The following is a 144,179-nucleotide window of genomic DNA, read 5'->3' on the forward strand; positions in this document are numbered from 1 at the left end:
GCATGTTTGTGGACACAGTAATTCTAACCTGTTGATATACTGACTGCAATGTCAAGTGGAAGTAGAAAACCTCATCTGCAGCCAGGGATGAATGCAGGGTGAATGCTATGTGTGTGAAACGGTTTGATTATTAGTTATATTTAAACAGAGTAATGTAATGCAGACTGATACATTTCGTTTTTGTGGTTAAAGAGTATTGTTTTTGGTAACTTTTGAAAAGCATGGTGAAGATTATTTTATTTTGTTTACAATGTGAAAACGTTTTATGGTTACAGTAATGTGACATCTGATTTGGTGAAATGAGGGATAATTTCATAACTGATGATATATTTGACAAAAGAGAGTTGTGATGATATAGTGTTTAAAAGTGAGAATATTGATTGACTGTTGCTATTTGGAAATATGAATCTGATGCACCTTTACTGTTTGTGATGATTGATAATTTTGATAACTGATCATTCTGATATGTTTATTGATAAATTGTGATTTTGGTTATTGATTATTGTTAATTTTCAGAATGAGACCAGAGTTTAAACAGAGTGCATCTGATGTCTAAATGAGCCTGTGTTCGTGTTTTCAGATTAAACCACCTTAAAAATCCCTACGCCTTGGAAAATGATTCCTTTTATTCCAAGTGTGTAACAAATTTGGCGAGCCAGCCCCGGAGTGGAGTAGTGCCTTAATGTGGATGAGACTGCTGGATGCTGGAGTGAAAATGGCACTGGAAGAATTGCAAGACCAGTTGGGTGAGAAGTTACTGGACCTGACTGTGGAGCAACTGAAGAGAGTGTGCATAGAAGTGAAGGTGTCAGCAGAAAAAGAAACAAAGAGGAACGTACTGCTCCGTCTTATAAACAAATCTATTGATAGTGTAATTGAGGAAGAAGAGTCAGAGGTAGCGGAAGAGTATCTAAAGAGGCTGTTAAAATTAACAGAAGAGGAGAAAGGACATGAACCAGAAAGTGAAACGGATAGAGAAGCTGCAGAACTTGCCAGTCTACAAAAAAAATATGCAAGCCTTCAGTTGAGTTTTCAGTCATCTACACAACAACTCAGTGAAGAAATAAAACGTCTGAGTGCAAAAGTAGAGAAAAAGAAAACAAGTCAGCCTGAAACTCAGCAACATGTGGTGCAGCAGCCACCTTTAAACAGACTGCCTGAAGTGACAATAAGGAGAGAATTCAGGATCCATGGACAGATTGGGGAGAGGGGTCAAAAAGAAAAGCTCTCATTCACAAACCTGATGCACCAAATTGATATGGGCCTGAGCAAGGGACACTGTGAAGCTGAAATTACTGAAGCTGTAGTAAAAGCCATCAGCCCATGCCTCAGCATTAGGGACATGTTGGAAATTAAAAGTGACCTCACTCTCCCCCAGCTAAAAACTATCCTCAAAGGTCATTTCAAGGAAGAAAGTTCCACTGACCTGTACCACCGGCTGGTGAGTATCACGCAGGACAGCCGTGAGTCCCCACAAAACTTTCTCTTTAGAGCAATGGAGTTAAAGGAGAGATTACTGCTTGCTGCTAAGGAACCAGGGACGGATGAACGATACAGCCCAGATCTCATACACCGCAGATTCCTGAGGTCTGTCAGCACAGGGCTCATCAGTGACAATATCAAATTTCAACTAAAGACTTTTCTTGATGATATGACAGTCACAGATGAAATCCTTGTTGAAAAGATGAATGAAGCAGCCAGTGCTGATTTAGAACGACAGAACAAGATGAAGAAGAATACAAGCAGTAAAGTAACAAAAGTACACGAGATGCAAACTGAAGTGGGAATTCATCAGCAGAGTCATGATGACGAAGACGCTCGTCCAGAGGTCAAAGGTCACTCCACTGCGGCACAACACACCAAAGGGCGTAAAGCAGCAGCGGTAACAACAAGTCAGAAGGACGCTGAACTGTATGAAGTAGTAAAACAGCTGAAACAAGAAGTGGAAGAAATGAGGAAAAGCATGCAGCGGTCACAAGCAGCTCCCACTCCCCGTACACCCAGATGGAAGAGAGGATGTAAAGTCTGTCAAGACAATGGGGTGGGTGATCGCTGTGAACACTGTTTCAAGTGTGGCCAATCCGGTCATGTATCGAGGGGCTGCAGAGGACCATGGAAGCCAGCAGGAAACCCTGAAGAGGCAACCATCTCAGGCCACACTGTCACGCCACAAAATGCACCCTCCCTAAGTCAATGTGAACAGAGTGAAGATGTGCATAAGCTGCTGTGTGAACGGATCAGACAGCTAGAGGAGATGGAGTCATCTGAGCCAGAGCCATGGGGGTCAGTAGAAGAGGAAGGCGCCGCCTACGTGAGTCACATTTCCACGCAGCGCCATTCAAAGTTGTTGAGTCTCATTGGGAAGAAATGTTTAGTTGACTGCTCCTTTAATGGAGTGAAAACACAAGCTATTTGGGACACCGGGTCACAGGTGAGCATGATGAGTGAAAAATGGAGAAGAAATCACCTGCCACACTCAACCGTGCGCAGCATCGAAGAACTCCTAGGCTCAGGCACAGTGCTGGGAAAGGCAGTGAACCAGACAGCCATACCCTTCGCAGGCTGGGTGGAAGTGAAGTTCCAGCTTAAATCAGGTGACACCTTGAACCCAGAACTCCATGTACCTGTGCTCATTGCCCGTGACCCAAAAGTTCCAGCAGAGCCAATAATTGGCTACAATGTGATTGAAGAGCTAGTAAAGTGTGGAATGGAGAAACAGCCTGACGTCACCACCAAAGCGTTATGTGAAGCTTTCTCTATTGACTGTAGCAGAATAGAAGTGCTGACCCAGCTACTCAAAACCAGTGACATGGACACCAAAGAAGGAGTGGTCAGACTTGGACGACGTCATGCAGTGATACCAGCAGGCCAGACAAAGGAGATCAAGTGCTGTGTACGAACAGGCCACCTGTCCACCAAACAGGAAGTAGTGTTCGAGCCTGATGAGAATCCAAACTGGCCGGATGGTCTGAATATCAGCGAATCCATTATTAGCCTGCAGAGAGGAGCATGGTCCAAAGTCCCCATTCCGGTGACAAACGACACCTGTCATGACATCATGCTCAACCCACGCACAGTATTGGGCCAGGTACAACGCACATACACCTCAGTGCCCAAGCCATTACACAAAGAAGTCAAGGAGTATCTGGAAGATTTATTGAACAAAGGATGGATAAAGAAATCCAGGTCTCCATACTCCTCGCCCATAGTCTGTGTACGTAAGAAGGATGGCAGCCTCCGTCTATGCTGTGATTATCGGGAGCTAAACCGGAAGTCCATCCCTGACCGACACCCCATCCCCCGTGTTCAAGACATGCTGAACAGCCTAACAGGAAGTGCATGGTTCTCTGTACTCGATCAGGGGAAGGCATACCACCAGGGCTACCTAGAAGAGAGCAGTCAGCCACTCACTGCTTTTATTACACCCTGGGGCCTATATGAATGGGTGCGGATCCCCTTTGGACTGTCCTCAGCCCCAGCAGAATTTCAACGCAGCATGGAAGAATGCCTAGTGGGACTCAGGGACGAGTCATGCCAACCCTATTTGGACGACAATCTGGTGCACAGCCGCACATTCCAGGGCCACCTGCAAGATCTGCGAGCAGTCCTACAGCGCTACCAACAACATGGGGTCAAGCTGACACCGCGGAAGTGCGACGTGTTCAAAGATCGTGTGAAGTTTCTGGGCAAGATTGTATCAAAAGAAGGCTACACGATGGACCCGACTGAGTTGGCACCAGTGCAAGCCCTGAAGGACAGGACACCGGCAACAGTGGGAGACCTAAGAAAGCTAATGGGATTTTTATCCTACTACAGACAGTACATTCCCAACTTCTCCCGCATTGCCAAGCCACTGTATAGCCTGCTAGCGGTGGAGAGGACATCTAAGGGAGGATACGAGTACATTTTAGTGGTCATGGACAACTATACTCGCTTTGCTCAGGCATATGCATGTAAGAACAAATCAGCAAAGACGGCTGCTGAGAAGATCTTCGGTGACTTCGTGCTCAAGTTTGGATTTTTTTCATAAATTACACCATGATCAGGGCCGTGAGTTCCAAAACAAGCTGTTTGCCGACATGGAGGCATACTGTGATATCAAGGGCTCGAGGACCACCCCATACCACCCGCAGGGGAATGGCCAGACGGAGAGATTTAATAAAACGTTGCTCTCCATGCTGCGAAATCTGACAGAAGAAAGAAAAGCTGACTGGAAGAGCTCACTGGCGAAGGTCGTTCATGCCTATAACTGTACGCGCAGTGAAGCTACTGGTTATGCGCCATATTATCTTCTGTTCGGGCGAAACCCAAGGCTCCCTGTGGACATTATGTTTGGTCTCAAGCCAAGTGACCAGAGCGCATCACACAGCGAATATGCTGCCAAGTGGAGAAAACGCATGGAAGAAGCATACCGCTTGGCCTCAGAGACAGCACAAGGAGAGAGAGACCGAGCAAAAGAGCGTTATGACCAGAAGAGCTTTGGAGCAGAGTTATATCCAGGATGCAGAGTCCTCGTACGCAACATGTCTGAGAGAGGGGGTCCCGGAAAGCTGAGATCCTTCTGGGAGGACCAGGTCCATGTCGTGACTGAGAGAAAACACCAAGACAGTCCGGTCTATGAGGTGAAGCCAGAGAGAGGCTCAGGCCGCACAAGAGTCCTCCACAGAAACATGCTCTTGCCTTGTGACTTTCTCCCAGTCGAACAGAGCCAACCAGAGAAACCTAAAACAACAAAGAGCAAGTCCAGACCCAAGCACAGAGACAAACGTCAAGTCAAAGCCCAGCTACAAGATCAGCAAAACAGCTCTGAGGATGAAGAGGATAACTGGAGAGTCATCAGCGCTCCATCAGCAAGGAGATATGGCCAGGTCAGCAGTGACTTGAGAGCTGAAGCAGAGGAATTCGCGCCACAGCCGGTGACAGCAGATCCAGAGCTGACAGCTGATCCAGAGCCTGATCTGGAAGAGGAAGAACAGTGCCAGGGCGCAGAGGAGGATGACGGGTTGGAGCCAGAGGCCGACCGTGATGAACCAGAGGGAGTGGAGCCGGATGGGGAGAATGCAGAAGCAGCAGATCCAGAGGCTGGAGAGTCGGGTGAAGCAGATGACCACAGCGATCCAGAGCCATCGAGTGCTGAAACCAGAAAGTATCCTTTCAGACACAGACACCCCACTAAGACACTCACCTATTGCCACTTTTGCACTAGTATCGGTTGAGCCCGGCTCCGCTCGTACGGCACGGTTCCACCCGTGTGTTTTCGCATTGCCAGGGGAGAGGTGTGCAGGTTTGGGTGAAGCTGCTGTGACGTACTCGATTGCACAACCGCTTTGTTCATGTCGGCGCTGATCAGAAATCAGCTGGAGCCGCGAGCGGCTGAGAGTAAAACAGCCCGTCTACATCCCTTTTTAAATTTTCTCCTCAGCACCAGGTTTATGAACATCTGCACCTCAGAGTTGGATCACCAAACAGACGTTTTGCGCTTTATAATAAAATCGCTGCGAGCCGCGAGTCGCCTCGCTCTGACTCCCGCTTCCTGATTCAAACATCTGACGGCCCCGCCCCCCGACCAATCAGAGGCGCGGAGGGTGGTGACGGCCCCGCCCCCCGACCAATCGGTGGCGAAGAGGGTGGTGACGTCAGAAATAGTCCCTTCTCAGCCCGCAAAGAACCTGGCTGAAATGGTTACAGAAAAAAGTATCGACTTGGAGCGGCTTTACCCGTCTCAGCCCTAGTGCGAAAGCGCAAAATGGGGCCATAGCGGGTAGAACCGGGGAGAAGTGAGACTAATGCAAAAGCGCCATATGACTCACTGGGACAGCCCAGCATCACTCCTAGACATAAGTAAAGTTGAGATTACACTCCAGTTTAATAATTAGTTTGCATATTTTTCTTGAATTTAGTAAGAGCACAAGTTGAAATGAATAGTTAGTATGTGAATTTGTTTTGTTTTGAATGCCAGACACTTACATTCAGTGACATTTTGATATATGTGTTGAGTATATGATAATACAACATAAAGTGTTGGTCACTACTGAGTTTTTAGTACAGGAAAAAGGTCATAACCTTTCAGTCTGGGTTACACATTTCCCGCTTCTGAGCGGAGAACAAAAGCAGATATACATAGTGCACGATGGTATCAGCTTGAACACAGCCTACATGGAACTGGGAGATACATGTGATGTGAACTACTGACTTTGAGCAGGACTGTATCCCTGATGACTGACTCCTGAGATCTGCAACTATTACTCATCTGTTGGAGACACAAGTGTTCTGGAACATTCGAAATGTCAAGATGACATTTGTTTTGTAGGGGAGAGTGTGAGATACATGATTATTTTGCATTGAGATACATGATTATTTTGCATTGAGAGACATGATTATTTTGGTTGAAACTGGTTTACCCCCATATTATTTAATTTGAGACATTTGAGACATTATTGTATTTTATTTTATTTAAATTAGGATGTGTTTACATGATTCTGAAAACTGTAATTTTATTGTGGAACATGATTCATTCACTTAAGCTGTGAAACAGTTTATCATTCCTGGTAATGTACTGAAATGACTGAGTGACACTCATTTTAGACAGGCAGTCGTTTGGGCAGCTAAATTGGCACATGTGGGCATAGACATATATAAAGGCTAGATGACTCACGGCGGAGTCTCCAGCGTCGTTCACCCGCGGCCATCTTGCCACAGGAGACTCTCTGGTGCGCATGCGTGCGCTATAGTTGTTGCTGTTGGAGGGTGAGTGGTCTGTACAGACAAAAATACTCATAACTTGCTGAAATCTTGACGGATTTACAAACGGATTGGTTCATCATAAACGTCATTAACGCGGGTATAATTCGGGATGCTTGGACATGTTGAAATTGTATCTCTTCGTTGCGAAAAACGACCTAATCATGCAGCATATACAATAGTTGTGTATCACCACTAACTAACGTTACCTGCCCAAGTTATCAAGGGTGACCACCAGTACTCAAGTTGTAAAAATAAAAATCAGGGGGGATGGTGGATTTTATCATATGGGGACAGATAATGTGTGCTGATTACAAATAATATAATATATTACAAATAATAGCAGTGACCAAAACAGCTGCAGAAATACTGCAGGAATGACATAGCAGCAGTTAAATGCAGCCTTCTGTAAGCTTTAAATATCCACTGGACTTACATCAAATACATCAAAACACAACAATAAAAAACACTTTTCTGAACTTATCAATATGACTCTGTCCTTCACAGGATAAGTAACATGGATCACTGCAAAAACTCACAATCTTAACAAGAATATTTGTCTTATTTCTAGTTAAAATGTCTCATTTTAGTAAAAAAATCTCATTACACTTAATGGATAGAGGTGTATATATATATATATATATATATATATATATATATATATATATATATATAGACACACATATGTAATGTCATGATGTAAATACATCATAATGTAATAATATATTAATATGTTATGTCATATGAATACATGTTATATGGTAATAATATGTATATATATATATATATATATATATATATATATATATATATATATATATATATATATATATATATATATATATGTTATATGGTAATAATATATATATGTTATAATGTAACTATAAATATTACTCAGAATACTATAGAAATATTGATTAAATATGAAAACCATGTCATAGCTATCTGTTTCTGGTTATTTTCATATAAAAGTACGTTTTTCAATGTTTATAATTATTCACAAGTATGCAGTGTCATAACTACATCTCTGACGTTCATGACAAACCAAACTGTTTGAAAATCTGTTGAGAATTGATCAAGTTAAGGTTGTTTAAGCAGTACATGCTCCATTGAACACAATGTTATTCTGAGCGAGCTCTCCTGTGGCAAGATGGCCGCCGTGTGACGACGTCGCTCTCCATTGGCAGCAGCGCGGACGAGTCATCTAGCCTTTATATATGTCTATGCATGTGGGTGGCACAGGGGTCCTAATTCTCAGAATGAGACCAGAGTTTAAACAGAGTGCATCTGATGTCTAAATGAGCCTGTGTTCGTGTTTTCAGGTGAGCAATGAAGAGATAAGGTGTAGAAATGTTATGTAGAAGATGTTAAATGAAGGTATAAACTGTGCAGAGTAACTGTGCCGCGAATGTGTGTGTGGAATGCATGTTTGTGGACACAGTAATTCTAACCTGTTGATATACTGACTGCAATGTCAAGTGGAAGTAGAAAACCTCATCTGCAGCCAGGGATGAATGCAGGGTGAATGCTATGTGTGTGAAACGGTTTGATTATAGTTATATTTAAACAGAGTAATGTAATGCAGACTGATACATTTCGTTTTTGTGGCTAAAGAGTATTGTTTTTGGTAACTTTTGAAAAGCATGGTGAAGATTATTTTATTTTGTTTACAATGTGAAAACGTTTTATGGTTACAGTAATGTGACATCTGATTTGGTGAAATGAGGGATAATTTCATAACTGATGATATATTTGACAAAAGAGAGTTGTGATGACATAGTGTTTAAAAGTGAGAATATTGATTGACTGTTGCTATTTGGAAATATGAATCTGATGCACCTTTACTGTTTGTGATGATTGATAATTTTGATAACTGATCATTCTGATATGTTTATTGATAAATTGTGATTTTGGTTATTGATTATTGTTAATTTTCAGAATGAGACCAGAGTTTAAACAGAGTGCATCTGATGTCTAAATGAGCCTGTGTTCGTGTTTTCAGATTAAACCACCTTAAAAATCCCTACGCCTTGGAAAATGATTCCTTTTATTCCAAGTGTGTAACACTGGCAGTTATATTTGTATCATATATAATCCATTCACAATAAAACAAAATAATAATCAAAGAAATACATATGTAATGTGAATTACTTTCCTTAGAGGTCCCCATTATTATACTTGTCAAGAATTGCTTTCTTGTATGTGTTTTTAAACTGTATAGAGTTAGTACTATGTTTGATTTTATCATCAAGACCATTCCACAAAGTTACCCCACAAACTGATATGCACATGGTTTTAAGAGTAGTGCGTACACATGGTTGTTTAAAATGTAATTTTCCTCTTAGACTATATTGTCCTTCTTTAGCTTGAAACATTTTTTGAATGTTTTCAGGCAGTGAATTATTTCTTGCTTTGAACATTATTATTGCTGTTCTAATTTTCACTAAGTCCATAAATTTCAAAGTCTGTAATTTAAGAAATAGAGGATTGGTGTGATCGAGATACCCAGCATGATTTATTATCCTTACTGCTCTTTTTTGCAATGTGCATATCCTTTGTAAGGTGCTCTTGTAAGTATTACCCCAGATTTCAACACAATAGATCAGATATGGTAATATGAGTGCACAGTACAGATTGTATAGTGTTGTTTGGTTCAAGATGTGTCTACATTTATTCAGCACTCCAATACTCCTTGCCATCTTAGAACACAGATACCTAATGTGGGCCTTCCAGCATAACTTGTGGTCTATTAAGACACCCAAAAATTTGTTTTCATAAACTCTTTCTAATACAACATTATTCATTTCTATTTGAACATCTTCATTCATTTTACGATTTCCAAATAACATAAATTTAGTTTTCTTCAAATTCAATGATAACTTATTTGTATCAAACCAACATTTTAATTTATCCAATTCATTCGTGACCACTTCCACGAGCTGCGGCAAGTCTTCTCCAGAACAAAAAATATTTGTGTCATCCGCAAATACAACAAACTTAAGTACATTTGAAACTTTACAAATATCATTGATATACAAAATAAAAAGTTTTGGGCCTAAGACTGACCCTTGTGGGACACCACAGGTAATATTAAGACTCTTTGACTTATGCTGACCCATCTGCACAAATTGACGCCTGTTTTTAATGTAGCTCTTAATCCAATCAAATGCAACCCCTCTTATGCCATGCCGATCCAGTTTTTTTAGTAGTATCTCATGATCAATTGTGTCAAATGCTTTTTTTAGGTCAACAAATATTCCCATAGCATATTTCTTATCCTCTATACAGTTTGTTATTTCCTCTACCAACTCAATTAATGCCATGGAAGTTGATCTGCCCGACCTAAACCCATACTGACTGTCCATTAATATATTGTTTTTTTCAATGAAATTATCCAGTCTTGTAACAAAAAGTTTTTCGATTATTTTTGAGAACTGAGAAAGCAAGGATACAGGTCTATAGTTGGTGGGTCTAAGTGATCTTGAAGTCTGTTGTTAAGTGAGTTGCTCAACGTTATATAATCTGTGATTAAAGCTGGTAACATGAGGTAGTGGAGAAGGACTCAGGACTCAGGACTGATGTGCTGAAATGAAGATTTAATACTCTTTAAATCCTGCAAATGTTCAATAAGTTGAGCTGTGAGGCGTCACAAATGTGGAGTAATTCTGAGAGATCCATGAAAGTGAAACACTGAGATTAAATGTTCAAATATGAGACACAGGATTTATTTTTAATGATGGCACAAAACACAAGTTAGACTGAAAGCATAAACCTTTATTAGTCACGTTACACACAAGTAAAGATGAACACTAACTAGTTATTTACTTCTGATGATTAGGTTTCCACATATAATGACAATAATTAACAGACATTTAGAAATCAGTTAGTGATTTTCTTTAACATTATGACAAATCAAATAAGAGTAAAATATTCAGGAGTGAAAAGGTTTATTTTAAACACAAGTGATGGAGGCTGTTTACAGTCATCATTGGTTACTCATTGATTTATAATGATGTACTTCAGCAAAGTAGTCGTTGTTCTTTGAAAGCAAAAAAGAAAAGATAAAAAGAAAGCATATGCAATTATTTCAAAAAGTAAGTACAGTCTTGATCGTAATGCTTTACATTCTGGAATGGACAATAATAAAAACAAAAAAAGAAAAAAATCCGACTCTTACCAAGTCTTAAAATGCTCTAAATATAATTTAAACAGTTGCATGTATTTCGCATCTGTGTTTTTTTTAAAGTTCACTGATTGTTGTCTCATTGTATATATATTTATATATTTTTTAAATTGAATCAGAAAAGTATTTGACTTATTTCATAATGTGAGATTTGTATTAAAACTAAAATTTAATTTCAGCGTAACAGAGTGAATATCATGTTTACTTTTAAAACCTCTGCTGCTCCCAAAGTGTTAAAAAAGAAGAATAAACTCAATCACAAGACAATGTTTTTAACAAAAAAAGTAAAAATAAAAATAAAATTCGTCATTCAACATTTAGTAACTAAATAAAATCTTTACTTTGATTTGGTAAATATTGTAAGAATGTAAGAAATGATTTAATGACAAGAAACAGTTGCACAAAAAAGTACATCGGATGACTTTTTATCGTTATAAGCAGGTGTAGATAAAAGTAAGACACATCCATCAGTTTTTCCATATCAGTATTTCTAAACCTTTTTGATTTCCTATCTATATGTGTTACCAAACTTGAAGTCGTTTATAAAGAAACTTTAAGAACATTAAAAGGACACGACATCCAGAGTGGAAGGTTCACTTTCACCCTCAAAGACTGAGGTTGAATATGATCAGTCTCAGCTGAGGTTAAATGATTTTTTTAGGCTTGTTTCTGCCTGATCTTTTGTAATTTTCTTCCAAGTTTCAGGAATGTCAGCTGGCTTTGCCTTATATGCTTCAGCAAACTTCTCGTTGTACTTGTTCATCACATATTTCCAGAAGTCTGATGCCTCAAGACTCCCATCAGGAGGGATGTGCCAGTCTGGGTAGATTTCCCTGTAAGACTTGTAAGAATGCCATTCATTCTTGGTTTCGCTGCAGCGAAAGCGGCAGTCACTGATCACAGAAGATGTGCAAATGTCAGTTTCAAGTTTTTCTGAATGGACCAACTTGTAGTTACCCAGACCTTTAGGTCGATGCAGGGAAGCAAAGTGTTCTTCATGTTTGCCTCCTCCTGCTTCACAGGGAACTTCACAGAACGGACACTGTTTCCCACAACCAACCACTCTGGTGAAAAGCTCAGTCTGAGGATTCACACTGAGATGTTCTAGTTTTCTCTTAAAGGTTGTGTCTTCAAACTTCTTCTTAAGAGTTTCTTCCATCTTCTCCACAGACAGAGTTAACCAACCAGCAAACTGTTCCCGGTTAGCGTTGTTCAGGATCATGAAGGCACCAAGAGCATCCTGGGAAATTACCAGTTTATCACCGAGTTCTTTGCAGATGTGTTCAACAAATGTCTTCAGGTCAGCACTCTTCTCTGATTTGGCCTTTTCCATGGCATCCTTTATATTTTTGATGCTAGATTTGAGATGTTCTTCCTCATACCCAGATGTTTTAGTCGTATCTGAGAAGTGCTTCTTTATTTGTTCAAGTATCCATGTTTTTACATAACCCTCATAATTTCTAATGCAGCTCCGATAGCTGTTGAAGTCTTCCTTTGACAGCAAATCCAGCAGAACTAAACCCTGGAAGGAGGTTCGTGTGCTGAACGCTTTACTTCTCATCATTTCTTCTGTGATATTTGTACCCAGAGAACGGTAGACAAAGTCTTCAACAGCAGGTAACAGACATTGTTCTGTGAACTCTTCAGCCTTCTTCTGGCACTGGTCTCGTTCGTGGAAAACATCTTTGAAATCTGCACGGAACTTTTCCTTGTTTCTACCCAGAAGGATCATGGGGTCATTTGCTTCTATGAAGTCTTCTTGCTTTCTCTGAAAGTTTCTGGCTGCATCTGCACAGATGTGCTGCTTTAGAGGAACTTCAAACTCAATGTTTGTGTCAACATCAGCCTTGTTCAGCATTTCATCAATGATGTGAAGGATCTCCTGGATGTAAGTATTGTGGTAGTTGGTTTTTCTTTTCTCTTTGTCTGTTACAGAGTCTTGGCAAACAGCTATGATGTTGTCAGCCACTTTTTGTCTGGCTTTTACAAGATCTTGAGGATTCCACCAACCCTTCAATTTGTTTTTTAGTGTTTCACTCTTTCCTTCAGGTTTGTATTTGAAAGCTGCCAACCCACACTCTTTCAGTTGTTTTTTACTCAGCAGTTCACATGCAAGACTCCCTTTGGGTGAAACATTTTCTCTCAGATAGAAGCTCACGTCTGTGAAGACATCTGTGGGTTTTAGTTCAGAGAAAGACATCTTGCTCAGTGTTTCACTCCACATCTTATCAAACGCTTTTCCTAACTCTCCGTCTGTCATTTGGACATTTTTCATTCGACACTCAGTAATTAATTCACCTACTGCTTTTTCTATTTCTTTTGTATGATTCTCCTTTATTTTGTCGACTTCTTTCTGTCCTTGTTTGATATCAACTGATGCTCTGAGCTGATTTAAGACAGAATTTTCCAATTCTCGACGAAGGCTCTTTGTACTGTTTTTAAATTCCTCTTTGTATCCTTCAACCAGATAGACATGCCCATCTGTCTGCTTGAAGTATTCCTCCAGATTGTCAAGGAGTATATTCTCCCATTTAGACAGCTCTGTAGTTGCTTCACGTTTTAACTCAGCAAGGAATTCTTCCATATCAGATATTTGAGACTTTGCAGCAACTGTACCAAAGTTAGAAATCTTCGTTTCTGCGTTGCTAATCCAGCTGTACATTGCTTTCTTGAATTCCCACTCCCATCTGTTGAACTCTGTGCAGAGCTTCATGTATGCGTCAGCTACCAGGCTGTTTCTGAAGCTGAAGATGAAGTTTTCGTGCTGCACAGCATTCCACAGACTGGTCATCCACTCTTTAAACTCCAACAAATCATTAGCAGATGATACACACTCTCCCAGTTGTTGGATGATGTTCTTCTTGAGCTCGTATAAAGTCTGGCTGTATCCCACATTGACTGGTGCCATTGGTGGGTTTCCATTCCAGAGTCCAGGAACGTAGCAGTTCCCAGTGTCTGGACTGTACTCTATCACATCAGTGAAGCTTCGGTTCTCCTCTCTCTTTTCCATTTTGGCGGCTGCTTGGGTCATCTCATTTAACTGTTCCAGGAGCAGGTTTCTGTCTCGTAGGTTCTTCTCATGAGCAGAAACATCAGAAACGTTTTGATGAACAAACTGACATTTTGGTTTTTTGCCCACCTCCTTCATCCGGAGGAACGCATGAACCACGATTTGCAGAATGTCCTTCATGTCAGTTGAATTCTCCATTGAAATATTGATAATGGTGATATCACTCAGCCCCACCACAAGCGTTGCAAGCTCATTGTCATGCTCATAGCTGTGTTCCAGCTGAGCAAGTTCTGGTGACTTTAAGCCCTCGGTGTCAATGATCACCATGAAGTCACAGCCAAACTCTTTTTTGACGTCTTCATTGAGTCTGATGAGCAGCATGAAGGCTCCCCGAGTACATCGACCACTGCTGACGGCAAACTGCACTCCAAACATGGTGTTCAGGAGAGTGGACTTTCCAGTGCTCTGAACTCCAAGAACTGTAACTACCCGTATTTTGTTCTCTGGAGACACCAAGTGATTCAGCTGAGAGAGAACGTCACTCACCCATCTCAGCGGTATGTTGGATGTATCTCCGTCAACAAGTTCAAGAGGAAACCCATCAAGCACCAACTGTGCACAGAGTTTGGGCAGGTTTTGAAATTGTTGACGGTATGGGTGTGTTTCTGGAAGTGAGAGGGAAGCTTCATAGATCTGACCCATTTCACGGAAGAAATGTTCAGTCCCCAGAGAGCTGTTGGAAAGTTGTCTGTCAATTCCTTTCACCTCCTCTTTGTTTGCAGAATCTTTGCACTTTTCTTTGTACCTCTCCCTTAGTGCGGAGAGTTCAGAACAAGAGATGTTATCAAGGTTCATTCGCATCCATTTCAGGAAATAACATCTTTCTATTTCTGGTCTGGATATTGCAGTCATGAAGCACATCATTGCTGTTGACAAATCATAAGAGTTCTGTTTTTTCCGAAGTTCCTTCCCCTTCTCCCGAAGTCGACTTTTGTACATTTCTATGTTCTCAGATCCAAGTTTTTGAAGGCGAAATTCCTCTTTCTCTAAGTGAGTAAGTTCCTTCCATATTTGGCCTTGCAGGGGAAGTTGTTCATCTTTGTACTGAAGAAGGTCTTGAATTTCTTCTGTGATGGCATCTGCGTTTTTCTTTCCAGCCTCAAACTCTTCAGATTCTTCATCAACCAGGATTCCCAGTTCACGAGCAATCTTAGCCATATTTGCTATTGGCATCTTCATCAGTGGATTCTCAACTACATCACAGACTGTTTTCCTCAAATGTTTGATAAAATCTGCAATGTTTTGCTCTTTTGTCTTTAAAATGCAGTTGCTTGCAGTCAAGTTTATAGCAGTTGCTACTTTTTTCAGTGTTTCTAAGATGAAGTTCTTGCTCTCACTGTCTCCCACCAAGAAGATCTGAGCCTTCTGGTTTTGGTTTGTTAGAATTTTGCACTCAGGGTCCAAATGGTCAAAGAACACAAAAACTGCTGCAGATGTCTGACAAAGAAAAGAGTATTGTGTGTCAAATGAAGCAATGTCCCCATGAAGATTAGCAACAGCCACTGGTTGATTGAAAACATCGAGGTCTGTGTTCCCACCAGGAAGGTACCAGGTGATTTCTGTCAGTCCGTTGGATATTCTTTTTGGACTGTTACCTCCCTCCATGTTCTGGTGAACAAAGGTGTCGTGGTACTGCTGAGAATTGCTGAGAAGCTTGTTGAGGATCTCTGACTTTGACAAGGAGCAGTTACCCAGTCTCACAAAAGAGATCATTGGAACTTGAGAATCAATGATTCTCTCTTCAATGAAACCCTTGGATTGTGAAAGAGCTGAAGGTCTGTACTTCTTAACAATGTCTCTCATGGCCCACAGCATGAGTGTGCACCGTTCTTTATCACAGCTGGGAAGCAGCAGAGGCACAGAGAACTGACACATCGACATTTTTACTGCCATTTCTTGTTGTACAAAAGCATCTGAACACAGAAAGAGGGCAGTGATTATGTCGAGAGGGTTTAGTGTGTCACTTGTTTTTGTACTGGCAAGTAGATCACAGAAATTTAACTTAGTCCCTGATGAATCATTACACTTTGACTCATCAGCTGGTGGGCACTTCATATTTCTAGCTGTCACATTAACCATCATCAGTTTCTTTAGAAAGTACCATGGGAGATCTGATTTACTCTTGACAGTAATATCAGTGATGGTCTTCTCATCAATCTCCAGGATCTTGCTGAGTGTTAGCTTCTCTCTGTAGAACGGAGTCAACCCCAGATCCTCCAGCAGGCTCTCCAGGTCGGTCTCTGTGGAGATACAGGAAATATTTATGAAATAATTGCCTCGTGCCCTTAAACTGCCGCAGTTACAAGAGGAGCTTAGTGTTTAAAATCAAGCAGCTACCGTATAAATATTAAACACAACTGTTGATTATCTGAACCCATGAACCAAGTTCAATAAAGTTCAACGAAGCCAGGAAAGCTGGTTCTCAACAAACAGAATGTGGGAACAGGGATGGGGAGGACTGCATTGATTATCATCAACTGGGTTGAATTCATTGATTAATTAATTAATGGTCGTGCCGCAGCTTTAAGGTAGTTCCCAAAGTTTTAAATGTTCCAAGTTTTCTGACAAAGTCAGTTATTAAAATATTTGATTGTTTTAACTCCACTGATATTATTTTGATGTTATTTACTGGATCACTGTCTGGCTTGTTGCTCCTCTTGCCTGGTTGCTGGATCTGATCCTGCAGACCCAGAAACTCTGATCAGGATTAAAGCGAGTAATAATGATGAATCATTTATATTTTCTGCTGTACTCATCTGTATTATTGATTACCATCATTCTTAAATCTACTTCGTAGTTCTTAGTTCTTTGTCTTAGTTGATTTAATCAAAGTATGTGAACTGTGTTATTTTGGGCTAAATGTTCCCATAGTGATCTGTTTAACAGCATTTCTACTTTCAGCCTAAAGAGAGCTAATATTTGCTCCAGCAGATTCCTGTGACTCTAAACAGGAACATGTTATATGGGTGAATATTTGATGAATGCTACAACATCTGCCCGGAAAACAAGACATTGGTTGCTTGAATCAAATAAAAAATCTAAATGGCATCATCATTAATTCTGACAAATATCATTTAATTGAAGTGTTGACTAACTTAAGATCAAAGCAAAGTTATTTAATTTGTCAGTCATTTGACAGCATGGTGCTGATTCAGTTTTTTAAATGTTTTGTGGTTAAACTCTGACTGAATTCCAGGTGGGATTAGATAAATTAGATAAAACAAGTGATATATAAATGCAGATGTAGGTATACAACTAAAGGAGTAGAAACAACTTTTCCTCATGTTTAACAATCAGTTCTGAGTTAATTCAAAGTGACATTTGTTTAATTTTAGGTAGTGTTATCTAGCTGTATCTATTTTCTGTCCAGGCTGATGGAAAAAAAACCATCCAATCGATTTTTATTTCACACATATTCAATAAAACTAGCTTGCAGACCTGCAGAGGAAATTTTGACAGATGTGACTGGCTAATGAAAGTTATTTTGGAGAGAAAATGAGAGAATGGTCTAAATCTAAATCTTTGTCAGTAAATCTGAGATGCTGGCTAATATTTACAGACTAAATGACAGGGTCTTAAGATTTAACGGAGCCCCAAACAGCTACAATTGTATAGTTTTGTAAAGTCATAAGCGATTTAAAAAGATATATTGTTCTTGTTCAGTGTCAACATTGTACTTTAAAATGATACATTTAAAAAGTGAATGTGGAAATTAATCTTCAGTTGGAGGGTACTAGTCAGAATAATTAAATAATTAACAATTATTGCATTAAAGGTCATCATCTAAACCAGAATCATAACAGTAATATCATGTAACTTTATACGTATGGCAAGTATCTCTTAAAATAATAAACTTTTACAGAGAGTGGAGCTTTGGCAGAACTCTTAAGATCCTTCCTGAGAACGTGAAACTATCTATCATAGAAAATGTTCATGTAGCACCTCAAACAAACAGGAAAACCCTCAGCTTTGAGCCCTGACAGTCCCTTTCCACTTTCACAGAAGAATTCCAACACAAGCTGTTAAATGAAAACTGTTAAATGTAACTGACCAGCTTTTGGACATCACTAGTATCATCTTTGTTGATGTTTTTTCTTGTGTCATTGACGTTACATTAATAAAACACAGTGCACTAGGGTCAGGAATGTTTGCAGACACAACCTGTCAATATTAATTCTTTGTTTATTGATTGTAATCAATAAACCACAATGAGGGGGTGGTAGCCTAGCGGCTACAGAGGTGGACTTGGCTCACTTTGGGTCCCTGAGCATTGGCTCCCCGGATGCTGGAAAACTGCAGCTCCTACTATAACTCATGGTTAAAAGCAAAGACTTGAATTTCCTTCGGGATCAATAAAGTATCTTAAAAAATAAAAAAAATGAATATCAGGACCTGTGGCTTCAAATCAGCCAGTAAAATCTACTTCATTAATCTGCATTAAATGTAACATAAGAAACATATTAATTTCATTGAGCCAATTAAATTATTTCATCTAAATACTTTCTTTTTTTTTAAACTAAGGTCAAAAAAGAGGAATGGATGTAAATGTTAGTACTAGCGTCACAGAGAGCTGAGGAACAGATTTGTACAAGCTGGGCGTAACCTGCTGGTTGAAGGTGACATTACTTATAAACTAAAGGAGGATTTCTGTTCTTCATGTTCTCCATATATGTGGAGAGAATAGCAGTTGTGTCGGTACCATGAGTCTACACAGATGTTTACTAGCATCCAGAGCACCTGCAGGGTCAGATTTATATACATATACACACATATTACCATTAAAAGATGTTTCAATAAAACTAAAAAAGGTTTCTGTCTACCTGCCTGCTGCAGCTGCTCCCACCTACGGTTCTTACCCTCATCTGCCCATCTACAAGGCTAAGTCCAAGCACCAGCAGCAGCCAGGCTCCAAGGCACATGGTTCTATGTACATGCTTCCAGGCCTAGGCTTCCAGCAGTAGAACAGCCAAGCTAATCAGCCATCAGGCCTCAGCAGCGACCACCACCGAACTGAGAAGAAGTCATGGCTAAGCAAAAACAGGAGATTGCGGGCATTACGCAATCCCTAAACTTTATGTCAGGTGAGCTCTCCATTGTGACCAAACAGTTAAAAGTATTGATGGATTTATTGGGTGAGATAAAGGAGCTAAAAAAACAGAATATGGAGAAAGATGCAAGGATCTCTATGCTTGAAAAGAGAATTGATGACTTTGAACAACACAACAGAATGAATGACTTAATAGTCAGTGGACTGCAAACTAAAGCTCAGTCCTATGCCAGGGCTGCATCCAGGGACACCCTGCCCACTGTGAATGAAATTGAGTCAATCGAACAACAAGTCATTACATATCTAGACAAAAAGGGAATAAAGATACAAGCTTATGACATAGAAGTATGTCACCCCTTAACACGAAAGAACAAAAAGAAAATCCAGACATAATAATGCGTTTTGTAAACAGAAAACGAAAGGTGGATGTCCTGAAGCAAGGCCGGAAGCTGAAGTGCTCTAGTGTATATCTAAATGATCACCTGACGAGGAGAAACGCCTACATTGCCCGCCAAGCACGTGTTCTGAGGAAGGATAACAAAATACAAGCCACCTGGACTGCCACCTGTAAGATCTACATTAAGCTCAGTGGAAACCCAGAGGTTGCAAATACACTGCTTATCCATGAACTTTCAGAGCTGGATCAATATGTCTGATGAATGTGATGATGATTTAACAACTTGAGGTATGTGATAAGATGACTGGTATAAACAAACTACCCTCAGGCTTAGTCCTTGCACATATTAACATGTAGTTTGAGGAATAAAATCCAACCCCTTTCTTTATTTTTGAAATTGAACAATATAGATATTCTTGCAATTTCTGAAACCCATCTGGACAGTTTTATAAACAATTCAGAAGTTTCTATAAGTGGCTATTCAATTTATAGACATGATAGAAATAGGTTTGGAGGTGTGGCCATTCTAATACATGACCATTATCCTGTTAAATTGAGACATGACTTGATGGTTGATGATGTTGAAGTGTTATGGCTGCAGGTACATCTCCCCTATTTAAAACCAATACTTGTTGGATGTTGTTACAGGCCACCTAGTGTCAGGATAGAATATTTAAATGCATTATGTAATATGCTGGATAAAGTGACTGAAGAAAACGGAGAGATGTACTGGATGGGTGATCTGAACATTGATTGGCTATCTGATGAGTGTGCTCTCAAGAACAAGCTTAAATATATGACTGATATGTGTGGTTTATCCCAATTAATTTATCAACCTACAAGAATTTCTATTAACACTGCCAGATCTCCAACATCAAAATGTATCCATCATATTTTCACTAATACCCCTGATATGTGCTCCACACCTGTTTCTGTACCAGTTTAGTGACCATAACTGTGTTTCTCTGCCCTCGGCCTATCCATAAACTCCAGCAAAACCAAGATCATGTGGTTTGGTCGTAAGCACGCTGTCCAAGATGGTACCATTCTGGCTGCTGACGACCATAAACTTGACCTGGTATCCTCTTATAAATATCTGGGAGTCTGGATAGATAGCAGCCTGTCATTCACTGAGCACTTATCCTCTCTGCAGTCAAAAGTGAAGGCCAGGCTCAGCTTTCTTTACCGTAACCGCTCCTCGTTCACTGCCACTGCCAAACGCTCCTTGGTCCAGCTCACTGTGCTTCCACTTTTTGATTACGGTGACGTCATATATAGATCTGCCTGCAAAGGAGCACTTGAACGGCTCAACGTTCTCTACCACTCCGCCATTCGATTTGCTACCAACGCCCCATACAGGACCCATCACTGTGACCTCTACACCCTGGAAACCAGGCGCAACATGCACTGGCTGATGCTGGTATTCAAAACCCTCCTAGGTCTTACTCCTCCCTACCTAACACAGCTTCTGGATCTGCGCCCTCCCCCTATACACAACACCCGTTCTGCCCCTCTCATCCTGTTAAATGCCCCACGGTCGCACTCTTCCCTGGGCCGTTCCTCCTTCCAGGTTGCTGCTGCAGCTGGAATCAACTCCAAAAATCCTTACAGTTACAAACTCTTACCTCTGTCAACTCCTTCAAACATGTCATAACTAAATCCATAAAGTACCTGCAGCTGTCCCAGCCAAAGCTCTCTCTGATCCTGTCACCTCACTAACCTGACTAGCTGCCGTTGTTTTGTTACAGTCTCATTTATTCCTTTTCTGTTGTGTCACTGTTGTTGTATGTGCTTTTATTGTCTACTGTATATCTTAATGTTACTCCCCTTCTCCCTTCCCCTTAGGAGATCTTTCACCTCCTACCAGGCCATTGCCTTAAATAAGAATGTATTCTTAGCAATTCTTGCCTGGTAAAATAAAGGTTTACTACTACTACTACTGTGTGGCTGTCTCCAGGAGAACAAAGCGTCCTAAAGCCTGTCCCAATATTATGGTAAAAAGAACTTATAAGACATTCAATGAGGATAATTTTCTCACTGAGCTGGATAACATTAAGTGGGATGAAGTATGTGCTATTGATGATGTGGATGCCTCCCTTCATTTATTTATGTATCTTTATATGAGAATTGTTAACAATCATGCTCCGTTAAAAAAGTTTACAGTTAAAGCCAAAAGTGCTCCTTGGATTGATTCTGAATTAAAGAGTTTAATGGCTCAAAGGACTAAGAAGGTTGCTGTTCTCTCTGGTTCTCTTGTGGACAGAAAACTTTATTGTATACAAAGGAATCATGTGACTAAAGTGAACAGAGTAAAAAAGAGAAACTACTATCAGAAAATAATTTCTGACAGTGGTACGGACAGTAAGAAATTATGGAATGTACTTAATGAAATTATGGGGAACAAATCTACCTGTACCTCTTTTGTTGAACTGAATGGAGTTTATTTAAATAAGCCAACTCAGATTGCAAATTATTTCAAGGATTATTTTGTTAACAAGGGTTCTAAACTCAGAGAGAAAATGCATTGTACTGTTGATACTAACTCAGATGAGCTGATAAAAAAATGAATTATGAAAAACAAGTTATGTCATTTTGAATGTCATCTGGTCAGTGTTTTGCGGGTGGAATTGCTGCTGAAATCTTTGACTGTTGGTGGATCTGCTGGAATGGACAACTTGGACAATAGGCTATTGAGATCATCTGCTGCGGTAATTTCGAAACCTATCTGTCATATATTCAACAGGTGTCCGATTATATATGATTGTATATATATCTGATATATCTGATTATATATATATATATATATATATATATATATATATATATATGTATATATATGTATGTTTACATGTCTATATGTTTATATGTTTATATTTCACCGTGGGAAGTGGGAAACGTCCCTCTCGATATCTTGTCTGTCTTGACATATCAAGTTATCGACAATAAAGCTACTTTGACTTCGACTTTGATTAGTGTGTCCTAAACTTTGGAAGGAGGGTTAGATCATTCCTTTACCCAAATATACAAAATCAACTTTCTGCGGTCCAAATAGTAGGCCTATAAGTATTTTACCTGTTCTCAGTAAATTATTGGAGATGATAGTATTCAAGCAAGTACATGATTACTTTTCTTACAATGATTTAACAACAATGTTTCAACATGCTTATAGGTCTGGCCACTCCAACTGCACTGCAATGACATGTCCGATAGCTGGTTAACATCAATTGATGACTCGATGCTTCTGGGAACAGTATTGCTTGACTTCAGTGCTGCCTTTCATGTGATCGACCATGACATTTTAATTTCTAAACTCATTAGTTATGGATTAAATTTTTCTGCAATTCAATGGTTTAAGAGCTATTTGTCTGAAAAGTCACAAAGAGTTTATTTTAACGGTGCCTTATCGGATAGTAAGTCATTGGACTGTGGAGTCCCCCAGGGTAACTGCCTCGGACCTCTTTTATTCTCAATTTTTACGAATGATATGCCGTATGTACTCAGAAAGGCTAAGTTGACTATGTATGCTGATGATTCTACATTGTATTATGCAGCCCCCACATACTCTGAGATCAATCAGGTTCTCTTTTGTGAGATCAGCGTATTATATGATTGGATCAAAACAAATAAACTGATCCTTAATATATCAAAAACAAAGTGTATACTGTTTGGTTCTAGCTACAGATTATCTGATAATCCTAAAATAAGTATAAAAAAAGAAAGTCAAACAATTCAGCAAGTAAAAAGTGTTAAGCTTTCTAAAGACACAGTTGTTTTGCAAAGTTGTTTGTTCATTGTTTTTGTGTCATTTGGATTACTGTTCAGGTGTTTGGTCTGCTGCATCGAGCAGTCTTCTAAAGAAACTACAAATGGCACAAAACAAGGCTGCAAGACTTGTTCTTGGTTCTTGGTTGTTCATTGAGAACAAGTGTTTTAGAAATGCATGAACGTCTCTCCTGGCTGAGGGTTGGGGATAGGCTAACTGCTAGTGTGCTTACATATTTCCATAGCATCATTAACACTCAAATTCCTACATTTCTTTATAATAAAATAACTTACTGTTCAGACACTCATTCATACAACACTCAGAGGGCAAATAGTGGTCAGATAACATTCCCCTTACCGAGGTCTGAATCCATGAGGAGGACAGTGTTTTACAGATCAGTTACACATTGGAACAGTCTTCCAGGTGAAATCCGTGACATTAAAAGAAAGGTTAGTTTTAAACAGAAACTAAGTATGTATTTGTTGACATCACTATAGTTTACATGATATGTATGATGTTGTTTCTTGTTTTTATTTGTGATTTGTTATTTGTGATTTTATTTAGAATTGTATTTCTATGAATTTACTTTGTAATGTTTGAATTTGTATGTTAACGCTTGGACCCCAGGAAGACTAGCTGTCGTTTTGGCGTCAGCTAATGGGGATCCTTTTCAATAAACAATAAACATTCAGACCCGCTGTCTTCATATTTCCATTTTTTTAAATCAGTTTAAGCCTCTAAGTTCACTGCATCCACTTCAAATTGTATGCCTGCACAGTCTGTTAATCGATGTCACGGATTTCATTATCATGAATAAGTTAATATTTCTTTCCAAACCATTGCAACAATAGGTTCATTAACAATTTTGATTATTATTGTCATCAATGACATCATAACCATCACATATATGTTTTGTTGAGAATATATTTCCTACAGGTTCCATTGTTGCATACATCTCTCTGCATATGCTGGTTGCTGTAATCTTACGAGTTAATTACTGAAAGTAACAAACTATCAATAGATGAAAATGCAAAAGTCGGAATATAGTATGCAGGTCAGTATTTCAATGAATTTGATAAAATGACACCGTTATGATTGCTACATTTATGGATGCAATACAAAATTAGAAAATGACCACGTTCAAAAGAGTTTGTCCTTCTCCCTTCTAGGCGGCGCTATAGGCTTCCCAAGGCCAATAGCAATAGGTATACATTTTCTTTTATACCAACCGCTGTTAAAATGACCAATTCACAGAAATTATAATATTTTTAATACATTTTTATCATTCTGCCTGCACTGCTGGAAGCACTTCTGCTTTTACTCATTTATTATGGCTACTATGTCATGTTTTAATGTTTTAATTGTTCTTATTGGTATGTCTGTTTGTATGTTTGTATGATGACTGTTCCCATACTGCTAAATGAATTTCCCCTCGAGGGACAATAAAAATGACTCTGACTCTGATTGTTTAACATTAACAATTTGGAGGACTGGCTAATTAAGTTAGCAGATGCTACTGCATTACTACGGGCTTTTGTCAATCCAGGATTGTCTTTGGTTGGTTTCTGAGAACTTTAAGAGTGATGACACTAATCCTCTCACAGGTCATAAAGAGTGTTTCATCAAATATAGATACAGTAGCTTCCTCTTAGAAATGAAGTTTATTCAGTTTACTATAAACCAAAATCCTCTGAAGTTCAGAAATACATGTCTTATCTAACTTCATATTTTGGAGACATAAGTCAGACATAATTGCACTTTTGAAATAACTGGAAGCTCTAAAATGTTCAAGTTGGTAATTTAAAATAAAAAAGTGATACTCATAGAACCAAGACTAAAAGACCTGACAAAGCAAAGTTGCTGACAAAAAACATTCAATTCCTTAAATAAGATCTCAGAATCTTGATTAAATGAGAAACATTGGAAATAATTGTCCCTGTCTTGTCTACTTATCTGCCCTGTCCTCTATGTTTCACAACCCTGACAGAAACAGGATTTAATCTGTCAATAAAATGTTACATCAGACTTTCAAAAGAACTGATGGAGGACATATTCACTCTAACTCACACCTACACACAAGAAAACAAACATTTGCTAAAGATTAACATGCATATATATCATATTTTAAAAGGTTTTGCCCACTACTGTAGCCTAGACATCTAGGGTCATGATGAGCTAATTAAACCAGTCTATCCTTGTAGGAAGTTTCTGGATGGGTTTAACACGATGACAACAGAGAGATGGCGTAATCTGGATGTAAACGGTGTAGATGGCTGCAGCTGAAGAATAGCAGCCCGTTGAATCTGGCTTTGGTGTCTACAGTTAAAGATCCAGACTTTTTCTCTAAAAATTGAACAGAAGATGAGGCTCAAATAATTCTATACGAGGTAGCTATAGGTGCTATTTTGTTCAACACACCACAGCAAAAGTTTAATTTACCAGTTGCCTCCACTGGTAGCCAAATGGGACTTCATGAAAACCCTTTGTCTCCCCAACGATCGCTCTGATCAGGGACCAAGTGAAAGAGGTGGGGACCACTGTCCTGCATGTTTTAGATGTCAAACTGCCTCAACACATCTGGTTCTAATGAATGGTCCTCATTAACGTGTCATCAAGATCTGCACAACTCTGTTGATGACACAGCTACTTGTGTCCCAGTGTGCTGAAGCAGAGGAACATCTGAAACATGTAGGACAGCGGCCCCCGAAGACCAGGTTTGGAGAACACTGATTTATGCAAGTATAGAAAAAGATGCATTTATAATTAGAGGCAAATGGCATCAATAAGGTAAATAAAACTAAATACTGCTGTTTTAAAGGAGCTTGAGGCAATAATAAGAAATGAGACTCATTAGCGCCATGGCGGCCGTCGTGGGTACTGCAGCCAACAGTGAAGCCGGCACGGGAGAACGGGGAGAACGCACATGCAGCGTCATGTGACGTCACATCCACAGGACAGCGCGGGAAATTTGGGACCGAATTGCAGCACATTTTGCAGCACACAGCCTGTTCAAGGCAACGGACAGATACACTAGAGGAAACATTCTTTTTGGTTCGGAACGCTTCATCTGACATTATTACTAGAAAACTTAAAATGTATACAGATTTTTTCCATAAATCCTGCCTCAATCCTGCCTCATGCTCCTTTAAACTTGAAAAACATCTTTCTAGTTAGGGCCCGAGCACTTGCAGTGCGAAGGCCCTATTGTATCTGTAGGAATTTTTTTCCTTGTTTTTTTTTAATTATTTTTCCAACGAAATGAGGGCCTTTTTGCTTAATGGGCGTGGCCTAACGGCTCAACAGCGCCCCCTAGAAAACTTTGTGTCTCACGCCCCACAATACGGTTTGACATACATGCACGGAAATCGGTACACACCTGTATCATGTCACAACTTAAAGAAAAGTCTCTTGGCGCCATTGCAGAAACCCAAAAGGAAGTCGGCCATTTTGAATTAATCGTGTAATTTTGGCGAAATTTATGCCATTCCTTCGTCAGTTAAGCAAGCAAGACCAAAGGGATGGTGGTGACCTTCTCCAGCAGACAGAGGGATCTGGCTGCTGCAGTCACCACCACCATCCACGGGAAGCCAGTGGAGACAGTCGTGGAGTACAAATACCTGGGCACCATCTTTGACAACCTCCTGAAATTCTTCGCCAACACAGAGGAGATTCTCAGGAAGTGTCACCAACGGCTGTACCTCCTCAGGAAACTCAACTGCCTTCCTGGAAAGCATCATGACCTTCTCAATGACCTGCTGGTTCCACTCCCTCAGCACCAGAACAGGAACAGACTGCAGAGCATCATTATGCTCAAAAATCATCGGCCTGCCGGTCAGAACTCTGTCACAGGTTTTTAACCAACAGGCCCTCAGCCAGGCAGCTAAAATCATGAAGGACCCCTCCCACATACTTCACCCCGAATTTCAGTGGCTCCCCTCCGGCCGGCGCCTCCGCTGCACCGCCTGCAGGACTGAGAGGAGGAGAGCTACCCTGGTCCCAAAAGCTACTCTGCTTTTTAACTCCAGCTGATAAACACCATCCCCCACATCCACAGTCGTCCCCAAAATTAAATTGGGCTAAATAAAGTTTTTCTGAATCTGAATCTGAATCTGAATATGGCCTGAACCGTAACGTGCACCCATGTGTGTTATACATCAAAATGTGCGTCTCCATCCTGCGATGACGCGCATTACTTTTCTCTTTCAAAAGCGTTACCGTGGCGACGCTAGACGCCAAAAAGCGCACCCTCCCTTCATTTGATTGATTCATATTTGATAGTTCCTACTTTCTGCCATAACTTTTGAATGGATTGATATAGAGAGTCGTGGGTGTTTCATCCACTAAATGTCCAGAATCTACATCAAGTCATACAAGCTTCCACTGCAGCCTGAACGTGCACAAGGTGGAGGAACGTTCATCGCTGCTTGCAGCTTTAATGTTATTATTATTATTTCAAGTTAATTCAAAATAAATAGTTTCTACAGAAAATTGTGCAGCAATGTTTAATTATACACATGTATATATTTAATTTATAAAGCAGTATTTGTGTACAGCTTTATGAACTCTAAAACTGTTAAGTTCTAATTAATATAAATTAATAAAAGAGACATTAAGATGTGATAATTATTCCAAGAAAAAATATAAAAACTATATATTTTGTTAGAAAAGAAAGCAAAACTTTCAGGTTTTATGAATGTTTTAAACCTTTCTGATATAGAGAGAGTACATTTCCTCATTCACAGAATGTTTAATTTGATCAATGAAACAAACTTACTTCAATCCAGGATTGTCTTTGGTCGATCTCTAAGATCTTTAATAGTGATTATAACATAATTACACTGCCCAGATGATAAAGCAAATTACATTTAATTCATACATCTACCTCCAAGAACCATGCATTTAATTCAACTTAATGTAAAACTTAAAAAATATGCCTTTGCAAAATGATGCAGTTCAGGAATACATTTGTAATCTTGATAGTTTGGGGACAAAAATAAATATATTTGCACTTTGGAAATAAAGGAGATTTCTTAACATTAGAGGATTGGTACAAACCTCAATTTCAGTCAAGTTAGAATGTTGTTGTCATGTCCCACTGTCTGTGATTTTAGTCTTCTTTGACCAAATCAGGTTTTTTAGGGGTCAATAAAACATGGTAGTCTGTCTGGAAGGCTCTTCAAGGAAACACAACCATGCACAAAAACCCTCTAACAAAACCCTTTGTTTCTAGATCAAAATGTAAATGTAAAGGTTTGCCAAATTTGGTATTGACTATCAACATATATGTGTGGCACACAGAGCCATCAGTGGGTAAATATACCTACATAATTATTTTTATTTATATGTGTAAATTACATTGCAGTTAATACAGGTCATGTTCAGAGCCTGGTGATAATTCTCTGGGTGTTTTCTGTTAAGGTAAGAGGTTTATTGGTTGACAGAGTATTGTTACCTACCAGAGTGTAGTGCGTAACTCTGACCAGCAGAGGGCGCGGCTGCTGCTCTGTGTGTGCGGGGACGAGGGAGGTCGAGCATGAATATGATCAGAGAACCAGAGCCCACACTTGAGGGTGAAGTTAAGCTTGTGTGGTGAACTGTGATTATTAACGTGATATATTTTTGGTCTTTGCAGAACAAAACAAAATATTTAGAATCAATGCAATTCTCTCATTTTGAGGTTACGAACAGAGTCACTCTAAATACCATTGTCATTATCAGTAAGTAACTAGTCATTGCTTGAAACTATCAGTTTTGACAGAACTTCTAGAAATAATAAATGTATTGCTTTACTTTCCAAAAAATAAATTGACCACTCTTCCAAGTTCAATTTCATACTGGGAAGTGTTTGTGGAAGCAGTGAACCTGAGGACGACCTGGCTCGCACCAGAGTTGACAATAAGTAGGAACGTTGTTCCAGGAAAAGGTTCCCAGCTGGAACACTTTCCTGGTGAGAAAGCAGACCCTAAATTCAAAACCAGTTACAGAAGCTCGTGTTATCAAAACACTTGATAACATGACACCTTCAACAAGTAATACTTTGTTTGCTGTTTTTAAATTGACTAAACTGTTTTTTGTAATTCATCTGAATTCCAATTTGTTTATGCTTTTCATGAAAATAAAGGTTTTTTGTTTTTATTTTTTACTGCTATTGTTTCTTTGTTCGGGGTCACAATCTGGCTCTGTGACAAGCACCAAGTTACAATTTGTACTTTAATATTTATAATATATAAATATGACTGAACTGAGCTGAAACTGAATCATAAAAGGCTGTTCAGGATATCAGGAAAGTCACATACTGTACGTGGATCCTCTGAGACCAACTTTGTTCCCTCTGGAGGATTTACTTATTGTACGTGTTGTTTCGTGTTATTATATATATATATATATATATATATATATATATATATTTTTTTTTTTTTTCATTCATTCATTCATTATCTTACCCGCTTTATCCCTTGCGGGGTCACGGGGGTCTGCTGGAGCCTATCCCAGCTTATTTTAGGTGAGAGGCAGGGGTTACACCCTGGACAGGTCACCAGTCCATCACAGGGCCACATAGAAACACACAAACCATGCTCACAATCACACTCACGCTCACACCTACGGGCAATTTACAATCACCAATTAACCTACTATGCAAACTCCACACAGAAAGACCCTGCCGGGCCTGGGAGTCGAACCGGGGACCTTCTTGCTGTGAGGCAACAGCGCTAAGCCACCGTGCTGCCATATATATATATATATATATATATATATATATATATATATATATATATATATATATATATATATATATATATATATATATATATATATATATATATATAAAAATAAAGAGAGAGAGAGAGAGCTTCACGTCTACTTTGGAGTTACAACGTGATTAAAGTATTGTGATTAGATTCATATAATTTTCATGAACTTTGATTAAAACTTTGTGAACTTTGTGCTTTTTGTTCTTATTGAAACAAAGCAAAGCACGTCTTTATTTCAATAGTGGAAAACTTTAATTTGCAAAAACTTAAGTTTTAGTTCATAAACCATGCTCTTTTCTTCCTCTTAAAAAAGATTAGGTGATTTATTTCCTCATATACATTTTGCTAAGAATTAAAAAGCTGCTTCCATTGTATAATCAAATGAATTAAGCAGAAGTTTTTCTTACTTGTTTCGACCGTTGTTGAAGCCGTGGTGTTTGTTGTTCCCGTTGTCTGTGCAGCATCTAACAGAGGAAAGAAAATATCTGTGTTGACGCTACAGCAGGATTTTAGTTGCAAAGCTTTCTTGAATTTCTCCTTTTCTTCTTGCATCAGTCATACTTACTGTCTGGTTGCTGTAAGAATCTAGATTCTTCTTCCTTCGTGTCATCTGGTGCATCCATGACCTCCTTCAGAATTGAGAAACGTCTTCCAACATATTTCTGGGTCCTATTTTAGTATTTTGTTCTGTTTTCAAACCTTTCTCTAAGAAACAATAAAAAAACATGAAATAATAATCAATAGTAATGTACATAGTTGTCAGTAATTAAGTCAATTAAACCTTTGTAAGATAAGATCAAACAAAGGAGAACATATACAGTAAAATGAAAAATTATTTACCTTAAGAAACACCTTTCACATTGAAGATGTGTTGTTGCAAATAACTGAGGAATAAACAAAAACTTCTCAAAATATGTTCTCTTAAGTTGCGGGTGTAGCGAGGAAGAGAAGAAGAGAAGAGGAGAAGGGTGCGATCCTCCTGCTAATGCCAGCACAATATCGAGCCTCAGCTTTTATGCTCAAGAACAAAGTTACTTTCACTTCCATTTCCAAAGAAATGCCAATGAAGCAGTCAAAGTTCAGTTACAGCAAATCAAACCTAACTACTCATTTACAGATGCAAGTTAATATTACAATGTATATATCTAACTGCAGCATTAATCAGGACCAACTCAGTTTTCATAACTTGTTCTTTCTTTTGCATAACATGAGTGGTTTTTGTAGAAAGAGAAGTGAATTTTGGTGCCTGCAACATTATTTTGAATTAGCGCAGCCAACTCATCCGTCTTAGAGATCTCACGTTACCATGGTGACGGAGGGGATAAAAAGCTTTCCTTATCTATCTTTAAAGGGAAAACTATAATTCTTAAGTGTTTCCATCCAAGATTGTAACTCTGCTTCTATTTCTGTTCCTTTATCTGTAGATTATTACCTTCTATAGAAATAAAGGATAAAATGAATGTCAATGTACAAAAAACAAATAATAAAAAGAAGTGACACAAGGCCTATACTTTAATGTACTTTACTGGTTATATTCCGTTTATCCATTTCATAAATCAATACTTGTTTTTAAAGGCAATGCAGATTTATTTCTGCCTTTATTGTTAAAACTCTTAAAGTTACATGAGCTGAATGTAATTAGGCTATAAATAAAGGAAACCTTCCATTGAACATGTCCCTTGACAAAATCAAACTGTACCCATCAGATGTGTCTGTTGCATTTGAGAGTGGTTCAAGTCAGAAATAAGCTTAGCTGTGAGTGAATAGAGATGTTTCTGCCTACAGCATGAACAGTTTAATGACATGATGTCTTTATTTATCTGCAAAGGGGCCACTTATTTCAAAGTGTAATCTTTGTATTTTATCTCTGTAAAATGGACCAATGTGATGACCGTTGTGGTCATGTAACATCTAGCGTAAGTTATGATGTTTTCAGCGAGCTTTGTAAAAGTGCTTGGAAGCCAAATGACCATGATTGTGATGTTTATGATATAAACCCTTGTCTTCCTTTGGGTTGGAAAAAGATCCCAAAAGTTTCATTTTGGTTTACTTTTGGCTTTCTGTAGCTTCACGATGCTCCATGAACTCTAACACATCTACCGTTGTTGCTGCAACAGTTACATTAACGTCCCTCATCGCCCTGGTTACAGTCCTCGTCTTGCTACTGCAGGGTTGCACTTTGCAACATTACACCGGTAGGTTTGCTATGCGTGCTCCTGGAAGGGTAGCCGGTTACAGTTCTTGGCAGGCATACTTCTCGACATCACACCCCATTTCTGCTTGATCCTGAAGAAACGCAGTGTTCACAGCCAAGCACACCATCTTGAGAGAGTTTGAGGTCTGCATTTAATCTACGTCTACGTCAGCCTCATCTCCACCGTCAGCCTTAAAACACCTGGGGCCTCATGTACTAAGAGTGCGTGGATTTCAACGTGAATCCGTACGTGGAATTAACAAGACCGCAAAAATTCATATGTACAAAACTGTGCGTTCGCCCAAATCCACGCAGGTTTCTCTGTACATCCCAATCAGCGTGGATTTGAGCGCACATGCGGGAGCACAACACTCCGCCTTGTCTCCTCCCTCAAATATATGTTTGAATATGATATGAAGATAATTATCCATTAAAAACCGCTCATCCTAACAAGAAAATGCTCTGGGGCCTCATTTAAAATGGACTGCGTAGGAGTCATACTAAAAGTGCACGTATGCTCAAAAGCCGAAAATGCCGGGCGCAAAAAAAAATCCGGATCAATAAAACCATGTGCACGCAGACTTCCACGCAGTCCAGCTGGAAGGTTGCGTAGCTGAATCCGCTTCATATCCCGCCCCTTTACACGCCCAGAAATGCATATGGATGAGCCTGCTGAGCATGCGCAGTGGCTTTCTGCAGCCTGTTTGGCGCAGATCCATGGTTTGGCGTCATAATGAATGAGAAGTAGCAGCCACCGTGACACTGACTTTCACGGAGACAGAGATGTTGTAGATGATGTGGAGGACAGGAAAACCACATTATTTGGTGGTCACAGTAAAAGTTAGAATAAGTATATAAATATTATACAATAAAATAAAGCGAGTGAGTGGCAGCACGCCGTTGCTGCGCTAAACGCCGTGAGTTCCCCGGCGCAACAGGGGGACACACGTCCCCCCGTCTTTTCAAAATCATGTTTTTTTTCCCCTTACTTTTTAAAGTTTAAAAACTAACGGTAGGCTCAGCCTTAAATTGCAAATTAAAAAAAAACGGCCCCGCAGCCCCGCTCCCCCTCCTCCTCCCTCCCCCCAGAGCTGCTCAGGGCTGATTTATGGTTCTGCGTTCCTTTAACGCAGAGCCTACGGCGTAGCTGCGCGTCGCCGCGTACCCTACGCCGTAGGCTCTGCGTCGTTTTAACGCGGGACCCTAATTTAGGCACCATACACCTGCACGTAAAGGTTTCACGCGCCCGTAAAACTCATATATATGAAAAAAAATCTGAGTCCCTTTAGGGGCTCCGTGGGGTTCCCTAAACGCAGCCCCTCATTTGTTCTGTCCTAAAGCGGTGCAGAGGAGGCTGCAGCTCCAGCAGCACCAGAGTCCTGGCTGACAGCTTCACACACAGAGGGACACGATCAGCGCTATATTATTTTATTTTATTATTTTATTATTTTAAGCCTGACATATGTTGTGATATGTGATGACATTATTAAGAGTATGACATGAATCTGGCTTCATTTCACCACCTCAAACCTTGCCTCGCCAGGTCCCCGTGTCTTAAGTAAATTCTTACGGGAGGGTCCGAGTTGCCGTAAAGATAAGCTGATTTTTCGGTTAGTTTTTTCTTTTTAGATCCGAGGATTTGCGTAGAAGGTGGCTTCCGCAACTTTCAGGCGCTTTTTCTGCGCAAGCAAGCTTTATAGATGAGGCCCCTGAGCTGGAATAAATAATTCATTTTGGGGCATTTAGGGGTGTCGGACTCCAGTCCTCGAGGGCCGGTGTCCCTGCAGGTTTTAGATGTTTCCCTGCTTCATTGCACCATGATACAAGTGACTGTGTCATCAACACAACTATCCAGACTTTGGTGACAAGTTGGTGACGATGATTAATTAGAATCAGGTGTGTTAAAGCAGTGAAACATCTAAAACATGCAGGACACCGGCCCTTCTGGGATTCACTTTGACACCTAAATTATGGTGTTCTTTGCTTTGTGTTGCGTTCCGTGAAGAGTTGTGGTTTTATTATGATCGTACGGGTTTGTCAATGTTTATGGGCAGCGTTAGTGCATCTTTACACTCTGCTTTTCTTGTTTGTATTTTAAGAACCGACACCAGAATTTTTGGTGGATGAAAAACGGCTCCTCGTTCTGCTTTATTGTCATGCATATTATATACTAACGGATTAAGACCAATGTAGGCTACACGTTTATTGAGTCTTACACATTATGGATGTCCGCGATCACCTCTCTCATAAGTATAACAATGTGAACAAAATACATTTATATTTAAAACATGAAGCATTACGATCTGATTCCTCTGCTGCAGAAATAAAGACAATTTGTGCCGACGGGATTATCAAGGTGCAAACGTGAGAAATAAAGAGCAAAATTGCTGTAACTCGGAGTGTTGCATCCGCAGGAGGAGAGACAGGTGTCGTGCCAAAAAGTGATTGAAGGCCAAATACAGTTAATGAAAGGTTGTTTCTGCCTAAATATGACTTGATCTCATTCTTGAGCTTCATAATCTGAAATCTGACGGTTTAGCGCTCTCGCTCAACGGGCTGCTGTGCGCGCTCCCGCGGCCACAAATCAGAAGAAATCAGATTCTGGCAGGCAATCACTTTTTGGCACAACACCGGTTTTTGCTTCAAAATTAATTCTAATGTATTTCTGTCCAGACACAGTTATGGGATGTTTAGGGTCTGGCTTTTATCAGTAGTCCTCCCATACGGTCGTCATGACGACAGACAGATGTCCGACCTGCAGCTCCAGCTGAAGCATCATGTTGGTCTGAACCGGAGCAGCTGGTCCAGTTCAGGACAGAGATCCAGAAGATCCTCTTGGTACCTGAACCAGCTGATGGTCCAGTCTTAGTCCTGGACCAGCAGGTCCAGACTAAACCAGCTGATGGTTCAGTCTTAGTCCTGGACCAGCAGATCCAGACTAAACCAGCTGATGGTTCAGTCTTAGTCCTGGACCAGCAGATCCAGACTAAACCAGCTGATGGTCCAGTCTTAGTCCTGGACCAGCAGATCAGTTTGGTGCCTGAGGACTCGCTCCTGATCCTGCATCAGCAGGTTCCTCTAACGGAGCTAAAGCTCCATCAGGATTTGCAGGTTCCATCGTTGAGCTCCTTTAGTTGTTTGTTCAGATCATGTGGTTGATTGTGAGATTGTTGCAGCTCCTGGTCCAGGTCCAGGTCCTGGTCCAGGTCCAGGTCCAGGTCCAGGTCCAGGTCCAGGTCCAGGTCCAGCTCCAGCTCCAGCTCCACTCTTGTGTAATTTATCTGGTGATGTGGGGACTGTCGTGTCCTTCACGTGGTCGTGAATTTATTGTTGACGTTACGTTTCCCTCATATTCTGCACTTCACTGCATCACCAGTGAGTGTCGCCAACGGACAGAACCTCAGAAAAGTGCGTACAAAAGCCTTAATGTGTGAGTGACGGACCGCAGCTTTCTACGTTCACGTCATTCTTTGTACATCCGACCGTGAGCGTTGAAAGTGGCGTACGCACGTTTTTTGTGCGCCGCACTCTTAGTACATAAGGCCCCTGATCTAACACTCTGACCTTGATGACCGTCTTGTGGGTTGAAAGCCAATGGACATCCAGAGCTGCCCCAAACAACCAGAACTCTTCTATCAACCCTGAAAGATATCAGGTCCACCACAATATCTGGAATAAAGTATGTCCACTTTGGTTTAAGGAGAACTCTAGAAGGACAATTCAACCTCTACCCAGAGGAGACTCTGAAAAAGATGCACACACTTGAGTTGTCTTTCCACACTGATGGACTTCCACTATTCAAAAGGTGCAAGATCAGTCTGTGGCCTGTCTTGTGTGCCATCCATCTGACTCTAACTTGGATTGTTTCTGTAACTCTAACTTCTGGTCCCTTAAAGCCCAAAGATTTGGATTTTCTCAACAATGTGCTTGCAGAAGTGCAGGAAAAGTTTGAAAATAGAATTCAAGGAGAGACAGTTTTGGTGCGTTGTGATGTATGTGAGGCTCCTGCCAAGGCAATGGTCAAAGCAATCAAACTCCAGATATAATGGATGTGACAAATGTACACAGCCAGGGCAATGGGTGGATGGCTGTGTAACATACCCAGAGGTTAGAAACACCCTGCAAACAAACGAGATGTTAAGAACAGGGATGGCCACTAAGGAAATGGAGGGACTTATGGTTTCCCCATATCTGCAACTTCCCATTGATATGGTGAAATGTTTCCCATTGACTACATGCACCAAGCTTGTTTAGGTGTGATGAGGAAACTGTTGGTGGAATGGGTGAGGGGAATCAGGCAGGTCAGACTGTCTGCTGGACAAGTTCAAGAGGTCAGAAAAAGACTAGCTTGTTTGAGAAAATCTATTCCAAGTTGCTTTAGCAGGAATCCACGGAACCTGGAGGAAGTGGACCGATGGAAGGCTTCAGAACGGTGTCAGTTTGCCCTGTAAACAGGAAAGATGGTGCTCAAGGGCGGTCTGTTGAGCTCGCCGTGTAAACATTTCATGGCTTCCAGCTTGGCACTGAATATTTTGGTTTCCCCCAATTCTGCATGCAAACACTCAGACTACAGCAGAAGTCTGAGGGTGTATTTTGTGCCAAAGACAGCAGAGCTGTATGGCAGGTACTGCATTGTGTATAATGTCCTTGCCATGCTCCGTTTAACAGATGAAGCAGAACATTTTGGACGCCTGAATGCATGCAGTGCCTTTTGGTTTGAGAACTACTTGGGACAACTAAGACGTCTGGACTGATCAGGAAGAAACCACTAATTATGGGCATGCCAAGTAGTGGCATGACCATATTGCAATCGTCCAGAATGGCCCAAAGGGCAATGTTGCTAGCATTTTGCTAACAAGCTAAAGTCGCAAAAGTCCCACGTCACACTATCTAGTCTACAAGCTGAAAGGATAGGTTACCAAAGATCTCGCATGTTGCGGATTAATTATTAACAGGGAGTTCAGGTACTGTAAGTTTGTCCAAATGCGTTATCTTAAGATGAAGCTGTAACAAGAGCGTAAAGTACAACTCTCTCGCTAGTAATCTCAGCATGATAACGAATATCAGCAATATTTATGCTCAAGAACTGATAATGTAGGAGGCAAAGTTCAGTTACAGGAAATAAAACCCAACCACTCATTTACAGATGAAAGTTAACGTCACAATCTATCTATTTAACTGCAGCATTAATCGGGACCAACTGCGTTTTCATACATTGTTCTTTTTGTTGCATAACATGAGCTGTTTTTGTAGAAAGGATAGTCAATTCTGGTTCCTGCAACATTAATTCTTACATCCTCTGATCTGTTCTGCTGCACTTCCCTCCTGCTTTCATCATAAATGCCATGTATTAGGGTGAAAATGTGTAACTTTTCATGCCATCCATTTCCATCCAAAGTACAACTCTCTCGCTAGTAATCTCAGCACGATAACGAATATCAGCTTTTATGCTCAAGAACTGATAATGTAGGAGGCAACGTTCAGTTACAGGAAATAAAACCATTTCCTTTAGTTTATTATTTTGTAATTGTACCAGAACCAGACATGGAGAGACTGTGTTTAGGAGTTTCCACATGTCTGGAACAAACTCTGAGAAAGCTACAGATCAGCTGAAACACTTTTTAAAGTCTTTCAAAAGAACTCTGAATCCCCTTGTTGAATTTTGCTATAGAAATAAACTTTGCCTTGGCCTTGCCTTGTTTACTGGATTTTATTTTTCATGTCAAATAATGTTTTTGATAATTGTTTTTCTTCCATTGCCTTATGTTGTTTGATGGTTATTTTTCCAATTGTATATTCTTTATTGTTCATCTTTCTGCATGTATAAGTGTATAGTTATCTTCATTTTGTATCACAAAACTGCGCTTGGTGGACCATGTGTTTGGGACAAAGGACATGTGACAGACCGAGATAGAAAGCTGGGGGTTGTAGTTTCTTCTCTTTCAGGAAAGGCCAGTACCTGATTGGGCCAAGGAGATTGGATGCTGCAGGATCTGATTGGACGAAGGGAAAGGCCACCTGGACCAGCCAACAGCAATATTTTCATTTACGGTTCCTTGAAACAATGGTTAATGATTAAAAAAAGTGTTTTTTTTAGTGTCCCTTGCATGGAGGGGAGAGTTATGATGTTTACTACAGCCAGATCCACTTTGACTGATTTCAGAAAGGCAGCACTATCATATACATTTAGCATTTGGATTCAACAGTTCGGAGTAACACTGAATATTTACATTACACTTAACTATTTGTGATTTTCTAAGTTAACCAAAATTGTTGTAAGTGTGCTAAAAATTGGCTTTCAAAAATTCAAACCATTTTAAAACAGTATAAAGCTAAAGGTAACGCGATTTTACAGTTATTTTTATGTGTAAGCCACTTGATTGTCCATGTGAGTCTATGTATCTGTGTGTCTGTTGTCTAGCCTGGGTTGGGACACACATATATATATATATATATATATATATATATATATATATATATATATATATATATATATATATATATATATATATATATATATTCAAGTAGCCTCATAGCTGTATCAACAACTGCATCTGACTGTTAAATTAAACACAGTACATTTCAAAAATATTTGTCATTAACGTTGATATACATGTGTAACTTGAATTACACATTTCCTTCTCTTATTGGGTTAAAGGACTGCAATAAGAAATAAAATAGAGAAATAAAATAGCATTTTAAAAATAAAATATAATCTACCAGCAGTTTGAATTTCCCCTTTTCTTTCGTATTTTCTTCTTCTTAGTGCCTTACAGCTGTATGTGGACCCAAACATGGCAGGATGTTTAAGATGGTCAACTTATTTTCTGTGACTTCAGTTCAGACTTGAGTGGAACTGTTGTATGAAAAACTTTGTGTTTTGTCTCAGTGGCGTTTCACGTTAGCATTTTTAATGAACGCCACGGTTTCTGAACGTATGAGACACCGGTTTTGTCCCAGTGAGAAGACTGAACAAGGATGAATCTGTCCATTCCGGGTTGAAAGCTTTATTTTTACTGTTAAACCGATGCAGAGCCTGCGGTGTAGAGTGCACGTCGACGCACATCATATGGCGACACACATCATATGGTGCGCGTCTCTGCGTACCCTCCGCCGTAGGCTCTGCGTCGATTTAACGCGGAACCATAAATAAGCCTTTAGAGAGCGCCTTTACTTGTTTCTCCGTCTTTCTTCTTGTCTCCGGCTCACTTCTCTCTCTGTGTCATCTCCCTCTATCGCTAACTTCCCTATCCACCTGTTACGCGCCTCTCATCTGTGTATACAGAGTCAAGCTAATTACACGGATCTGATTGGCTGAGCAGCATCATGTGGGATGGCTTAACTCGTATGGAATTGGTCTGTAAGGTCTGCTAAACAAATGCCGTAAAGAATAGTAAAGCTGCGCTGGTTAGAATAGAAGTGCCCTGTCTAAATGTAGAATCCCTCGGTAATTTATAAATTCGGAAATGGGAGGCGGGAAGTAGTGTTGTGCCACAAGGTAGATGCTGTTTCAGTTATCAAGAGAGTTATTAATAATTGTCCTTCAACAATTATTAATAATTAATAAGGTAGATTATTTATCAAATTGAATTATCAAAATGACTTAAAGGGGACATATTATGGCATTTAATGTATATTTTAAACAGGCCTTGAATGTCTTAAAAACAATCTAAAGCTTGTTTTTTCTACATAAATCAGAAATCCAGCCTGTGGGCCCTGTCTGTAGTTTTACCGCTTCTAAAGCCTTTTTCTGTGCTTCATTTTCAGGGCGGGGGGGCTATGATAATGAGGCTCTGCGCTGATTGGCTGCTTGAATGACGTGTAGGAGGGGAGGAGAATAAGCCTCGCTCCGGCCAGAGCAGCCGGCTGCGTCGTACACAAAACGTGTCCCATGCGAGAAGCTTCTGCGACAAAATCAATTCCACTGGCCGCGAGTTTAACGGTTTCAGTGTGGACAGAGAGCGTCCGATGTCACGCAGCTCGCCCTGATAGTCGGACGCTCTCATTCAGTTACACGCTGTAAACGGATCTTAAAAGGAACCCTGGCTATTAAGATATGTAGGTCTTAAAAGATAAATGTTGGTATCAATTATAACAATGTGATATAAAAAACCTTTTTGATGTCTTCGTTTTTATAAAATTTGAAAATATAATTTAACATGTAGGTCGCCATTGTTGTTTACATTCTGGGTACTGACGTCACACGGTGGCTCCTGCTAACCCCCGAACACTGTTCTGACACCCAGAAACAGATCAAAACACAGCTAAACAGGTGACGCCGCACCAGAAACACAGATCAAAACACAGCTGAACATTAAGGTGACGGCGCACCTACAAAAAAGTAAAAAAAAAAAAAAAAGAAAAACCATAAAACTCAGATAGACTAACAGACCACACGTTTCAACTAGCAGATAACCGATGCTACAATAAAAACCCCAGCCAGATCTGGCGTCATTAAGTTAAATAAAGATGTTCTTGCCTATTTGAAGCGAAGTCTGCGCCTCCCGTTTCTTCAAAGTCCCGGGCCAGTCCCCTCAGCCCCTGGTCTGTCATTAAACGGTGGACCCAGCACCCGAAGCCGGTTTTAGGGGGGGGGCAGGGGTGGGCTATGCTCACCGGCGTCTCCATCCCGGCCAGAGCGGAGAGCGCAGAGCGGAGAGCGCAGAGCGCAGAGCGGAGAGCGGGTGGCGGAGAGCGGAGAGCGGAGAGCGGGTGGCGGAGAGCGGAGAGCGGAGAGCGGAGAGCGGGTGGCGGAGAGCGGAGAGCGGAGAGCGGAGAGCGGGTGGCGGAGAGCGGAGAGCGGAGAGCGGGTGGCGGAGAGCGGAGAGCGGAGAGCGGAGAGCGGGTGGCGGAGAGCGGAGAGCGGAGAGCGGGTGGCGGAGAGCGGAGAGCGGAGAGCGGAGAGCGGGTGGCGGAGAGCGCAGAGCGGAGAGCGGGTGGCGGAGAGCGGAGAGCGCAGAGCGGAGAGCGGAGAGCGGAGAGCGGAGAGCGGAGAGCGGGTGGCGGAGAGCGGAGAGCGCAGAGCGGAGAGCGGAGAGCGGAGAGCGGAGAGCGGAGAGCGGGTGGCGGAGAGCGGAGAGCGGAGAGCGGAGAGCGGAGAGCGGAGAGCGGAGAGCGGGTGGCGGAGAGCGGAGAGCGGAGAGCGGGTGGCGGAGAGCGGAGAGCGGGTGGCGGAGAGCGGAGAGCGGAGAGCGGGTGGCGGAGAGCGGAGAGCGGAGAGCGGGTGGCGGAGAGCGGAGAGCGGAGAGCGGAGAGCGGAGAGCGGAGAGCGGGTGGCGGAGAGCGCAGAGCAGAGAGCGCAGAGCGGAGAGCGCAGAGCGGAGAGCGGGTGGCGGAGAGCGGAGAGCGGAGAGCGGGTGGCGGAGAGCGGAGAGCGGAGAGCGGAGAGCGGAGAGCGGAGAGCGGGTGGCGGAGAGCGGGTGGCGGAGAGCGGAGAGCGGAGAGCGGAGAGCGGAGAGCGGGTGGCGGAGAGCGGAGAGCGGAGAGCGGGTGGCGGAGAGCGGAGAGCGGAGAGCGGGTGGCGGAGAGCGCAGAGCAGAGAGCGGGGAGCGGGTGGCGGAGAGCAGAGAGCGCAGAGCGGAGAGCGGAGAGCGCAGAGCGCAGAGCGGAGAGCGCAGAGCGGGTGGCGGAGAGCGGAGAGCGCAGAGCGCAGAGCGGAGAGCGGGTGGCGGAGAGCGGAGAGCGGAGAGCACAGAGCAGAGAGCGGGTGGTGGAGAGCGGAGAGCGCAGAGCGGAGAGCGGATGGCGGAGCGCTGCAGGCTCTAAGCCCCGGCTACGCAGGCTACGGCGTAGCCTACGCCGTCTACGCCGTAGGCTACGCCGTCTACGCAGGAGCCTAATGCACTGGTAAGATGCTCACGACATTGATCATTTTTGCAGATCTCCCGTGCATCACAGAACTTTGATCCAGTTTGCCTGAACCGAGACGTCTTATGGGCTCCCTCGGATGCTGCTCAACTAAGTTTTAGATACCTGTCCCAGTTAAACTAACGCGGCTTATCCGCCCAGAGCCACCGTTGTACGTCATCGCCCCCAGAATGCATTGCGCAGGTAGAACATGGCGCCTCCCGCAGGTCAAAATATGTGATAAACATTGTAGATTTTTAAAGCAATTAGATTATTTTATGTGTTTCTAACAACATATTTTAGTATAAGAGAACAATTGTGGCTAATTAGGGACTACATGTCTTAATAGCCAGGGTTCCCTTTAAAGCCTGATTTACGGTTCTGCATTAAATCAACGCGTACCCTACGCCGTAGGCTCTGCGTTGGTGTAACGCGGAACCATAAATCAGCCTTTAGTCACCTCGTCTTCACACAGGAAGATTTCTCATCATTTCTTATGTTACAAGACAGATGAATCATGTTAACTGTAAATAAATCACAACACTGAATTTTCACAAATGACAACTTTATTGTTAAAAAAATAAAATATGACACACTCACTCACTCACTCACTCATCTTCTTCCGCTTTATCCGTTCCCGGGTCGCGAGGGCAGCAGCCTCAGCAGGGATGCCCAGACTTCCTTCACCCCAGACACTTCCTCCAGCTATTCCTCCATCTCTTCCTCCATCTCTTCCTCCATCTCTTCCTCCAGCTCTTCCTCCAGCTCTTCCTCCAGCTCTTCCTCCATCTCTTCCTCCATCTCTTCCTCCAGCTCTTCCTCCATCTCTTCCTCCAGCTCTTCCTCCAGCTCTTCCTCCATCTCTTCCTCCAGCTCTTCCTCCATCTCTTCCTCCAGCTCTTCCTCCAGCTCTTCCTCCATCTCTTCCTCCATCTCTTCCTCCAGCTCCTCCGGGGGGGAGTCCGAGGCGTTCCTAGGCCAGCCGAGAGACATAGTCTCTCCAGCGTGTCCTGGGTCTTCCCCGGGGTCTCCTCCCGCTGGGACATGCCTGGAACACCTCTCTAGGGAGGAGGGACATGCCTGGAACACCTCCCTAGTGAGGAAGGACATGCCTGGAACACCTCCCTAGGGAGGATCCAGGAGGATATGGTACAGATGTCCAAGCCACCTCAGCTGACTCCTCTCAATGTGAAGGAGCAGCGGCTCGACTCCGAGCTCCTCCCGGGTGACCGAACTCCTCACCCTATCTCTAAGGGAGGAAACTCCTCTCTAAGGGAGCATCCAGCCGCCCTGCGGAGGAAACTCATCTCTAAGAGAGCGTCCAGCCCCCCTGCGGAGGAAACTCATCTCTAAGGGAGCGTCCAGCCGCCCTGCGGAGGAAACTCATCTCTAAGAGAGCGTCCAGCCACCCTGCGGAGGAAACTCATCTCGGCCGCTTGTATCCGCGATCTTGTCCTTTCGGTCACTACCCAAAGTTCATGACCATAGGTGAGGGTAGGGGCGTAGATTGACCGGTAAATCGAGAGCTTCGCCTTTCGACTCAGCTCCCTCTTCACCACGACGGTCCAGTACATCGACCGCATTACTGCGGACGCTGCACCGATCCGTCTGTCAATCTCCCGCTCCATCGTTCCCTCACTCGTGAACAAGATCCCGAGATACTTGAACTCCTTCACCTGAGGCAGGACTTCTCCACCCACCCGGAGAAGGAACACCACTCTTTCCCGGTGGAGAACCATGGCCTCGGTCTTGGAGGTGCTGATTCTCATCCCTGCCGCATCGCACTGGGCCTCAAAATATGAGTTGTATTTAAATAACATTTATGCACTATTGCTGGCTCAAGGAAGGACCGTGCGTTTTCTGAAGGTGTCGTTGAACAGCTTCAGGTGCTTGGAAGATCTGAAACCAGACAGAAAAAATTGATTACTAATTTACCTAACGAGTGAGTGGCTCCGTTAGGGAACGCTGGAGCCGGGCCGGTCCGGGAGCAGCCCCCGCAGCTCTGTATGCGGCGCCGGGGCCACACATGGCCAAAGCTCCGGGGGCCGACCTCGGGACCAAGCAGACCAGCGAGAGCGTTCCGGGGGTCGTCCTCGAGGCCGGGCAGGCCGGCGAGAGAGCTTGGGGGGGCGTCCCCGAGGCCTGGGCCTGGGTCTTGGCGGGGGCATGACGGGGATTCTTGGCCGGGCTCGAGGACTTGGCGTGGCTCTGGGACTTGACGGGGCTCAGGGACTTGACATGGCTCTGGAACTTGACATGGCTCTGGAACTTGACATGGCTGCGGGGGTACCCGGGTCCGTGGCGCTGGCTGCGGGGGTGCCCGGGTCCGTGGCGCTGGCTGCGGGGGTGCCCGGGTCCGTGGCGCTGGCTGCAGGGGTGCCCGGGTCCGTGGCGCTGGCTGCAGGGGTGCCCGGGTCCGTGGCGCTGGCTGCGGGGGAGACCGGTCCGTGGTGCTGGCCCCCCCTCAAAGGACAGATTCCAGATGTCCCCAGAGTCCACATCCAGGGCGGGCTGGGGGGGGACACGGGTCCTCGGAGCTGGCTGTGGGGCGACACAGGTCCTCGGAGCTGGCTGGGGGGCGACACAGGTCCTCGGAGCTGGCTGGGGGGGGGCACGGGTCCTCGGAGCAGGGGCTGATGCGTCCGGGACCACCACTGGGACATGGGGAGGTGCGTCCGGGACCACCACTGGAACAGGGACAGGTGCATCCGGGACCACCACTGGAACAGGGACAGGTGCATCCGGGACCACCACTGGAACAGGGACAGATGCATCCGGGACCACCACTGGAACAGGGACAGGTGCATCCGGGACCACCACTGGAACAGGGACAGGTGCGTCCGGGACCACCACTGGAACAGGGACAGGAGCAGGAGCTGGAGCCGGAACAAGCTGGGGCTGGCGCTGGCGCTGACGCCGTCGTCGTTGCCTCTGCAGGCTCCTGGGCCCACCCAGAGCCAGGCGTGCTCCCCAAAAGGAGGCCCAATACTCCTCCTCGGCCCAGCACATGTTCTTAGCCGCTTCTCGGCAGAGGAAGTCCAGTAGGGTGAGGTACTCTCCCACTGGGTCCACCTGGTCGGACCGTTCTGTCATGGTTCGGTTTAGTTAGGACCCAAGTGTAGGAGAGCAGGAGCCAGGAGTTGCAACAAAAAGGATTTATTCCACAAAAAGCCAAACTAAATGGTGCAGAGCAGGATAAAAAAACTCAACGTAACAGGGATCAAAACTGGGAGCACATGGAGGAAACAAACAGTACGGTCCGACAGGGAACAAAGGAATGGCAAGACAAGATATACTGAGGGGATAACGAGACATGACGAGACACAGGTGCAGACACAATCAGGGCAGATGGGACACAGGCGGGGCAAGACAGAAACTGACGGCTGGGGGGAATGTCAACCTTGACAAAGTAAGATTTAAACCATTGAAGCACAGTGCCGGTAAGTCCCACCCACTTTTCCAGTCTGCTGAGAAGAATGTTATGATCAACTGTGTCAAATGCAGCACTGAGATCCAATAATACCAGAACAGAGGATTTGCATGCATAATATTCAGATGAATATCATTTAGGACTTTGATGAGTACAGTCTCAGTGCTGTGGTGTGGCCAAAATCCAGACGGAAATACATTAAAGAGGTTGTTTTGCATCATAAAAAGCATGGATTTGCTGGAAAACAACCTTTTCAATGATTTTCCCCAAAAATGGCAGATCTGATATTGGCCTATAGTTACTAAGTGTTGTAGCATCCAGATTTGATTTTTTTAGAAGAGGTTTTATTACTGCAGTTTTCAACGCCTGGGGAAACTGGCCTGTTGAAGAGAAGTATTTATTATCTGCAATACATCCGGAGCTATGCAGTTTAAAACTGTTTTAAAAAAGTTTGAATGCAGAATATCAAGACAGCATGTTGTGGGCTTTAATTTTGAAACTGTTTCCGTTAGGGTTTTGTAATTTAAAACGCTGAACTGTCCCAGCTTTACTAAAGGATAGGAAGGCCAGAGTGTTATCATTCCTGAGGTGGAGCACATTGCTCTTGTCTTATCTGTAATATTTTGTTTGTGAAAAAGTCAGCAAAGTCGTTACAGGTCTTCTTTGACAGCAGTTCAAGTGGGATTGAGGCTGTGGGGTTTGTCAGTCTGTCTACCACAGAAAACAGTGTGCGAGCATTATTACTGTTTCTTGATAATCTCTGAAAAATATGATTGCCTTGCATTCTTCAGTTTCTGGTTATAGTTGCGAAGACTCTCTTTATAAATGTTGTAATATACCTGAAGTTTGTTTTTGCGCCACCTGCGTTCTGCTTGTCTACATACCCTTCTCTGTTCTTTAACTAGTGTGGCGTTTCTCCAGGGTGACCTTTTCCTCCCGGACAGAACTTTGGTCTTAATTGGGGCGATAGAATCAATAACAGTCATAACATTGGAACTTAAACTGTTAACAAGGTCATCAACTAGAACTGAGGACAGGGTTGTTGATGGTGTAAAACCCTGGGTGAATAATGCACAGGTGTTATCATTTATATAACGCTTTCTGATTACCTCTGCTTCACCTTTCATAGGATTGCAACAGTGGTCATTTTAAACAAAACACAGTAGTGATCAGAGAGAGCAACATCGTTCACCACAACCTCTGAGATATTAAGACCTTTGGAAATAATTAAATCTAAAACATGTCCTCGGTTATGCGTTGAATCTGTGACATGTTGGGAAAGCCCAAAATTATCCAGAATTTTTAAAAGTTCCTTAGCACACCCATCTTTGGGATTATCAACATGAATGTTAAAATCACCCACTAAAACAACACAATCAAAATCCATGCACATAATTGACGGTAGTTTGGCAAACTCATCAAAAAACCTTGCATCATATTTGGGGGGTCTGTAGATGGTCACTAAGATTGCTCGACAGGGGGATTTTAACTGCATGGCAACATATTCAAAGGAATCAAATTTACCATAAGACATTTTCTTGCATTGGAAGCTGTCCTTGAACAGAGTGGCAACTCCACCTTCTCTCCTATGTATTCTTGCTTCACTAAAGAAACTAAAATTCTGCGGTGTTGACTCAATAAGAACTGCTGCACTATTTTCCAGACTTAACCAAGTTTCAGTTAAAAACATAAAATCAAGGTTGCGCTCGTTAATAAAATCATTGATTAAGAAAGATTTGCCAACCAGAGACCTGATATTTAAAAGGGCTAAATGTACATGTAAATCCTTAACAGGAGACACTGGTGAGATTCGAGGATGACATGCTATACTCAAAAGATTAGCAGATTTAATTGAACTTTTTTCATTTCTCACCAGTTTGATACGTTTTCTGTTACCTATCATCACAGGGATAGAGAAAGCTGATTTAATTCCATGGGGCCAAGACTTTTCCTGGGACAGAACAATGTTAATATTGACATCACAACCTGGACTCGGCCCATATCAGACATCACTGATATGGTAGTTCAGAGGAGGGGAGGGGGGGCGGTGAATTGTGTACCCGCTTTGTCCGAGGTGGTGGTTTGGGAGGGGTTGGGTGATGTGGGGGGTTAGATAAAGGATTTTGGCATGGTGTTAGTTGTAATCCAATATTCACCAGGCTTTTCATTCTGTCAGTGAATTCCAGGAGTGGGATGTCCTGACTGCCTGCAGACAGAAAGCTGGGTGGGCTCTTGGGGGGTGAGGGTCTGTCTCCTGTTGGGGCTGGGGGAGACTCCTCCTGTTGGAGTGAGGATAAGGATGATGATGCAGTTTCTCTCTGACTCTGTTTTCCATGGTCAGTCCTTGTCTCAGTGTTCTCATCCCAGCGCCGCCTTATCAGTTGTTTTGGAATGTTGTGCCTCTTGTTGTTGGTGGGGGCCTGTTTGTAAAGCAGGTGATAAAAAATGTTGCTGCTGAGTAACCGCCCACCAGCTTTATTCAAACGAGAGCCACCTTCCTTAAAAAGATGGTTGCGACCCCAAAAGATGAAATTATCCATGTTAATTGATTGAGCAGCACATGCATCTTTAAGCCATCTGTTTAGCGCCATCAGCCTGCTGAATCTCATCTCCCTACCGAACCGTCGGTATTGGTCCACTGAAAAAAACTTCAGTATTTAAACATGCAACTGTGCTCATCAGATCAGTGAAGTCTTGCTTTAATATCTCTGATTGTTGCTTCACAACATCAAGGGCTCATGTGTGTATGACAACAGCTTTAGCTGTCTGATGCTCTGCAGCAATGCTCCGAATCTTCTTTTTGATTTCAGACACCATGTCGTTGGTAAAACACAGTACTTTTGAGTTTTTGCTGCAGAATGATTTTATCTCATTGACAGCTCCGTCGCCCACTATCAGCGTACGAGGCCCAGACGTTAACTCTGCCCGTAGCCCTTTAGCAAGGGATTTAGTCTCATACCTGTTTCTGTAGCCGGAAGATGAGCCTTCTGGAGTTTGAGAGAGAGGAGTAAATCTGTTCTCCAGTATAATCCCTGTGTCCTGAGGCGATTTGCTCTTAGCCGTTGTTGTAGCCTTCCTCCTGTTGCCGGGTACTGGGGTTGAATAGCCATTTCTGTGCGATGGAAGTGCAGGCCACTCTATGTCGTCCAAGGTCACCAGGTGCTGGGTTCTGCCTGATAACGGTCTTCTCAGATCTGAGGGAGGCGATTTGTAGTGCTTTGGCTTTGCACCAAGAGTACCAGGTGTACTGCCTGCAGTCTGCGTGAATCCTCCTCCACACATCCACCAGGCCGTTTGAGTAGACCAGTAGTATCAGTAGTACCAGTAGTACCAGTAGTACCAGGCGTACCAGTAGTACCAGGTGTACTGCCTGCAAACCTTGCCCCCCTCACTCCCACACTGCAGGTTCCGGTGTCCGGCAAAGGATGCTGCAACATGGACAAAAGAGAGAAAAGGGAGGAGAAGGGGGGGCCAGCACAAGAAACTACAGGAGCGACTCTGACACACTAAAGTTTACACTACCTAGAGATTTACCAACACCAGCTAGAGGTTTACTAAACACTAACTATAGGCTTTACTAAACAGAAATGTTTTAAGTTTAGTTTTAAAGGTGGAGGTGGTGTCAGCCTCCTTAACCCAGATTGGAAGTTGGTTCCATAGTACCATTGGAACTATTTGGTACTATGGAACCATTGGTTCATTCAGCAGGAAGGTCTTATTTGCTAGCGATCTAGCATTAATTGAGCGGCGCAAGTGAGCAGGAATACCTGCCAGAAAGGGAGGAGGGTTTGCGGACCAATCTCCCAAATCATCCCGGAGCATGTAAAGTTTAATGCCACCAGAAGCTTGGATGTTAATAAGAGCTTGGCGATCATATGCAAGCACAGCCGAGACATCCGGACAGCAGACACAGACAAACAGAGCAAAAGCAAAAAACAAACTCAGTAGATGTGACCGACGACTCGCCAAACATACTGGCGCCATACTGGCGCCATCTTGACAGCTGTCACATTAGTACCAGTAGTACCAATAGTACCAGGTGTACCAGTAGTACCAGTAGTACCAGTAGTACCAGTAGTAGCAGTAGTACCAGGTATACCAGTAGTACCAGGTGTACTGCCTACAGTCTGCGTGCATCCTCCTCCACACATCCACCAGGCCGTGGGAGTGGACCAGTAGTACCAGTAGTACCAGGAGTACCAGGTGTACCAGTAGTACCAGGTGTACTGCCTGCAGTCTGCGTGCATCCTCCTCCACACATCCACCAGGCCGTGGGAATGGACCAGTAGTACCAGTAGTACCAAGAGTACCAGGTGTACCAGTAGTAGCAGTAGTACCAGGTGTACCAGTATTACCAGGTGTACCAGTAGTACCAGTAGTACCAGGTGTACTGCCTGCAGTCTGCGTGCATCCTCCTCCACACATCCACCAGTAAGTGGGAGTAGACCAGTAGTACCAGTAGTACCAGGTGTACCAGCAGTACCAGTAGTACCCGTAGTACCGGTAGTACCAGTAGTACCAGGTGTACCAGTAGTAACAGGTGTACCAGTAGTACCAGTAGTACCAGTAGTACCAGGTGTACCAGTAGTAACAGTAGTACCAGTAGTACCAGGTGTACCAGTAGTACCAGTAGTACCAGGTGTACTGCCTGCAGTCTGCGTGCATCCTCCTCCACACATCCACTAGGCCGTGGGAGTGGACTAGTAGTACCAGTAGTACCAGGAGTACCAGGTGTACCAGTAGTACAAGTAGTAGCAGTACTACCAGGTGTACCAGTATTACCAGGTGTACCAGTAAAACCAGTAGTACCAGGTGTACTGCCTGCAGTCTGCGTGCATCCTCCTCCACACATCCAACAGGGCATGGGAGTAGACCAGTAGTACCAGTAGTACCAGTAGTACCATTAGTACCAATAGTACCATGTGTACCAGTAGTACCAGGTGTACAAGTAGTACCAGTAGTACCAGGTGTACAAGTAGTACCAGTAGTACCAGGTGTACCAGTAGTACCAGGTGTACTGCCTGCAGTCTGCGTGCCTCCTCCTCCACACATCCACCAGGCCGTGGGAGTGGACCAGTAGTACCAGAAGTACCAGGTGTACCAGTAGTACCAGGTGTACCAGTAGTACCAGGTGTACTGCCTGCAGTCGGCGTGCATCCTCCTCCACACATCCACCAGGCCATGGGAGTGGACCAGTATTAACAGGAGTACCAGGTGTACCAGTAGTACCAGTAGTAAGAGTAGTACCAGTTGTACCAGTAGTACCAGGTGTACTGCCTGCAGTCTGCTTGTATCCTCCTCCACACATCCACCAGGCCGAGGGAGTAGACCAATAGTACCAGTAGTACCAGTAGTACCAGGTGTAACAGTAGTACCAGTATTACCAGTAGTACCAGGTGTACCAGTAGTACCAGTAGTACCAGGTGTACCAGTAGTACCCGTAGTACCAGGTGTACTGCCTGCAGTCTGTGTGCATCCTTCTCCACACATCCACCAGGCCGTGGGAATAGACCAGTAGTGCCAGTAGTACCATTAGTACTAGTAGTACCAGGTGTACCAGTAGTACCAGTATTACCAGGTTTACTGCCTGCAATCTGCGTGCATCCTCCTCCACACATCCACCAAGCCGTGGGAGTGGATTAGTAGTACCAGTAGTACCAGGAGTACCAGGTGTACCAGTTGTACCAGTAGTATCAGTAGTACCAGGTATACAAGTAGTACCAGGTGTACCATTAGTACCAGTAATACCAGTAGTACCAGGTGTACTGCCTGCAGTCTGCGTGCATCCTTCTCCATACATCCACCAGGCCGTGGGAGTGGACCAGTAGTACCAGTAGTACCAGGAGTACCAGTAGTACCAGTAGTACCAGATGTACCATTAGTACCAGGTGTACCAGCAGTACCAGGTGTACTGCCTGCAGTCTGCATGGATCCTCCTCCACACATCCACCAGGCCGTGGGAGTAGACCAGTAGTACCAGTAGTACCCGTAGTACCAGGTGTACCAGTAGTACCAGGTGTACCAGTAGTACCAGTATTACTAGGTGTACCAGAAGTACCAGTAGTACCAGGAGTACCAGTAGTACCAGTAGTAGCAGTAGTACCAGGTGTACCAGTAGTACCAGGTGTACCAGTAATACCAGTAGTACCAGGTGTACTGCCTGCAGTCTGCGTGCATCCTCCTCCACACATCCACCAGGCCGTGGGAGTAGACCAGTAGTGCCAGTAGTACCAGTAGTACCAGGTGTACCAGTAGTACCAGTAGTACCAGGTGTACCAGTAGCACCAGGTGTACCAGTAGTACCAGTATTACTAGGTGTACCAGAAGTACCAGTAGTACCAGGTGTACCAGTAGTACCGGGTGTACCAGTAGTACCAGTATTACTAGGTGTACCAGATGTACCAGTAGTACCCGTAGTACCAGTAGTACCAGTATTACCAGTAGTACCAGTAGTATCCGTAGTACCAGGTGTACCAGTAGTACCAGGTGGACCTGTAGTACCAGTAAAACCAGTAGTACCAGGTGTACTGCCTGCAGTCTGCGTGCATCCTCCTCCACACATCCAACAGGGCATGGGAGTAGACCAGTAGTACCAGTAGTACCAGTAGTACCATTAGTACCAATAGTACCATGTGTACCAGTAGTACCAGGTGTACAAGTAGTACCAGTAGTACCAGGTGTACAAGTAGTACCAGTAGTACCAGGTGTACCAGTAGTACCAGGTGTACTGCCTGCAGTCTGCGTGCCTCCTCCTCCACACATCCACCAGGCCGTGGGAGTGGACCAGTAGTACCAGAAGTACCAGGTGTACCAGTAGTACCAGGTGTACCAGTAGTACCAGGTGTACTGCCTGCAGTCGGCGTGCATCCTCCTCCACACATCCACCAGGCCATGGGAGTGGACCAGTATTAACAGGAGTACCAGGTGTACCAGTAGTACCAGTAGTAAGAGTAGTACCAGTTGTACCAGTAGTACCAGGTGTACTGCCTGCAGTCTGCTTGTATCCTCCTCCACACATCCACCAGGCCGAGGGAGTAGACCAATAGTACCAGTAGTACCAGTAGTACCAGGTGTAACAGTAGTACCAGTATTACCAGTAGTACCAGGTGTACCAGTAGTACCAGTAGTACCAGGTGTACCAGTAGTACCCGTAGTACCAGGTGTACTGCCTGCAGTCTGTGTGCATCCTTCTCCACACATCCACCAGGCCGTGGGAATAGACCAGTAGTGCCAGTAGTACCATTAGTACTAGTAGTACCAGGTGTACCAGTAGTACCAGTATTACCAGGTTTACTGCCTGCAATCTGCGTGCATCCTCCTCCACACATCCACCAAGCCGTGGGAGTGGATTAGTAGTACCAGTAGTACCAGGAGTACCAGGTGTACCAGTTGTACCAGTAGTATCAGTAGTACCAGGTATACAAGTAGTACCAGGTGTACCATTAGTACCAGTAATACCAGTAGTACCAGGTGTACTGCCTGCAGTCTGCGTGCATCCTTCTCCATACATCCACCAGGCCGTGGGAGTGGACCAGTAGTACCAGTAGTACCAGGAGTACCAGTAGTACCAGTAGTACCAGGTGTACCATTAGTACCAGGTGTACCAGCAGTACCAGGTGTACTGCCTGCAGTCTGCATGGATCCTCCTCCACACATCCACCAGGCCGTGGGAGTAGACCAGTAGTACCAGTAGTACCCGTAGTACCAGGTGTACCAGTAGTACCAGGTGTACCAGTAGTACCAGTATTACTAGGTGTACCAGAAGTACCAGTAGTACCAGGAGTACCAGTAGTACCAGTAGTAGCAGTAGTACCAGGTGTACCAGTAGTACCAGGTGTACCAGTAATACCAGTAGTACCAGGTGTACTGCCTGCAGTCTGCGTGCATCCTCCTCCACACATCCACCAGGCCGTGGGAGTAGACCAGTAGTGCCAGTAGTACCAGTAGCACCAGGTGTACCAGTAGTACCAGTATTACTAGGTGTACCAGAAGTACCAGTAGTACCAGGTGTACCAGTAGTACCGGGTGTACCAGTAGTACCAGTATTACTAGGTGTACCAGATGTACCAGTAGTACCCGTAGTACCAGTAGTACCAGTATTACCAGTAGTACCAGTAGTATCCGTAGTACCAGGTGTACCAGTAGTACCAGGTGGACCTGTAGTACCAATAGTACCAGTAGTACCAGGTGTACTGCCTGCAGTCTGCGTGCATCCTCCTCCACACATCCACCAGGCCGTGGGAGTGGACCAGTGGTACCAGGAGTACTAGGTGTACCAGTAGTACCAGTAGTAGCACTAGTACCAGTTGTACCAGTAGTACCAGTAGTACCAGGTGTACTGCCTACATTCTGCGTACATCCTCATCCACACATCCACCAGGCCGTGGGAGTGGACCAGTAGTACCAGGAGTACTAGGTGTACCAGTAGCACCAGTAGTAGCACTAGTACCAGTTGTACCAGTAGTACCAGTAGTACCAGTAGTAGCAGTAGTACCAGGTGTACTGCCTGCAGTCTGCGTGCCTCCTCCTCCACACATCCACCAGGCCGTGGGAGTTGACCAGTAGTACCAGTAGTACCAGATGTACCAGTAGTACCAGGTGTACCAGTAGTACCAGGTGTACTGCCTGCAGTCTGCGTACATCCTCATCCACACATCCACCAGGCCGAGGGAGTGGACCAGTAGTACCAGGAGTACTAGGTGTACCAGTAGTACCAGATGTACCAGTAGTACCAGGTGTACTGCCGGCAGTCTGCGTGCATCCTCCTCCACACATCCACCAGGTCGTGGGAGTACACCAGTAGTACCAGTAGTACCAGGAGTACCAGGTGTACCAGTAATACCAGTATTAGCAGTAGTACCAGTTGTACCAGCAGTACCAGTAGTACCTGGTGTACCAGTAGTACCAGGTGTACCAGTAATACCAGTAGTACCAGGTGTACCAGTAGTACCAGAAGTACCAGTAGTACCCGTAGTACCAGGTGTACCAGTAGTATTAGTTGTACCAGAAGTACCAGTAGTACCAGTAGTACCAGTAGTAGCAGGTGTACCAGTAGTACTTGGTGTACCAGTAGTGCCAGTAGTACCAGTAGTACTAGGTGTACCAGTAGTACCAGTAGTACATGTAGTACCAGGTGTACTGCCTGTAGTCTGTTTGGATCCTCCTCCACACATCCACCAGGCCGTGGGAGTAGACCAGTAGTACCAGTAGTACCAGGTGTACCAATAGTACCAGGTGTACCAGTATTACCAGTAGTACCAGTAGTACCAGTCGTATCGGTAGTACCAGTAGTACCAGTAGTACCAGTCGTATCGGTAGTACCAGGTGTACCAGTAGTACCAGTAGTACCAGGTGTACTGCCTGCAGTCTGCGTGCATCCTCCTCCACACATCCACCAGGCCGTGTGAGTGGACCAGTAGTACCAGTAGTACCAAAAGTACCAGGTGTACCAGTAGTACCAGGTGTACCTGTAGTACCAATAGTACCAATTCAATTCAATTCAATTCAATTTTATTTATATAGCGTCTAATACAACAGATGTTGTCTCTAGACGCTTTCCAGAGATCCAGAACATGAACATGAACATAAACATAAACATAAACCCCCGAGCAATTATTATATAAACAATGGCAGGTAAAAACTCCCTTAGTGGGAGAAAAGCCTTAAGCCAAACAGTGGCAAGGAAAAACTCCCCTTTAGGAGGGAAGAAACCTTGAGCAGGACCAGGCTCATAAGGGGGGACCCTCCTGCCGAAGGCCAGACTGGGGGAGTCAGGGACGTCGACAGCACGTCCAGTAGTACCAGTAGTATCAGGTGTACCAGTAGTACCAGGTGTACCAGTAGTACCAGGTGTACCAGTAGTACCAGTAGTACCAGGTGTGCCAGTAGTACCAGGTGTACCAGTAGTACCAGTAGTACCAGTAGTACAAGGTTTACCAGTAGATAAGAAATAAGATAAGAAATCCTTTAATAGTCCCCCAGAGGGGAAATTTCCAGATTACAGCAGCAAAGGGGATAGTGCAAAACACAAGAGGCATCAATATCACACAATATCACACAATAATAATAATAAAAAACACTATAAACAGTATATACAATAATAATGATAAGAAGAAGAAGGAGAATAAAAATAGTAATAAATAAAATAATACTAGTATACAAAAAGAAAAACAGATGGATATTTACAGATGTTGTTCACGTTGCAGAGAATGGTATTGCACATTATTTTCGGTTTGTATATTTATTGTCAGGATTGTTTGTGGTTGTGGTCTAATGTGAGCAGTGCTGGTTTTGTAGTCTCACAGCTGCAGGGAGGAAGGACCTTCTGTAGCGTTCCTTCACACACCTAGGGTGAAGGAGCCTGTCGCTGAAGGAGCTCTCCAGCGCTCTGAAGGTGTCCTTCATGGGGTGGGAGTCCTTCTCCATCATGGATGACAGCTTAGCCATCATCCTCCTCTCTCCCACCACCTGCACTGTGTCCAGAGAGCAACCCACGACAGAGCCGGCCCTTTTGATTGTTTTGTCCAGCCTCCTTCTGTCTGCAGCTGTGATGTTGCTGCCCCAGCAGACCACTCCGTAAAAAATGGCTGATGCCACCACAGTGTCGTAGAATGTTTTCAGGAGTGTTTCCTGCACACCAAAGGCCCTCAGTCTCCTGAGCAGATAGAGTCTGCTCTGGCCTTTTTTGTGGAGTGCGGAGGAATTAGTAGTCCAGTCCAGTTTATTGTTGAGGTGAACACCCAGGTACTTATAAGATGTCACCATCTCAATGTCCTTTCCCTGGATGTTCACCGGTGTCGGGGGGGATTTATTACACCTGCGGAAATCCACCACCAGCTCTTTGGTTTTCCCCGCGTTGATCTGGAGGTGGTTCTGCAGGCACCAGTCCACAAAGTCCTGGGACAGTTCTCTGTACTCGCTATCGTCTTCATCTGTGATGAGGCCGACGATAGCAGAGTCATCAGAGAACTTTTGAAGGTGACAGGTTGGTGAGTTGTAGGAGAAGTCAGCAGTGTAGAGAGTGAAGAGGAACGGCGCCAGGACCGTTCCCTGCGGGGCCCCCACACTGCAGACGACCATGTCCGATGTGTGGTCCCGTGTCCTCACATACTGTGGACGGTTGGTGAGGTAGTCCAGAATCCAGGATGTGAGGTGACTGTCAACCCCTGCATTCTCCAGCTTGTCTCCCAGAAGTGCCGGCTGGATGGTGTTGAACACACTGGAGAAATCAAAGAACATGATCCTCACAGTGCTCCCAGGTTTCTCCAGGTGAGACAGGGCACGATGTAACATGAAGATGATGGCATCATCCACCCCAATGCCAGGTTGTTAAGCAAACTGTAGTGGGTCCATCGCTGGGCTCACCATGGGGCGGAGATGTTGGAGGAGCAGCCGCTCCAGGGCCTTCATCAGGTGGGATGTCAGAGCCACCGGCCTGAAGCTGCTGAGGTCCTTGGGGTGCGGGTTCTTGGGAACAGGTACCACGCAGGATGTCTTCCATAGTGGTGGTACCCTCCCCAGCCTCAGGCTCAGGTTGAACATGTGTCCAACAATCCCGCACAGCTGGTCTGCACAGGACTTCAGGAGCCTGGAGCTGATGCAATCTGGACCTGCAGCCATCCTCGCGTTCATCTTCCTGAGCTGATTTCTCACCTGGAGGGTTGTGAGGGACAAGCAGGAGCAGGGGGGGGGGGGGGGGTGTATCAGAGGTAGTGGAGGGGGGTGGGGGGGTAGAGCAGAGTGCAGGAACAGCGGGGGATCGGCTGTGGGATGAGCTTTGTTGTTTTGGGAGTGGAGGTGGGGGTGGGGGTGGAGCTGGAGGTGAAGGTGAAGGTGTCGATGACAGTGGGGGGGCTGTTGTTGAACTGAAGGAGGAGGAGGAGGAGGGGGAGGGGGGGTGTCCTGTAGAAGCAAATGAAAGGGGTTGCAGCAGTGTGAGCTGGGTTGGGGGAGGGGGAGAAGACTGATCAAATCAATTGAAAAACAAATTTAGATCGTTCACCCACTGTCCCCACAGCCTGGGAGTCTGGTTTCTTCTTGTGGCCCGAGATGGTTTTCAAGCCTTTCCAGACTCCTTTGATGTTCTTTTGCTGCAGTTGTTCCTCCATCTTTTTCCTGTAGCAGTTTTTCCCCTCCCTGATCCTCCTCCTTAGTTCCTTCTGAGCAGTCTTCAGCTCCTCTTTATTTCCTGATCTAAAGGCCCTCTTCTTCTCCTTCAGGAGAGCCTTTATGCCAGGATTAATCCAGGGTTTGTTGTTGGAAAAACACCTTACCGTCCTGGTGGGTACGGTGTTTTCCACACAGAAGTTGATGTAGTCTGTAATACAGTCAGTGAGACCATCAATGTCGTCCCCATGAGAGTCACAGAGTTCCTCCCACACAGTTGTGTTAAAGCAGTCCTGCAAAGCTTCTTCAGCTTGGCTGGACCATCTCGTCACTGTGCGGGAGACAGCTGGTTCCCTGTGCACCATGGGTCTGTACACAGGCTGGAGATTAACCAGGTTGTGGTCGGATCTGCCCAGCGGGGGGAAAGGTGATGGGGTGTATGCTTCCTTGGTGTTGGCATAAAAAAGGTCCAGTATTTTATTGTCCCGGGTGCAGCATGTTACATACTGAGTGAAAGTTGGCAGAGTGGAGGACAGAGATACGTGATTAAAGTCACCAGAGATCAGAAAGAGAGCCTGCGGGTGCTGTGTCTGCAGCCTGCTGGTGACTGAGTTCAGGACATCACATGCTGCATCACCATTAGCAGAAGGGGGAATATATGCAGCCATCATGATAACATGCGTAAATTCCCGCTGCCTCATACTAACAGCCAGCAGCTCAATGTCCTTGCTGCACTGTTGTTCTTTAACGGTGATGTGCCCGGGTTTGCACCACTTCTCATTCACAAACACCGCCAAGCCCCCTCCTTTCCTCTTTCCGCTCTCTCTCTCGTCCGATCCGCCCGCACCAACTTAAATCCGTCCAGCTCCACCACCGTGTCCTGGATCGCCACAGTGAGCCATGTTTCTGAGTACACCATTACGCTCCCGGTACTCCCGCTGATGCCGGGTCAGCGCCGCCAGCTCATCCATCTTGTTAGGGAGAGATCTTACATTCCCCATTAAAACAGACGGGAGAACAGGTCTGTATTTCCTCCTCCTGATGCGGCGCTGAGCTCCGGCACGGCATCCCCGTCTCCTCCTCTTGATCTCGGGGGGGACGTCGGGTCTCTCCTGGGACGGCAGCAGCGCGGTGTTGCGGAGCGCCAGCAGCTGATCCCTGCTGTAAACAATAGGACTGCTTGCGGGACCCCCAGACACGGACGTAAACGGCGAAAAAAGTAATAAAGAAGTTGAGATCAAAACGGCTGTTTTGGTCTCCATGGTGCAGAGTAATAAATAATATATACACACTTACAAAAAATAACAAGATTACAAAATTAAAGGAGAAAAAAAAGGAGAAAAAGCTCAAAGGTGAGCAGGAGCTGCTGTAACGAGCTGCCACTCACACGGCGCTCACAGTGATAACCGTACAGTAGTACCAGTAGTACCAGGTTTACCAGGTTTACCAGTAGTACCAGTAGTACCAGTAGTACCAGTAGTACCTGTAATACCTGTAGTACCAGGTGTACCAGTAGTACCAGGTGTACTGCCGGCAGTCTGCGTGCATCCTCCTCCACACATACACCAGGCCGTGGGATTGAACCAGTAGTACCAGGAGTACCAAGTGTACCAGTAATACCAGTAGTAGCAGTCGTACCAGTAGTACCAGTAGTATCAGTAGTACCAGGTGTACCAGTAGTACAAGAAGTACCAGTAGTACAAGAAGTACCAGTAGTACCAGTAGTACCCGTAGTACCCGTAGTACCCGTAGTACCAGTAGTACTAGGTGTACCAGAAGTACCAGGTTTACTGCCTGCAATCTGCGTGCATCCTGGAATTCATAATCCTGAAATGTTCATATACATTTATAACAGTCCACATGATCACTGGGTGTGGTCCAACATTGGTGTGTAAAAATGTATGTTCTATCGTTGGTGACCGTGAGTGTTTTCATTGCCATGGGCAAAGACACGTGATTGCAGCAAGCCTTGTTCTAATAAGGAAAGAGAAAAGATCTAGGATCCCTGGTGGTGTGGGATCTGTTTGTTTCAGACATGTCCACATCAGACACACTAACCTTTGAGAAGCTCAGACCGGCAGAGCCAGCAGGTCTAGCTCCGCCCCCTATTGTGTTTGCTCTCTGTTACATGCAGCGTCGCCCAAAGTTGGTAGGTCTTTAGTCCGTTTGTCCTGGGGGTTGTCCACATGTCCTGAGGGTTGTCCACATGTCCTGAGGGTTGTCCACATGTCCTGAGGATTGTCCTGAGGATTGTCCACATGTCCTGAGGGTTGTCCACATGTCCTGAGGGTTGTCCTGAGGATTGTCCACATGTCCTGATTGTTGTCTACATGGATATTAAAATCAGCAACAATGATTACACGGTTAAATCAACACAGATCACAGACAGCAGTTCACTGAAATCATCAGGGAAGTTTGCACAGTATTTGCATCAAACATCGAGTCCTTGTCACTCCGAGTCTTGGGGGAACGATTTCATCAGACTTTAAAGTCTATGTTGTCCAGGTCTGTCTTGAGAGGGATGAGGGTCTTCCACTTTTGCTCTTTGCCATCAGAGAGACCGCACAGGGATCTCTTAGATTTAGTCCTGTAGCTTTAGTCTTTGGTCGTGCGGTGGGTCGTCCTCTTCAGCTTCTCAAGGGAAAATGGTGGACGGAAACATCTCACACTGAGCACAATGTGCTAGATTATGTCAATAGTTTTCAGGAGCGTCTTCATCATGCGTGTCAGTTGGCACAAGAGTTGTTGTGTTGTGATATGGCATCGATGTAGACGATCGGAAGCCCATTACTACCAGACTGGACGCAACAGGGTCAATGGTCCAGCTGACTGCCAGACTCATCTTTGGTTTTACTGGGTTGGCTGGAGTCTGCTCCGCCAAGAAGACCTGCAGGTCCAAACGTGGGCCTGTTGGAGCAGGAAACATCTAAAACCTGCAGGGCAGCGACCCTTGAGGGCCAGAGTTTGGAAACACTGGTCTGTAACCCATTTTCAGATTTCTGGATGTTCCTGAGTTTGTTCAAGTCCATCTGATTCTCTGTCAAGAATTCAGATTTTAAAACTTAATCTATGATGATTTCTTTCTTTCTTCTGTTCAGGAGTTTCTGGCTGCTCTTCATGTCCACCAGACCTTCATCAGCTCTGGAGTCAACCTGCTGGAGGAACAAAAGAACATCTTCAGGTGGTTTAAAAAAAGAGCTGTGACTAAGCTCCATCAGACAGCTGTGGACAAGGCCTTAAAGAGTCCCAACGGACACCTGGACTTGTTCCTGCGTTTCCTCCTGGGTCTTTCACTGGAGACCAATCAGAACCTCCTACGAGGTCTGATGAAATCAAAACAAAGAAGTTCACAGAACAATCAGGAAACAGTTGAATACATCAAGAAGAAGATCAGTGGGGATCTGTCTGCAGAGAGAAGCATCAACCTGTTCCACTGTCTGAATGAACTGAACGATCGGTCTCTGGTGAAGGAGGTCCAAGAGTCCCTGAGGTCAGGACGTCTCTCCACAGATGAACTGTCTCCTGCTCAGTGGTCGGCTCTGGTCTTCATCTTACTGTCATCAGGAGATCTGGAGGTGTTTGACCTGAAGAAGTTCTCAGCTTCAGAGGAGGTTCTACGGAGGCTGCTGCCGGTGGTCAAAGCCTCCAAGAAAGCTGTGTAAGGACGAACACGGACACATCTGTTTTAGTTACAATCACATGTTCTTGGAGGAAACCAGTTAAATTCACTGTTCAACTAAGTTCAGGTTCATGTGGGACCCGTTCTTCTCAATGATTCATCTCAGGAAACTTTACATGTAGAGAAGAGAAACGGAGCTATCAAAATGATCAATACTTATTATTAGTTGAAATAATCAGCATTCAGTGATATATCATGTATTTCTTTGTTATCAACTTTTAAATAACCACATGATCTCTCTTTAATCTCCTCTGCAGGTTGAGGGGCTGTAACCTCTCAGGGAACATCTGTCCACTTCTGTCCTCAGTTCTCAGCTCTCAGTCCTCCAGTCTGACAGAACTGGACCTGAGTAACAACGACCTGCAGGATTCTGGACTGGAGCAGCTGTGTCCTGGACTGGAGAGTCCACACTGTCACCTGGAGTCTCTCAGGTCAGAATCCACCAAGTGTTCAACTGGTGACCGTTACAACTGTTTGTTTGGTTGTTTTATTAGATCCCCGTTAGCTGCTGATCTTTCACAGCAGTTTCTCTGGGGTCTCATCAGAATCATCAGCTGAATTACAACATTATCATTAATTAAATACATACAGGCAAGGCAGGGCAAGTTTATTTATATAGCACAATTCAACACAAGGTGATTCAAGGTGTTTTACATCGACATTAAAAGCAGCAAGACATAATTGTACTGTAAATAAAATTATGAGAAAAGGAGGTAAAATAATAAATAAAATGATAAGAAAAGAAGTAAAATAATAAAAAGCACAACCTGTTAAAAATAAGGGCAGTAGAATACAGCAGGTAAGTATTTAATTTAAGATTACGCTTGAGTAAACAGTAATGTTTTTAGGCCTGATTTAAAGGATCTACAGTTGGAGCAGACCTCAGGTCTACAGGAAGTTTGTTCCACCGGTGAGGAGCAGAATAACTGAACGCTGCTGAACCTTGCTTGGTTCTGGTTCTGGAACCACAACAAACCAGATCCAGATGAAGCTCAGGGGTCTGGGAGCTTCATAGGAACTAACAGATCCAGATGAAGCTCAGGGGTCTGGGAGCTTCATAGGAACTAACAGATCCAGATGAACCTCAGGGGTCTGGGAGCTTCATAGGAACTAACAGATCCAGATGAACCTCAGGGGTCTGGGAGCTTCATAGGAACTAACAGATCCAGATGAAGCTCAGGGGTCTGGGAGCTTCATAGGAACTAACAGATCCAGATGAACCTCAGGGGTCTGGGAGCTTCATAGGAACTAACAGATCCAGATGAACCTCAGGGGTCTGGGAGCTTCATAGGAACTAACAGATCCAGATGAACCTCAGGGGTCTGGGAGCTTCATAGGAACTAACAGATCCAGATGAAGCTCAGGGGTCTGGGAGCTTCATAGGAACTAACAGATCCAGATGAACCTCAGGGGTCTGGGAGCTTCATAGGAACTAACAGATCCAGATGAACCTCAGGGGTCTGGGAGCTTCATAGGAACTAACAGATCCAGATGAACCTCAGGGGTCTGGGAGCTTCATAGGAACTAACAGATCAACCATGTATGTTGGTCCAAGACCATTCAGTGCTTTGTAGACCAGCTGGAAGATTTTAAAGGTATTGTGACATCATTTTTAACATGCTTTTAACACTATTAAAAGTCTTGGCCAACATCCCTCAAATGTGTCTAAAAGAGTGTAACAAGAAAAACTTAACTCTAGTACTCTTTTCCTGGCTTTTTATTACAGTGTTTTTTTGCGCCGTGAAAAATGCTTCCTTTCCCCCCTTTCCTGTCAATCATTGCTCCGCTCCTCCTCCCAACCTCCTCCTCCTCCAGCCATACGCTCACAGCGGCGTCGGAGAGAGCCGGGAGGGACAGGCGAAGCATGCACGGAAAAGCAGGAGGGCCAACCACAGCAAACAATCATAAAAATAAAGGCATGTAAATAAAGTGTCCCTTATCTTAAGTCCAGTCAGTGGCCGCGGGTCTTCTTAGCAGTTTTCCTCCGCTGATGAGAACAGAAGAGGCTGTAAACAGCTCCGTGTTAAGCCTGATTTATGGTTCCGCGTTAAATCGACGCAGAGCATACGCCGTAGGGTTCAGCGTACGGTGCGCGTCGCCGCGTAACCCTTCGCCGTAGGTTCTGCGTCGGTGTAACGCGGAACCATAAATCAGCCTTTATGGTGCACTGGAGAGGAGAGGAGGCAGGGAGCTGGGTGGAGGGGGCGGTGATTTAGCGGGCCGTTACGTAACGATCCGCCAGCAAACCAGGTGCGCCGTTTTTGCACAGTTATGCGGAAAATCCCAGAAAGCACACAATACACTGAATGTTAAAAGTTCGTTGTTTTTTGGGTGTAATTGATGTCAAGACACCCAACAAAACACAAAAAATCAAGAAAAATGTGTTTTTCATGTCACAATCCCTTTAAACTCTATCCTTTGACTCACTGGAAGCCAGTGTAGTGATTTCATGACCGGTGTAATATGGTCCAGTTTCCTGGTGTAATATGGTCCAGTTTCCTGGTGTAATATGGTCCAGTTTCCTGGTGTAATATGGTCCAGTTTCCTGGTGTAATATGGTCCAGTTTCCTGGTGTAATGTGGTCCAGTTTCCTGGTGTAATATGGTCCAGTTTCCTGGTGTAATATGGTCCAGTTTCCTGGTGTAATATGGTCCAGTTTCCTGGTGTAATATGGTCCAGTTTCCTGGTGTAATATGGTCCAGTTTCCTGGTGTAATATGGTCCAGTTTCCTGGTGTAATATTGTCCAGTTTCCTGGTGTAATATGGTCCAGTTTCCTGGTGTAATATGGTCCAGTTTCCTGGTGTAATATGGTCCAGTTTCCTGGTGTAATATGGTCCAGTTTCCTGGTGTAATGTGGTCCAGTTTCCTGGTGTAATATGGTCCAGTTTCCTGGTGTAATATGGTCCAGTTTCCTGGTGTAATGTGGTCCAGTTTCCTGGTGTAATGTGGTCCAGTTTCCTGGTGTAATGTGGTCCAGTTTCCTGGTGTAATATGGTCCAGTTTCCTGGTGTAATATGGTCCAGTTTCCTGGTGTAATATGGTCCAGTTTCCTGGTGTAACGTGGTCCAGTTTCCTGGTGTAATGTGGTCCAGTTTCCTGGTGTAATATGGTCCAGTTTCCTGGTGTAATGTGGTCCAGTTTCCTGGTGTAATGTGGTCCAGTTTCCTGGTGTAATATGGTCCAGTTTCCTGGTGTAATGTGGTCCAGTTTCCTGATGTAATGTGGTCCAGTTTCCTGGTGTAATATGGTCCAGTTTCCTGGTGTAATATTGTCCAGTTTCCTGGTGTAATATGGTCCAGTTTCCTGGTGTAATGTTGTCCAGTTTCCTGGTGTAATATTGTCCAGTTTCCTGGTGTAATATGGTCCAGTTTCCTGGTGTAATGTGGTCCAGTTTTCTGGTGTAATGTGGTCCAGTTTTCTGGTGTAATATGGTCCAGTTTCCTGGTGTAATATGGTCCAGTTTCCTGGTGTAATGTGGTCCAGTTTCCTGGTGTAGTATGGTCCAGTTTCCTGGTGTAATGTGGTCCAGTTTCCTGATGTAATGTGGTCCAGTTTCCTGGTGTAATATGGTCCAGTTTCCTGGTGTAATATTGTCCAGTTTCCTGGTGTAATGTGGTCCAGTTTCCTTGTGTTTGTAAGGACTCTCATGAATGCATGAATAAGTTTTTCCATGTCTTGTTTAGACAGAATCCCCTTAATTCTAGAAATGTGTTTTAGGTGGTAGTAGGCAGATTTAGTGATAAACTTTAGATGGCTGTTGAAGTTCAGGTCTGAGTCAATAATTACACCCAGATTTCTGGCTTGATTTGTAGCTGTCAATGACATGGAGCCAAGGTGAGCGCTGATCTTTTCCCTTTCAGTTTTAGGTCCAAAAATGATCACCTCTGTCTTTTCTGCATTTAGCTGGAGAAAATTCTGGCACATCCACTCATTGATTTGGTGAATACCGTTACACAATGAGCGGGGCGGCTCAACCCCTCCCCCTAGCTGCACTAACCAGTAACTACAACAACAATAAAGTATCGGTGTGTGGTATCGGATAATTTTTGCGAGTACGAGTATATGAGGGCAGTATCGGCCCCGATACCAATACCAGTATCGGTATCGGGGCAGCCCTATTTAAGACTTTGATGAGTACAGTCTCAGTGCTGTGGTGTGGCCGAAATCCAGACTGAAATACATTAAAGAGGTTGTTTTGCATCATAAAAGCATGGATTTGTTGGAAAACGACCTTTTCAATGATTTTCCCCAAAAATGGCAGATTTGATATTGGCCTATAGTGATTAAGTGTTGTAGCATCCAGATTAGATTTTTTTAGAAGAGGTTTTATTACTGCAGTTTTCAAGGCCTGGGGAAACTGGCCTGTTTGAAGAGAAGTATTTATTATCTGCAATACATCCGGAGCTATGCAGTTAAAAACAGTTTTAAAAAAGTTTGAAGGCAGATTATCAAGAAAGCATGTTGTGGGCTTTAATTTTGAAACCGTTTCCGTTAGGGTTTTGTAATCTAAAACGCTGAACTGTCCCAGCTTTACTAAAGGATAGGAAGGCCAGAGTGTTATCATTCCTGAGGTGGAGCTGCAGATTGCTTGTCTTATCTGTAATATTTTGTTTGTGAAAAAGGCAGCAAAGTCATTACAGACCTTTTCAGACAGCATTTCAGGGGGGATTGAGGCTGCGGGGTTTGTCAGTCTTTCTACCACAGAAAACAGTGTGCGAGCATTATTACTGTTTCTATTGATAATCTCTGAAAAATACGATTGCCTTGCATTATTCAGTTTCTGGTTATAGTTGCGAAGACTCTCTTTATAAATGTTGTAATATACCTGAAGTTTGTTTTTCCTGCGTTCTGCTTGTCTACATATCCTTCTGTGTTCTTTAACCAGTGTGGCGTTTCTCCAGGGTGACCTTTTCCTCCCGGACAGAACTTTGGTCTTAATTGGGGCGATAGAATCAATAACAGTCATAACCTCATGTACATGAACAATGTCAGATAGATATGATTTAAACCAACATAGAGCTGTCCCTTTAATCCCAACAACATGCTCTAACCTGTGCAGTAAAATAATAATGATCTATAGTGTCAAAAGCAGCACTGAGGTCCAGTAGAACCAATATGGACACTAATCCCTTATCTGAGGCCATAAGGAGGTCATTCGTGACTCGAACCAGTGCTGTCTCTGGATACTAGAAAACACGGTTTAATACTCGCCATCAAAATACAGTTAAGTATCATAAAAACACCATTAAAACACTGTTAAAACAGCGTTAAAAACATGCTTTTACAAACTGACAGTAACAAACAGTAACTTGCGCGTCAAAAACTCATAACTTAGCCACTATAATAAAATATAATATATACATAATAATAATGTAATAATCAGTGTATATATCACGACAACGGAGCCCATTGACTTCGCATAGTACAATATCCGTGATGCTCAGACGGAATTATACCATTTCCATGTTGGTGCCAAGGAAAATAGTAGTGAGAGGTCGTGGGCATTTCACGGATTTTTGTGAGATCAGGTTGGCAAAACTACACACACATACACAAAATAAATAGAGGAAAAGGAAACAGTGTCAACACAATAAACAGATTAATAGCTCAATTCTTAACAGTCCATTTTATTCTCCTGAGTAAATAAAAGTAACTTGAGCTTCTTATTAAAGCTTATCGTATTATCTAAAGTCCAAAGGTATGGTATTTCCCTCCACACCACCATCGCTCTGTGATTCATTGTCTTCTCTTTTAAGTTACTTCTCCATGGAGGCAACAGGAAATGACCTGCTGATTTCCGCCTCGGCAAATTAAAAAAAAAAAAAATCTTCTTTAGAGTGTTTCTGGTGTTTTGTCTGGTGTAGGGATGCTGAAACTCTATAGCCTTAAGTCAAGTTGAAATCCTTTTTATTGACTTATGTCTGTCTGTCTTTAATTACTGCATTTAAGTTCTAACATGTTCAAGTCATTTTTTTAAATGTTTTTATTTTAAGCCCTTTGAGTTGTCTTGTACATGAAATGTTATACACAAACTTTCCTAAATGACCTCATGATCTCTCTTTAATCTCCTCTGCAGGTTGAGTCTCTGTAACCTCTCAGAGGACATCTGTCCACTTCTGTCCTCAGTTCTCAGCTCTCAGTCCTCCAGTCTGACAGAACTGGACCTGAGTCACAACGACCTGCAGTATTCTGGACTGGAGAAGCTGTGTCCTGGACTGGAGAGTCCACACTGTCACCTGGAGTCTCTCAGGTCAGAATCCACCAATTGTTCAACTGGTGACTGTTACAACTGAGGTTGATATTGAAGGATTGTTGATGTGTTTCTGCTGATCCTCTGACTTTTCCTTCAGCGCCATCATCAGGTGAACACGAGGACAGAGTCAGCTTTAGTCTCAGAGCAGTTCTCTCAGAGTCTCTGCATGTGTGTTGTGTGTCTGCAGCAGGACACCTGAGCAGAGGACATGCAGCAGACCTGTGTTGTGTGTGTCTGCAGCATGACACTTGAGCAGAGGACATGCGGCAGACCTGTGTTGTGTTGTGTGTCTGCAGGCTGTCAGGCTGTCTGATCTCAGAGGAAGGAAGTTCTTCTCTGGTCTCAGCTCTGACCTCCAACCCCTCCCACCTGAGAGAGCTGGACCTGAGCTACAACCATCCAGGGGAGTCAGCAGGGAAGCTTCGGTCTAGCCTGGAGGATCCCCGCTGGAGACTGGACACTCTCAGGTAGGACACACTCAGGTAGGACACTCTCAGGTAGGACACTCTCAGGTAGGACACTCTCAGGTAGGGTAGTCTCAGGTAGGACACTCTCAGGTAGGGTAGTCTCAGGTAGGACACTCTCAGGTAGGGTAGTCTCAGGTAGGACACTCTCAGGTAGGACACTCTCAGGTAGGACACTCTCAGGTAGGACACTCTCAGGTACGACACTCTCAGGTAGGACACTCTCAGGTAGGACACACTCAGGTAGGACACTCTCAGGTAGGACACTCTCAGGTAGGACACTCTCAGGTAGGACACTAACAGGTAGGACACTCTCAGGTAAGACACTCTCAGGTAGAACACACTCAGGTAGGACACTCTCAGGTAGGACACCCTCAGGTAGGACACTCAGGTAGGACATGGATATGGGAGTGTCCAACAGGTGATGGGGGGTGGGGGGGGGGGGGGGCGGGCTCTGACATCTCTGCTTCCTCTGAGAGAGACTGATCTGGTCTGATCCTCCTCCTCCTTCCAGGGTGGAGCCTGCTGGACAACGATTTCTGACACCAGGTCTGAGGAAGTGTAAGTGTGTTTCTATCTATCTATTCTATATTTCTACCATCTTCACTCGTTCATGAGTCCATCAGTGATCAATAACTGATCAATAATAACTGCAGCTGCTTGTTTGTTCTCTCCATCAGATTCCTGTCAACTCACCGTCGACACAAACACAGTCCACAACGACATCAGACTGTCTGACGACAACAGGACGATGACGCTTGTGAAGGAGGATCAGTCATATCCTGATCATCCAGACAGGTTTGATGGTGATAATCCTCCTCAGCTGCTGTGTAGAGAAGTTCTGACGGGTCGCTGTTACTGGGAGGTCCAGTGGAGCGGACATGTTTATGTATCAGTGAGTTACAGAAGAATCAGCAGGAGAGGAAACTCTGAGGACTGTTGGTTTGGAGGAAACAATCATTCCTGGAGTCTGGACTGTGTTCCAGGTGGTCGGTACCGTGTATCTCACAATAACATAGAAACATCCGTCACCTCTTCATCTCCACCTCCAGAGTCTGGCAGAGCAGCAGTTTACGTGGACGTTCCTGCTGGAACTCTGTCCTTCTATGAAGTCGTCTCTGACAGACTGATCCACATCCACACCGTCAACACCAGCTTCACTGAACCTCTCTGTGCTGGATTTGGATTCTGGTCCTGGTCTGTGTCTGGTTCCTCAGTGTCTCTGTGTCCAGTTTAGTCTCCAGAGTCTCCTGTCAGAGAAACTGTCTCTGTTGGATCCTGGGGCCTCATTTATCAACCGTGCGTACGCACAGATCTGTGCGTAAAGCGTGCGTACGAGCATTTCCACGCAAAGTATGGTATTTATCAACATGTATTTGTGCGCAGAAAAACGTGTAAATATACGCACAGCTCCGACCATGCGTACGCACAAAACCTAGTGGTAGAACAGTAAAACTACAAATAGAACCCATTAAAAGAGTCTCAAACTTTACATGTGAAGTTTGAGATCGCTGAACTGTGACTGAACGGGGAACGTGTGCACATGTTCCCCGTTTCCTCCAATTAATAAAAATTATCCATAAGACATCAGACATTTTGAATAATTGGTGTGACAAGCTATAAAAGACAGCTTTGGCAGGACGACCTGAAAAGAAAATACAAGTACCATGGCTTATCTTGCACTGTTGGAGGATTTAGAGACCGTGCGCTCCGCAAAAACACGCTCCGCAGAGAGCGCGTTTTCAAAGAGCGCACTGATCTGTTGATCAGTGAGAGCACGGAGCGGCTGCTCAGCAGGTAGCGCTTCCCCAAAAACATTCTGATGGATTTATGCCGTGATTTACAACCTATAATGGAGCGAGAGACAAAACGCAAGCCATCCCAGTCACATCCAGCTCCGTCCACCCTGGGATTTTTTGCCACCGGAACATTTTGACATATGCGGCATTTCGCAGCCGATACTAAGCAAAATCATGCCGGCAGTGTTGGATGCAATAATTTCTCTGGCCATAATTTACACCCAGTTTCCATACACACATCACCAAATCGAAATTAAACGAGGATTTCATGCGATCGCCGGATTCCCAAACATAATTGGAGCTAGATTGCACCCACATTGCCATAAAAGCACCATCACATAATGAATTCAGTTACGTGAACATGAAAGGATTTCATTCAATCAATGCACAAATAATCTGCGATGCAACTATGTCTCTGTTGCCCGTCGTTGCCCGGTGGCCTGCAGGAATGCAACACTCATTTATTCTGCAGAACAGCTTTATTGGTGTTTGCACCTCCAAGCAGGAGCTTTTGACTCCAACCAAATCTTAATTTATGGATAATCTTCCAAGAAATATATCAAACATGGTCAACATAATTATTTTACAAGCCAAATATCACATACATAAATGCAAATGGAATAACAGAAAACCCCTCCATTGTACATCTGAAAAATGAATGTAAACTGTATTTCGCGGCCAGTGTTTCTCAATCCTGTTCCTCATGGGCCCCTGTCCTGCATGTTTTAGATGCTACCCTGCTTCAGCACACCGTGATAAAAGTACCTGTGTCATCAACAGAGCTGTGCAGACCTTGGTGACAAGCTAATTAGGACCATTAATTAGAATCAGGTGTGTTGGTGCAGGGAAACATCTAAAACATGCTGGACAGGGAACACGAGACCCAGGGTTGAGAAACACTGTGAAAAAAACGATATTGCCAAAAGCTTATATGAAACGATGTCTTTGTTTCTTCATTTTTATTAATACACTTCCCATAGCTTGTCAGTAAATGTATCTTTTTTTTTTTTTTGCTCTCAACCCCCCCAAATGTTGAATATTTGTAGATAATTGATTATTTTGTTTCATTTGCCTTTTGTTGTAAACTCTACAGAATTTTGTTCAATAAAGTTTGTAAACCTCCAAGCGGGAGCTGTTGTTGCTCCATATATGGTCAATTGGAGGCGTTTCTGAATGCAAATGACGGTAACCATGCACGAGCACGGCAGTTTAGAACAGGTGGGATTTATCATCACTGATGTGCGTACGACCAGCGTCCGCACGTTTGATAAATCCAGATTTTTTTTGTACTTACACACATTCTAAATTTCACTCCTACGACAGAATTTAGGACCTTTTCTACGCACTGTTGATAAATGAGGGCCCTGGACTTGGACTCTGGTTCCTCAGTGTCTCCATGATGATGATGATGATGGTGGTGGTGATGATGAAGATAATGATGATAATCACCATTTATCTTTGGTTTTTTGTTTATTGTATTTTTATTTGATCTTTTTCTACATTTAAACAAATAATTTACTAGACTGTTGATGTTTGGTCAGGAAGTACATTTTTATCTCATAATTCTTGTTTTATTCTTGATTCTGTCTCTAAATGTTTTCATGTTTAACTTCACGTTTAGATTCTTAAAGTCTTGTTTCTTCCCTGAAAGAAAGTTTGAGCTTCAAATCTGTACATTTCCATTTTACAATTAACTTTTCCAGTTTGTATAATATTTGATTGATTTATCTGATTGTTTTAATTTGATTTCTTCAGTTTTCAAAGTTGTTGATGTAAAAATGAATTGAGAAGATGGAAATATTCCTGTAACATCCAACATGTAAAAACATCAGCAGCATGTGTAAAAGTATTCAAGTACTTTTGAAATAAACCGAAGATGAAGTGATGACTCCTCTTCATCTCTGACCTCCAACTCCATCGGTGTTAGAAACAGAGTGAAGATGAAGTGATGACTCCTCTTCATCTCTGACCTCCAACTCCATCGGTGTTAGAAACAGAGTGAAGATGAAGTGATGACTCCTCTTCATCTCTGACCTCCAACTCCATCGGTGTTAGAAACAGAGTGAAGATGAAGTGGTGACTCCTCTTCCTCTCTGACCTCCATCGGTGTTAGAGTGAAGGTGAAGTGATGACTCCTCTTCCTCTCTGACCTCCAACTCCATCGGTGTTAGAAACAGAGTGAAGATGAAGTGGTGACTCCTCTTCCTCTCTGACCTCCAACTCCATCGGTGTTAGAAACAGAGTGAAGATGAAGTGGTGACTCCTCTTCCTCTCTGACCTCCAACTCCTGGGTGGAGGTCACATGATCTCCTGGGGCTGGTGAGGGAGACGATGTGTAAAATTCCTGCAGATAATGATCAGTATCACCTGACATCTCGCTGACGCTCCGTCTGCAACGTCTCATCTCCACTGCTCATATAATAATAATAATAATAATAATAATAATAATAATAATAATAATAATAATAATAATAATAATAATAATAATAATATGGTGGGGAGCTGTTGACCTTGACTGGGGACATCGTCGGATGGTGGAAGGAATACTTGGAGGATCTCAACCCGACTGACATGCCTTCCACTGAGGAAGCAGAGAGTGGGGACTCGGGGGCGTGCTCATCCATCACCCAAGCCGAGGTCACTGAGGTGGTTCATAAGCTCCTCATGGTATTACCCATTAATATGTGCAGACAAGGTAAAAAAAACAAGAGGAAAAAAACAAAACCTAAAGTCGGCAATTTGACGTCATCCTCACCTGTCTGGTCCCGCTTCCTGCCACCAGGCTGCGACCTTTCAAAATAAAATACAGTCCAGCCGCCCGCGCTGCGACCTTTCAAAATAAAATACAGCCCAGCCGCCCGTGCTGCGACCTTTCAAAATAAAATACAGTCCAGCTGCCCATGCTGCAACCTTTCAAAATAAAATACATCCCAGCCGCCCGTGCTGTGACCTTTCAAAATAAAATACAGCCCAGCCGCCCGTGCTGTGACCTTTCAAAATAAAATACAGTCCAGCCACCCAGGCTGCGACCTTTCAAAATAAAATACCGTCCAGTAGTCAGTTGTTGGAGCTGAAGAGGAAAAGGAAGAAGTGGACTCGACTTGTTAGAAGAAATATTTTATTTGGCCAGCAGGGGGCGCCAATGTGACTACAGACGTCAGAGTCAGAAAATGAAACGAAAAACAGAAAATAGGCTTTTTTTTTGTTGAATTCCCGTTCAGGTTGATTTTCTCCAACACTTTGATGAACTCTGGGAACTAAACACTTTAGTGCAGAAACGTGACAGAGTCGTGATGCCAAACCAGCGAAGATCTGAGCTCCGTAGAAACGTGCAACAACTGAGATACAGGTGGATCAGAACCAGGACTACTGTTACTACACACTGATGACACACACACACACACGCAGGCACGCAGGCACGCACACACACACACACACACACACACACACACACACACACACACACACACACACACACATGCACACACACACAGGCTGCGTCCGAAATAAACAGTATATACTCCAAAGGTATACTGAAGTTCGGCACACCTTTGAGTAAATATCAGTAGTCTGCATCATTGGGACGTACTACTCAGAGCCACACGGCACTTCCTGCCGTTACCATGGTAACAGGGAGTTGTTACCATGGTAACAACTCCTGTCACAGCAGCAGTAGCAGCTCCGCTCCGCTCTTTCCCGTTTATCCTGGCCCAAACAAGACGACATTTCTCCTGCGCTGTGAGGTTTTAGGTTCAGGGATCTGAATCTACTCCGTTAGGTTTAGGGATCTGAATCTACTCCGTTAGGTTTAGGAATCTGAATCTACTCCATTAGGTTTAGGCATATTAATCTACTGTTAGTACTAAACAGTATATACTCAAAAAGTATACTTAAGTTCTGCACATTTTTGAGTAAATATCAGTAGTATGCATTAACGTACTACTCAGAGCCACATGGCACTTCCTGCCGTTGGTTACCATGGCAACAACTCCCAAGGGCACTTCCTGCCGTTGGGAGGGGGAGTTGTTACCATGGTAATAGGGAGTTGTTACCATGGTAACAGCAGCAGTAGCAGCACCGCTACGATCTTTCCCGTTTATCCTGGCCCAAACAAGACGACATTTCTCCTGCGCTGTGTGGTTTCATTCTATTATTATTTTATTCTATTATTTACCACCTATTCTTTTTGTTCTATTATTTTATTTTATTATTTTATTGTAGCGTGATGGTGCTGCTGCAGCTTAGCTTGCTACCGCTAACGTTATCCTCCATTTTTGTTGGTTGCTAAGTATCTGCAGCACTTAGCAACCAAACAGCGCTGCATTGCATTGTGGCAAGTTTCTGCTTAGCTAGTGTCCATCAATCCACACTAATACATTTCTCCAGAATGAGTATGGATAGTACATACTATTGAGTATGGATAGTACATACTATTGAGTACGTACTAATGTTTCGGACGCACTAAAAAATCTCACGTACTGTTTTTGCTACTCATTAGGAGGGAGGAGGGAATTTAGGACACACACACACACACACACACACACACACACACACACACACACACACACACACACACACACACACACACTCACTCACTCACTCACTCACTCACTCACTCACACACACACACACACACACACACACACACACACACACACACACACACACACACACACACACACACACACACACTCACTCACTCACTCACTCACTCACACACACACACACACACACACACACACACACACACACACACACACACACACACACACACACACACACACACACACACACACACACACACACACACACACACACACACACACTCACACACACACACACACACACACACACGACCTGCACATTTACAGCGATTAGAAAAGAAGCTTCAGTGTTTTATTCCTGTTTTGTTGCTACGACGATGACGACAGACCATAATAATCTACGGAGAGGAAACATCATGCCAGAACCGAACAAAGCAAAGCATGCTGGGAAACGGACCGACCCTGGAGGAAGACCAGATCCAGACCCTGCTGGACCAGAACCAGACCCTGCTGGATCTGGATCTGGATCTGGACCTGGACCAGGGTCTGGTTCAAATCCAGGGTCTGATTCAGGTCCAGGGTCTGGATCTGGATCTGGACCTGGATCTGGTTCAGGTCCAGGGTCTGGTTCAGGTCCAGGGTCTGGATCTGGACCAGGGTCTGGATCCGTTCACTTCCACATTAAAAACTTTACAGCAGAAATAAACATATTTACATTCATCGTTAGACGTGATTTTGTCACGAACGTCATCAGGTGAAATCGTGTAAAACTGTTGCATCATGGGGGCGTGGTTTCATGAGTGACAGCATCATGGGGGCGTGGTTTCATGAGTGACCTCATCATGGGGGCGTGGTTTGATGAGTGACCTCATCATGGGGGCGTGGTTCCATGAGTGACCTCATCATGGGGGCGTGGTTTCATGAGTGACCTCATCATGGGGGCGTGGTTCCATGAGTGACCTCATCATGGGGGGCGTGGTTTCATGAGTGACAGCATCATGGGGGGGCGTGGTTTGATGAGTGACCTCATCATGGGGGCGTGGTTTCATGAGTGACCTCATCATGGGGGCGTGGTTTCATGAGTGACAGCATCATGGGGGCGTGGTTTCATGAGTGACCTCATCATGGGGGCGTGGTTTCATGAGTGACAGCATCATGGGGGCGTGGTTTCATGAGTGACCTCATCATGGGGGCGTGGTTTGATGAGTGACCTCATCATGGGGGCGTGGTTTCATGAGTGACCTCATCATGGGGGCGTGGTTTCATGAGTGACCTCATCATGGGGGCGTGGTTTGATGAGTGACCTCATCATGGGGGCGTGGTTTGATGAGTGACCTCATCATGGGGGCGTGGTTTGATGAGTGACCTCATCATGGGGGCGTGGTTTCATGAGTGACCTCGTCAAGGGGGCGTGGTTTCATGAGTGACAGATGCGGTTTGTGGCAAATAAAGAAGTTGCTGATGAAAATCCTCATTTTAGCATCTTCATACGTATGTGATCAGCTGTGATGTCAGCGTTGGGCGGGGCTACGTCAGTTTTGGGCGGGGCTATATCTGAAATGGGCGGGGCGATGCCAGCATTGGGCGGGGCTACATCAGTGTTGCCCCGTATTTTTTTCTCGAAATTGTACTTCAAAATTAATCTCGACATTTCAACTTTTTTCTCAACATGAATCTGAATCTACTCCGTCAGGTTTAGGGATCTGAATCTACTACGTTAGGTTTAGGAATCTGAATCTAGTCCGTTAGGTTTAGGGATCTGAATCTACTACGTTAGGTTTAGGCATATGAATCTACTCCGTTAGGTTTAGGGATCTGAATCTACTCCGTTAGGTTTAGGGATCTGAATCTACTCCGTTAGGTTTAGGGATCTGAATCTACTCCGTTAGGTTTAGGCATATTAATCTACTCGGTTAGGTTTAGGGATCTGAATCTACTCCGTTAGGTTTAGGGATATGAATCTACTCCGTTAGGTTTAGGAATCTGAATCTACTCTGTTAGGTTTAGGAATCTGAATCTACTCTGTTAGGTTTAGGAATCTGAATCTACTCCGTTAGGTTTAGGAATCTGAATCTACTCCGTTAGGTTTAGGAATCTGAATCTACTCCGTTAGGTTTAGGGATCTGAATCTACTCCGTTAGGTTTAGGCATCTGAATCTACTCGGTTAGGTTTAGGGATCTGAATCTACTCCGTTAGGTTTAGGAATCTGAATCTACTCCGTTAGGTTTAGGCATATGAATCTACTCAGTTTAGGGATCTGAATCTACTCAATAGGTTTAGGAAAACATGGCTTGTTACATAAATATAGTAAATATCTTTAAATTTAAAATATATTTCTCAAACCTTCACACAGGTGTCAGAAATCCAACAATCTCTTCCTCCACTTTACAAAATGTCTGTATTTGGATGATTGGCACCGCAACGACCCATGAGATCAAAGCTGATTCTGATTTGGTGAATCTGGTGTTTTCTACTGGAATCTGGTTTGTGATGGTGAAACTGAAGAGGAGACTGACTTAGGACGGTGGAAAGTGAGGGGTTTTAGTTGTTTTTTTTGTTCTTGGACGCTGGATCACTGCGTTACATCCAGGGGCCGAAATCCCATTTCATAGTTGGGAGGGACAATAAACAGTAACATTTTAGAGAATAATTCCAGGGGGGGACGAGGAATAAAAGTTGTAGCCTGCCTTTTATATATAATTAAATTGTGATAAATAGGGCCCGAGCCCTGACAGTGCGAAGGCCCTAATGTATCTGTAGGAATTCTCGTTTACATTTTTTCCCTCGTTGTTTTCATCGTTTTTCTTCCGGTGAAAGGAGGGCCTTTTTCCCCCCTAAACGTGCCCCAAAAGTCACCAAATTTTGCACCAAGCCAGGCCTGGTGAAAACTATTAGAAAAATTCTAATAGTGTCAAAAAGGGGCGTGGCCTAACGGCTCAACAGCGCCCCCTAGAAAACTTTGTGCCTCAAGCCCCACAATACCATTTTCAATTAATCGTGTAATTTTGGCGCAATTTATGCCATTTTCACGTGTCGTACTTTAACGAACTCCTCCTAGCAGGATCGTACATTCGACATAAAACTCGCTCAGGAGACACAAAAGACGTTAACGATGAAAAGTTATCAAAATGGTGAGTTTTCCTGAAATGGCGTGGCCGTGGCGCCGCGTCAAACTTCAACGTCAAACAGGAAGTGATACTAGTAGCTGATTGGTCGATATTTGATAGTTCCTATTTTCTGCCATAACTTTTGAATGTTTTGACATAGAGAGTCGTGGGTGGTGTCATCGGACTCGGTTTTGAGTCTTTGACCATAATTGGTGGAAATTAGCCCCGCCCCTTCTTCTGATTGGTCGATATTTGATAGATCCTATTTTCTGCCATAACTTTTGAATGTTTTGACATAGAGAGTCATGGGTGGTGTCATCGGACTCGGTTTTGAGTCCTTGACCTTTATTGGTGAAAATTGCACGCCCGGAGACCCTTCGGCCCAACGCTACCCTGATACTGGAGTCCGTCATGTCCAGCAGTCCGTCATGCATCTATAAACTTGAAAAAAGAGACAGGAATCCTTCCCCATACCCCCCCAACCCCTCCCGCCCCCCAGGTAAAGTCACATGACACAGACAGGAGGGAAACTAATGCTTCGGTTGGAAAGCGACGGCTCGAAGAAGAGTATATGTTAGACACAGAGGACAGACAGGAAGTTTAATGTCTCCAGAAAGGGGGGGGTTATTTTTATATAGATGGTGGTAGGTGCCCCCCCCCCTCCCCAACCTCAGCTCTTCCTGGGTTTTTTTGTTGTTTTTTTTCATGCAGGTTCTCTATCCGGAGGCGTTGATGTACAGCTGACTCTGCAGGATGTAGTCGATGACCGGCTGACTCAGGTAGTCCACCACGTGGCCGTCGCCGTGCTGCAGGGCCAGTCTAGGGGGGAAACGAGAATGAAAATATTATACATCTTAGACTTTGTACAAAAGAACACACCAATAAGTATCAGTCAGGCAGCGAAACGGCAAAACTGAGGCCACGTTTCCACTAGGGGTGGGACGATACGGGTCAATCACCATTCAATACTGTGGCGATATGTGGCCCACGATAACGAATAATATCACCATACACGATATCTACAATATTCGATACATTGTAAGAAATTTCATATATGATATATCACAACATATGTGACTGAAAAAGAAAAAATACCCATAAAAAGGAAAACGTCTGTAGTTATGCATTTATTCAATGCCAAAACTTCCCTCACTCCCTGCTCTCTCTGAGACATAAAAATACCATTATAAAACGGACAAGGTGGAATCCTGCACTCTGATTGGTTGTTAACTGTGGTATAATGATCTGATTGGTTGTTAACTGTGCTATAATGATCTGATTGGTTGTTAACTGTGCTATAATGATCTGATTGGTTGTTAACTGTGGTATAATGATCTGATTGGTTGTTAACTGTGGTATAATGATCTGATTGGTTGTTAACTGTGGTATAATGATCTGATTGGTTGTTAACTGTGGTATAATGATCTGATTGGTTGTTAACTGTGGTATAATGATCTGATTGGTTGTTAACTGTGGTATAATGATCTGATTGGTTGTTAACTGTGGTATAATGATCTGATTGGTTGTTAACTGTGGTATAATGATCTGATTGGTTGTTAACTGTGGTATAATGATCTGATTGGTTGTTAACTGTGGTATAATGATCTGATTGGTTGTTAACTGTGGTATAATGAGCTTATACCACATATTCTAAAGCCTCATCACAGCAGATCATTAGAAAATAAAATCAGTAAGATGAAACATAACTAGATGTTTATAGCACGATACAATGTACATAATTGTGATAAAAAGCGGAAAAAATAATTATGAATTAGTGATGTACCGATTGTTCGGTAACCGAAATTGTTCAGCCGAAAATGGCCAAAAAACACTTTGGGTGTTCGGTGGAATAAGTGGGAAAAAAAAACGAACAATTAATAATGGCGTTGTAAAATAAGGAAATAGACTGGCCGCTCCGTAACTGTTGCGCACCACATAAATCGTTGGCCAACCAAAAACTAACCACATAACGCTCCCGTAATGGTTGCGCACCACATAAATAGTTGGCCAACCAAAAACTAACCACATAACGCTCCCGTAATGGTTGCGCACCACATAAATCGTTGGTCAACCAAAAACTAACCACATAACGCTCCCGTAATGGTTGCGCACCACATAAATAGTTGGCCAACCAAAAACTAACAACATAGCGCTCCCGTAACTGTTGCGCAACACATAAATTGTTGGCCAACCAAAAACTAACCACATAAGAATTTAACTAACATTCACCAGCAGGTGGAACCAAAACAACATAAATCAATCTATTACAGGTGCGTTTAGATGAAGAAATCAAACGTGGAAGAGCGTGGAGTGAAGTGGTGCAAACATGTCAGCAGTGTGGAAGTATTTTAGAGTGGCAAAGAATAATACAAGAATGGCTGTTTGCAATGAATGTTCTGCTCAAATATCTAGAGGGGGCACATCTGCAAAGTCTTTCAGCTACAAGTTTGATTCATCATTTGAAATGATAAAAAACCCTGAGCGCTTTAATGCATTTTTATTGTTTTAAGGCCTATGTTACAATGTTCAGTCAGTTAAGCCTAACGTAAGCTCAAAGATGGACAAAAAATGTATTTTGCTAATTTATTTATTTTAAGTTATTGTTCTTTGCTGGTATAATGTCTGCTGGAATATTTAAGAAATGCTGGGAAATTAAAAAATGTTCAGTTTTTTATGTTCAACAAATGTTTTCTACCTTGTAATTTTGTAAAGGATTTTTTTCTTTTAAAAGCCTAAATCAAACTTATTTGATTTATGCAATGGTGAAAAAATTGGCAAAATAAATGAAAAACTGCGAAGAACCATGTTCGGTATTGTTCGGTATTCGGCCAAGTGTTTATTATTATTTTCGGTTTCGGTTTCGGCCACAAATTTTCATTTCGGTGCATCACTATTATGAATATATATATTCCTGTAGATATTTGACCCCAGCGATAAGGGGGTTGAAGATTTTGAAAATGATCCTTGAAAGTGCTTAAAAAGTGCTTGAATTTGACCTTGAAAAATGTGTAGGAACCTTGGTTTCAAGCACTTTCAAGGATTTCAAGCCCCCGTAGGAACCCTGTATATTCGGGTCGATACGGTGGATGTAGAAGTGTTGGCCGGAGGACGGGGAACGCGGGCGGCACCGCGGAGAAGAGCAACAAACGGAGCAGCAGGAGAAGCAACAGTCCAGGTGAAGGAAACACCCACCGGCTCTTGGTGGAGCTGACGATGGACATGGGATGGTTGTTCACGTCCTTCACCACCATGATGTTCTCCTGGAACCAGAGCAGATCACAGGTCACACGTCTGGAACGATGGTCATAAACTCTTTATCCTGGTTGCCGGGGCAACCAGAAGAAGTCTGGACCGGGACGGAGCGTCTGGAAGAGTCTCCAGGAGGAAAAACCTCTTCCGTCTAAAACCTCATGGAAGCAGGACTGAAGGTCTCAGACCTGTATCTGGACAAACCAGCAGAAGTCTGGACCAAATCCACGTCAGAGCAACGACAAATACAGAACCAGGTTCTTCCTGCTGGAGGAACCGTCTAGTTCCTGCTGGAGGAACCGTCTAACCATCTGAATATAAGACGACCCTGATTATAAGACGACCTTCTTTTTCAAGACTCAAGTTTGAAAAAAGACTTTTTGAACACCAAATTCAATTTTTATACAGAAAATAATTACAGAACATCTGAAACAAATGATTATAACAATATATTGGAGAGAAAAAGCCTGTTATTTTGCCTCATTCAAATCCTCATCTTGAAGTTTGCATCATAACTTCTCCTCAGCTGCCGGTTCACCTGCCGATCTTCCACCCAATGTCGAAAAAAAAAGTCGAAATATCGAGAATAATGTTGAAGTACAATTTCAAGAAAAAAGTTGAAATGTCCAGAAAAAAGTCAAAATTCCGTGAAAAAAGTCTACTGAGAGTTGGAGGAACCATCTAGTTCCTGCTGAAGGAACCATCAGGGTCTGCTATAGTGTCCCTCAGGGTTCAGTACTAGGGTCTATGGTGTCCCTCAGGGTTCAGTACTAGGGTCTATGGTGTCCCTCAGGGTTCAGTACTAGGGTCTATGGTGTCCCTCAGGGTTCAGTACTAGGGTCTATGGTGTCCCTCAGGGTTCAGTACTAGGACCAATCTGGTTCAGTTTCTACATGCAGCCCTTGGGAAGTTTAATCCAGAAGTAGCATCAGTGTTCACCTCTATGCAGATGATACTCTGCTGTGTCTGTCTATGCAGTTGAACCAGAACCGTTGGCTAAACTCCAGGCGTTGAACCAAAACCGTTGGCTAAACTCCAGTGGGTCTGAGGGACGTCGAGGACGGAGGTGAGTAAAGCTGAACCGAGCCCTGACCTTGTTCTTGCGGAGAACGGAGGAGTGATTCATGATCTTCTCGGTGTCGACTCCGTCACGAGGAACCACCACGATGCCGAAGTCTCCCACGATCACCTCCATCTGGACGAGCAGAAACAAAAAACAAAAAAACAATCAGTCCAACGTCCTGAAGGTCACGCGTGCCACTCAAAATTCCAGGAGGACGGCCCCCAAATATCTAAGATGTCCGCCCGAAAACATACTTTTTCCTTTATAACTCGAAATGCCTTGGTTTTAAGCCCCATAAATATATTAGAGTTGAATATAAAGTTGGGTATTGTGGACATTTCGGTACCAAGTGCATGTCTGTATCCAATACAGTTCTTGAGATACAGCATATAGAAACTTGTATATACCCGGAAAAGTAATAGTTCCGATACCAAAAATGTCCACAATACCCAACTTTATATTCAACTTTAATGTATTTATGGGGCTTAAAACCAAGGCATTTCGAGTTATAAAGGAAAAAGCACGTTTTCGGGCGAACATCTTAGATTTTATGGGCCGTCCTCTTGGAATTTTGAGTGGCACGCGGCTTTTTCCTAAAGAGTAACATTGGAGAGTATCTGTGCCAAATTTCATGCTTCTTTACCAAAATGAAGTATTGTTTAACTAATCTGCTGTACTATAGCTAATGTCAAGATGTTCCTCAATATATATATATATATATATATATATATATATATATATATAGGGTTTGTATATCGTCATTTATTCTCTTTAACATCAAATAAATACTCGAATTAACTCCTTTTCAGACGTAAATTATGTTCCAGTTAAGGCACATGGGAACCTGGGCGGAGCTACAGGTGCAGGGGCGGGGCTACATGTACAGGGGCGGGGCTACAGGTGGAGGGGGCGGGGCTACAGGTGGAGGGGCGGGGGTACAGGTGCAGGGGGCGGGGCTACAGGTGTAGGGGCGGGGCTACACGGTGCTTACATCACTGTCCTTCCAGAGGCCAGGGATGCAGAAGGATTCCAGGAGATCACTGCCACACAGGAGGAGGATACGCAACTCTACAGGACAGACAGGGAGGAAAGAGCTCCGTAAACAACCGTTTACCCCGTAAACAACCGTTTACCCCGTAAACAACCGTTTACCTGGTAAACAACCGTTTACCCCGTAAACAACCGTTTACCAGGTAAACAACCGTTTACCCCGTAAACAACCGTTTACTGGATCCAAACAACCGTTTACCCCGTAAACAACCGTTTACCGGATCCAAACAACCGTTTACCCCGTAAACAACTGTTTACCTCGTAAACAACCGTTTACCTCGTAAACAACCATTTACCCCGTAAACAACCGTTTACCTCGTAAACAACCGTTTACCCCGTAAACAACCGTTTACCCCGTAAACAACCGTTTACCTCGTAAACAACCGTTTACCCCGTAAACAACCGTTTACCCCGTAAACAACCGTTTACCCTGTAAACAACCGTTTACTGGATCCAGACAACTGTTTACTGGATCCAGACAGGAAGGAAAACAGGGTACCAGGACCAGGAACCAGCCCAGGGTACCAGGTCCAGGGTACCAGGACCAGGGTACCAGGACCAGGTCCAGGGTACCAGGGTACCAGGACCAGGTCCAGGGTACCAGGACCAGGTCCAGGGTACCAGGGGCGCAGCCACTCACCGATCTCCTCGTACCTCATCGTGGTGCCCAGGTTGGCGTTTTCATCTGGGAAACACGACAAATATGTTATTACATTTCAACTAACTCGTCTTTATCCAAGTGATCAATACGGAAGAGTATCAGGCCAGGCAGGAGAAAAATGCCATTTTAGAGGATTTTTTTTCACTATGCAAGTCGAAATGTCAAGAAAAAAGTCAAAATGTGGCGAAAAAAGTCGAAATGTCGAGATTAATGTTCAAATACAATTTCCAGAATAAAGTCGAAATTTCCAGAATAAAGTCGAAATTTCCAGAATAAAGTTGAAATTTCGAGAATAAAGTTGAAATTTCGAGAATAAAGTTGAAATTTCGAGAATAAAGTTGAAATACATTTCCACTTTTTTCTTGAAATTGGACTTCAACATTGTTCTCGATATTTCAAGTGCATAAAAAAAATTGTTACAGATTTAAGTTGATCACAAGATAAAAAGGGTAGAAGCTTCGGCTTCAGCTGCACCTTTTCGGCAAAAGCAATGTTTATACTTTTTTGTACTTTTTTCATTTTGTTTTGTAAAATAACTTGTACAAGGCTTAAGACCGAAATAAAGACTATTCGTTCGTTCATTCGTGCGTGCGTGCGCGCGTGCGTCCGTCCGTCCGTCCGTCCGTCCGTCCGTCCGTCGGTTCGTTCGTTCATTGGTTCGTTCGTTCGTTCGTTCGTCGGTCGGTCGGTCGGTCGGTCAGTCGGTCGGTTGGTTCTTCGTTTGTTCGTTCGTTCGTTCGTCCGTCTGTCCGTTCATTCGTTCGTTCGTTCGTTCGCTCGTTCGTTCGTTCATTGGTTCGTTCATTGGTTCGTTCATTGGTTGGTTCGTTCGTTCGTTCGTTCGCTCGTTCGTCCATTGGTTCGTTCGCTCGTTCGTTCGTTCGCTCGTTCGTTCGTTCGTTCGTTCGTTCGTTCGTTCGTTCGTTCGTTCGTTCGTTCGTTCGTTCGTTCGTTCGTTCGTTCGTTCGTTCGTTTGTTCGTTCGCTCGCTCGTTCGTTCGTTCATTGGTTCGTTCATTGGTTCGTTCATTGGTTCGTTCGTTCGTTCGTTCGTTCGTTCGCTCGTTCGTCCATTGGTTCGTTAGCTCGTTCGTTCATTGGTTCGTTCGTTCGTTCGTTCGTTCGTTCGTTCGTTCGTTCGTTCGTTCATTGGTTCGTTCATTGGTTCGTCCGTCCGTCCGTCCGTCCATTCGTTCACTCATTCATTCATTCATTCATTCATCCGTTCATTCATTCATCCGTTCAGGTTCTCACCCACGAAGGTGAATCGGTCCATGTGAGGACGGACGCAGCAGATCCTGCCCAGGTTCTCACTGATCTTCCCCCACAGCTTCACTGAGAGAGAGAAGAACCGGATCAGGGTCAGGGTCCGGGTTCAGGTTCTGGACCGGTCCTTGACCTGGACCAGTCCTGGACCAGTTCTGGGACTCACCTGCCGAGGGCTTGTGGTTCAGGTTCTGGTGGTTCTGGTAGATGGCCGGGGTCTGGTTCTGGCTCTGGTTCTGGGTCTGGTTCTGGTTCTGGGGCTGACCAATCACAGGCGGGCTGGACGGAGTGCTGACGTTGGACAGGATGCAGCCGGTGACTCTCTGGTGGACGAAGACATCTGGTCACAGTTTATACGGATGATTCCCAGATCTACGTTGAACTCTCATGATTAGGATCCTTGTTTTATTCTGTAATCTACATTTTAGTCTGGTTTTTATTCCTCTACAATATTGAATTATACAGTATATTTAATTATGGTTATGGTCACATGACCAGCATCTTCGTCTCCTCTCGTTTTCCTCAGGTGATAAAGGTTCGTTGACGACGATATTTAGTCCGAATTTGCGTTGACGAAAGCAACTTTATTTCCAGTCTCAGCCTCTAAGACCTGCCGAACCTGGAGGTCTAACCTGGAGGTCTAACCTGGAGGTCTAACCTGGAGGTCTAACCTGGAGGTCTAACCTGGAGGTCTAACCCTCTGCATTGCAACATAGTCAAAAATCAGCCTCCCAGCTCAAAGCATTAGTGAATTATTCAAAAAACACACAAAAAAAGGCCCTAAAAAGGCACCACACACGGTGACCTTTGGCACTTCTGAAGGTCGCATGGGTCTGGACCTCGGCACAGTGGATGAGAGTCACCTCCTGATACAGAGTCTAGAATTTCAGCCTCCTACCTCAAAGCGTTAGTGAACTGTGCAAAAATAGACACGAAATAGGCCTCATAGGCAAACCTATAACAATAAATAACAAACCTCCTGTGCCTACTGAGCATTAATAACATGTCATAATCAAAGGAGAACTAATTAAAACGGATGTCCTTAACATGAACCTATTTTATTATTGAATTATCAAGGACACTTTCGTGTTTTTGTGTTTAGAAATGTTAAAGATATTAAAAGAAAACCATAACACAATAAGGGAAAATACTGTGGGGAACAAGTCGTGCCCAGAGCGTCTCGAACCACAGTCTCCCAGACCACAGTCAACTGCAATAACCAGTCTCCCAGACCACAGTCAACTGCACTAACCAGTCTCCCAGACCACAGTCAACTGCACTAACCAGTCTCCCAGACCACAGTCAACTGCACTAACCAGTCTCCCAGACCACAGTCAACTGCACTAACCAGTCTCCCAGACCACAGTCAACTGCAATAACCAGTCTCCCAGACCACAGTCAACTGCACTAACCAGTCTCCCAGACCACAGTCAACTGCACTAACCAGTCTCCCAGACCACAGTCAACTGCACTAACCAGTCTCCCAGACCACAGTCAACTGCACTAACCAGTCTCCCAGACCACAGTCAACTGCACTAACCAGTCGGCCAAATGCTGATGTGTTGCCCAGACGGGCAAGGCCTTATCTTATCTGTGGTCGTTACACTATGTTCCAAAAAGTATTGTTTTTAATGGACAAGATCCGGCATTTTACGTTGAATTCTATTGTTCAGGTTTTAAAATTCTAGCTAAACACATAAAAAAGGGAGGTGAGGTGTGAGCTTCATAACAAAACTTCTGTGCCTACTGAGCATTAATAACATGGGGTTAGCCATAGAAAGGGGCGATAACAGCCTCCTGCGCCTACTAGTAGGTAGAGTAGGGCCCTACAGGCCCATATCTATGGGATGATTGTCATCGTTTTGTCCTTCATTCAATGGTATGACAGCAGTCACATCAGGTGACGGATCCCATTGACTTCGCATAGTACTATATCTGTGGTGCTCCCATTAAAACCTCAATAAAACACTGCTAAAACAGCGTTAAAAACATGCTTTTACAAACTGACAGTAATAAACAGTACCTTGCGCGACAAAAACTCATAATTTAGCCAAAATAACAAAGAATAATATATAAATAATAATAATCTGTGTATATATCACGACAACGGATTCCATTGACTTTGCATGGTACAATATCCGTGGTGCTCACACGGAATTATACCATTTTCCATGTTGGTACCACGGAAAATAGTGGTGAGAGGTCGTGGGCATTTCACAGATTTTTGTGAGATCAGGTTGCCTCACCTTCATGAGGTCGCGGTGGGGCTCACCTTCATGAGGTCGCGGTGGGGCTCACCTTCATGAGGTCTCGGTGGTGCTCCAGCACCCTGCAGGTGGTCTGCCAGGTGTCCTGGTAACACTCCCAGGGGTCCACCCTGCTCCGGGAACACAACCAGCATTAGAGGAGGGAGATTCATCTGCCTATTTATGGCAGAAACAACAATTACAGCTGCACACGGAACCGTCAAGGGAGCTAACTCCGTTCCCCGAGGGCCTGAGCTGCTCCGGAAAAGTCAAGCTAACATGAAATCAAAATAAACATGTAAGAACGAAACTGATTACGACCCAGAAACAACAGCAGCTGCTAAACGGAGGCGGAGTCTCACCTGATCCAGTCGGAGTTCTGCACGGCCAGCTGACACATGGTGAGACGATGCCGGCTGGACACCAGGCCCTGCAGGAGCCACAACCGGTAGCATTAGCACAGAATCTCCCAAGATGCAACCTGTTTTTATCACCCGTTCATCGGTTTTACAGGAGATGACTGGTAAAAACTAAAATCCAAATAAACTACCACAGCTATGCAGATGCTACCCAGTAGGGATGGGCGGTCTTTGGAGCAGTCTTTGGAGCCCCCAAAACACTGCTCTAAAAGATACTGAATAGTACTAAACGTCATCAATGGGAATTTATCTTTCTTTCTTTCTTTCTGGCTCATTTCTTTCTTTCTTTCTTTCTTTCTTTCTTTCTTTCTTTCTTTCTTTCTTTCTTTCTTTCTTTCTTTCTGGCTCATTTCCTTCCTTCCTTCCTTCCTTCCTTCCTTCCTTCCTTCCTTCCTTCCTTCCTTCCTTCCTTCCTTCCTTCCTTCCTTCCTTCCTTCCTTCCTTCCTTCACGTACGTTGTGCGTGGATTTAACACAGAACCATAAATCAGTTTTACACAAAAACGTCATCAACAGGAATTTATCATTTTTACCGCGAGATACAAATTCTTACCGTGGGGAATTTTTTTGACGGTTTATCGTCAACGGTAAAATATCACCCATTCCTACTACCCAGGTATATATTAGTGTCACCAGGAGACCGAGGCTCTTGGTATAAACTAGCACAGCTAGGGTCTTGGGAAGTAGAATCACAGCACTCATTTTCATTGCTATGCTGATGATACGCAGCTGTATTTGTCTATGAAGATGAACCAGAACCGTTAGCTTAACTTCAGTCATGTCTGAGGGACGTCAAGGCGTTTTTAGCTATGGGCTTCCGAGGCTGGAGCCCCGAATGTATTTCCTCTAGCCCCGAACCTAAAACACACAAAAATTTTTTTTTTTTTTTTTTTTTTTTTTTAGGACTTAGGCGCTCGGGATTTATCTTAGGCGGTGGGAAGATCGGCTAAGGCGGCCGCCCAAATTTTCTCTATGGAGGAAAAAGGACTATACTATATTCTAGCTATATCTATTATGATACAATATAGCACTAGCTAAACTAAGCCATAGCACTCGCTAGCTTTGTTAGCTAGCCAGTAGATTACAACTCACTACGTGGTATTTTGTGCATACAAAGAGGCAGCGAACATGTCCTCAGATAACAGTTGGGGGATACTGTGTGTACGACTGATTTAATGAGACAAAAATAAGACAGGAATAGTGACTGTGTGGTTACATGCAGACCATAATCCGATTATTGTAGGTTCATGGTGAACTAGTTGGCTTATTCGATATCAACATTTATGCCAATTGTTTATAAACATATAGTGGGAGTAAGCTAGGATCAGTAATCGGTCTATTCAATAATCGGTCTATGCCAATGTTTATAAACAAAGGCGAGTATACATGGCAAAGACAGCAGAAACCATAAACCAACAAGAGCACCATAAACCTACAATAATCGGATTATGGTCTGCATGTAACCGCAGTTACGTGTCACACTCTAAGCCGCCATTTTGTGATGGCCCTTTCCGCTAAAACTCCTAGGAGGGCAAGAAATACAAGCTCCTAGCCATGAAGGAACGCAGTCAACGCACCATAACTATTTCTAACATTAGCTATGTAGCTAGCTAAATTAAGCCAGCTACTATAAATACTATTTGGAATAACATAGCTAGATGTGAAAAGGGACGATATATTTATCTAGCTATCTATCAACATTCAGTACCGCCAACATTGCCAAATTTGTTATTGATGACATGCTGTGAAAACACTATATAGCCTCCCGTTGGGAAAAAAAGAAAATAGGTAGGTTATTTTTTCCACAGTTTGCATGTTTTTGTGCATTGCTAAAAACTAACTAACAGAGGCGTCACCAGACCCTTTTTATTGGGTCACATGACCCAGTAAAAAATCATTAGTGACCCAGTAAAAAATGTCACCAGAATTGTTTTTCTTCTGGTTTTAAATCTCATATTTTCGGTCATTGATTAACTGTAGGCCTGCTGACAACAAGAAATAATCTACAATATTGTCAAAGCATGCAATTTATCACTAAAATACCATGCGAACACATTATGATCCTAGATCCTTGTCTGTGCGTCTTGAATGTGCTGCCGTTATGCGCGAGCTGCAAGATCACCACCACCTGAAATCTCCACTGTCTGTGTCGCGGCTGACGGCGACTGAACTGTGATTTTAACTTTTTTATTGAAAACACTGTGGACAGTGAACTGTGTGCAGGAGAGCAATTCAACTGGGACTTGGCTGACAATTGCGCAGGGGTGGGTGTGTCTTCCCTTGTTGTGCTCTCTTCACAGGTGAAGCAAATCTTGCAATCAAGGCTCTCAGGTGGAGACAGCGGTGATAAAAAGGGGAAACAGATGCGGCGCAGCGTTGAACGCACGGCAGAGAGACCGACAGCGCTGGAGGCTGAACGCAGAGGGAGATTCCTGCTTGCCTTCCTGGACGTTGAGAGGACCCCCGCTTGATCACCTCATTTGTTGGGAACATCGCTCTCTATTTGCTCACATAGAGGAACGGTCTACCCTGGAGCTTGAACACGAGTGAGTGTAACTTCTCATAACTCAGTCCACTGATTGCACTCTTTTCCTGCTTTCCAGCCTGGTTTGACTCGCCGACGCTGTTCCTCTCCTGAGAGTCTGCCGGACCCCGCCCCCTCACCTGCCGGACTGATTCCACGCCTGTTTTCCTGGTGCGGGACGCCAGAGCTCCCCCAGCGCACACAGCCAGGCGCGCAGAGACTGTAGTCCCTGGGCGGGCCAGTACAGACTGTTGGCTCATTGTATGGCCACGGGTTTTTACCACTGACTTTTATCATAGAGTTTTACTTATTGTTCTTTTTATTATTGTCTCGGCTGAGCATTTTTAATTCCTATTCTTATTTGTTTTAGGGGCCACTGACTGACATCATTATCTGGGGGATACGAGATTTGATTGTAGGGAGGGGGGTTGAAGGGGTTTTGGGCCACTATGTTTCACGAGACCTGCTTTTAATGGTGTTTGCATGTGTTTTGGAAACGTATTGTTTGGTTACCATTGGCTAATGCCGTGATCCTTATTTGATTCTGTGATTGGTTTCTTGCAGTGGTGTATCTAGGTCTCAGTCTAATTCTGGTGGCCAAGCTATTTAATTTGAGCCCCCTCCTCCCGTTGTTGATTTTAATATTATTGGTGGCAGATCTTAACCCCCAGATTTCTTTTACTCCAGTGAGCCGAAAATATATTACTTGTTGTTCACCATTGAATAAAGTGTCGTAACCTTCCACCTGCTTCTGTGGTCTATTGGGGATCGAAAAGAACCTACCGATTGTGACATAATTTGGCGTTGTTGGCAGGATCCCCAATAGACCACGCATACGATACAATGAGTTACGAACGTCCTGAGGCAGGCACAAGCCAGCAGGGAGATTTTCACCCCCAAAATGATCCCAACCCCCAGTTGGCGTATGCAGCCATGTTGCCATGGTTCATGGGTGCTTCATGGGTTTCCAAGTTCTGTGGGGAAGGTGGGGTGGAGATGTATGACAAATGGCGGGCTCAGGTGGAAGCATTCCTGCGGGCACAAAATTTAAATGTGCAACAGCGAGTAGATTTTATATTAACTACTTTGGATGGCAAAGCACGCAAACAGATCATGTTAATGCCATCAGAAGATAGAGACACCGATCAGAAAATCCTGGATGTTCTGACAAAAAAGTATGGGAGCAACCATTCTCCGGACCAATTGAGGGCAGATTTTTTTGACTGTAAGCAACTGCTGGGGGAGGGCATAGAGGACTTTATTCTGCGTCTTCGTGAGTCCTTCAACAGGTGGCAGAGCAGTGATCCGGTTAATGTGGGCCCCGCAAATAGTGTCTTACGTGCACAGTTTTCCAGAGGGTTGAGGGATGGCCCAGCAAAACGTGAGCTGCAACGAGAGCTCAGACGTGCATCCCCAGCTATGTCATTTGAGGCAGCCTGTGATGAGGCATTGGCCCTGGAGCGGGAGTATGCTAGAGGTGAGGATGCCATGGCTTGCCAGGCCCAGGCTGTCCCACCACCGCTGAAGTCTATACCCTCAGCCCTGGATATTGAGCAGCTCAAGGAGTCCTTTAGGACTGAGATGCGACAGGAGATTAAGGAGCAAGTCACATTGCTGGGTAAAACGATCGCAGAGGAATTACGAAGCCAGATGTCTGCCTTTTCTAACCCCCAAGTAGCATCCTCTAGACCCCAATTGAGTAACCGGAGGCGTGCAACTAACCGCAGCAATCAAACCTTCCAGTGGGATGAACAGGGTCGTCCTGTATGTAAGGATTGTGGGGAAGTTGGTCACATTCAACGTTTCTGCCCTAGAAAACAAGTACCCTCCCAGGGTTTTCAGCTTCACCGGCCACTGTAGGGCAAGTGACCGGGACCAAGGCAGGCCTAGATCCCTCTGAAAAGCCTTCATTCGTAGGTCGCTGCCCAGAAGTAAGCGTCAACATCCGTGGCAGGGATATTCCCTGTATCTTAGATACTGGTTCCCAGGTGACACTCTTTAGCCACTCCCTGTTCCATCGCCACTTTGGGGCCGACCTAATCAAGGACCCTGATGATCTCTCATGGCTGGCCCTAAAAGCTGCCAATGGGTTGAAGATTCCTTATGTGGGCTATGCAGTGGTGGATATGGCTGTGGGAGGGATTGCGCTACCTGAACAGGGCGTGATTGTTGTGCAAGATGACTGTGTGGACACCGAACGTGGGCTGTTGGGCATGAATGTGATATCTCAGTGCTGGGAAATCCTTTTTCAGTGTGGCCACCCAGGGCAGCGAGCTTTCCGCTCATCTCTCTCACCTTTTGCTGGTCGGGCGTGGGAGAAGGCTTTTGCTGCGTGTAGACAGCTTCAGGCTCTGTCCCCATTGGCCCCAGTGCAGGGCACAGCGAAGCTCCACAGACAAGCTCCAGCTGTCATTCCCCCAGAGACGGAAATGATGGTGTGGGCCCATGTTCCCCAAACTATGTGTTCACCAGACACTTTGGTACTGGTGGAGGACTTATCCGGAGATTCAGAAGGAGACAGAGAATGGCGAGTGGCAAGGACTATTTCTCAAGTACGGGGTGGCAAGGTTCCATTGAGGCTGTGTAATCCCCATCCTTTCCAAATTGAGCTGCCTCAACGAAAGGCCCTGGCTGCCGTTTCCCAGATCGAACCCCAGGAAGTGCAGGCCCCAGCGCGGTTGGAATTGCAGCCCACAGGTCCCCAAGAGGTAGAAGTTAGTGTGTGCCGGGTGGAAGCAGCTGCAATGCATCAGACCCCTGGAGCCACAGCCAGCTGGAACCCTGGGGTTAAGCATCCTGCCTTGGAGCTACAAGGGGATGGACTGAGCCCAGAAGAAGAGCAGCAGTTGGCTGCCTTTTTAGAAAAGTGGACAAGCGTGTTTGCAGCCCACGACGAGGATTTTGGTTGCACCGGTGTTGTGCGCCACCAGATTCCCACCGGGGCAGCGCCCCCAAGCCGAGAACGATATAGGCCAGTTCCACCAAAACTGCACGCTGAACTCAGGGTGCTACTGCAGGGGATGCTCGATAGCGGGGTCATCACAGAAAGCTCAAGCCCATGGGCTGCACCTATAGTTTTGGTGCGGAAGAAGGACGGCACTTTGAGGTTCTGCGTGGACTACCGGAAGCTCAACGCAATTACTCACAAGGATGCCTTCCCCTTGCCCCGCATCGAGGAATCATTGACCAGTTTGAAGAAGGCCGCCTGGTACTCAACTCTGGACCTTGCTTCAGGCTACTGGCAGGTTGAGGTAGCCCCAGAGGATCAAGAGAAAACTGCGTTTGCCACCGCGCTGGGGCTCTACCAGTTCACTCGGATGCCTTTTGGTCTCTGTAATGCCCCAGCAACGTTTCAACGCTTGATGCAGCGCTGTTTGGGCTCTTATGTACATGACTACCTTCTGATCTACTTGGATGATGTGATCGTTTACTCCCCGGACTTTCAGTCTCATCTAGACCACCTGGAGGCAGTATTCCTACGTTTCTCGGACCATGGGTTGAAACTCCAGCCCCGTAAATGTCGCCTCTTCCAGCGGGAGGTTAAGTACTTGGGCCATGTGGTCAGTTGTGGGGGAGTGGCTACCGATCCAGAGAAAACCCAAGCTGTGAAGAATTGGCCAGTACCCACCACTACAAAGGAAGTTCGCTCTTTCCTGGGATTTGTGGGGTATTATCGAAGATTTGTCCCTTCTTTTTCCCGGCTGGCTGCTCCACTGACCAAGTTGCTTCAGGGCATTGCTGGTCGGGATTCCACCCCTGTGACTTGGGCAGCAGATTGCCAAGTTGCTTTTGAAAAAATGAAAGCAGCTCTCCTCTCAGCCCCTATTCTGGCCTACGCCGATTTTACACTGCCTTTTAAGCTGTACACAGACGCCAGTTTAGAAGGTCTTGGGGCAGTCCTTTCCCAGGTACAAGAGGGACAGGAAAGAGTCATTGCCTATGCTAGTCGTAGCCTGGTTGGAGCCGAACGCAATGACCAGAACTACAGCTCTTTCAAGCTAGAGCTCTTGGCTCTGAAGTGGGCGGTGACCGATAAGTTTAAGGACTACCTATGGGGCGCCCAATTCACTGTGTTTACCGATAACAATCCACTAGTACACCTGGACACTGCCCGTCTTGGGGCTGTGGAGCAAAGGTGGGCGGCCCAACTTTCCAATTACTCCTTTGACCTTAAATATCGTCCAGGGTCAAGTAATCAGAATGCAGATTTGTTGTCCAGGCTCCCCCAGACTACCAAGGCTACCGTCCAGGCAGACGGACTGCACGTCAGCGTACCCAGTGCATCAGCCCCAGTGGTAGACCCCCCGGTGTCTGTCAACCTGTGGAGAGAGCGACAGCAGCAGGACGTGGACCTGTCCCAGTTGCGAGGATGGCTCGAAACAGGCAAGGCTCCATCCAGCGAATTGAGACGCACCTCCTCCCCATGGCTAAGCCAGTTGTTGCAGGAATGGGAGCGATTGATGGAGCAGGACGGGATCCTCTACCGGCTTGTGGAAGAGCCAGATACAAGGACACCCACCCAACAGCTGATTGTCCCCCCAAAGTATACCCAGGGGCTCTGGGCAGAATACCACCAAGCGGCAGGACATATGAGTGGGGAGAAGGTGCTGTCGATCCTGCGGAGGCGCTTCTTCTGGCCCAGAATGAGCAAAGAAGTGCAGATTTGGACCAAGGAATGCCGAACTTGTCAAGTGAGTAAGGCTGGACCACATGCCCGTGCACCACTACAGTCTATAAAGACCAGCTACCCCTGGGAGGTAGTGGGGCTAGACTATTTGTCCCTAGGCCGCCCTGGTGACACTTACCCCTATATACTGGTGATGACAGATCTCTTTTCCCGCTATGCCCTGGCAGTTCCTACTAAGGATCAGACTGCAGCCACAACGGTTAAGGCTCTGTGGACATCCCTAATTCAGCCCTTCGGGTGCCCTGAAAGGCTTTTATCGGATCAGGGAGGTGCTTTTGAGTCAGCTCTAATGCAGCAGCTTTGCGAGATGTATGGATGCACCAAAGCACGGACCACACCATATCATCCTCAGGGGAATGGAGCTTGTGAACGCTTTAATCAAACCCTGCTTGGCCTGTTGAGCTCCTTGGACTCCCAGAATCATCCCCGGTGGCACACCAAGTTGCCTGAGCTGCTCCAGGCTTACAACAACTCCACACACGCTAGTACCGGATTGGCTCCCCATTATGTGCTGTTTGGCCGACATGCCAGGTTGCCAGTTGATGTGGTTCACCAGGTGTCCCCACCTCAATCGAAGTACACCTTGGATGGGTGGGTTGAAAGCCATCACCATGCCCTTCGTGAGGCATTTACAAAAGTGAAGGCACAGGCCGAACGTCGTCAGGCCTGGGATCAGGCTCGATACAACCGGACTGCTCAGGCCATACCCTTGCTGTCAGGGGAAAGGGTTCTGATAAGGAACTTCCGTCGACGGGCCCAAGGGAAGTTATCTCCCCGATGGGGCCCTCAACGGTTTGTCATACTGGCGCAACCCAATTCCGAACAGCCAGTGTACGTTGTCCGACCAGAGGCCAAGGAAGGACCTGTCCGTACAATTCATCGCAACAATTTGCGTTTGTGTATCTTTGATCCGGCAACTACTGCTTTCCCAGTGGATGACAGGGACTCTAGCCAAGAACGTCCCCCATTGGAAGACCTTCTGACAAAGGTACTCCCCCCAGTGGCTAGACTGGCTGGCCCTACTCTGACGACTTCGGGTGGGGCGCCCACAAACTTGAGTACGGCACCCCACTTCGTGCAATTGAACTCTCAACTTCCAGCTACCCACTCTGATCAGGTCCCTGAACATTCTGATCTGGTGCCCAATGCTCCCTGCTCTGATTCAGACCGTGTCCTAAACTATAGTGCTTCTGATACCCCATCCACCTCTCAAGATGCAGATCAAGGCCGAACTAGGCCAGCTCGTGACGCAGGCCCTGTCTCTCCTGAGCCCGACCATACATCGTTGTCTTTATGTAATGATGTCAATGTCCCTGAACAGCATGTATTAGGTGGGGTATCCTCTAGTAGTACCCGCCCAGGGCCCGAAGAAGGCCCCAGTAACTCTGCTGCAGGTGTGGGCGAGAGCAACACCCACCTAAGACGTCCCCACCGGATTAACTTTGGCATGCGCCCTCTTCGCTTCCGACAATTGTAGCGGCCGGGACGGCCGCTGGAAAAAGCAGGGGGGAAATGTTGCGGCTGACGGCGACTGAACTGTGATTTTAACTTTTTTATTGAAAACACTGTGGACAGTGAACTGTGTGCAGGAGAGCAATTCAACTGGGACTTGGCTGACAATTGCGCAGGGGTGGGTGTGTCTTCCCTTGTTGTGCTCTCTTCACAGGTGAAGCAAATCTTGCAATCAAGGCTCTCAGGTGGAGACAGCGGTGATAAAAAGGGGAAACAGATGCGGCGCAGCGTTGAACGCACGGCAGAGAGACCGACAGCGCTGGAGGCTGAACGCAGAGGGAGATTCCTGCTTGCCTTCCTGGACGTTGAGAGGACCCCCGCTTGATCACCTCATTTGTTGGGAACATCGCTCTCTATTTGCTCACATAGAGGAACGGTCTACCCTGGAGCTTGAACACGAGTGAGTGTAACTTCTCATAACTCAGTCCACTGATTGCACTCTTTTCCTGCTTTCCAGCCTGGTTTGACTCGCCGACGCTGTTCCTCTCCTGAGAGTCTGCCGGACCCCGCCCCCTCACCTGCCGGACTGATTCCACGCCTGTTTTCCTGGTGCGGGACGCCAGAGCTCCCCCAGCGCACACAGTCAGGCGCGCAGAGACTGTAGTCCCTGGGCGGGCCAGTACAGACTGTTGGCTCATTGTATGGCCACGGGTTTTTACCACTGACTTTTATCATAGAGTTTTACTTATTGTTCTTTTTATTATTGTCTCGGCTGAGCATTTTTAATTCCTATTCTTATTTGTTTTAGGGGCCACTGACTGACATCATTATCTGGGGGATACGAGATTTGATTGTAGGGAGGGGGGTTGAAGGGGTTTTGGGCCACTATGTTTCACGAGACCTGCTTTTAATGGTGTTTGCATGTGTTTTGGAAACGTATTGTTTGGTTACCATTGGCTAATGCCGTGATCCTTATTTGATTCTGTGATTGGTTTCTTGCAGTGGTGTATCTAGGTCTCAGTCTAATTCTGGTGGCCAAGCTATTTAATTTGAGCCCCCTCCTCCCGTTGTTGATTTTAATATTATTGGTGGCAGATCTTAACCCCCAGATTTCTTTTACTCCAGTGAGCCGAAAATATATTACTTGTTGTTCACCATTGAATAAAGTGTCGTAACCTTCCACCTGCTTCTGTGGTCTATTGGGGATCGAAAAGAACCTACCGATTGTGACATCTGTGATAGTCTAAATTAGATTAAGGTAAGGCAAAGGGCATGCATCAGTTCATTCAGGTGATTAATTACAGATCCAGTCAATAAAATACATGTATCTGTACAGTTTAAAGCATTATTTATGTGTTATTTATGTGTTATTTATGCGTTTTTCATCATAAATAAGAGCAAAAAAATAATAATAATGCAGATGGTTCCAGCCCCTGATCATTTCTCATTAGCCCCTGATGTCTTTGGATCCTAAAAACGCCCCTGCATCAAGGATGGAAGTTCAACAACTTTAACTAAAACAGAGGTTTATTTTTGGTCTCAAACATCTCAGGAAGGGATTAGATGGTGTTGCAACGGCTTCCAGTGCAACTGGGAGAAACTGTGTTGTTTTGAACAGGCTAGCCTAGCCTAGCCTAGCATAGCTTAGCCTAGCCTAGCCTAGCCTAGCCTAGGCAAGGCAAGGCAAGTTTATCTGTACAGCATAATTCAACACAAGGTAATTCAAAGTGCTTTACATCAACATTAAAAGCGGCAAGACACAATTAAACAGTAAATAACAAATAAAATGAAATAAAATTATGTGAAAAGAAGGTAAAATAATAAAAAGCACAAGTTGTTAAAAAATAAGGGCAGTATAGTACCGCAGGTAAGTATTTAATTTAGGAGTACGGTTCAGTAAACCTTATTGTTTTTATCCTGATTTAAGTTAAGACAGTTGGAGCAGACCTAGCCTAGCCTAGCCTAGCCTAGCCTAGCCTAGCTTAGCCTAGCTTAGCCTAGCCTACATTTAAAAGCAGTAGAATAACAGTTTCCAGAGTCTGTTGCTAAAACCCTTTTAAAAATCTGATTCAGTGTTTTTTTTAACAACAATAACTTTATTTGGTTTTCAAAATCCTTCCAATGACATAAAGAAGAGGAAACTTCAGCGGAATTATTGTCCAGCAAGCGAACCATATTTCCTTACAGCTCAGATATTTATGAGATATTACAAAGCAACTCAATCTAGGTTTAAATGAGAAAAGGAAAGAAAGAAAGAAAGAAAGAAAGAAAGAAAGAAAGAAAGAAAGAATAAATAAAAGTAACAAAAATCAAAACAACAAAGGTTTCTCTGTTTTTCAAGGTTTAGCCCATTTCACCGTTGTGCTTAATTCAGAAATATAAACTCAAATATACAGTAAAATTCACACAGAATAAAGAAGTAAGTGTCAAGAGAAAGGAAATGATTCTAGAACTGCAGAGGATCTGCTTAAATCCTCCATAAATTCCATAAAAGGAGCCCAAATGTTTTGAAACAACGATAGTTTGTGCTTTATAATATAAGTGATCTTTTCCACAGGTAAAGTCGTAGACATTTCCTAAATCCAGTTAATGAGTTGTGCTTTACTGGTACATTTCCATGAAAGTGCTACGACTCTTTTTACAAGCAGGAAACACAAATCCAGGGCGTGATTATTTTCCTAGACACATGATCTACAGGACTGTCCCGGAAAATTAGAATATTGTGATAAAGTTATTTATTTTCTGTAATGCAATTACAAAAACAAAAATGTCATACATTCTGAATTCATTACAAATCAACTGAAATATTGCAAGCCTTTTATTATTTTAATATTGCTGATTATGGCTTACAGTTTAAGATTAAGATTCCCAGAATATTCTAATTTTTTCAGATAGGATATTTGAGTTTTCTTAAGCTGTAAACCATGATCAGCAATATTAAAATAATAAAAGGCTTGTAATATTTCAGTTGATTTGTAATGAATCCAGAATGGAGGTTTTTTAATTGCATTACAGAAAATCACAATATTCTAATTTTCTGAGACAGTCCTGTGGATCAGGATATAAACGTAAATAAACATTTTAGGGTGAAGAATGTAGCAGGGCGAGTGCTACGGGCCCGACCGACAGGACAGAGACGACACGGGGTTTAGTGCAAGAACTCTTTATTCACCAGAAACTCCCACACGTGCACAAGCACCTTCTCCCACAACAGCCCCGTTGCTGCTGCAGCCACGCCTGCCACCCCAGCCTTATGAAGGGTGGCAGGGTGGAGAGGCTGATGGGACACAGCTGTGACCCATCAGCCTGCGTGGCTGCAGCTCCTCCACCCTGCCACAAAGAACAACTGACTCAGGCCACGTTTCCACGGAGCAGAAACGCTGGTGTTTTCATGCGTTTTGTTCGTTCGTTTACACGAAAACGAAGCTCAAATTCACCAAAAACCATCATTTCTGAAAACTCCGGCCAAAGTGTAGATTTTTCAAACCTCCGTCTTCACGTTTGCTTGTAAACGGAGAGAAACGGACATTTATTCTTCAGAACGTCACATTATGAGACAGAAACGTCACCAGCGTCATGAGTGACACCTGTGTTTACAATTAGTTTGTAACCGTCAATATTTTCTTGTATTTTACCTGTTTTATATTTTAACGTCACACTTAAAAGTAACTCCACTTCTCTGTCACTCCAAACCAAAGACTCTGGTTCATCTTGGAAGTAACTGGAAGTTACTAGTGTCATTTGTTGATGTTTTTTTCCAGGATTCTGATTGGCTAGCATGACTTTATCTTCTCGTTACACTGCCCCCTGTAGGTTTGGCTGCTCATAGCACCTTAACAGATATTTATGCAGGTTCCTGGAAATGATGGGACTTTTATAAACGTAGAGGGGGAAATATCAGTTTTTGAGAAATTTTGAGAAAAAAAGACGAAATTTTGAGAAAAAAGTCGAGAAGAAAGTCAAAATTTTGAGAAAAAAGTCGAAATTTTGAGAAAAAAGTCAAAATTCTGAGAAAGAAGTAAGAAAAAAGTAGAAATTTATAGAAAAGAGTCGAAATTTTGAGAAATAAGTCGAGAAAAAAGTCGAAATTTTGAGAAAAAAGTCGAAATTTTGAGAAAAAAGTCAAAATTTTGAGAAAAAAAGTCGAGAAAAAAGTCGTAATCTTGAGAAAAAAGTCAACATTTTGAGAAACAAGTCAAAATGTCAAACTGGAAGTAACTCGTGTCATTTGTTGATGTTTTTTTCCAGGATTCTGATTGGCTAGCATGACTTTATCTTCTCGTTACACTGCCCCCTGTAGGTTTGGCTGCTCATAGCACCTTAACAGATATTTATGCAGGTTCCTGGAAATGATGGGATTTTAATAAACGTAGAGGGGGAAATATCTGTTTGAGAAATTTTGAGAAAAAAGTTAAAATTTTGAGAAAAAGTCAAAATTTTGTGAAAAAAGTCGAGAACAAGTCAAAATTTTGTGAAAAAAGATGAGAAAAAAGTCAAAATTTTGAGAAAAAAGTCAAAATTTTGAGAAAGAAGTCGAGAAAAAGTCGAAATTTTGAGAAAAAAGTCGAGAACAAGTCAAAATTTTGTGAAAAAAGATGAGAAAAAAGTCAAAATTTTGAGAAAAAAGTCAAAATTTTGAGAAAGAAGTCGAGAAAAAGTCGAAATTTTGAGAAAAAAGTCGAAATTTTGTGAGAAAAGATGAAATGTCGAGAAAAAAAGGGGGATAGGTGGCAGAGAAAAAAGTCAAAATGTTGAGAAGTAACTCCACTTCTCTGTCACTCCAAACCAAAGACTCTGGTTCATCTTGGAAGTAACGTCTGAATTATGGTCCTGCGTTAAATCGACGCAGAGCTACGGCGTAGGCTACGCGGTACCAGCGCCGTACGGTGTGCGTACCGCGTACCCTACGCCGTAGCTCTGCGTTGGTGTAACGCGGAACCATAAATCAGCCTTAACTGGAAGTTACTCGTGTCATTTGTTGATGTTTTTTCCAGGATTCTGATTGGCTGGCATGACGTTAACAGCGTATTTATGCGGATTCGTCTAAACGAAGAGATTTTGAAAACGATCTCGTGTAAACGATAGAATTTTTCCAAACGTAGAGGGAAATATCCGTTTTTGTAAATACCGGCTATGTGGAAACGGGGCCTCAGTGTTTTAAAAGCAGACTGGTTTTAAAAGCAGACTGGTTTTAAAAGCAGACCGGTTTTAAAAGCAGACTGGTTTTAAAAGCAGACTGGTTTTAAAAGCAGACTGGTTTTAAAAGCAGACTGGTTTTAAAAGCAGACCGGTTTTAAAAGCAGACTGGTTTTAAAAGCAGACCGGTTTTAAAAGCAGACTGGTTTTAAAAGCAGACTGGTTTTAAAAGCAGACTGGTTTTAAAAGCAGACTGGTTTTAAAAGCAGACTGGTTTTAAAAGCAGACTGGTTTTAAAAGCAGACTGGTTTTAAAAGCAGTCTGGTTCTAAAAGCAGACTGGTTTTAAAACCAGACTGGTTTTAAAAGCAGACTGGTTTTAAAAGCAGACTGGTTTTAAAAGCAGACTGGTTTTAAAACCAGTCTGGTTTTAAAAGCAGACCGGTTTTAAAACCAGACTGGATTTAAAAGCAGACTGGTTTTAAAAGCAGACTGGTTTTAAAAGCAGACCGGACTCTAAAACTCCTGTTCCTCCTGAAACGCTGGGAAACGACGGGAAACTGGTTTTCTAGGATTTTTGATAAAATGGTCGTTTAGAAAAAGCCTGTAATTTATAATGACCTGGTTTTTTATCAGAGACCGATTCTCCTGCAGAATAAACCTCTAAACTATCGGGGGTGGGACCGGACCAGGACCAGGACCAGGACCAGGACCGGTTCAGGACCAGGACCCGGGGGACCAGAACCAGGTCCAGGTGGATCCAGCAGAACCAGGTCCAGGTGGATCCAGCAGAACCGGGTCCAGGTGGATCCAGCAGAACCGGGTCCAGGGGGATCCAGCAGAACCGGGTCCTCCAGAACCGGGTCCAGGTGAATCCTCCAGAACCGTCTCAGACGCACAAAGACGAGTAAAAACGAGAGAATCTGAAGCTGCAGATTAAATTATTCATGTTATTTCTGCAGAGAAAGTAGGACACGAGGAAAACACCCAGAACCAGAACCAGGACCAGAACCAGGACCAGGACCAGAACCAGGACCAGGACCAGGACCAGGACCAGAACCAGGACCAGGACCAGGACCAGGACCAGAACCAGGACCAGAACCAGAACCAGAACCAGAACCAGAACCAGGACCAGAACCAGAACCAGGACCAGAACCAGAACCAGAACCAGAACCAGAACCAGGACCAGAACCAGAACCAGAACCAGAACCAGAACCAGAACCAGGACCAGAACCAGGACCAGAACCAGAACCAGAACCAGAACCAGGACCAGAACCAGGACCAGAACCAGAACCTGAACCTGAACCAGAACCAGAACCAGAACCAGAACCAGAACCAGAACCAGAACCAGAACCAGGACCAGAACCAGGACCAGAACCAGAACCAGAACCAGAACCAGAACCAGAACCAGGACCAGAACCAGGACCAGAACCAGAACCAGAACCAGAACCAGGACCAGAACCAGGACCAGAACCAGAACCAGGACCAGAACCAGAACCAGAACCAGAACCAGGACCAGAACCAGGACCAGAACCAGAACCAGGACCAGAACCAGAACCAGAACCAGGACCAGGACCAGAACCAGGACCAGAACCAGAACCAGAACCAGGACCAGGACCAGAACCAGGACCAGAACCAGAACCAGAACCAGAACCAGGACCAGGACCAGAACCAGGACCAGGACCAGAACCAGAACCAGAACCAGAACCAGAACCAGGACCAGGACCAGAACCAGGACCAGGACCAGAACCAGGACCAGGACCAGAACCAGGACCAGAACCAGAACCAGAACCAGAACCAGAACCAGAACCAGAACCAGAACCAGGACCAGGACCAGAACCAGGACCAGAACCAGAACCAGAACCAGAACCCCCAGACGGCGTCGTGAGTCCAGACGTCCAGACGTGGACAGAAGTGAAACTATCCGGTTAAACGGTTGCTAACGGTTACTAACGGTTACTAACGGTTACTAACGGTTACTAACGGTTGCTAACGGTTGCTAACGGTTACTAACGGTTACTAACGGTTACTAACGGTTACTAACGGTTGCTAACGGTTACTAACGGTTGCTAACGGTTACTAACGGTTACTAACGGTTACTAACGGTTACTAACGGTTACTAACGGTTGCTAACGGTTACTAACGGTTACTAACGGTTACTAACGGTTACTAACGGTTACTAACGGTTGCTAACGGTTGCTAACGGTTGCTAACGGTTGCTAACGGTTACTAACGGTTACTAACGGTTACTAACGGTTGCTAACGGTTGCTAACGGTTGCTAACGGTTACTAACGGTTGCTAACGGTTGCTAACGGTTGCTAACGGTTACTAACGGTTACTAACGGTTACTAACGGTTGCTAACGGTTGCTAACGGTTGCTAACGGTTACTAACGGTTACTAACGGTTACTAACGGTTACTAACGGTTGCTAACGGTTACTAACGGTTGCTAACGGTTGCTAACGGTTACTAACGGTTACTAACGGTTACTAACGGTTACTAACGGTTGCTAACGGTTACTAACGGTTGCTAACGGTTACTAACGGTTACTAACGGTTACTAACGGTTACTAACGGTTACTAACGGTTACTAACGGTTGCTAACGGTTACTAACGGTTGCTAACGGTTACTAACGGTTACTAACGGTTACTAACGGTTACTAACGGTTGCTAACGGTTGCTAACGGTTACTAACGGTTACTAACGGTTACTAACGGTTGCTAACGGTTGCTAACGGTTACTAACGGTTGCTAACGGTTACTAACGGTTACTAACGGTTACTAACGGTTGCTAACGGTTACTAACGGTTGCTAACGGTTACTAACGGTTACTAACGGTTACTAACGGTTACTAACGGTTACTAACGGTTGCTAACGGTTACTAACGGTTACTAACGGTTACTAACGGTTACTAACGGTTGCTAACGGTTACTAACGGTTGCTAACGGTTACTAACGGTTACTAACGGTTACTAACGGTTACTAACGGTTACTAACGGTTGCTAACGGTTACTAACGGTTACTAACGGTTGCTAACGGTTACTAACGGTTACTAACGGTTACTAACGGTTACTAACGGTTACTAACGGTTGCTAACGGTTGCTAACGGTTGCTAACGGTTACTAACGGTTACTAACGGTTACTAACGGTTACTAACGGTTGCTAACGGTTGCTAACGGTTACTAACGGTTGCTAACGGTTGCTAACGGTTACTAACGGTTACTAACGGTTGCTAACGGTTGCTAACGGTTACTAACGGTTACTAACGGTTACTAACGGTTACTAACGGTTACTAACGGTTACTAACGGTTGCTAACGGTTACTAACGGTTACTAACGGTTACTAACGGTTACGGATCTGATCTGGAGTTCATCACGTTGAAGAAGAAGAAGAAAAAACCACCACAGCCGGTCTGGAACCTGCTGCACCTGCAGGAGAACCTGCAACCAACCCCAACCCCAAACCTAGTCCCAACCAAAACCTCAACCACAACCCCAACCAACCTAACCCGAACAACAACCTCATCCACAACCCCAACCCTACAACCAACGTAACCCCTAATCACCAAACCACCGCAGCCGGTCTGGAACCTGCTGCACCTGCAGGAGAACCTGCAACCAATCTAACCCCAACCACAACCAAAACCTCCAACCAACCTAACCCGAACAACAACCACAACCACAACCAACCAAACCACTGCAGCTGGTCTGGAACCTGCTGCACCTGCAGGAGAACCTGCAACCAACGTACCACAACCAAAACCACAACCACAACCCACACCAACCTAACCAACCAACCTAACCCCAACCACAACCAAAACCTCCAACCAAAACCACAACCTCATCCACAACCCCAACCCTCCAACCAACCAAACCCCTAATCACCAAACCACCACAGCCGGTCTGGAACCTGCTGCACCTCCAGGAGAACCTGCAACCAATCTAACCCCAAACCTAGCCCCAACCAAAACCAATCTAACCCCTAATCACCAAACCACTGCAGCCGGTCTGGAACCTGCTGCACCTGCAGGAGAACCTGCAACCAATCTAACCCCAAACCTAGCCCCAACCAAAACCAATCTAACCCCTAATCACCAAACCACTGCAGCCGGTCTGGAACCTGCTGCACCTGCAGGAGAACCTGCAACCAACGTACCAAAACCACAACCTCCAACCAACCAAAACCCTAACTCTCTAACCAAAACCACAACCAAAACCACAACCTCCACCTCAACCCTTCCTCTGCCTGGAGGAATGGTTTAATTTTGCAGCTCAAAGCATCGTATTTGGACTATGTTTAACGCGGCACAACGCGCTGACGCTACGATAACGTTAGCCTGTGGAGGTTTCTGTTAATTATGACGAGTGTCGATGCGGCTAACGCATTTAATCTGTAAAAACACAGAGCTGTAGAAATAAAAAGGTAATAAAGCTAACTGGGTAGTTTTCAGTTTTATCTCTGTAGTCATTGATGATAAAACATCATTAGCGCTGGCGGCTACGGCTAACGTGCTCCAAAACAGCAGCTCTCGCGGCAAAACTCCAAATCCTGGAAGACTTTAACTTTAAACTTAACTAGAACTAGAGATTTGCTTACGACCCCGTCTTTTTCAAGAGTCGAAATGTCAAGAAAAAAGTCGAAATGTTTCAACTTTATTCACAAAGTTTCGACTTTATTCATGAATTTGTATTTCAACATTAATCTCAACATTTTGACTTTTTTCTCGACATTTTGACTTTATTCATGAAATTTTACTTCAACATTAATCCCGACATTTCGACACAAATGAAAGTTTAATTGAAACACGAGGGAAAAACCTTTTAGGTGATGTGTTATCAGGTGTAACGGTGTTTTTAGGTTAGAAATAAGAACATTTCTTGGTAAGATCCTTAGTTTTTTGAGTGAATCAGTGAATTTGGTCGACTGGTGTAAGTTCAGGGTTTTAAATGAACAAACATGAACCTACTGGATTATATCATTTAGTCTTAATGTCAATTAACATCTAACATCTTATGTATATTTATAATCGCTCTTTAACTAAACAAAAATATGTTTTATCCGATTACTCGATTAATGGATGGAATTTTCAGTAGAATACTCGATTACTAGAATATTCATAGCTGCTTTTTGCATGAGATTATTATTTAGATCAAGAAAGACTAATCTTTGTATAAACTACTTCATTTTTGTATAATAAATACATATAATACATTTTGCAAGTACAGTCAACTTAATTGTGTTAAGTTTACTTTATTTACCAAAATTTAAGTTGACTTTACTTGCAAATGAATTTTGTACAAACTAAAACTTTAGTAGTTTATACAAAAACTAGTTTTTCTTGATCGACATAAAAATCTCATGAGAAAAAGTCGCTTAATGTTTTTAAAGTAGATCAAGATATTTTTACAGTGGTTTTTCTACTTAAACAAATAAAACATGTTTCATCTAAACGTTGGTCAATCTGCCCAATAGATTAAAACTGTTAAAGGAAAAGTAAATATGTAGTTTGTAAATGTAAAGATTAACTGGGATTAATTACAGAAAAACTGCTGATTCAGGAAAAAACGTCTTGTTTTTAGAAACAAATGCAGATTAAGTTCAAAACTAGATGTTTTCATCTAAAGCTTCATTTTTAATTGTTAATATCACAGATTTAAATATGTTATATTTAAATGCGCTTATACGCAAACTTTTCCTCCCTAGTGCAGATTTATTCAGCAAATCAATCGTTGATCTGGATTCAATAGACGGCCCGTTTTAAGCCCCGCCCCCAGGGGTCACATGGTGTAGAATAAAATACAACATCTAAATATAACATAGAGTACATGTATAAAGATATACGAACATCTTATAACTAGATAAAGGAAACACACTGCAAACTCTAAATCTTACCAGGAATATTTGTCCTATTTCTAGTTAAAATGTCTCATTTTTAGTCAAAAAATCTCATTACACTTAAAACAAGAGTCATTACCAGAAAAATAACTTATTTGACAATTTTCACCTGTTTCAAGTAAATTTTCACTTAAAATAAGTAGAAAAATCTGCCAGTGGAACAAGATTTATCTTCTCATTATAAGCAAAAAAATCTTGTTCCACTGGCAGATTTTTCTACTTATTTCAAGTGAAAATCTACTTGAAACAGGTGAAAATTGTAGTTTTTCCAGTGATGAGTCTTGTTTTAAGTGTAATGAGATTTTTTTGACTAAAGGTGAGACATTTTAACTAGAAATAAGACAAATATTCCTGTTAAGGTTTAGAGTGTTTGCAGCCGGCCCGCTGGCCGTCACGCATGTCTAGGGATTAAAATTAAAAAACAAAGGCGCCTCTTAGTTTTAGGATGGCTACATTTTAAAGTTTGTACAAGGTTATATTTTAAAAAAAAAAGACTTACTCATAAATGAGAGAATTCCTTATATCCTTTATATGGACAAAGGACAAGTCCACCCACAGATAATCAATAATAGATAGAAATCATTACCGTATTGGCCCGAATATAAGACGACCCCCTTTTTCAAGACTCAAATTTGAAAAAAGACTTTTTAACACCAAATTAAATTTTTATACAGAAAATAATTACAGTACATCTGGAACAAATGATTATAAAAATATATTCAAGAGAAGAAGCCTGTTATTTTGCCTCATTCAAATCATGATCTTGAAGTTTGCATCATAACTTCTTCCACCCACTTTTCTCCAGATTGTCGCTACGTTTCTCCTTTTCTGTTATCTCTTCTGTTATTTTCTTCTCTTTTCTTTCTTACCGCTATTTTTTATTTTTCTTATTCGTGCTACTGCTGTTTTTACTTTTCTTCTTCGTGACAGGGGTTCCTTTGTCCTGGGGAGTTTAGTTCAGCATTCACTTTAAAGATATCTGGCGCCATCTAGCGGTGTGAATGGGTATAACGTCTAGACCCCGAATGTAAGACAAACCCCACTTTTTCAGTCTTATTTCAATGCAAAAAACACCGTCTTATATTCGGGACAATACGGTTTATAGAAGCAAAACACGCAAATGATCAATAGGTAGGATCAGAAATCAAGACATGATGAACTACGGTTTGGATCGTCTGCAGGAAACCAGGAACCCCCTTATGTTGGTGGAAACAGCTAAAATAATACAGATTAGTGAAAACAACACAGATCCATCCCAGTCAGATCTGCGGTAACTTCAGGGACAGGTTTCACTTTTACAGACTTTTACAGAATCACGACAACATTCACAAACGTTTTTATAAAACGGGGAACGGTTGGAACTCACGGGTTTTCCGTAGGAGTCGTGGACCGGAGACACGATCCCGCCGATCACGATGAAACGGCCCGTTTTGTGCAGAAACTCTCGGGCTTTTTCTGGTGAAACACAAAGAGAAACTGAAACAGAACCAGAACCAGAACCAGAACCAGAACCAGGACCAGAACCAGAACCAGAACCAGAACCAGTCCTGGTCCAGGACCAGGTCCTGGTCCAGGACCTGGTCCTGAAGGGGGTCAAAGGTCTGGACCAGGACCGGACCTGGAACCAGGACTGGTTCTGGTTCTGGTTCCAGAGGACCTTTAAACTAAAAAAAGTCAAAATGTCGAGTAAAAAGTCTAAATGTATTTCAACTTTATTCACGAAATTTCAAGTTTTTTCTCAAAAAATGTATTTCAAAATTAATTTCGACATTTTGACTTTTTTCTCGAAGTGCACAATAAAAAAAATCTCCTCCTCTCAAATATTTTTTCTCCTGCCTGGCCCTGATTCTGTTCCGTACTAAAGCACTTTATTCACTTTATTGACTATTATGGGATGTTGGAGACAAAGATTGTTACACCCTGAATTATAAAACTAAATAAATAAATAAGGTTTTCTAGTTCAAATGGAAAATATGTTGAATTATTCAACTGTAAGAAGATTTACAACAGCTTATTATACTCTATAAAAACTACGGATCTTTAAGTTTTTTAGGTCGTAAATTCATGTTTTCATTCACAGATCTAGAATTAGTTTTCTTCTGCAAATGTAACATATTAATATTAAAGCATTTTAAGATCCATTAAAGTTTGGTTTTAGAAAACTTTAAATAGAAAACAAAACCTGGAAAAGGAAAAGCCACAAAAGCTGCGGGTCCTGATGGGAAACTGGTTCATTAATCAATTCATTAATCAATCTATTCATGGAATGAATGAATTTATTTATTTCGAATATGTATATAAAAATAAAAAGTATAATTATACACTTTTTCCTAGTTCCTACCCCTTTATAACTCTATGAATTTACATTATTGCTATTATTATATTATCTACACAATATCCATATAAATATAGTCTATATAAATAATATGTAAACATGTCTATTACTACATAATTATCCATATAAGTATATAGAAAATATAAATATTACATAAATATTATATCAATATATAGAAAATACAAATATTATATAAATATATACTATATAAACTACATAAATATCCCTATAAATATATATATGCTACATACATAATAAATATATAACATATATTACATAATTATAACTATCCCTCTCAACATAATAATAATATATACTACATAAATAACCACATAAATATCCAAACATATCTTAAGCCAGTATAATATACCATTTTTCCTATTTTATTTGTTTATCACACATTTCCTCTTCCATAAACCTGTTTATAAATCATTTTTAATCAGATTTATGTTAGTACTTTGTTTCATTTCCTGCTCCAGACTGTTCCAGAGTCACACGCTTTTAATTCATTAATCAATTCATTCATTAACACAAACATCCAGTGAATCCCCAAGGACCGAATCTCCTGCGCAGATGAAAACAGAGACTGAAACCCGGGTAGAACCGGACTCGTGCGCGCCCTGGTCCCGGTTCTGGTTCTGGATGTTTCCCCCGGGGCTCCGCTGCCCCCGCGGCCGGAGAAGAGGCCTCCTGGCCCGGCCAGTGACGCAGGAAGGAGCCGCTGTCGGCGGCGGAGCGGCGGAGCGGCGGAGCCCCGTTTCAGCACCGGGCCGGGCGGACAGCTCCCGGGGCTGGAACCGAGCCTGGCTGAGACCAGGACCAGGACCAGGATCAGGACCAGGACCCGGTTCTGTGGACCAGGACCAGGACCAGGATCAGGATCAGGATCAGGATCAGGATCAGGATCAGGATCAGGTCCTGGTCCTGGTCCTGGTCCTGGTCCACAGCCCCGTTTCAGCACCAGGCCGGGTGGACAGCTCCCGGTGCTGAAACCGCTGGAACCGACGCTCGCTGAGACCCGAGACCAGGACCAGGACCCGGTTCTTGGGACCAGGACCAGGACCAGAACCGGGACCAGGACCAGGACCCCCCCCCCCCCCCCCACCCCTCTCTTACCGAACATATGGACGTGTCCCTTGGTGATGGGGTTGAAGCTGCCGCAGGACAGCAGGATCACGTGGGTCTTGGTCTCGGTCATGGTTGGATCCGGACCGGTCCCGGTTCGGTTCTGCGGCTTCTGGTCTGGTTCTGGAGCTGGTTCTGGAGCGGGTTCTGGTCCGTGTTTTGGTGCGGGAGCCGCAGAGAGGCGAGGCTGCTGCAGCGGCGGGAGGAGCGGGAGCAAAGAGCCGCGTCACCGGAGGAGGAGGAGGTTTGGAAAACCACCACGGTACAAAATACAACCTAAAGGTATGGAAAACCACCGCGGAACAAAATATGATCTAAAAGTATGGAAAACCACCACGGTACAAAATACGACCTAAATGTATGGAAAACCACCGTGGAACAAAATACGACCTAAATGTATGGAAAACCACCGCGGTACAAAATACGATCTAAAGGTATGGAAAACCACCGCGGAACAAAATACGATCCAATGTATGGAAAACCACCACGGAACAAAATACGACCTAAATGTATGGAAAACCACCGCGGGACAAAATACGATCTAAAGGTATGGAAAACCACCGCGGAACAAAATATAATCTAAAGGTATGGAAAACCACAGCGGTACAAAATACGACCTAAAGGTATGGAAAACCACCGCGGTACAAAATAAAAACTAATTGTATGGAAAACCACCACGGTACAAAATACAAACTAAATGTATGGAAAACCACCACGGAACAAAATAGGACCTAAAGGTATGGAAAACCACCGTGGAACAAAATACGATCTAAAGGTATGGAAAACCACCACGGAACAAAATATGATCTAAATGTATGGAAAACCACCGCGGAACAAAATAGGACCTAAATGTATGGAAAACCACCGCGGAACAAAATACGACCTAAATGTATGGAAAACCACCGCGGAACAAAATACGATCTAAAAGTATGGAAAACCACCGCGGAACAAAATACGACCATAAGTATGGAAAACCACTGTGGAGAAAAATATGATCTAAAGGTATGGAAAACCACCACGGTACAAAATACAAACTAAATGTATGGAAAACCACCACGGAACAAAATATGATCTAAATGTATGGAAAACCACCGTGGAACAAAATACGATCTAAAAGTATGGAAAACCACCGCGGAACAAAATACGACCATAAGTATGGAAAACCACTGTGGAGAAAAATATGATCTAAAGGTATGGAAAACCACCACGGTACAAAATACAAACTAAACGTATGGAAAACCACTGCTTTACAAAGTATGACCTAAATGTAGGGAAAACCACCGCGGAACAAAATATAATATAAAAGTATGGAAAACCACCGCGGAACAAAATATGATCTAAAGGTATGGAAAACCACCGCGGTACAAAATATGATCTAAAGGTATGGAAAACCACCGCGGAACAAAATATGATCTAAATGTATGGAAAACCACCGCGGTACAAAATATGATCTAAAGGTATGGAAAACCACCGCGGAACAAAATATGATCTAAAAGTATGGAAAACCACAGCGGTACAAAATACGATCTAAAAGTATGGAAAACCACCGCGGTACAAAATATAATCTAAAAGTATGGAAAACCACTGCGGGACAAAATATGATCTAAAAGTATGGAAAACCACCGCGGAACAAAGTAGGACCTAAATGTATGGAAGAGTGTCAGGGCAGGAGAAAAATACAAATATTTTAGGGGAGGAATATTTTTTATTCATTAAGCATTTCGAGAAAAAAGTGGAAATGTCGAGAAATATGTAGAGAAAAAAAGTTGAAAAATGTCGAGATTAATGTACATGTAAAATGTAAAATGTAAAATGTAAAATGTAATGTAAATGTAAAAAAAGTCGAATTGTATTTCAACTTTTTTTTCAACATTTCAACTTTTTTCTCGACATTTTGACTTTTTTCTCGACATTTTTTAACTTTTTTCTCTAAGTGCACAATAAAAACACTGCGGTCACAAAGTACAACCCCTAAAGCACAGATCCTGATAAAAATACTGGCAGAAAAAGTAAAAAAAAATAATTTAAATATAATATATTATATATATATATATATATATATATATATATATATATATATATATATATATATATATATATATATATATATATATATATATATAAATACATATGATATATTAAAATAAATATGATATATATTATATATGATGCTGTCAGGCATTAATCTAATTAATTACAGTATTCATAATTAATCTTAATTAATCCCTTTATTTGACCCGGTCTTTGTACGTTTTGACCGTATAGAAACTTAATTCCTGCCATTGTAAGAATGAGATGAACCTGCTGGATCTACTGCCCTTACTGACTAACAACTGCTGCTTTCTATTATTTTACCTCTTCTCTTATCATTTTCTTATCATTTTATTTCATTTTATTTGTTATTTACTGTTTAATTGTGTCTTGCTGCTTTTAATGTTGATGTAAAACACTTTGAATGACATTTTGGTTGAATTGTTCTATATAAATAAACTTGCCTTGCCTTATCTAATTAATCACATTTTAACCTCATATAAAGGTTCAAATAAAGAATTAAATTCTAGGACATTGTAAACTTGCAGTGATGATTAATCAATTAATACACTAAGAAGAGAAGATTTGAAATCCACATTTTTATTGGTGAAGTTTGTTTCATAAATAAAATTCAGAAGAAAAAGCTCAATCACGTCAGCAGGAGCATTATTACGAATAAATAAGATACAGAAATAAATAAGGCTGAGTCTCAATAGGCTTAAGGCACCAGCAAGGTATTAAACATTAATATATGCAGACAAAAAAAATATTTGAAAAATAAATGCAGAAGGTTGAATGTGTGTTAAATATTTATTTAATTTGAGTCGTTCCATTCGCCATTCAATGACCATAAAATGAATGTGAACTTTACCTTTTTAATACTTTTTAACTTAAACCTTAACTAATACCTTTCCGTACATTTCGGCTGGAAAAACTACCGTATTTCACCGTCTTTCCCGTAAATTTCCCGTTTTATAATATAATAATTTTTAGACAGCAAACTGAAACAATAAAAAGCAAATACTTTGTGTAAATATCAGTAAAAAGAGGATATTAAAGTAACTTTCCTAAAGAGGAGCAGGATGTTCAGATTCTCTAACGGGGAAGAACGATGTCCGTCAGCGCCACCAGGGCGGCGACAGAGAGCCTCATGAGGGAAATGACAAATACAAATAAAATATAAATGTTTCAATGTGTATATAAAGTGAAAATATTTAAAATGAATAAATGTGCTTTAATTCACTAGTGTTTTCACTGACGCTCCATTAAAGGAATGACATAAAATACAACATTTCAGTGTCAACAAAGGTACAGAAAGATCAGATAATTGTACATTATAAAAGTTTGACGGTTAGTAATTTTAGATTTCTTGTAAATCTGTCTTAAATGTAAGATACTTGACAGCTGTTGACGGAAAATTTCCCGTATTTTTAATCCAAAACTGGTCTTTAACTACGGGATGAGCCTGAAACACGGTGTCGTCTTGGTTTCACTAAAGTACATATAATGTTTTCATCAAGTATAAAAATACCTTCTAGATGGTTTAGAACCATTGATTGCAAAGATAAAGAATTATAATCCCTGATAAAAACAAACGTGTTAGATTACTGTATGTGTTATTCTAATATTCTAATATTCTAAGGCTGGTATCGATTCAAATGTCAGGAATCGATTTAATTCCGATTCTTAAGATTCAGAATCAATTATCACCATTTGATTTGAGTATATATATATATATATATATATATATATATATATATATATATATATGTATACTGTATATATCAGGGTTCCCACACATAATTATTTTTTCCACTTTTTATCACTATTATGTACATTGTATCGTGCTGTAAACATCTAGTTATGTTTCATAATATCAAAACGTTTAGAAATGAATGGAGAACATAAAATATTATCCAAAGAAAGGTTAAAGGTTATTTTCAGGCATATATATATTATTATTATTATTATTATTATTATTATTATTAGGGCCCGAGCACTTGCAGTGCGAAGGCCCTATTGTATTTGCAGGAATTTTTATTATTATTATTAGGGCCCGAGCACCTTCAGTGCGAAGGCCCTATTGTATTTGCAGGAATTTTTATTATTATTATTATTATTATTATTTTCCTGACAAAGTGATGGCCTTTTTGCCCCCCTTAACATGCCCAAAAAGTCACCAAATTTTGCACCCAAGTCAGGCCTGGCGAAAAATTTGATATTTAATGGTTTGCATTATTGGGTGTGGCAAAATGGCTCAACAGCGCCCCCTTGAAAACTTTGTGCCTCAAGCCCCACAATACGGTTTGACGTACATGCACGAAAATCGGTACACACCTGTATCATGGGACAACTTAAAGAAAAGTCTCTTGCCGTCATGCCCGAAACCAAACAGGAAGTCGGCCATTTTGAATTAATCGTGTCATTTTGGCGAAATTTATGCCATTCCTTCGAAAGTTAATTCAGCCCGAACCGTAACGTGCACTCAGGTGTGTTATACATCAAAATGTGCGTCTCCATCCTGCGACAACACGCATTACTTTTCTCTTTCAAAAGCGTTACCGTGGCGACGCTAGACGCCAAAAAGCGCGCCCACCCTTCATCTGATTGGTTCGACAGAAAAAACTTTGTGCCTCAAGCCCCATAATACGGTGTGACGTACATGAAGGAAAATCGGTACACACCTGTATCATGTCACAACTTAAAGAAAAGTCTCTTGGCGCCATGGCCTAAACCGAACAGGAAGTCGGCCATTTTGAACATTCTGAATTAATCGCGTAATTTTGGAGCAATATATGCCATTCCTTCGAGAGTTAATTCAGCCCGAACCGTATCGTGAACCCAGATGTGTTATACATCAAAATGTGCGTCTCCATCCTGCGACTACACGCATTACTTTTCTCTTTCAAAAATGTTACCGTGGCGACGCTAGACGCCAACAAGCGCACCCCCCCTTCATCTGATTGGTCCATATTTGATAGTTCCCCAAAAGGCACCAAATTTGGCATGCAAGCCAGGCCTGGCGATAAATTTGATATTTCATGGTTTGCATTAATGGGCGTGGCAAAATGGCTCAAGAGCGCCCCCCGGAAAACTTTGTGCCTCAAGCCCCACAATACGGTTTGACGTACATGCACGAAAATCGCTACACACCTGTATCATGGCACAACTTAAAGAAAAGTCTCTTGGAGCCATGGCCGAAACCGAACAGGACGTCGGCCATTTTGAATAAATTGTGTCATTTTGGCGAAATTTATGCCATTCCTTCTGCAGTTAATTCAGCCCGAACCGTAACGTGCACCCAGGTGTGTTATACATCAAAATGTGCGTCTACATCCTGCGACACCACGCATTACTTTTCTCTTTCAAAAGTGTTACCGTGGCGACGTTAGACGCCAAAAGGCGCGCCCCCCCTTCATGTGATTGGTCCATATTTGATAGTTCTCCAAAAGTCACCAAATTTTGCATGCAAGCCAGACTTGGCGATAAATGTGATATTTAATGGTTTGCATTAATGGGCGTGGCCTAACGGCTCAACAGCGCCCCCTAGAAAACTTTTCTCTACCATAACTTTTGAATGGTTTGACATAGAGAGTTGTGGGTGGTGTCATGGGACTCTGTAATGAGTCCTTAAGCTTCGTTGGCCTTAATTAGCCCCGCCCCTTCTTCTGATTGGTTGTCCCTTTTTTCTGCTGTAACTTTTTAATGGTTTGACTCCCGCTTCCTGATTCAAACGTCTGCCGGCCCCGCCCCCCGACCAATCAGTGGCGAGTAGGGTGATGACGGCCCCGCCCCCCGACCAATCAGTGGCGAGTAGGGTGATGACGGCCCCGCCCCCCGACCGATCAGCTGTTGTAATGTGGTGACGTCAGAAATAGTCCCGTGCTCAGCCCGGTTAGAACCTCGGTAGAATGCTTACAGAAAGAGTAATAAATGAAATAGTAGTGTTTTACTAATATTTATACCTTACAAATATTAAAAAAATTATGAAAAAAAGTTCCAGACATTTTATTGCTCTGTTGGTCTCTCTTAAGCCAGTAAGTCAAAGCAAAAGCAATGGCTGAGACGTAGCTCAGCCAGATCATAGCGGTCTTTGGTGCCAGAGGTCGGGAGTTCGAGCCTGGCTTCCCGAAACTTTTGTCAGCAATTTTTGTGTTTTTTTTTACATCAAAATGTGCGTCTCTGTCCTGCAACGACGCACATTACTTTTCTCTTTCAAAAGTGTTACCGTGGCGACGCTAGACGCGAAAAAGCGCTCGTCCCTTTCATCTGATTGGTCCATATTTGATAGATCTCCAAATGTCACCAAATTTTGCATGCAAGCCAGGCCTGGTGATAAATTTGATATTTCATGGTTTGCATTAATGGGCGTTGCCTAACGGCTCAACAGCGCCCCCTAAAATACTTTTCTCTGCCATAACCTTTGAAAGGTTTGACATAAAGAGTCGTGGGTGGTGTCATGGGACTCAGTATTGAGTCCTTGACCATAATTGGTGAAAATTAGCCCCGCCCCTTCTTCTGATTGGTCGTCCCGATTTTCTGCTATAACTTTTGAATGGTTTGACATAGAGAGTCGTGGTTGGTGTCATCAGATTCTGTATGGAGTGCTTGACCTTCATTGGCCTGAATTAGCCCCGCCCCTTCTTTTGATTGGTTGTCCCTTTTTTCTGCGATATCTTTTGAATGGTTTGACATAGGAAGTCGTGGGTGGTGTCATTTCTGATATGCTTATGGGGGCGGTGGACGTGAGTGCGAGGGCCCGTTCATCGCTGCTTGCAGCTTTAATTATTATTATTATTATTATTTTTCTTCTGACAAAGTGATGGCCTTTTTGCCCCCCTTAACATGCCCAAAAAGTCACCAAATTTTGCACCCAAGTCAGGCCTGGCGAAAAATTTGATATTTAATGGTTTGCATTAATGGGCGTGGCAAAATGGCTCAACAGCGCCCCCTTGAAAACTTTGTGCCTCAAGCCCCACGATACGGTTTGACGTACATGCACGAAAATCGGTACACACCTGTATCATGGGACAACTTAAAGAAAAGTCTCTTGCCGTCATGCCCGAAACCGAACAGGAAGTCGGCCATTTTGAATTAATCGTGTCACTTTGGCGCAATTTATGCCATTCCTTCGGCAGTTAATTCAGCCCGAACCGTAACGTGCACCCAGGTGTATTATACATCAAAATGTGCGTCTCCCTCCTGCGACCACACGCATTACTTTTCTCTTTCAAAAGCGTTACCGTGGCGACGCTAGACGCCAAAAAGCGCGCCCACCCTTCATCTGGTTGGTTCAGACAGAAAAAACTTTGCGCCTCAAGCCCCACAATACGGTTTGACGTACATGAACGAAAATTGGTACACTCCTGTATCATGTCGCAACTAAAAGAAAAGTCTCTTGGCGCCATGGCCGAAACCGAACAGGAAGTCGGCCATTTTGAACATTCTGAATTAATTGCGTAATTTTGGAGCAATATATGCCATTCTTCGAGAGTTAATTCAGCCCGAACCGTATCGTGAACCCAGATGTGTTATACATCAAAATGTGCGTCTCCATCCTGCGACTACACGCATTACTTTTCTCTTTCGAAAGTGTTACCGTGGCGACGCTAGACGCCAACAAGCGCACCCCCCCTTCATCTGATTGGTCCATATTTGATAGTTCCCCAAAAGGCACCAAATTTGGCATGCAAGCCAGGCCTGGTGATAAATTTGATATTTCATGGTTTGCATTAATGGGCGTGGCAAAATGGCTCAACAGCGCCCCCCGGAAAACTTTGTGCCTCAAGCCCCACAATACGGTTTGACGTACATGCACGAAAATCGCTACACACCTGTATCATGGCACAACTTAAAGAAAAGTCTCTTGGAGCCATGGCCAAAACCGAACAGGATGTCGGCCATTTTGAATAAATTGTGTCATTTTGGCGAAATTTATGCCATTCCTTCGAAAGTTAATTCAGCCCGAACCGTAACGTGCACCCAGGTGTGTTATACATCAAAATGTGCGTCTACATCCTGCGACACCACGCATTACTTTTCTCTTTCAAAAGTGTTACCGTGGCGACGCTAGACGCCAAAAGGCGCGCCCCCCCTTCATGTGATTGGTCCATATTTGATAGTTCTCCAAAAGTCACCAAATTTTGCATGCAAGCCAGACTTGGCGATAAATTTGATATTTCATGGTTTGCATTAATGGGCGTGGCCTAACGGCTCAACAGCGCCACCTTGAATACTTTTCTCTGCCATAACTTTTGAATGGTTTGACATAGAGAGTCGTGAGTGGTGTCATCAGATTCTGTATGGAGTCCTTGACCTTCATTGGCCTGAATTAGCCCCGCCCCTTCTTCTGATTGGTTGTCCCTTTTTTCTGCTATAAACTTTGAATGGTTTGACATAGGAAGTCGTAGGTGGTGTCAAGGGACTCTGCAATGAGTCCTTGAGCTTCTTTGGCCTGAATTAGCCCCGCCCCTTCTTCTGATTGGTTGTCCCTTTTTTATAATAAAATCGCCACGAGCCGCCAGTCGCTCTCGCGCTGACTCCCGCTTCCTGATTCAAACGTCTGCCGGCCCCGCCCCCCGACCAATCGGTGGCGAGTAGGGTGATGACGGCCCCGCCTCCCGACCAATCAGTGGCGCGGAGGGTGATGACGGCCCCGCCCTCCGACCAATCGGTGGCGAGTAGGGTGATGACGGCCCCGCCCCCCGACCAATCGGTGGCGAGTAGGGTGATGACGGCCCCGCCCCCCGACCAATCAGTGGCGAGTAGGGTGATGACGGCCCCGCCCCCCGACCAATCAGTGGCGAGTAGGGTGATGACGGCCCCGCCCCCCGACCAATCAGTGGCGAGTAGGGTGATGACGGCCCCGCCCCCCGACCAATCAGCTCCCTGTAATGTGGTGACGTCAGAAATATTCCCGGCTCAGCCCGGTTACAACCTTGGCAGAATGGTTACAGAAAAAGTAATAATTAAAATAGTAGGGTTTTACTAATATTTATAACTTACAAATATTTAAAAAAAATTGAAAAAACAGCTCCAGACTTACATTACTAAATATCGATATGTTGGTCTCTCCTAAGTCAGTAGGTCAAATACAAATGAGAAGCTGATTCTTAGCTCAGCCAGAGTGTTCCCGTCTTTGGAGTCAGAGATCAGAGTTCGATTCCCGCAGTATCCACACTTTTTTGTCAGCAATTTTTTTTTTTTCTACATCAATATGTGCGTCCCTGTCCTGCAACGACGCACATTACTTTTCTCATTTAAAAGCGTTACCGCGGCAACGCTAGACACCAAAAAGTGCGCCCACCCTTCATCTGATTGGTTCAGAGGGAAAAAACTTTGAGCCTCAAGCCCCATAATACGGTTTGACGTACATGAACGAAAATCGGTACACACCTGTATCATGTCGCAACTTAAAGAAAAGTCTCTTGGCGCCATGGCCGAAATTGAACAGGAAGTCGGCCATTTTGAATTAATTGTGTAATTTTGGCGCAATTAATGCCATTCCTTCGGCAATTAATACGGCCCGAACCGTAACGTGCATCCAGGTGACTTATACCTCAAAATGTGCGTCTCCATCTTGCGACTACGCGCATTACTTTTCTCTTTCAAAAGTGTTACCGTGGCGATGCTAGACGCCAAAAAGCGTGCCCCCTTAATCTGATTGGTCCATATTTGATAGTTCTCCAAAAGTCACCAAATTTTGCATGCAAGCCAGGCCTGGTGATAAATTTGATATTTCATGGTTTGCATTAATGGGCGTGGCCTAACGGCTCAACAGCACCCCCCGGAAAACTTTTCTCTGCCATAACTTTTGAATGGTTTGACATAAAGAGTCATGGGTGGTGTCATGGGACTCTGTATTGAGTCCTTGACCATAATTGGTGAAAATTAGCCCCGTCCCTTCTTTTGATTGGTTGTCCCTATTTCCTGCTAAAACTTTTGAATGGTTTGACATGGAGAGTCGTGGGTGGTGTCATCAGACTCTGTATGGAGTCCTTGACCTTCATTGGCCTGAATTAGCCCCGCCCCTTCTTGTGATTGGTTGTCCCTTTTTTCTGCTATAACTTTTGAATGGTTTGACATAGGAAGTCGTGGGTGGTGTCATTTCTGATATGCTTATGGGGGGCGGCGGCCGTGAGTGCGAGGGCCCGTTCATCGCTGCTTGCAGCTTTAATTATTATTATTATTCTTCAGGCACACCAGCACTGAGACAAACAGAAATCTGTGAACACCCTGGAATTTTCTTTTTTGACAAATTTCTATGTTTCAAAATGTGTCACCTTTCTGCAAGAAGTCTTGGTTCGCCGTCTAACCTGGCCATTATTAAAAATAATCACACAAAAACTTCACTTTCAAAACATTTTTATTAAAAGTCATTTTTATAAGCAACACATTGCACAAAAGCTGAGAAACCACATGGAAAACCACCGGCCTCAAACACCAGGAAATACTTGTGAGGCCTTTTAAGGTGTGTGTAGTTTGTCAGCCGTCTCTTCAAACACTCCAGATCTTTTTATTTCTCTTTGGCAGCTTTTCCAAGTCCATTAGACTTTGAGATCCAGTGCAGTTTTCCTTCCTCTCAGCTTTTCCTGCATTTCTATCAGCAGATTCAGGAGGAACCCGAGTTTCTGCTCCGTTCTCTTCTGTTTGGCTTTTACCTACGGAGCTAGAACAGTCTAAACGTTTCACTTGAAGACGATCAATCAGCGTTACAGACGGCAGCATTTCAGAGTGGAACTTAACATTTTGATAAACTTCATGTTTGAAAGTTTTTGTTTTATTTTATTTATTTTTTTGTCCCATTTTTCAATTAACTTAATTTTTCCACTGCATTTTTTTTTTTTTTGCATTGTTGTAAATGATGCACCTTTGCATCTTGAAAGCCGACAACAATAAAATATTGACTTAATATTATCCGACTGCCAGTTTTTTTTTGATTGGAGAGTTTTTCCAGAAAGAACCCTATAAACTGAAAATATTTAAAATAAGTAAATGTGCTTTAATTCACTAGTGTTTTCACTGCGGCTCCATCATAGGAATAAGAACAAAACATCTCAGTGTCAACAAAGGTACAGAAAGATCAAATAATTGTACATTATAAAAGTTTGACAGTTAGTGATTTTGGATTTTGTGTAAATCTGTCTTAAATGTAAGATACTGGACCTCGGTTGATGGAAAATTTCCTGTATTTTTTAATCCAAAACCCGACAGCTGCTTTAACTACGGGATGAGCCTGAAACACGGTGTCGTCTTGGTTTCACTAAAGTACATATAATGTTTTCATCAAGTATAAAAATACCTTCTAGATGGTTTAGAACCATTGATTCCAAAGATAAAGAATTATAAACCCTGATAAAAACAAACGTGTTAGATAACTGTATGTGTTATTCTAATATTCTAATATTCTAATATTCTAATATTCTAAGGCTGGTATCGATTCAAATGTCAGGAATCGATTTAATTCCGATTCTTAAGATTCAGAATCAATTATCACCATTTGATCCGATATTGATTTGTTATTAAAACAGTTTTTTGAGCTGTTGCCTGAATTATACGACTGTAAAATAACTAGTGAAATAATAATTATTGTAAATATCTAAGAAATAAATAACTCAAAAAGGCCTTTCAATAAACATTAAAGTGTAAAAAAAGAGAGAAATTGCAGCAGCTCGTGCAGTAAAAACATGATTTTATCTGGTCTGGTTTATTCTGTCGCAGAAACAGACGAGAAACATCAGGATTTTCTCAGGAATCTCAGGACAAACGTCCGAAAACAAACAAACGATCGGTAATAAATAAATACAGATAATACGGGGAAGCTGCTCTGACCAATGAAATGACTGGATTCTAGTTAACCAGGAGAAAATGTAATGATGAAAAAAAGATCTTTAGACATAAAAATTGATTTTTTTAGGAATTAATATGAGAATCTAAATAAATAAATATAATTATTTATCGTGAAAAACAATGTTTTTACATGACTTTAGTGTCCTGAGCTCCTTTTGTGGACGTGTTGGTGGTGTTTATTTTATTACTACTGTTGGTTTTTTTATTATATATGTTATTTAACGTTGTTTTGTGACCGTGGTGGTTTGCCGTAGCCACGTGACCGTGTTGTGACTCCATGAATCCATGAATCCATGAATCCATGAATCCATGAATCTCCACCATGAATCCATGAATCCATGAATCCATGAATCTCCATCACTGAAGGAAGAAGGAGATTCAGATCAACATCCAGTTTCATTAACTGAATCAGGATTAACGTCGTCTTTTCTGTTAGTGTTAAATAAAGTCATAAATAAATAAAGTCATAAATAAATAAAGTCATAAATAAATAAAGTCGACTTGATCAATAAACCTGATTCTGGTTCAGAAACGACGGACTGGAGATTCAGTCAGATTATTATTATTATTAGTAGTAGTAGTTATTTAATTTTTTTATTATTCAGGACTGTGAAGTTGAAAATACTCTGGTTTTATAAATGTTTTCTTTATAATTCATTCTGGTTTTTCTGAAAGGCTTATTGTTATTAATTATTATTATTATATATTATTATTATTATTATTATTATTATATATTATTATTATTATTATTATTATTATTATTATATATTATTATTATTATTATTATTATTATATTATTGTTATTAACATTATTGTTGTTTTGTTTTGCTGGATTTCTGTTCGTGACTCAACATTCAACTCAGTAAACTTTATTTGGTCCAAGACCAAGACCAAGACCAGGTCCAGGTCCAGGTCCAGGTCCAGAACCAGGTCTAGTCCAGGTCCAAGACCAAGACCAGGTCCAGGTCCAGGTCCAGGACCAGAACCAGAACCAGAACCAGGTCCAGGTCCAGGTCCAGGACCAGAACCAGGTCCAGGTCCAGAACCAGGTCCAGTTCTGCAGTAAAGACGGACAGACACTTGTTCAACAGGTTCACGTTTATTCAAAGTCCAAAGTTCTAAAGAATCAAAGACCAGAACCATCCGACCCACGAGGACCAGAACCTCCTGGACCCGGTCCAGGTCCAGACCCGTCCCGACCCATGTCCACCGTTGGGTAAATGTAACATAAACACGATCACACGGAAAAAAACACCCAGAACCAGAACCAGAACCGGTCCAGTTCTGGTTCTGGTCCTGGTTCTGGTTCCGACAGGAAGCAGCTCTGCTGGTTCAACAGGAAGTGGCGGCGGCCCGGCCCGGCCCGGCGGCTCCTGATTGGCTCTAAAACAAACTGGATTTGAGGGTCGGGGACGTCCAGAACCAGAACCAGGTTTCACCTGGAGCCTCAAGCTAACGGGCCGCCGAGGAGAGCTAGCGGGTATGAGCTAGCGGGGCGAGCTAGCGGGGCGAGCTAGCGGGGCGGGCTAGCGGGGCGAGCTAGCGGGTATGAGCTAGCAGGGCGAGTTAGCGGGGCGAGCTAGCAGGGCGAGTTAGCGGGGCGAGCTAGCGGGGCGAGCTAGCGGGGCGAGCTAGCGGGGCGAGTTAGCGGGCGAGCTAGCAGGGCGAGTTAGCGGGGCGAGCTAGCGGGTATGAGCTAGCGGGGCGAGCTAGCGGGGCGAGCTAGCGGGGCGAGTTAGCGGGCGAGCTAGCAGGGCGAGTTAGCGGGGCGAGCTAGCGGGTATGAGCTAGCGGGGCGAGCTAGCGGGGCGAGCTAGCGGGGCGAGATAGCGGGTATGAGCTAGCGGGGCGAGCTAGCGGGGCGAGCTAGCGGGGCGAGCTAGCGGGGCGAGCTAGCGGGGCGAGCTAGCGGGGCGAGCTAGCGGGGCGAGCTAGCGGGGCGAGCTAGCGGGGCGAGCTAGCGGGGCGAGCTAGCTTGGCGACGCAGCGAGTCGGCGCTCGAGTCCAAGAAGAGAAAAAAAGGATTTTGTAAAGTTAAACTCGGGTTAAGTTAAAGTTAAATACGAAGTCTGAAGTTCGTAAAGTTTGAGACTAAAGTTCGGACGTTCAGGAAACTAAACAGAAATGTTCGTAAAGGCGTTTCTGACCTTAACAGTTTGTAAATCTGAAGTTTCGGAAAAACATCACAAATCAAAACTTTTCCAACGTTAGAATATTTCTTTAAAAAAAGAAAAGGAAAAAAAACAAAGAAATTCTTTTTAATTCACTAATTTGAAAAAAAAAGTTCAAATTTCATAAAGTGGAAAAAATGAATGTATTAACTTACGTTTTTAGGAAAAACAAAAACCAATCCGTCCTAATAATAATAATAATAATAATAATAATAATAATAATAATAACCCAAACAAACGCAGATCAATAAAAACCTGCAGGAAAAGTTGAAATAAAAAAAATCTGAGAAATTACGACTTTATAAACGCCAGAATTTCCAGATTTACAAACTAGTAAAGACGGAGCGGCTCAGAAGTTCTACAAGTTTATGGACCGGTACCGGCTAGTGCTAGCTAGTACCAGCTAGTACCAGCTAGCACCAGCTAGTACTAGCTGGTGCTAGCTAGTACCAGCTAGTACTAGCCGCTGCCAGCTAGTACCAGCTAGTACTAGCCGCTACCAGCTAGTACTAGCTAGTACTAGCTAGTACGGTTAATCGGTTAATGCGCCGCGTTAGCGTTCCGTCTCCATGACGACGGCGGCGGCGGCTAACCCGTGTTAACGTGGGGATCTGGGTCCTAACGACCTCCGGGTTCTGGTTCTGGTTCCGTCAGGTTTCAGGACGTGGGAGTGAGAGAGGATTACCCACAATTCTCAGCTGCTTTCGGAGCGACTTCCTCAAAAACACAGTTTTATTTTTAGTTTCCAGGAGTTACCGGGGAAACGCCTCGACAACCGTTGCCACGGAAACCTGGAGCTAATGCAGTCGCTAAAACCCACCGGAGACGTACCTGTACACACACCGGTACACACCGGTACACACCTGTACCGGTACACACCTGTACACACCTGTACCGGTACACACCTGTACACACCTGTACCGGTACACACCTGTACACACCTGTACCGGTACACACCTGTACCGGTACACACCGGGCCGCGGCGCGCGGAGCTGCTCGGAGTAAAAAAAGGCAAACGTGAACCAAGAAAAAGGAGTAAATGCAGGTTAAGTAGCAAGCAAAGGTCACGGGGAGCTGGTTCCTCCGCTAGCTAAGGAGGTGGAGAAGAAGAAAAAACCCCCAAAAGTATTCAAACAGGACGCTAACGGTGATGCTAGCGGAGCTAAACCGCTGCGACTTTACACGCCGCGGAGGACGAGTGAAGCTAACAGTAACACTAAACGTCCTCGGGGCCCTCGGCGCTCACTTCCTGTCCCGTGAACCGTCCCGCCGCCGCAGAAACGCCGCGGAGGCAGCTAGCGGCGGCTAACGTCTGAGCTAACGACTAGAGTCCAACTACAGCAACAATGTTTTTAAATCGCTGAAAACGTTTCTTCTTCGTTCATCCTCGGATGAAGCAAATGGAGAAAGAAGTGAGAAAGTCTTATTTTTTTGACCCCCCCGTGAGTCACATGACCTCCCCCTTGAACCCGAACCACCGCGCTGTCCTCGCACTCCGGCGGCTCCGTCTGCGGTCGGGGAGACGCTAAAAACCGGCGCTCCGTCAGGGCCGAGGGAGGTTGGGTGTCGGGGTCCGTTAGCGGTCGGGGGGGTTGTTGAGGTTGAGGTTCCCGTTGGGGTTCCCGCCCCTCCCATCCAGGAGGGGGCGCCACCCCTGGGGGGGGTTAGCCTAGCCGGGGGGGGTTAGCCTCGCCGGGGGGGCGGAGCCTCCCCAGCCTCCACCGTTTGGCTTGGGGCTGGTCTCGGTTAAACTTCCTCCGTATCGGTGGTTAAAACCCTCCGGTTCCTCCGGTCGGTCCGGTGTCGCGGCGCCGCGGCGGCGCCCCCTTCAGTGCGGCGGGTTGGTGGCGCCGTGGCCGCGCTGCTGCTTCTGCTTCTGCTGCAGCAGCAGCTGCTCCAGCGCCGACGGGCCCGGCGGCATCATGGAGCTGGACCAGATGGACTGGGGGGAAACGGCGGAGCGTTAGCGACAACAACAACACAGCATCGTCTGCAAATGCTGAGATAAAATCAGAATTATCACTTTTATCTCATAATGTCGACTTTCTATCTCAGAATTATGACTTTTATCTCATAATTATGACTTTCTGTCTCATAATTATGACTTTCTATCTCATAATTATGACTTTTATCTCATAATTATGACTTTCTATCTCATAATTATGACTTTTATCTCATAATTATGACTTTTATCTCATAATTATGACTTTCTATCTCATAATTATGACTTTCTGTCTCATAATTATGACTTTCTATCTCATAATTATGACTTTCTATCTCATAATTATGACTTTCTATCTCATAATTATGACTTTTATCTCATAATTATGACTTTCTATCTCATAATTATGACTTTTATCTCATAATTATGACTTTTATCTCATAATTATGACTTTCTATCTCATAATTATGACTTTCTATTTCATAATTATGACTTTCTATCTCATAATTATGACTTTCTATCTCATAATTTCGACTAGGGCTGCAACAACGAATCGATAAAATCGATAAAAATCGATTATTAAAAGCGTTGGCAACGAATTCCATTAACGATTCGTTGTGTCGATTCGCGATTATTACGTCACTCCCTAAAGCCTGATTTATGGTTCCGCGCACCGCCGCGTACCCTACGCCGCAGCTCTGCGTTGGTGTAACGCGGAACCATAAATCAGCCTTAAGTCTCGGAGCTGAAGTTGAGGTGTTTCGCCCGGACTACATTAAATGCGGCACAGCGCGCTGACGCCGCGCCAGCCCCCGGGTCTGGCAGTCAGAAGGCGCGCCGATTTTTTCCAGTGGCCAACCGCGGTACTGCAACCAAAAATCCCATGCGGCCCAGAAAGCTTTTTTCCCATAGACCGCAATAGTAAAAGAGAAGCCTCTAAAACTGTTCACAGGACACCTCCAGCTGTAATCACCGGCAATTACTAATCTTTGTATTCTATATTTTTAAGTCATGGACTTTATATCCGTCAAAAATGTTTTATAACGGCCAGAAAAGTAAAAGAAAAGTCTCTTTCTGGGCGTGACGTCACGGCTGACGTCACAGCCGTGTCCGTGCATTCCACGGATGTTTTATATTAATATATATTATATAATTATATTATATTAATACATTAATAATATATGTAATGCTATACATGTAATAATATACATTAATTAATATATTATATTAATACATATTATATTAATATTCGTGTCATTGCCCCGGGGCATGATGGGAGGCCCCAGAGCATCATGGGAGGTGACTCAACTGCGCATGCTCTATGGGCCGCTGTATGCGGAAGTAAACCCGGAAGTCAGAGATTTTTTCGGCGGATGCGCTGGCTGAGCAGAATGCATTGAAATGAATGGGCGGCCATTTATGACGTCCGATCCAGTTATTATAATAGATCCATGCGCCGCGCGCTTAAAAAGAAGAAAGAGGGCGCGGATTTGTTTGGTTTTTGTAACATCGTGCTCAGACAGTCTGCAACGGCCCAGACGGAGACACATGTAGCTCAGTGCTTCACTTTTATTTTTAATCCACGCTATATTCTTGTGGTCCGTTCTCCTATATGTTCCCCCTCTAACCCGGTACATACAGAGTTCCTCTAAACATCTGTTCCCGCTACAGTTTTAACTAAAAGAAAAGGCAGAAAATGTCAGAAAAATAAAAACGTAATAAAGCTAACTGGGTAGTTTTCTGTTTTATCTCTGTAGTCATTCATGGATAAAACAAGCAGCACTGGTGTCTAATGTGCTCCAATTAGGGCTGCAACTAACGACTATTTTAATAGTCGACTAGTCACCGACTATTGAAACGATTAGTCGACTAATCGGATAATTAGTCTATTTTTTTTTTAAATTTAGTATGAGGTTGCATTAATTATGTGGCAAATGATAATAAACACAAGAAAGATGGGTACTAGAGTACGGAGCCCCTCTGGTGACATTTGAAAAAAATTAAATAATGCGTGGCCACGCATTAATAACTCGTGGCCACGAGATAATGCGTGGCCACGAGTTATTAATGCGTGGCCACGCATTATTTTATTTTTTTCAAATGTCACCAGAGGGGCTCCGTACTAGACCCTGCTATGGCGGGGCTGTTTTCTTCATCCTGCTCCCGCTGAATTTCTGACCATTACCGCCCGTAACGTGTGTTCCACTCCCGCCCCTCCCGCAAAACTCATGAATTCATGCCCGCACGGCGCACAATAATAGAGATGTATTGATTTAGTGTCTTCTCCCGTCCCGCAAGAGAAAAGTCCAGACAAATCTATCTGATTTAATGTTAACATGATCATTGTGGAGCTTGATGAATAATTGATAGTTCATAGGCACCTGACTGAAAGTTAGATGCAAATCCATCATTTTCATCAGCGCACAAGCCTTTTTTCGCCTTTCGCGCTGCATCAATTATGATTGAGGTTATAGCAACGAGAGTAGCTGTGAGTGGCTCAAATAATACTAATAAATAACATGAAATAAAGTTTAGAATGAAATGAATTAATTTAACAAATGAATCGCTAGGCCATTATATTGCTGTGGAGGGAGAGAATGTTGCTGACCGACTGCGGTCCCGTGCGTCTCTCTTCCAAGACGCGCCACAGACACTAAACGCAGTTTCTCCAAATATCTGACTTAATTTAATACTTTGTCCTTAAAGCTTTCTTTTAAAGCCAAAATACGTTAAATATCTCACCAAGGCGAGTCCGTTTCGTTCAGCACTCCGACGTGCTTTCTCTTCAAATGTATTACCGACGTGCTCCGGTGAAAAGCAACGTAGTTTTTGCAAACTTTGCAAGTATCTTTTTATTCACCTTATCGAGGCTAAAATGCTCCCAAACTTTTGAAGTTTTATTACCTGCAGCTGCACTGAGACGCTGTCATGCATGCGTGACTCGGCAGAGATTGTATTGAAGTGAGACGCCTCACTCCGTTGGAAAAACACGTCTGGCGACAATTGTCGACAATGGAATTCATCGTCGACAATTTTGATTATCGATTTTTGTCGACAACGTCGGCGAATCGTTGCAGCCCTAGCTCCAATACAGCAGGATCAGAATTATATTTTGAACACTGACAAAACTCAAAATCTTATACTTTAACTTAAAACTTAACTAGAACTTAAAATTTGCTTGTAATGTTCAAACAAATCCTGTTTCTGATTTGTATTTTTCTTTATTTTTTATAATTCATTTATTGTTCTGACAGCTCAAGTCCCTTTTAAACAAAGTATATCTCTTAAACTTAAATAAAGTGCACAAAAGAGTCTTTTGTGCACTTTATTTTTATAAATTTGGCAGATGTAAAGCATACATGTGTATGTTTTCTGTGTTAGTCCATTTAGTTTTTTTTAATCAATACTTTAAAAGCTCAGGATGTTCAAGGAGCAACCTGTTTGTGAACTTTCTGAACATTATCTGCACCGTCAGTTCTGTTTTCGAATGGTTGGAATTTAGTGCTTTTTTGTTTTTTGTTTTTTTATCCGATTCATCGATTAATCGAAAAAATAATCTACAGATTAATCGATTATTAAAATAATCGTTAGTTACAGCCTTAAATTCGACTTTTTATCTCATAATTTTGACTCATCGTGGGGATATTTTTATTTTTAAGGCTAAGTTTTCATCTTATTTTTTTTCTTTTACTGGCGGAAATGTTCTTCCATAGGGAGCAGAGGAGCTAACGAGCTAACGAGCTAACGGGGAATAAAAGACGTCGGCTGCTTTTCCAATCAGGATCTGTTGTGGTTACTGATCGATACGATCAATACTCTAGAACGGGACATTTCCTGGCTAACGTCCTGGCTAACGTCCTGGCTAACGTCCTGGCTAACTTCCTGGCTAACGTCCTGGCTAACATCCTGGCTAACATCCTGGCTAACATCCTGCTCACCTTCAGGCTAACGTCCTGGCTAACCTCCTGGCTAACGTCCTGGCTAACCTCCTGCTAACCTTCAGGCTAACTTCCTGGCTAACCTCCTGGCTAACGTCCTGGCTACCGTCCTGGCTACCGTCCTGGCTAACGTCCTGGCTAACGTCATGGCTAACTTCCTGGCTAACCTCCTGGCTAACGTCCTGGCTAACCTCCTGCTCACCTTCAGGCTAACGTCCTGGCTAACGTCCTGCTAACCTTCAGGCTAACTTCCTGGCTAACCTCCTGGCTAACCTCCTGGCTAACGTCCTGGCTACCGTCCTGGCTACCGTCCTGGCTAACGTCCTGGCTAACGTCATGGCTAACTTCTTGGCTAACCTCCTGGCTAACGTCCTGGCTAACCTCCTGCTCACCTTCAGGCTAACGTCCTGGCTAACGTCCTGCTAACCTTCAGGCTAACTTCCTGGCTAACCTCCTGGCTAACCTCCTGGCTAACGTCCTGGCTAACGTCCTGGCTACCGTCCTGGCTACCGTCCTGGGTAACCTCCTGGCTAACGTCCTGGCTAACGTTGCTAAACTCCTGGCTAACGTCCTGCTAACCTTCAGGCTAACTTCCTGGCTAACTTCCTGGCTAACTTCCTGGCTAACCTCGTGGCTAACGTCCTGGCTAACCTCCTGGCTAACCTCCTGCTCACCTTCAGGCTAACTTCCTGGCTAAACTCCTGGCTAATGTCCTGGCTAACCTCCTGGTTAACCTCCTGCTAACCTTCAGGCTAACTTCCTGGCTAAACTCCTGGCTAACCTCCTGGTTAACCTCCTGCTAACCTCCTGGCTAACTTCCTGGCTAACGTCCTGACTAACCTCCTGGCTAACCTTCAGGCTAACTTCCTGGCTAACCTCCTGGCTAACCTCCTGCTAACCTTCAGGCTAACTTCCTGCTAACCTTCAGGCTAACTTCCTGGCTAACTTCCTGGCTAACCTCCTGGCTAACCTCCTGGCTAACTTCCTGGCTAACTTCCTGGCTAACCTCCTGGCTAACCTCCTGGCTAACGTCGCTAACCTCCTGGCTAACGGCTAACCTTCAGGCTGTCCAGCAGCACGGTGGAGGACGACTCCTCCATGGGAGACTCCTGATTGGTCCAGGAGCTGCCGGGGGGCGGGGCCTGGTGCCAGCTGGAGTCCGACGGCGTCGACGAGGACGAAGCCGGAAGGAAGTCCAGCCCAAACCCGCTGATGGAACCTGAGGGTGACATCAGTGGTGACATCAGTGGTGACATCACAGGTGACATCACAGTGACATCACAGTGACATCAGTGGTGACATCATAGTGACATCATAGTGACATCACAGTGACATCACAGTGACATCACAACCTCCGGGCCGGGAGCAGAGACCAGTTCCTCAACCTTTAAACCTTCCCAGTATCTGCAGCTACTCCGGTATCTGGACTCACCGGTCTTTACTGGTACTGGTTCTGGTTCTGGTTCTGGTTCTGGACTCACCGGTCTTTACTGGTTCTGGTTCTGGACTCACCGGTCTTTACTGGTTCTGGTTCTGGTACTGGTTCTGGTTCTGGTTCTGGACTCACCGGTCTTTACTGGTACTGGTTCTGGTTCTGGACTCACCGGTCTTTACTGGTACTGGTTCTGGTTCTGGACTCACCGGTCTTTACTGGTACTGGTTCTGGTTCTGGACTCACCGGTCTTGTCGGTCTTCCAGCGGTCCACCACCCGGCGGTCCCGGCTGTCCGGGGTGCCGATGGGCCCGAAGTTGGAGAAGGGGACGGCTCCGTGGTTGTGGGTGGGCGGGGAGGACGGCAGGCTGCTGGGGTTGGACGAGTGGGGGGACTGGCTGGCCGGGGTGGAGTGGTCTGTGGGGGACAGGACAGAGGGAGGACGTCACAGGAGAACAACGTCAGGACGGAGGACAGAGGGAGGACGTCACAGGAGAACAACGTCAGGACGGAGGACAGAGGGAGCAACGTCAGGACCAAATTCAGGGGGACCAACGTCAGGACCATCGTCAGGGGTACCAACGTCTTATGTGCGTTTTTTCGTGCGTTCGTGCGTTTTTTCGTGCGTGCGTTCGTGCGTTTTTTCGTGCGTTCGTGCGTTTTTTCGTGCGTGCGTTCGTGCGTTTTTTCGTGCGTGCGTGCGTTCGTTCGTTTTGCGTGCGTGCGTTTTGCGTGCGTTTTTGCGTGCGTTCGTTTTGCGTGCGTTTTTTCGTGCATTTGTGCGTTTTTGCGTGCGTTTTTTCGTGCGTGCGTTTTGCGTGCATTTTTGCGTGCGTGCGTGCGTGCGTTTTTTCGTGCGTTTTGCGTGCGTTCGTGCATTTTTGCGTGCGTGCGCGCGGTTTTGCGTGCGTTCGTTTTGTGTGTGTTTTTTCGTGCATTTGTGCGTTTTTGCGTGCGTTCGTTTTGCGTGCGTTCGTGCATTTTTGCGTGCGTGCGTTCGTTTTGCGTGCGTTCGTGCGTTTTTTTGTGCGTTCGTGCGTTTTTCCGTGCGTCTTTGCGTGCATGCGTTCGTTTTGCGTGCTTTCGTGCATTATTACGTGCGTGCGTGCGTTTTGCGTGCGTTTTTTCATGCGTTCGTGCATTTTTGCGTGCGTGCGTTCGTTTTGCGTGCGTTCGTGCGTTTTTTCGTGCGTTTTTCCATGCGTCTTTGCGTGCATGCGTTCGTTTTGCGTGCGTTCGTGCATTCTTGCGTTTTGCATTCGTGCGTTTTTTCGTGCATGCGTGCGTTTTGCGTGCGTTTTTTCGTACGTGCGTTCGTTCGTGCATTTTTGCGTGCGTGCGTGCGTTTTGCGTGCGTTCGTGCGTTTTTTCGTGCGTACGTTCATTTTGCATGCGTTTTTTCGTGCGTTCTTGCGTGCGTTCTTGCGTGCGTGCTTGCGTGCGTTTTTTCGTGTGTTTGTGCATTTTTTCGTGCGTGCGTTCGTTTTGCGTTCGTTTTTTCATGCGTTTTTGCGTGCGTGCGTTTTTTCGTGCGTTTTTTCGTGCGTGCGTTGGTTTTGCGTGCGTTTTTTCGTGCGTTTTTGCGTATTTTTATGTATAACACACCTGGGTGCACGTTACGGTTCGGGCCTTATAAACTGTCAAAGGAATGGCATAAATTGCTCAAAAATTACATGATTAATTCAAAATGGCTGACCTCCTGTTCGGTTTCGGCCATGGCGCCAAGAGACTTTTCTTTAAGTTGTGACATGATACAGGTGTGTACCGATTTTCGTGCATGTACGTCTAACCGTATTGTGGGGCTTGAGGAACAAAGTTTTCTAGGGGGCGCTGTTGAGCCGTTAGGCCACGCCCATTAATGCAAACCATTAAATATCACATTTTTCACCAGGCCTGGCTTGGTGCAACATTTGGTGACTTTTGGGGCACGTTTAGGGGAAAAAAAGGCCCTCATTTCGTCGGAAGAAAAATAAAAATGAGGAAAAAAACGAGATACAGATACAATAGGGCAGGAGTCGCAACCCAAAATGTTGAAAGAGCCATATTGGACCAAAAACACAAAAAAACGAATATGTCTGGGGCCGCAAAAAATGAAAAGTCTTGTATCAGAATTAGAATGAAGAAACACATGCGGCATGTTTCTATATTAGTTAGAACTGGGAACTCGGCTGCTAATGTAGCTGCTAATGTAGCTGCTAATTTAGCTAATGTCTTTCACATGACTCCTTTTTGTTACGCCAATCTATGGAAGAGAATCAGGGCCAGGCAGGAGAAAAAAAAAAAATATTATACAGGAGGAAGATTTTTTTTTCATTATGCACTTCGAAATGTCGAGAAAAAAGTCAAAATTTCGAGAAAAAAGTTAAAATGTCGAGAAAAAAGTCAAAATTTCAAGAAAAAAGTCGAAATGTTCCTACCTGAGCTAGAGGGAGTCCTGCACCTACAGGTGCTCGTACCTGAGCTAGAGGGAGTCCTGCACCTACAAGTGCTCGTACCTGAGCTAGAGGGAGTCCTGCACCTACAGGTGCTCCTACCTGAGCTAGAGGGAGTCCTGCACCTACAGGTGCTCCTACCTGAGCTAGAGGGAGTCCTGCACCTACAGGTGCTCGTACCTGAGCTAGAGGGAGTCCTGCACCTACAGGTGCTCCTACCTGAGCTATAGGGAGTCCTGCACCTACAGGTGCTCCTACCTGAGCTAGAGGAAGTCCTGCACCTACAGGTGCTCGTACCTGAGCTAGAGGAAGTCCTGCACCTACAGGTGCTCCTACCTGAGCTGGCGGGCAGCGAGGGCGACCAGGGCGTTCCCTCGAACAGCGAGTAGAGCGATGGCTCCTGTTGCATCATGGGAGCGTCGGCCTTGGAGCCCGGCAGGTTTTTCCCGTAGGCCTGGCTGAAGATGCTGTTCTGGTTGTACTCCTGAAAACACACACACAAACACATGCTGGGGGTCAAAACACACTCTTTTATTTAGTTTCAGTAGCAAACCTTGAAACGAGGATGTCTGCACAATATTGATCAGAATTAATTCATATTAATTCTGATCATCAGCAAAGAATTTCCCCTTCTGTTACGAGGAATAAGAGTCTTCAGGAGCCTCTTCAGAAGACCTGGATCACCAGGGTGTTACAGGTTTAAACAAGGTCAATTTAAGACTTTTTAATACCATTTTCAAGCTAAATTTAAGACCAAAAACACAAGTTGCTAAGAAATCCTGCCCTGGGGTCGAGGTTGCCAGATCTGATGTAAAACCCACGAAATGAAAAACCAGCCCAAATCAATGTTAAAACCTTAAATTATTAAATGCGTGATACAGTTCAAGCTTCACAACACCAATAAAAAGCCCCAAAAAAGTTCAGGCTCCAAACAAAGACGACAATTAAATTGAGTCGATAAACGCAAATAAAATATATGAGTTTATTGTGTGAGTTTCTACTTTTCTCTGCCATACTGGAAACTTTTTTGTTAATAATTTCTCCTAAATAGATTTGTAAAAACTCGGAAAAGCAATTGGCAATTGGGCTGAAATTTGCCCAACCTGGCAACACAGATTTAGACCTCTCCTTAAAACGAAGAAATACACTTTTTCATGATGACTGGATACATTCCCTCTAAAATTAAGACCTTTGGGTGGAGATTTAAAACAAATCAAGATATTTAAAGGCCTTATTTTAGGACTTTTTAAGGAGCTGCGGCCGCACTGCTCTCTCTGAGACATAAAAATACCATTATAACACGGAAAGGTGGAATCCTGCAATCTGATTGGTTGTAAACTGTGGTATAATGAGCGTATACCACGGCCTGTCCTGATAAAACGAGCGTATACCACGGCCTGTCATGGTATAATGAGCGTATACCACGGCCTGTCCTGATATAACGAGCGTATACCACGGCCTGTCCTGATATAACGAGCGTATACCACGGCCTGTCCTGATATAACAAGCGTATACCACGGCCTGTCCTGGTATAATGAGCGTATACCGCGGCCTGTCCTGATAAAACGAGCGTATACCACGGCCTGTCCTGATATAATGAGCGTATACCACGGCCTGTCCTGGTATAATGAGCGTATACCACGGCCTGTCCTGATAAAACGAGCGTATACCACGGCCTGTCCTGATAAAACGAGCGTATACCACGGCCTGTCCTGATATAATGAGCGTATACCACGGCCTGTCCTGATATAACGAGCGTATACCACGGCCTGTCCTGATATAACGAGCGTATACCACGGCCTGTCCTGATATAACGAGCGTATACCACGGCCTGTCCTGATATAATGAGCGTATACCACGGCCTGTCCTGATATAATGAGCGTATACCACGGCCTGTCCTGATATAATGAGCGTATACCACGGCCTGTCCTGATATAATGAGCGTATACCACGGCCTGTCCTGATATAATGAGCGTATACCACGGCCTGTCCTGATATAATGAGCGTATACCACGACCTGTCCTGATATAACGAGCGTATACCACGGCCTGTCCTGATAAAACGAGCGTATACCACGGCCTGTCCTGATATAACGAGCGTACACCACGGCCTGTCCTGATATAACGAGCGTATACCACGGCCTGTCCTGGTATAATGAGCGTATACGACGGCTTGTCCTGATATAATGAGCGTATACCACGGCCTGTCCTGATATAATGAGCGTATACCACGGCCTGTCCTGATATAATGAGCGTATACCACGGCCTGTCCTGATATAATGAGCGTATACCACGGCCTGTCCTGATATAATGAGCGTATACCACGGCCTGTCCTGATATAACGAGCGTATACCACGGCCTGTCCTGATATAACAAGCGTATACCACGGCCTGTCCTGATATAACGAGCGTATACCACGGCCTGTCCTGATATAATGAGCGTATACCACGGCCTGTCCTGATATAATGAGCGTATACCACGGCCTGTCCTGATATAATGAGCGTATACCACGGCCTGTCCTGATATAATGAGCGTATACCACGGCCTGTCCTGATATAACGAGCGTATACCACGGCCTGTCCTGATATAACGAGCGTATACCACGGCCTGTCCTGATATAATGAGCGTAAACCACTGCCTGTCCTGATAAAACGAGCGTATACCACGGCCTGTCCTGATATAATGAGCGTATACCACGGCCTGTCCTGATAAAACGAGTGTATACCACGGCCTGTCCTGATATAATGAGCGTATACCACGGCCTGTCCTGGTATAATGAGCGTATACCACAGCCTGTCCTGATAAAACGAACGTATACCACGGCCTGTCCTGATATAATGAGCGTATACCACGGCCTGTCCTGATATAACGAGCGTATACCACGGCCTGTCCTGGTATAACGAGCGTATACCACGGCCTGTCCTGATATAACGAGCGTATACCACGGCCTGTCCTGATATAACGAGCGTATACCACGGCCTGTCCTGATATAATGAGCGTATACCACGGCCTGTCCTGATATAATGAGCGTATACCACGGCCTGTCCTGATATAACGAGCGTATACCACGGCCTGTCCTGATATAACGAGCGTATACCACGGCCTGTCCTGATATAATGAGCGTATACCACGGCCTGTCCTGATATAACGAGCGTATACCACGGCCTGTCCTGATATAATGAGCGTATACCACGACCTGTCCTGATATAACGAGCGTATACCACGGCCTGTCCTGATAAAACGAGCGTATACCACGGCCTGTCCTGATATAACGAGCGTACACCACGGCCTGTCCTGATATAACGAGCGTATACCACGGCCTGTCCTGGTATAATGAGCGTATACGACGGCTTGTCCTGATATAATGAGCGTATACCACGGCCTGTCCTGATATAACGAGCGTATACCACGGCCTGTCCTGATAAAACAAGCGTATACCACGGCCTGTCCTGATATAACGAGCGTATACCATGGCCTGTCCTGATATAACGAGCGTATACCACGGCCTGTCCTGATATAACGAGTGTATATCACGGCCTGTCCTGATATAACGAGCGTATACCACGGCCTGTCCTGATAAAACAAGCGTATACCACGGCCTGTCCTGATATAACGAGCGTATACCATGGCCTGTCCTGATATAACGAGCGTATACCACGGCCTGTCCTGATATAACGAGTGTATATCACGGCCTGTCCTGATATAATGAGCGTATACCACGGCCTGTCCTGGTATAATGAGCGTATACCACGGCCTGTCCTGATAAAACGAGCGTATACCACGGCCTGTCCTGATATAACGAGCGTATACCATGGCCTGTCCTGATATAACGAGCGTATACCACGGCCTGTCCTGATATAACGAGTGTATATCACGGCCTGTCCTGATATAATGAGCGTATACCACGGCCTGTCCTGGTATAATGAGCGTATACCACGGCCTGTCCTGATAAAACGAGCGTATACCACGGCCTGTCCTGATATAACGAGCGTATACCACGGCCTGTCCTGATATAACGAGCGTATACCACGGCCTGTCCTGATATAACAAGCGTATACCACGGCCTGCCATGATGACTTGCATTTTTTCCCTGCCATTTTGAGGGTGGATTTTTTCAACACGAGCGCTAGCGCCCGTATAGCTCGACGGGTTGAGCAGGCGACTTATGTAAACCTTCCTCTGTAGAGCGACGCAGGTTCGATTCCAGTCGCAAAGGCTGCATGACACCGGGCAAAGAGCCGTAAAGTGTCTGGAGGAGTGAGAGGAGTTCTGCTGAGGTCCAGACCTGCATGGGGAAGCCCGGGATGGGCAGCAGGTTCGAGGACTGGCCCACGTCGGGGCAGCTGTCCATCCTGGTGTCCATCCTGGTGTCCATCCTGGGCTCCATCCTGGGCTCCATCCTGGGCTCCATCCTGCTCTGGTTGGGCAGCTGCAGAGAGGAAGATTACATTAGATTACTTTATAAGACAGATTCCGATCCAGGAACCAACGACCAGGAGAAGCAGCTAACTGTTGGGCTAGTCCTCCGGGGGTCAAAGTAAAACACTAACTCCTACTTTTACTTTGACATCTCTTTGCAGACAAGATTCTGGAGGATTTTTTGTGCCAAAATTAAATAAATAAATACATAATGAATTAATGAAATGTGTCATTAATTAATTTAAATTGGAATGAAATGTGTCATTAATTAATGAAATGTGTCATTAATTAATTAAATGCTGAAATAATTAAAAACTGAAATAATTAAATATATATTTAATATATATTTAATTAAATATAAAATGTATGTACCGTAATGGCCCGATTATAAGACGACCCTGATTATAAGACGACCCTCTTTTTCAAGACTCAAGTTTGAAAAGTCTTTTTGTACACCAAATTCTATTTTTATACAGAAAATAATTACAGTACATCTGAAACAAATGATTATAACAATATATTTGAGAGAAAAAGCCTGTTATTTTGCCTCATTCAAACCATCATGTTGAAGTTTGCATCATAACTGGCCGATCTTCAACCAGCTTTTCTCCAGATTGTCGCTACGTTTCTCCATTTTCTGTTATCTCTTCTTTTATTTTCTTCTCTTTTCTTTTTTACCGCTGTTTTTACTTTGCTTCTTCGTGCCAGGGGTTGGCTTTTGCCTGGGGAGTTAAGTTCAGCATTCGCTTTAAAGATATCTGGCGCCATCTAGCGGTGTGAATGGGTATAACGTCTAGACCCCGAATGTAAGACGAACCACAATTTTTCAGTCTTTTTTCAATGCAAAAAACACCGTCTTATATTCGGGCCAATACGGTATGTATTTTAATTAATTCATTATTTAATTCCCATTAAAAAAAAAAAAAAGTGAAAAAAGTCAAAATGTCGAGAAAAAAGTAGAAATTTCTAGAAAAAAGTCGAAATTTCGTGAAAAAAGTCGAAATGTCGAGAAAAAAGTAGAAATGTTGAGATTAATGTTGAAGTACAATCGCGAGAAAAAAGTCAAAATGTCAAGAAAAAAGTCAAAATTTCGAGAAAAAAGTAGAAATTTCGAGAAAAAAGTAGAAATTTCGAGAAAAAAGTCAAAATTGTAAGACGAACCACACTTTTTCAGTCTTTTTTCAATGCAAAAAACACTGTCTTATATTCGGGCCAATACGGTATGTATTTTAATTAATTAATTATTTAATTCCCATTTTAATTAATTAATGATGTATTTATTTATTTAATTTTGGCTCTAAAAATCCTCTATAGTAGGACAGGCTTTAAAATAAGCACTATGTTTCTGCCTGTGCCCTTTTCAGTCACTATTTTTTTAGATAAAGTTTGTGTTGATAATGTTTGTCGTGTGATGTGACTGAATAAAGAGTCATTATGAAGCAGTGTGACGAGGGTCGGCTACATACAAACATATTTGGTCCCGGGGCGGAGCTAAGGGGGCCGGCCAAGGCCTGGAAGAAATCAGGAGGTTTAGCAAACACCAGCTCCTCCTCCTCCTCAAAGTCTGCGAGAGTTTTGAGCAGGTCGGGGGGCAGCAGAGGCAAGCTCTTGGTGTCCTGCTGAGAGACGGAGCCAGAGAGGAAACAGGAAACACAAGAAGAAGAGAAGAAGAAAGAAGAAGGCCAGCCAGTAAACAGGAGGAAGGAAAAGTCACAGCGACAGCTACAAAGCCTGACCTTTGACCTTTGACCTTTGACCCCGCCAGAGTCACAACCTCTGTGTTTCTGCAAAGAGCCACATCCACTACCCATGATCCTTCACTCCCTGCTCTCTCTGAGACATAAAAATACTAGTGATGCACCGAAATGAAAATTTGTGGCCAAAACCGAAACCTAAAATGATAATAAACACCGAATACCGAACAATACTGAACATGGTTCTTCGTAGTTTTTCATTTATTTTGCCAATTTTTTCACCATTGCATAAATCAAATACATTTGATTTAGGCTTTTCAAAGAAAAACATCTTTTACAAAATTACAAGGTAGAAAATATTTATTGAACATAAAAAAATGAACATTTTTTAATTTCCAGCATTATGTTGTTTTGGTTCCACCTCCTGGTGAATGTTGGTAAAATTCTTATGGGGTTACATTTTGGTTGGTCAATGATTTATGTTTGTGGTGCAACAGTTACGGAGCAGCCAGTCTATTTCCTTTTATTGCAACGCCGTTATTAATTGTTTGGTTTTTTTCCCACTTATTCCACCGAACACCAAAAGTATTTTTTTGCCATTTTCCACCGAACAATTTCGGTTACCGAACAATCGGTGCATCACTAACCAAAACACATTTATATATGATTGCAGATAAAAGGATGCGGTTTCAGGTGCAGCTTCGGTCGCCGGCGTGACGGCGGCACAAACATCTACAAGGTGGAAAATAAACCAGAGAAGCAGGAAAAGTATGGAGGTAGATTTATGTCTGAATTATTCAAGCAAAAAAAAGATCGCTTCAATCAAAAAATATATTTTCAATTTAAAAAAATTTCACTTCAATCAAAAGAAAAATTTTCAATCAAAGAAAATAAAGTGTTTGAATGCAAATAAATATTTGAGACTCAAAGAACTGCACTTGAACACAGTTTTTCTTTGATTGGAAACGTTTTCTTTGATAGAAGTGAAGGTTTTTGTTTGAAGCAACTTTTTTGATTTAACTAGTTGTTGTCTTGTGTTTGGGCCGTTATTATTATGGGATGGACATTTGTGTCTTTATCATTTAATAAAAAAGAAGTTGCTTCAAAAAGAAAAAAATATTTTCAATAAAAAAAAAAAAAATCACTTCAATAAAAAAACTTTTTTGTTTTGTTTTTTTTCTTGTTTTTTTACTTCCTCCTACTCCTTTGTTTATTTCCCTTTGATTTTGTTTAATGACTGTTGATTTTTATTCTTTTTTGTTTTGTGTAATTGTTTTTTTTATGCTCGAAATAAAGATTTCAATCAATCAAAAAAAAGTGTTTGAATGAATAAATATTTGAGACCCAAAAAATTGCATTTAAACACTTTTTTTGGATTTAAAATATTTTTTCGATTTGAAGTGATTTTTTTTTGATTGAAGTGAAAAAAGTTTTGAAGTCTTTTTTTTTGGTTGAATCATTTTGACGCAAACATCCCGCAGTGGGCGGAGCTTCCCCATCAAAAAAAGACCTTTTTCACTTTAATAAAAAAAACTCACTTCAAATCGAAAAAAATATTTTCAATCCAAAAGAAAAAGTGTTTAAATACAATTTTTTGGGTCTCAAATATTGTTTTGCATTCAAACACTTTTTTTGATTGATTTAAATCTTTATTTCGAGCATAAAAAAAAAAACTATTACACAAAACAAAAAAGAATAAAAATAAACAGTCATTGAACAAAATCAGGAAAGTAAACTTTTTTCTTTGATTGAAAAAGTTTTTTTTATTGAGGTGATTTTTTTTTATTGAAAATATTTTTTCTTTTTGAAGCAACTTCTTTTTGATTAAATGTTAAAGACACAAATGTCCATCCCATAATAATACGGCCCAAACACAAAACAACAACTACTTAAATCAAAAAAGTTGCTTCAAACAAAAACCTTCACTTCTATCAAAGAAAACGTTTCCATACAAAGAAAAACTGTGTTCAAATGCATTTTTTTGAGTCTCAAATATTTATTTGCATTCAAACACTTTATTTCTTTGATTGACATTTTTCTTTTGATTGAAGTGCATTTTTTTAAAATTGAAAATATATTTTTTGATTGAATAATTAAGACAAATGTAGCTCCATAGAGAAGCAGCAGAGAGAGGGAGGAGCGTAGGGAGGACGGGGGGAAACCCCTGGGGAAACCCCGGGCTCTGACCTCAAAGGGGGGTCCGCGGGGCCCGGCCGGGCCCTCCGGGTCTCCACACAGACCAGATCCTGCAGGTCTCTTCATCCTCTCGGCCATCAGGGCCAGGCCGTCCCCCATGCGGTAGGACGAGTCCCAGGGGAAGTCCTGCATGGGCACCGGCTCGGGGGGGAACTTCATCTTCAGCGGGTCCAGGAAGAAGTTCTGCTGCTGCTTCAGGAGGCTCTGCAGGCCCGGCTGGTTCTGCTGGCTCCACATCTGGCCTGGCTGCTCCGGCACCTGCATGTACTGCTCAAGGGCACACGGGAAGGAAACGCTTGTTCAGGTGTGTTGAACGGTGCGTTTTGTAATGAACGTCCAAAATGTAATAACTTTTTCATTTCATTTTGTAATAAACTGCCCTATTTTGAAATACATTTTGCCACATTATGTAATAAGTTATTGCATTTTGAGAAGATTATTATAAAATCCACTTGCAACTTTTTTATTTCCTAGGAAATGTAATAACATGGTGCATTATGTAATAAAACCTATTATTGTTGTTTGTTTAACAATTAATTTATACAAGAGTGACTTTTGTTGTTATTATGCCATTTCCTTTAGATCAGGGGTCGGCAACCCAAAATGTTTTAGATCCATATTGGACCAAAAACACGAGATGAATGTTGAAGTACAATTTTGAGAAACAAGTCGAAATGTCGAGAAAAAAGTTGAAATGTCGAGAAAAAAGTTGAAATGTCGAGAAAAAAGTTGAAATGTCGAGACAAACATTTTTGAAAAAGACATAATGCGGCAAAATTTATTACAAAATGTGGCAGTTTATTACAAAATGAAATGAAAAAGTTATTACATTTTGGACGTTTAGTTGAATATCTCAAAAAGCGTAATAGCTAGCATGATGAGACTTTTTTTTTTTTGCTTTTTGGCGTGTAGCGTTGCCACGGTGACACTTTTGACTGAGAAAAGTAATGCCCATCAAGGCAAGTTGGAGACGCATCCAACGATGTATGACATGCATGGGTGCACATTGCGGTTCGGGCTGTATTTACGGATGATTTATTTTGTTTTATTCATTTTATACCTGCGTGAGTCCCGGGTGGTGCGGCGGGCTCTTCCCCATCATCGCCCCCTGCTGGCCGGGCTTGGTGGGCGACTGCTGCTGCGTCATGGCCTGGACCTGCAGCTGCAAGGCCTGCTGGGAGTTCTGCTGGCCCATGGGGGGCCCCTGGCCCGGGGTCCCCGGCCCCCCCGGGGGCCCCGACGGCCTCTGCTGGCTGTAGGGGATGTGGGACGGCTGTTTCCCCCCCTGGACCCCTGGAGCCCCCGCCGGGGCGTGGACCCCCGTCTGCAGGAACGGCCCCGGCACCGACACCCCCCCGGGGGGGAAGGAGAACCCGGGGGTCACCTGGAGCCCCGGGGTCACCTGCAGGCCCGGGAAGGCCACCGGGGGGGGGAGGACGTAGGCCGAGTGAGGAGGGAAACCTGCAGAGTGGAGGATTTTTAGAACCAAAATTAAATAAATACATCATTAACTAACTAGACAATTTCCTCGCAGAAATTTGGAGAGTGCCACGGCGGGCTGCTGCACATTTGTGTACATTTGCAATTTGCAAGCAATA

The 144,179-nt window shown here is 43.7% G+C and overlaps 3 protein-coding genes across 7 annotated transcripts in view; all 3 read right to left on the reverse strand.

Moving 5' to 3' along the window:
- Positions 1–11,326: 11,326 nt before the first annotated feature.
- On the reverse strand, positions 11,327–18,913 carry LOC133451735 (up-regulator of cell proliferation-like). The gene is made up of 3 exons (XM_061730878.1): positions 18,851–18,913; positions 18,694–18,731; positions 11,327–16,284 (listed from the first exon to the last, which is right to left on the reverse strand). The coding sequence occupies exons 1-3, from the start codon at positions 18,911–18,913 to the stop codon at positions 11,559–11,561; spliced, it is 4,827 nt and encodes a 1,608-aa protein (XP_061586862.1). The 3' UTR covers positions 11,327–11,558.
- Positions 18,914–77,868: 58,955 nt separating this feature from the next.
- nmnat2 (nicotinamide nucleotide adenylyltransferase 2) lies at positions 77,869–110,682 on the reverse strand. The gene is made up of 11 exons (XM_061730915.1): positions 110,470–110,682; positions 108,385–108,473; positions 87,273–87,340; positions 86,963–87,041; positions 84,831–84,987; positions 84,653–84,733; positions 83,379–83,423; positions 82,680–82,756; positions 81,719–81,820; positions 80,569–80,636; positions 77,869–78,195 (listed from the first exon to the last, which is right to left on the reverse strand). The coding sequence occupies exons 1-11, from the start codon at positions 110,549–110,551 to the stop codon at positions 78,093–78,095; spliced, it is 951 nt and encodes a 316-aa protein (XP_061586899.1). The 5' UTR covers positions 110,552–110,682; the 3' UTR covers positions 77,869–78,092.
- A 12,533-nt stretch (positions 110,683–123,215) lies between these two features.
- Positions 123,216–144,179, reverse strand: part of smg7 (SMG7 nonsense mediated mRNA decay factor) — a 50,806-nt gene continuing 29,842 nt past the window's right edge. The window contains exons 16-24 of one of the 5 annotated variants that reach the window (XR_009783244.1): positions 143,642–144,042; positions 142,573–142,848; positions 140,158–140,310; positions 138,558–138,701; positions 134,610–134,757; positions 132,088–132,258; positions 131,468–131,628; positions 125,487–126,471; positions 123,216–125,444 (exon numbers count right to left, since the gene is read on the reverse strand). Coding sequence is in view for 4 of the 5 variants with exons in the window: in XM_061731519.1 (XP_061587503.1) it covers positions 126,358–126,471; positions 131,468–131,628; positions 132,088–132,258; positions 134,610–134,757; positions 138,558–138,701; positions 140,158–140,310; positions 142,573–142,848; positions 143,642–144,042 (1,568 nt within the window). In the remaining variant the exon portion in view is untranslated. Of the gene's footprint in view, positions 126,472–131,467; positions 131,629–132,087; positions 132,259–134,609; positions 134,758–138,557; positions 138,702–140,157; positions 140,311–142,572; positions 142,849–143,641; positions 144,043–144,179 lie in introns of all 5 variants that reach the window. The other 4 variants (XM_061731519.1, XM_061731521.1, XM_061731520.1 and 1 more) reach the window with 4 other exon arrangements.

The sequence above is a fragment of the Cololabis saira genome, chromosome 10, assembly GCF_033807715.1.
Source record: "Cololabis saira isolate AMF1-May2022 chromosome 10, fColSai1.1, whole genome shotgun sequence".
Taxonomy (NCBI): domain Eukaryota; kingdom Metazoa; phylum Chordata; class Actinopteri; order Beloniformes; family Belonidae; genus Cololabis; species Cololabis saira.

What these genes read in the sequence shown, in the direction of transcription:
- LOC133451735 (XM_061730878.1), bottom strand. Translation starts at nt 18,913, where the DNA reads ATGTGCCTTGGAGCCTGGCTGCTGCTGGTGCTTGGACTTAGCCTTGTA. An exon ending in TTGTAGATGGGCAGATGAGG is followed by an intron (nt 18,732 to 18,850) that starts GTAAGAACCGTA and finishes CTGACCCTGCAG; the next exon opens with GTGCTCTGGATGCTAGTAAA. An exon ending in AACATCTGTGTAGACTCATG is followed by an intron (nt 16,285 to 18,693) that starts GTACCGACACAA and finishes TAACTGCGGCAG; the next exon opens with TTTAAGGGCACGAGGCAATT.
- nmnat2 (XM_061730915.1), bottom strand. Translation starts at nt 110,551, where the DNA reads ATGACCGAGACCAAGACCCACGTGATCCTGCTGTCCTGCGGCAGCTTC. An exon ending in GAACCACAAGCCCTCGGCAG is followed by an intron (nt 84,734 to 84,830) that starts GTGAGTCCCAGA and finishes TCTCTCTCTCAG; the next exon opens with TGAAGCTGTGGGGGAAGATC. An exon ending in GGACCGATTCACCTTCGTGG is followed by an intron (nt 83,424 to 84,652) that starts GTGAGAACCTGA and finishes CGTGTTTCCCAG; the next exon opens with ATGAAAACGCCAACCTGGGC.